Consider the following 132,007-nt stretch of genomic DNA (forward strand, 5'->3'; position numbering starts at 1 on the left):
TGGCCATTTCATAACATACTAAAAGTTAACTTAAAAGTGAACTGCCCCTTTAATAAATTGCAGCCAATCAGAGATTGGTATTCTTACCACAGCTGATCAAAGTCATTTGCTATTTTTTCCCAGTATTAATAAATTTGATTTTGTCAGCTGGAAGAAAGTCTGATATTAGCAGCCTAAATCACTAAAAATAGAAAATTAGAGGGGCTGGTTCACCTTTATCTTTTAGGGGGTTATTTATCAAAGTCCGAATTTATCTCAATATTTTCTGCTACAAACTCAGATCAAATCCGCTCAGGTTTTTTGCACTTATTTATTATAACATTTTCCTGAAAATTTGCTTTGCGGGAAAAATTTTCACAATTATTTCCGATTTTTCATCTGATTTTCACAATTTTTTTTTGATTTTTCACCCGAAAACTCCAGGGTATTGCACGAAACCCAGCGCACATCAAAAAATCATTGGGACTTCTCCCATTGACTTATATGCAACCTCTACAGGTCCGAGATGCCGGATTTTCTGATTCCGACTTTTCCATCCTCGGGGTTTAATAAGTTCTGAAAAATTCGTGATTTTTTAAAAGTCCGATTTTATTAAAACAAATCACACATTTTTCGTGATTTTTGCATTCTGAGTTTAGTAAATAAGCCCCTTAGTGTGTTATAGAATGGCTAATTCTAAGCAGCTTTTCAATTTCAATACATTTTTTCTTTTTTATAGTTTTTGAATCATTTGCCTTCTTCTTCTGACTCTTTCCAGCTTTCAAATGGGGGTCACTGACCCTATCTAAAAACAACTCCTCTGTTAGGTGACACATTTAGGGGCAGATTTATCAAGGGTCGAAGTGAATTTGAGGGAATTTTCTTAGTAAAAAATTTCGAAATTCAAAGTAATTTTTTGGATACTTCGACCATCGAATAGGATACTACGACTTCGAATTAGTTTAGAAGTAAAATCCTTCGAATATTCGAATTTGATAATCGAAGTACTCTTTAAAAAAAAACTTCGACTTCAATACTTTGCCAAATTAAACCTGCCGAAGTGCTATGTTAAAATATGGGACCTTCCAGAGCAATTTTCTACGTTTTTTATATTGGAAGGAAAATCGTACAATAAAATCGTTCGAATCGTACGATTCGAAGTATGTCCGTCGTACAAAGATCGGAATACGATCGTACTTTAAATAATCTTTCGACTTCAAATTCGAATGTTGGAGGATTCTATTCGACCCTTGATACTGTTATTGCTACTTTTTATTACTCATCTTTCCATTCAGGCCTCTCCTATTCATATTCCAGTCTCTTATTCAAATCAGTGGATGGTTTCTTGGGTTATTTGGACCATAGCAACCAGATTGCGAAATTCGCGAAATGGTGGAAAATTAGCGAAACGTCAATTTGACGAGCATTAAAGTCAATGGGCGCCTTTAATTGTCGCCAGCGTCGAAATTGTTGCCAGCATCAAAAATAATTTGCTGCAAATTCGCGCCTGGCAAATAAATTCGCCCATCGCTGTTAATAAAATTTTTGGTGCCTCTGCTGCGATAGTTCAACCCCAGCCAAGCACACTCTTTTTCCATTTTTTTTGCCAGATATCAGACACTCCACATAACTCTATTATCTCATTTTTCAGTTATTATTAACATCAATAGTATTTGTAAAGCTGTGAGTCCTGCCATATGATATCCCTAAATATCCAGAACTCCGAGCAAAGATTTAGGCAACAGGAAAGGATTGATCATGACATTTACCTTCATGATATACGTGGTACTGGGACTTATTGGGCACAGCATATGTCATAGGATGAATTAAAAAAAATCTCCAATCCATCCAATGGGCAGGAGTACAGAAGTCATTAACGGGGTGATTCGCCTTTAAGATAACTTTTAATATGTTATAGAACTCTAAGCATCTTTTCAATTGGCCTTTGTTTTTTGTTCTTTTATATTTTTTTGAATGATTTGCCTTTTTCTTCTGACTCTTTCCATCTTTCAAATAGGGAGTCACTGCTGTATTGCTACCTTTTATTACAGGTATGGGATCCATTATACGGGAAACTCGTTATCTAGAAAGTTCCGAATTGCAGAGGCTCCCATCTCCCATTGACTCCATTTTAAAATCCAAGTTTAAAGAATGATTTCCTTTTTCTGTGTAATAATAAAACAGTAGCCTCTCCTGTTCATATTCCAGTCTCATATTTAAATCAATGCATGGTTGCTAGGGTAATTTGGGCCCTAGCAACCAGATTGCTGAAAAACTCGAGAGCTGCTGAATAAAAAGCTAAATAACTCAAAAACCACAAATAAATAATGGAAACCTAATGCAAATAGTCTCAGAATATCACTCTCTACATCATATTAAAGTTTCGGGAAAAAGCCCTAAAAATTAAGTGATTTGGGTAAAGTCTGAAAAAAACATATGATTCGTATTTTCGCTTGATTTTTTTGTTAGTCCCTGATCTCATAAAATAGTGATTTTTTTAATAATAAATAAGGTCCAATCGTGGATTCTAGTTTGTTTTGACTTTTTTTTATTTAAATACTCAGATAAATTCGGACTTTCATAAATAAGGCCACTAATATATAGTGAATAAAGTACCCCCTCTTGTAAATTATAAGTATATTATAAGTTACCGAGGAGTTTCATGACCGTATACAAGTACAAGGCTGAGTGTTTTTTTTTTCTTCATGGAACTCAGAGGTTACTTCTAATATCCTCATATTTTCCAACAAGGGGTACTTTATTATTATTATAATACACAAGTTTAAGTGAGTCATGTGACAAAATTACATCACTACTCACCGTTTATAACTGATGACATCATTAGTCATTAAGGATATAATTTACAGGATTTTCATGTCTTTTGTGTATTATATAGTGAATAATTTTTATTATAATACACAAATTTCAGTGAGTCATGTGACAGAAATGACATCAGAACTCACCGTTTATAACTGATGACATCAGAACTCACTGTTTATAAGGATATAATTTACAAGATATTCATGGCTTTTGTGTATTATATATATTTTATTATTATAATAATAATAATAATATTATTATTATATATTATTTATATATATATAAATATATAATATATTTTGCAACGGGGGTACTTTATTTATTATAATACACAAGTTTCCATGAGTCATGTGACAGAAATGAAATCACTAAGCTCCGATTATAACTAATGACATCCCCAAGCACCGTTTATAAGGATATAATTTACAGGATTTTCATGGCTCTTGTGTATTATATGGGCATTTCTGATGTCTGAAATTGCAGGTGGTGCCTTTCAGCAGCAGGGGGAACCAATTTTCCCTACTCACCTCTTTCTGACACTGATTATGGAGGCCATTGAAGCCTTTACCTGCCTGTTTCTATGGGAAAATATAACCTATGTTTATTATTTGATGATGCTATTAATATTTATGTGTGTGACACATTACATGTGTAACCCATATGCCCCCCCAGTAGAACATGTAATACAGTGGCGTAACTAGATATAACCGGGCCCCATAGCCAATTATGTTTCAGGCCCCCAAAATCTTTATTGGTTGACTTGTTTTTCCAATATTTACCAGGGTGGCACCATTTAATCCCAAAAGTGGGGATGCCAATATCTCATAGACTGAAGGTTTGAGTTATTTCTGCCAATCACCGGTTGGCTCTGCCTATACACGCCCCGTACAAATAATGGATTCCTTATCCGGAAACTTGTTATCCAAAGAGCTCCAAATTATGGAAAGCCATCTCCCGCAGAGTTAGGGGCACATTTACTATTGATCGAATATCGAGGGTTAATTAACACTCGATATTCAACTATCGAAGTAAAATCCTTCGACTTTGAATATTGAAGTCGAAGGATTTACCGCTTTTAGTTCGATCGAACGATCGAAGGAAAAATCGTTCGATTTTCCTTAGATCAGAAAATGCTAAGAAAGCTTATGGGGAAGGTCCCGATAGGCTAACATTGGTGCTCGGTAGGTTTTAGTTGGCGAAGTCGGTAGTCAAAGTTTTTTTTAAAGAGACAGTACGACTATCGAATAGTCGAACGATTTTTAGTTCGAAACGTTCGATTTGAAGTCGAAGTAGCCAATTCGATGGTCGAAGTAGCCAAAAAAAAACTTCGAAATTTGAATTTTTTTTCATTCGAATCCTTCACTCGAGCTTAGTAAATGTGCCCCTTAATGTTCAGCAAGTAATTCTAATTTTTTATTTCTGTTTTCTCTTTAATAATAAAAATAGTAGCTTGTACTTGATAACAATGAAGCTGCATGGATCCAATATGTGATGACAGATTTATTTTATTGGTGACATATTTATCTTTTTAAATGATTTTAGCAGACTTGAGGTATGGGGATTCAAATTTACAAAAGATCCCGTATCCAGAAAAACCAAGGTCCCAAGCATTCTGGATAATAGATATAACTCCTGTAGTATAAATACAGCCAATGAGCTCTGAACCAGTGGCAGTCTGTCACTCAGCTTACTGGGGCCTATTTGGCAGCCTCTCTCTATGATTTCTGTCCTCATTGGAAAACCCTTTCCCCATTTTCTGCTCTCTAGTGGCAGAATCTCTCAAAAGTCGCTGTCCCACTGGAAGCCCCTTTCTGTGTTCTCTGTCCCCCCAGTGGCAGCCTCACTCTATGCTTTCTGCCCCCAATAGCAGTCACACTCCCTGGCCTACTCTCTGACCCCAGTGGCTGCCCCTCTCATTGACCCCAGTAACAAGCCCCCCTTCCTTTTCTTTGAATCCAGTGACAGCCCCTCTTCCTGACCCCAGTGACAATCCCCCCTCCTACTCCCTGACCCCAGTGCCAATCCCCCCCTTCCTACTCTCTGACCCCAGTGAAATCCCCCCCTTCCTACTCTCTGACCCCAGTGAAATCCCCCCCTTCCTACTCCCTGACCCCAGTGACAATCCCCCCTTCCTACTCTCTGACCCCAGTGAAATCCCCCCTTCCTACTCCCTGACCCAAGTGACAATCCCCCCATTCCTACTCTCTGACCCCAGTGACAATCCCCCCCTTCCTACTCCCTGACCCCAGTGACAATCCCCCTTTCCTACTCTCTGACCCCAGTGACAATTCCCCCTCCTACTCTCTGACCCCAGTGACAGCCCCCCTCCCTGACCCCAGTGACAATCCCCCTTCCTACTCTCTAACCCCAGTGAAATCCCCCCCTTCCTACTCCCTGACCCAAGTGACAATCCCCCCATTCCTACTCTCTGACCCCAGTGACAATCCCCCCTTCCTACTCCCTGACCCCAGTGACAATCCCCCTTTCCTACTCTCTGACCCCAGTGACAATTCCCCCTCCTACTCTCTGACCCCAGTGACAGCCCCCCTCCCTGACCCCAGTGACAATCCCCTCATTCCTACTCTCTGACCCCAGTGACAATCCCCCTTCCTACTCTCTGACCCCAATGACAATCCCCCCTTCCTAATCCCTGACCCCAGTGACAATCCCCTCATTCCTACTCTCTGACCCCAGTGACAATCCCGCCTTCCTACTCTCTGACCACAGTGACAATCCCTCCCTTCCTACTCTCTGACCCCAATGACAATCCCCCCCTTCCTAATCCCTGACCCCAGTGACAATCCCCTCATTCCTACTCTCTGACCCCAGTGACAATCCCCCCTTCCTACTCTCTGACCCCAGTGACAACCCCTCCCTTCCTACTCTCTGACCCCAGTGAAATCCCCCCCTTCCTACTCCCTGACCCCAGTGACAATCCCCCCATTCCTACTCTCTGACCCCAGTGACAATTCCCCCTCCTACTCTCTGACCCCAGTGACAGCCCCCCTCCCTGACCCCAGTGACAATCCCCCCCTTCCTACACTCTGACCCCAGTGACAATCCCCCTTCCTACTCCCTGACCCCAGTGACAATCCCTCCCTTCCTACTCTCTGACCCCAATGACAATCCCCCCCTTCCTAATCCCTGACCCCAGTGACAATCCCCTCATTCCTACTCTCTGACCCCAGTGACAATCCCTCCCTTCCTACTCTCTGACCCCAATGACAATCCCCCCCTTCCTAATCCCTGACCCCAGTGACAATCCCCTCATTCCTACTCTCTGACCCAGTGACAATCCCCCCTTCCTACTCTCTGACCCCAGTGACAATCCCTCCCTTCCTACTCTCTGACCCCAGTGACAATCCCCCCTCCTACTCCCTGACCCCAGTCACAATCCCCCCCTTCCTACTCTCTGACCTCAGTGAAGTCTCCCCTTCCTACTCCCTGACCCCAGTGACAATCCCCCCTTCCTACTCCCTGACCCCAGTGACAATCCCCCCTTCCTACTCCCTGACCCCAGTGACAATCCCCCCTTCCTACTCCCTGACCCCAGTCACAATCCCCCCCTTCCTACTCTCTGACCTCAGTGAAGTCTCCCCTTCCTACTCCCTGACCCCAGTGACAATCCCCCCTTCCTACTCCCTGACCCCAGTGACAATCCCCCCTTCCTACTCCCTGACCCCAGTGACAATCCCCCCTTCCTACTTTCTAACCGCAGTGACAATCCCCCCTTCCTACTCCCTGACCCCAGTGACAATTCCCCCTCCTACTCCCTGACCCCAGTGACAGCCCCTCTCCTCTCTGACCCCAGTGGCAGCCCACTCTCACTGCATTGCTCTGTCTCCCTCTCCAGATCGAGGCTGCTCTCATTCTTGTGTGTGAGCCTTTTCATTTTCACTCTAAACCAGCCGGGGGACCCTCAGGGTCGAAGGTTTTGCCCTGTCTGCACCGACCCCCTCACCTCCTGACTGCACCTCCCGACCCTCAGCCCGGATGGATCGGCTTCCAGCTCACGACTGAACGCTGCTCGGGTCACATCTCCAGCCGGGAGCGAGGTAATGAAGCCTGATTAGTGAGGGGAGACAGATCAGAGGGAAGGAACACAAAGCCTGTGGGTTAGAGGTGCCTCGTCTGAGCCTGGGACTGAGCCATAAGCGGCAAACACCCCCTGTCCCCTCTCTGAGACCCCCATGGGTTTATCCCAAGTCTGCAGCATTTACTGTTTTACTAAAGATAATTAATTGGAGAGAGACATGAGCTGCCCTTTCCCTCCTCCTCCTCCTCCTTCTCTCCCTTCTCTCTCCCTTCTCCTCCGTCTGCTTCCAGGTGGGGAGAGACACATGATGGGGGACATCTCTGAGCCTTTTATTTGTATTGAGCTCAGCCTCCAGCTTTGCCCCATTATTGTAATGTCACCTCAGGCCAAGGGAGCCTTGTGGCTACTGGGGAGGAGGGGGAGAAGCTGCTGCTGCTGACATGCTCTGGGCTCACTCCCAGGGACTACAGACTTGTCTATTGTGATGGAGGCTGTGCACTCACAGACAGACAGCTACAGACACACAGACAGCTACAGACAGACAGACAGCTACAGACAGACAGACAGCTACAGACAGACCCCCCCCCTCTAAACACACACATCAGGCCACTCCAGGGCTATATGCTAAGGATTATCGTGGCCTTCATAGGCAGCCAAGCTCAGGGATCACATTTCTTGTGGTGAGAGGCCAGGCCAGGCTGGGGAAGGTGGTTTCTTTCAAAAAATCATTGCTACACAAATGGGAAGCGGAGGGGGTGAATTTTATTTTGTGCACAAAAATTCAGGCATTTTTTACATATTTATTGGGTATATCTAAATAAATGGCCCTTTCTGATTCTAACACTTCCCGTTATTATTATTATTATTATTATTATCCAGCTTAATAGGTGCAGAGTATCGTGCGTGCGGGACGCAGGGGGTTAATCAGGCTCTGCAGAGCCATTACTGGATGTGGGCAAAGACTTGGTTTCATCCTTAACCCCTTTCCGGCCAGGTTCAGGGCAACCTCTGCCAGTTTTTGTCCTTTCATGTTCCTTTCCTAAAAAAACAAAAAAAAAATAAAAATCAATTTTATCCATTCTCCGAGCCCCCAATTATCCCTGAAAACTTTCGCCCCCCCCCATATTTTCTTTCAAATAAAAAGAAATATTCTTCCCTATCTGTCAGATATAGCTGACGGATAGAGAAGTGTTATATAGCGTAAGAGCTTTAGAGAAGCTGAGTGCCATCCCCTTTGTTTATTTTAATATATTTAATTTAAAAGTCACATTTTACAAAAAATTTTTTTTAATATTTTTGTGCTACTTGTCCTATTTTTCCTCCTATGAACCTGTATATAAGGAGGCTGGTCCTGTGTGGATCCCCCCCAGTAAGTCTGCCAAGTGCCTGATTCCCTGTAATTAATTTAACACCTTGAATGAAGATCTGCAGAGTCTCCTGCCGCTGCTTCTCTTTAGTCGCTGGCTGAGCTGCAGAGAGCCAAGGAGGGTGCCCGGGTCAAAGCCCCTTGGTCAATGATTGTAATCAATCAATCCCTGAATAAGGGAGAAGGAGGGGGAGAGAGACAAGGAGTGTGGCAGCCACAGAGAGAATTTTTACAGCCAGGGAGACACAGAGGAGCAACCAGCGGGGGAATTTCATGCTGCTAAAGGGGAGATTTTCCTTCAACCTCCAGCCCAACCATGGACTTCCATAGGTAGTAACCACTTCTTCTACTTCTACTCATCCTTCGCTTTAACCATTTAAAAAAATTTTAAAAAAAAAGTAACTCTGAATTTTTAAATTTTTTTAATTGCATGCTCTTGGGTCCAGCTGCGAAATTCCTTTGCCGACGGTGAATTTTTTTTCTCCTAAACGGCAGAATTATTTATCATTTGTGGTGTTTTTTTTTTCACCTTCTCGGACGGTCTTAAAACGGCATTTCTGGTGTCTAGATGGTTAAATGTTATTCCATACAGAATAAGGTTTTTTTTTTTTGCATTTCTCTTTTCTTTTTTTTTTGTCTCCCGTAACCTGTTGTCCTTTTACTTTGGAACCCTGGCAGGGAAAGCGTTAATACTATATCCGGTGTTAATGGCATTATCTGGAAAGGAAAGTTGGAGTTATTGAGCGGCTCCATAGGAGCAGTGGGTATTTTACTGGTTTATTGTATTTTTTACTTTTAAATGTTTTCCGGAAATTTACCATGATAAATATTGCGGTTATAATATATATTATTATAGTAGTTGCATGTACAGAATATATCGAGCACCTGTCTGTATTGTGTGAATGAAACCCATTGTGTTCTGGGGGGGGGGAGTGCCGATTTGGCGTTTATTTTGGAAATCTGTTGCTTATTTGTTGGTTGAATGAACTGCAGCATGGACTGGATCCGACCTTCCAAATTCCGACTTATTTTTTTCCCCAAATCTGCATTTAAATGGCTGGGCACATGCCACGTAACGTAAATGGGTTTATGGACTCTACCAAGCGCTAACTATTATTAGGAGTTTGATTAAAAACCCCTTTGCCATGCCCAAAACCATTCACTGTTTCATTGTTAAGCTTTTTCTAAATATTTTATAGTGGCTGTAAAAAAAAATAAAAAAAAAATAAAAAAATTTCTTTGAATAGTTGAAGTTTACAATTTTGTTTTTAAGTTGGCAATGCCGGCTGAACAGCGAGACTTTGGTTTACATGGCAGCGCTATATGTAGAGAATATGCTCCTTTATACAGGTATGGGATCTGTTATCTGGAATCCCGTTGGCTACAAATTACCGAATGGCCATCTCCCATAGACTCCATCTTATCCAAATAATCAACATTTTTAAAACTGATTTCCTTTTTCTCTGTAATAATAAAACAGTACCTTGTACATGTATGGGATCTATTATACAAAAAACCCATTAGCTCCGAATTACGGAAAGGCCGTCTCCCACAGACTCCGTTGTAATCAAATAATCCATATTTTTAAAACTGATTTCCTTTTTCTCTGTAATAATAAAACAGTAGCTTGTACTTGATCCCAACTAAGATATAATTAATCCTTATTGGAAGCAAAACCAGCCTATTGGGTTTATTTAACGATTACCAGATTTTCTAGTAGACTTAAGGTATGGAGATCCAAATTACAGAAAGATTAGTTATCTGGAAAGCCCCAGGTCCCAAAAATTCTGGATAACAGGTCCAATAACTGTACTTTGTACTTGATCCCAACTAAGATATAATTAATCCTTATTGGAGGCAAAACCAGCCTATTGGGTTTATTTGATGTTTAAACTATTTTAGCAGATTTAAGGCATGGTGATCCAAATAACAGAAAGGTCCCTTATCTGGAAAACCCTAGGTCCCGAGCATTCTGGATAACACATCCCATACCTGTACTGAAAAGGGTTATAATGCAAAAAAAAAACAACAACCCTTTTTAGCATTGCTCTGGCAATGAAAGGGTTATTTATTATTAAAAAAAACTTGCGTCTGTGCTGAATCACAATATAGATTTTTACTATATAGATTCGATTATTAGTAAGTATAATAATAATCATTGTTAAATGCCTTTTTTCCCCCAAAAGTCTGATTCATATTTAAAGTTAATACCCAGGCTTTTAACCATTTTGGTGGTCAGTGAACTAAATTAACACGCTAAGGCTCAAATAAGGTTCTTAAACCTACAGCTTTGAGGGTGCTGGGAGTTGTACATCAACTTTAAAGGGGTTGTTCACCTTTGAGTTAACTGTTAGTCTGATGTAGAGAGTGATATTCTGAGACAACTTGCAATTGGTTTTGATTTTTTTTATTGTTTGTGACTTGTTAGTTAGTTTTTTATTCAGCAGCTCTCCAGTTTGAAATGTCGGCAATCTGGTTGCTAGGGTCAAATAACCATAGCAGGCATGCATTGATTTAAATAATAGAGTGGAATATGAATTGGGCCTGAATAGGAAGAGGAGAAATACAAAGTTGCAATAACAATGCATTTGTAGCCTTACAGAGCATTTGTTTTTTAGATGGGGTCAGTGATACCCATTTGTTAGCTGGAAAGAGTCAGGAGAAAAAAGGCAAATAATTAAACTACGCAAAAATAAATAATGAAGACCAATTGAAAAGTTGCTTAGAATTGGCCGTTCTATAGCATACAAACGTTTAACTAAAGCTGAGCTCATATAAAGTATTTCTGACTGTTGCGTTGCTAATATATATTTGCTTAAAGGTCAGGCTTGTAATGTAATTGTAAATAGCACACTGTGATGTGAGTGCCCCTTAAGAAACCAGTTTTGCGGGTTTATTAATGTTTATCTGCGAAGGCTAATATGTAATAATATCTGTATGTGTGTGGCCATGCATGTTGTACACCCCAAAGGCTTACGTACATATTTTTGTTTCCTCCCCAGAGACTATTATCCCACTGTTACTATAGGCACCATCTCTCCCTACTATACCTGCTATCCCACAGTCACACTCCCTTCCCAGAGACTATTATCCACTGTTACTATAGACACCATCTCTCCCTACTATACCTGCTATCCCACAGTCACACTCCCTTCCCAGAGACTATTATCCACTGTTACTATAGGCACCATCTCTCCCTACTATACCTGTTATCCCACAGTCACACTCCCTTCCCAGAGACTATTATCCCACTGTTACTATAGGCACCATCTCTCCCTACTATACCTGCTATCCCACAGTCACACTCCCTTCCCAGAGACTATTATCCACTGTTACTATAGACACCATCTCTCCCTACTATACCTGCTATCCCACAGCCACACTCCCTTCCCAGAGACTATTATACACTGTTACTATAGGCACCATCTCTCCCTACTATACCTGTTATCCCACAGTCACAGTCCCTTCCCAGAGACTATTATACACTGTTACTATAGGCACCATCTCTCCCTACTATACCTGCTATCCCACAGTCACACTCCCTTCCCAGAGACTATTATCCACTGTTACTATAGGCACCATCTCTCCCTACTATACCTGTTATCCCACAGTCACAGTCCCTTCCCAGAGACTATTATACACTGTTACTATAGGCACCATCTCTCCCTACTATACCTGCTATCCCACAGTCACACTCCCTTCCCAGAGACTATTATCCCATTGTTACTATAGGCACCATCTCTCCCTACTATACCTGCTATCCCACAGTCACACTCCCTTCCCAGAGACTATTATCCACTGTTACTATAGGCACCATCTCTCCCTACTATACCTGCTATCCCACAGTCACACTCCCTTCCCAGAGACTATTATCCACTTTTACTATAGACACCATCTCTCCCTACTATACCTGCTATCCCACAGTCACACTCCCTTCCCAGAGACTATTATCCACTGTTACTATAGGCACCATCTCTCCCTACTATACCTGCTATCCCACAGCCACACTCCCTTCCCAGAGACTATTATCCACTGTTACTATAGGCACCATCTCTCCCTACTATACCTGTTATCCCACAGTCACAGTCCCTTCCCAGAGACTATTATACACTGTTACTATAGGCACCATCTCTCCCTACTATACCTGCTATCCCACAGTCACACTCCCTTCCCAGAGACTATTATCCACTGTTACTATAGGCACCATCTCTCCCTACTATACCTGCTATCCCACAGTCACACTCCCTTCCCAGAGACTATTATCCCATTGTTACTATAGGCACCATCTCTCCCTACTATACCTGCTATCCCACAGTCACACTCCCTTCCCAGAGACTATTATCCCATTGTTACTATAGGCACCATCTCTCCCTACTATACCTGCTATCCCACAGTCACACTCCCTTCCCAGAGACTATTATTCCACTGTTACTATAGACACCATCTCTCCCTACTATACCTGCTATCCCACAGTCACACTCCCTTCCCAGAGACTATTATCCACTGTTACTATAGACACCATCTCTCCCTACTATACCTGCTATCCCACAGTCACACTCCCTTCCCAGAGACTATTATCCACTGTTACTATAGGCACCATCTCTCCCTACTATACCTGCTATCCCACAGTCACACTCCCTTCCCAGAGACTATTATCCACTGTTACTATAGGCACCATCTCTCCCTACTATACCTGCTATCCCACAGTCACAGTCCCTTCCCAGAGACTATTATCCCACTGTTACTATAGGCACCATCTCTCCCTACTATACCTGCTATCCCATAGCCACAGTCCCTTCCCAGAAACTATTATTTCACTGTTACTATAGGCACCATCTCTCCCTACTATACCTGCTATCCCACAGTCACAGTCCCTTCCCAGAGACCATTATCTCCACTGTTACTATAGGCACCATCTCTCCCTACTATACCTGCTATCCCACAGCCACACTCCCTTCCCAGAGACTATTATACACTGTTACTATAGGCACCATCTCTCCCTACTATACCTGCTATCCCACAGTCACACTCCCTTCCCAGAGACTATTATCCCACTGTTACTATAGACACCATCTCTCCCTACTATACCTGCTATCCCACAGTCACACTCCCTTCCCAGAGACTATTATCCCACTGTTACTATAGGCACCATCTCTCCCTACTATACCTGCTATCCCACAGTCACACTCCCTTCCCAGAGACTATTATCCCACTGTTACTATAGGCACCATCTCTCCCTACTATACCTGCTATCCCACAGTCACACTCCCTTCCCAGAGACTATTATCCACTGTTACTATAGGCACCATCTCTCCCTACTATACCTGCTATCCCATAGCCACAGTCCCTTCCCAGAAACTATTATTTCACTGTTACTATAGGCACCATCTCTCCCTACTATACCTGCTATCCCACAGTCACAGTCCCTTCCCAGAGACCATTATCTCCACTGTTACTATAGGCACCATCTCTCCCTACTATACCTGCTATCCCACAGCCACACTCCCTTCCCAGAGACTATTATACACTGTTACTATAGGCACCATCTCTCCCTACTATACCTGCTATCCCACAGTCACACTCCCTTCCCAGAGACTATTATCCCACTGTTACTATAGACACCATCTCTCCCTACTATACCTGCTATCCCACAGTCACACTCCCTTCCCAGAGACTATTATCCCACTGTTACTATAGGCACCATCTCTCCCTACTATACCTGCTATCCCACAGTCACACTCCCTTCCCAGAGACTATTATCCCACTGTTACTATAGGCACCATCTCTCCCTACTATACCTGCTATCCCACAGTCACACTCCCTTCCCAGAGACTATTATCCACTGTTACTATAGACACATCTCTCCCTACTATATCTATATACAAAAGTTGCCCTTGCATGCCCCTTTATGTGCAGTATCCAATGTTTCCTCTAATTTTTCTTTGGCTATGTGTGTAAGAATGATATTCTGTGTACTATTGTATAGAGAGATTTCAGTGAATAGGAATAAGTTCTACACAATGTGTTTTCATACACAATTTGTTATGTGCTCTGACCTCAGAATTTGTTGACGAGCGCACGGCTGGGAGGGAGCATTTTCAGTATCCCCTGCTGGGACCCCCCTCCCTTTAAAATCCAATTCTGTTCCACGGCAAGACAAGTAGGTTTATATTTGCCAGTGATGGTGGCTGTGAGCGGTGTTGCCCTTGAAGGCAGGTGTTTGCTTATGTAAAACTTCAATTGAAGGGAAATTAAGGAAACAGCTGCTAATGGCCTAAGGTGAACAGTTTGGGATTTTTAAATATGTTTGTTATGGAGAATTCCCATCTTTTCCTGCAGAGGAGACTGAAAAAAATGTGCTGCTCAGAGTTTTCACCTCATTATTTTGTTTTTGTCTTGTTTTGCCTTTTTAGTTCTATTCATTATTGCAGACCCCTTGGTTTCTGCAGAGCTGTGCATTTTGGCAGCGGCGGCACCCGCGCAGCAAATCTTGATACAGGAAGGGCAAATCTGTATTCCGGCAGTTAGTGGGGGGTCTCCGATAGATTGGTCTGCACTGTAGTGTCTCGCTGCTCATGTCAGGAGGGCAGAAACAAGTGAGATTGGTATGTGTAATAACCTATACTCTTATTTCCTTTCAACCACTGTAAGGCTGAAATGTGTTTATTTGTTAAACAATTTTCTATGTGTTTGGCCCTAGCACAAATGAGGTGCGGTACTCCAAGGAGTATCTTTTATTCCTGTGCAAACATACATTGTACTCATAGTTTTATACCATATACTGTAATGGGGATCATCCCTGCCAATGACCCACGAGAATCTCTAGATCAGTGGCCCCCAACCTTTTTTTATTCCTGAGCCACATTCAAATGTTAAAAGAGTCGGGAGCAACACAAGCATGAAAATAGTTCCAGGGGGTGCAAAATTGGGGTGGTTATTTGGTAGCCTCATATGGACTAGCAGGCTACAGGATACTCTGTTTGGCAGTAGACATGATTATATACAACCAAAAGTTGCCTCCAAGCCTGGAATTCAAAAATAGGCACCTGCTTGGAGGCCACTGGGAGTAACATCCAAGAAATAAGTGAACAACATGTTGCCTGTGAGCCACTGGTTGGGGAACACTGGTCTAGATTATATCTTATTATACCAAAGAAGTCAATAGGAACCTGTGATAGAAGATCCAACGATGCTCATGCACAGACCGTAGGGCAATGGTTTTTGGATTCCTTTAGTTCATGCTCCACTTTGAAGTCCAGTTTATGGCCAGGACCTCATCTAGTTAAATATACATGGGAACACTGCTCAATAAGTCATTCAGCAATTATTTGAAGACTATCTAGGCCACCAAGCTAATACTCATCCTACAGATCACCCTAATTGCCCTTCAAGCTGGGCTTCCAGAAGAATCTAGACATTCTCTGCAAAGCTCATCATAACTTAGTTTTGTGATGGGCCTCTACAGCCACTGCTCTAGGGGGACAGTCATGTTTTTTTGGCAACCCTACACATGAAATTTCAGGCCTTTAGCCCAGCCATGGTTTCAGGCAAGACTCGTGAAGGAGGATTAATATCTTTAAGAGTGTCTTGGATGACTTTTTGAATTCTAAAGATCACCCTAACTGACCTTCAAGCTAGACAGAAGAATCTACAGTAGACATTCTCTCCAAAGCTCACCATAACTGAGGAGTTTTGTGATTGGTTGTTTAGCAACTCCGCACAAGAGGATTTCAGGCATGTAGCCCAGTCATGGTTTTAGGCAAGAATCGTGATGGCAGATTTTGGCTTGGATGACTTTTTGAATAAGCATTATATCTAATGTTATTGCGATCTTCAGTTTGTATAGATTATGTGCCCTGGGGTTCATTTGGATGGGGTTGAACTTTATGAACGTTGGTCTTTTTTTTTTCCACCCAGATAAACTATGTATCTGTGTAGCTGTGATAAACACCACATGGGCTCTGAGAAGCTAAGAATTCTGATGCTAGTTGCACTGGTTTCTGTGCTGCCATGTAGTCATTATCTGTATTAATTACTAATCAGCCTAATATTGTGACAATTCTATTCTATGTGTACTGTATATTGTGAGTGGGTCCCTAAGCTCTGTAAGTGACAGCAGCACAGATCATGTGCAGTGAATCAGCAGAAAAGAAGATGGGGAGCTACTGGGGCATCTTTGGAGACCCAGATCTTTACTGCTAAAGGGATATGGTTGCCTTGGGCTGGTACAGAAGCACAAAACATAAATGTACAACATTTCTTGCCTGTTCTTTTGTTAAACTTTAGTTCTCCTTTAAGTTGGCTAAATACAGGCCAAGCTCCCTTGACTACTGAGCTAATTTTTAGACTCCTCCATCAGTTCATAAGAGTTTGGTCATATAATTATGTGAGCATCGCCCATGTGTGTGCTTAAAGCACACAATATGATAATGATTCATATATATATTGAAATGCTAATAACTATTCATAACAGTAGTTGATAATATGTGTTAATTCCCATCTGAAATTCAGATTTTTTTTTTGCTCTTATCTAACGTCCCATTGGAGGCATCTTTTATATACACAACGCTGAAACTATGAATGATACGTAAAATATGCTGCTTTCGAAATAAAATTCTAAATTTATATTAATAGTATGTAGAGATGCAGAATTTTAAATTCACATTTTTTTTGGTTTCAATTGTTAGATTCACACTCCTCAAATTTAAGATGTTATTAAAGAAGATTATTTATTTAAAGTCAAAAATCACAAGTGCTGTTTTATCTCTGTTTTCCCCAAAAATATATTTCTGTTATAAATTGCAAAAAATTCTAGGAGGAGAATAGCTATCAGTTTGCTTAGGGAGAATTGTGAAACTTATGGGCACTTTTGCTCTGAAGAAGCTAAAACCTGAAAATGTATTTAATTTGACAAAATAATTATTGCTCTTAAATATTTTTACTACAAGAAAAAGTTTTATTTTTTTAATTGCAGTGAGTTTGCATTTGGCTCACGAGTTCGTTTATCTTTCATCTGTTCTCTAAGCAAAGCCCCACCCTACTCTAACTAATACATATTCATTATGTCCCAATAAACCCATAAACAAAACTACATTTTAAAAATGATCCCTAATGTTTAATACCATTGTGCATTTGAAGTTCATTTCAAGGGGGATTTGATTTATCTGGCAAATGTTTTATATCATATTTTTTTACTGCCAAACCTCCTTCCTTAGACTTCACTTCAACTAAATACATATTTTTCTGCCCAAATATTTTTTTCTTTCCTCCGTTTATTTTACTAAGGACTTTCTATGCTTGGTTAGTTTGACCAATAAACAGTTTCATCTGCAATTTCATCTTTTCCTTTTTTTTCATTTCCTCACATCGCTGCCGGTGGCCCGTATGGCTTGTTACAAGATAAAATTGGGAGCCTTGTCATTCTAACAAAGGGGTTAATTTGATCTGTCATTTCTGTAAACAATTCCAGTCTCAAGGAGAATTTGGAATCAAAGAAGGTCTGCCTGTAGCTGCACGTGAGTTAAAAATATTGTTGTATATTGCTTTATTTATTTTAAAATGATTCTTTTTTTATTTTTGTAAATGAGAAACTGCTGAACAGAGTTGCAACTGCCTTTGAAAATAAGGCAACTGTCATGGGGCTCCACTTAGCACTAGGAGGTACAGTGGGTCAAGATGGCAACTTTAACCCTTTATAACTGTGTTGTCCAACTAGAACTTGTGTTGCAATACTATTCCCAGCACACCAGACCATGTAGAGTTCTTGAAAAGTTGGGTTTCTACATGCTGCCATAGTAGAGGATGCAATATCTACTAGTTCTTTTGGAAGTGGGGTACATGCTTCCACAGTAGAAGAAGGCAATATCTACTGGTTCCTTGGGAAATTGGGTACAAGCTTCCACAGCAGAAGAAGGCAATATCTATTTGTTCCTTGGAAAGTTGGGTACAAGCTTCCACAGTAGAAGATGCCAATATCTATTGGTTTCTTGGGCAGTTGGGTACATGCCACCACAGTAGAAGATGGCAATATCAACTGGTTCCTTGGGAAGTTGGGTACATGCCACCACAGTAGAAGATGGGTGTATATACTGGTTCCTTGGGAAAGTGGGTACATGCTTCCACAGTAGAAGATGGCAATATCTACTGGTTCCTTGGGAAATTGGGTACAAGCTTCCACAGTAGAAGAAGGCAATATCTATTTGTTCCTTGGAAAGTTGGGTACAAGCTTCCACAGTAGAAGATGCCAATATCTATTGGTTTCTTGGGAAGTTGGGTACATGCCACCACAGTAGAAGATGGCAATATCAACTGGTTCCTTGGGAAGTTGAGTACATGCCACCACAGTAGAAGATGGGACTATCTACTGGTTCCTTGGGAAGGTGGGTACATGCTTCCACAGTAGAAGATGAAATATCTACTGGTTCCTTGGGAAGTTGAGTACATGCATCCACAGTACAAGATGGCAATATCTACTGGTTTCTTGGTGAGATCGACCAAGAAGTTCGGGAAACTGTCCCGTATAAAACAGAGCATTTTGAAAAATCATCCATACATATCAGTCAGTATACCTTATTATTAAATAATATAATTATGTGCAAAGCTCTTTGATGCGGTTGCCAATGACTGGATCTTTAAGTTAAATCGGGATGATCTTATCATCCGGCCCCAATCCGAAAAATGGAATCAAATATCTTATGGTGACCTATCATGAGTGGGATTTTTAAGTTTACCCAATCTGGCCAATTCTCGATCAGATATCAGTTGGGCATCTAGATTTAGAAAGGTTCTTTGTGATTGATTGATTCTAATTTATCATGGAAAATATCAAATCTGTTCAAATTAAATTTATAGCCCCCTCCTTATTTGACCTAATGCTGATCAATTTGCTATTGCGCAAATGCTTTGGGGGAAAATAAATATTTTTATAGCCTTCGGTAGGATTGGACATCTCACAGCAGTCATTCTGAGAAAATAAATCCCTGTGGTCAATGATAAATATAGATTTTGATTGAATCAACTGATTTTTGATAAATTATCAAAATGTCAATCTTTGATAAATCTTCCCCATAGTTTGGATAAATTATTACGTCAGACTAGGCCTCCATAACACTGTGATGCCTGTTTACCCTGAAGTATCATTTTCTATTTGGCCAGTTCATAAATACATGACCAACGGCTGTAACGTTTGATAAATTTTGCTGTAAATTTCCAACATCCTTTGTTTTCATTTAGGAGATTTTGGTCCCTCTGATTAGACACGTTGCAGAGGTTCTATAAAACCACAACGAGGGCAGTTCTTTCTATATGTACGTGGGTAACATATGGGCTGGCAGGTTCGTTTAAGGCTGTAAAATAATAAAAGACCTGGCCAACCTTTTGCCATCTGTCCTGCAATGAGGGGGCAGTTGTTGAAAATTAACCAGTAGTGAAAACTGAGAGGAAACATTGAGACGGAGGAGTGTTTTCTTCGTAAATCTCTTGGGTTTGAGCTTTGTAAAAGTGCAACGCATCCCCGCAATCAGCCGGCACATTCTGTTTCTGTTTAGAGAGACTGATGTGGCAATTTTGTCGGAATATTTGAGGAGAGATTATGCAGGGGCTGTGGTATTTAAATATTTAATCTACTTTAATCCTTTCCATTAATAACAGTACATTTTCATTTGTATAATCACACAGAGCAACTGTCAGAAGCATTCATGAGAATCCGAGGTTTCAGCCAATTTCCCCCGCAAAATGTAAATGTAAATAGTAATATGAGTAACACATCTATTAAAAGACCAGAAGTATGAAATATGGAGATTAGGAATTTGAATTTACATATAATTTATTGCTATGTACGTAATTGTGGGGCCTTTTTTTGTATTTCAGTGTTTGGCCATCTTTTATTTGTTGTATAAACAGAGCTTCTTCTGGTTTGTTGTGTTTAATGGGGTCTCAGAGGATAATACATATTCATTAGTTGCCCTTTAAAAGCTGTGCTGAGCAAAACTTCCCATGCAAGAGTTTTTAAAGATAAATGTTGTGGTTGCTAACAATGATGCATGGGCTGGCCTGATACCTTCAGGTAGGGCTGAGGCTTGGACTTCTATTAAGGATTTGCATTGGGTGCAATTAACAATGGATTAAGACTGCCTACTGAACAATCGTTGTGAGAAACTGAAATCTGAAAAAAAATCGGAATTTTGTCAGAAAATGTAATAAAATTAGCGTGCAATTTATCATTCCCACCATTTTGACCTAATAAATCAGCAGCTTATTCTGTATTAGCTGTGTGTGGTTTGAGATTTTTTCTATCCAGCCCTAACCTGCGTAAGACCAGTGATGTGCAAGCCGGCCCGAAACGCGCAGATCAGACGGGATGGGGCTGAACTTTATGGTGTGACCTTCCTGCCCATGACCCTACAATGCTTCTTTTCCGCCCCATTTGGTGCTTTTATAGACGTAAGTGCGGGTCTGGCACAGGCGTATAAATACAGAAGTGTGCCGGGTTAGGCTCGGGTGCGGATCATGAAGAGGCGGGCTAGGATCGGGTCACATTACTACAACCCACACCCGACCCGGCCAGCTGTGCTGCTCCAACTTAAAGTGGACCTTTCACCCAGACACAAAAAGCTGTATAATAAAAGTCGTTTTTAAATTAAACATGAAATCCTATTTCTATTTTTTATTAAAGCATTCATAGCTGTTGTAAGCTCAGCTGTCAATCAAATATTGTCTGCCCTTCCTCTATGCCTGAGGAATAGAGGCGGGGCAGACAATTACTTTCACTTTCCGTTCAGCACTTCCTAGATGTCACTGCTCTCCCCACATTCCCCTGTTCTCTTCACCATTTAATTGTGTAGCCAGGACATGGGGATGGACATCAGGTCCCCCATTCTGGTGCACAAACATGATTCTGAGATGATACAAGGCTTGTCTTAATAACAGTGTCCACAAATGGCTCCTGCCTGCTTGTTATAATTATGAATTCCCAGACTGAAGGAAACAAGATTCTAATAATTTTTATAGTGTCATTTAAGTTCATTATACTTGACTAATGTTAAAAAATAGGATTTTGAATATTATTTTTGGGCGATGGGTCCCCTTTAAATACCCACGCCCTAACTGCCCCTTCACTGATGTCATCAGAGGGGACTGGGCAGCATCAGTATATAAACTTGTGAGCCCTATTTGACATTAGCGGGTCTTGCAATGGCTGATTGAGTTTAGGAATTGGCCATGTGGCCAAGACTCACCTCTGGGGACAATTGGTTGACCTGAAATCGCCCGACCTACGCATCACTAGTCTGATTCCAAAAATTAAGTGCCCACTCAAGAGTAGTGGTGTGTGTTGGTAATTTTCTGACCCACCCCATCTCAATCTGAGCCTAACAGTCCCTTTTTTGTAATGGGATATTAATGTGCAGGACCCAACCCCCTGTAAAGGGGGACATTACCAGAATGGTTGAGTTAGGGCAGGTGCCGTTAAGAAAACTCTAATTTCTAGAGATGGGGCTGAATTTTCTGGAGTACAGACTAAGTGGCTGAATTACTAAAAAGTTGAAATATTGAGAAAAATAAATTTTACAACATTTTCCTTCAGATTTTTCGATTTATCAGTTTAATTTTCCGGAAGTGATTTATTTACTAAATTTTGAACTGTGAGGGTTCCAAGATCATTTCTGTGCAATGGGAGCACAGCAGCGTTTTCTTTTATGGAAGAATTCTATCACTTGAACCATGCTTGTATTAATAATATAGTCTCGTACATTATTATTGCTAAATGTATGTTGACCAATATCCATCTGCAGGTATGGGACCTGTTATCCAGAATGCTCGGGACCTGGGTTTTCTGGATAATGGATCTTTCTGTAATTTGGATCTTAAGTCTACTAGAAAATCATGTAAACATTAAATAAACCCAATAGGCTGGTTTTGCTTCCAATAAGGATTAATTATATCTTAGTTGGGATCAAGTACAAGCTACTGTTTTATTATTACAGAGAAAAAGGAAATCAGTTTTTAAAATGGAGTCTATGGGAGACGGCCTTTCCGTAGTTCAGAGCTTTCTGGATAACGGGTTTCTTAATATCGGATCCCATACCTGTATCCTTGGCCTATGCAAAAAAAGAAAAAGTGATTATTCTAGTAATTCTGGGTCCTTAGTGCACCTGCCCCACTGCAACATTTCTTCTTATGTCCCCAGCAACCCTTACACTCTAATTTAAAGCGAAACTCCTAAGGGACAACGAAAAAAGTAAATCGGGACAACAAATGTTATCTCATATTTATCGAGATTCATCAAATGAAAAAATCTTGAAAAAAACATCCAATAAAGTCCTGTCAAGCTTCAAGTAAATCAGGCAAAAATAAAATAGCGATGACATACTTTATTGAGTTGTTTCAATTGAAAAAAAAATCTTTAAAATTTCAACATAAACATTAAATAACCCCAATAGGCTGGTTTTGCTTCCAATAAGGATTAATTATATCTTAGTTGGGATGAAGTACAAGCGACTGTTTTATTATTACACAGAAAAAAGAAATCATTTATAAAAATCTGGATTATTTGGATACAATGGAGTCTATGTGAGACAGCCTTTCTGTAATTCATAGCTTTCTGGATAACGGGTTTCTGGATAACAGATCCCATATCTGTACTATGAATACTGTTTGTTCGACCATTGGCTAAGTTTAAAAGTTTCTTCTGCTGAATGCCTGGCACATTGGCATAGTGGAGTCCGCTTTGGTAATTACAAGTTCTTAAATACATCCTACTGTGTTTTACATTAGCCTCACAATAGGAGGACAGCAGCGACTTCTGGCTGTACAAATTTCATCCATAAGGAACTCTCATAGAGGGCAGTGAAAGGTGTATTTGCCTTATCCCTTTTTTGTGGATATTTGTTTCCTGCGCGGCAATGCCATGTATTCCTCTCGTCTTGAGCTGACAATTGGCCCATCAAAACGCGGAACCCAAAGTAATTGACTTTATGAATCTCATCACTCTGATTATTACCCGGTTCACACAAGGGCGGCACGCATATCAAAGGAGTTGCTTGACCTTTTGTGCAACTCGTAATTGAAACGATGGCAATTGGGCTTTACCTTTTATGTCTCAATATCTGTAATTAGAGACGCGCAGGGTTTTTTTTTTTACCCAAAGATGAATGCTAAATGTGCATCGCTCGCTCTGGACTTTTATAAATAATCATTGGGCAGAGGGAACTGGCCTTTTTGTTGCTTAAATATAATTAAAGTGTCAGGGAGTTCAGAGATTCCACTTGTATTTTAGTTTTAAAGAGACAACGCAGTGTGCTTTCTAGGGCTGGTGTGTCCTCTATGGCACATTGGGTGAATTCAGCTCATAGGCCATAACAAGTATAATACTCACTCATTGCCCAAGATCTGCCCCTTACACCGACTCCATTTCTGCCACTAGCCATGTCCCGTTTTTGGATTGGACTGTCCGGTCTGCCCAGGCCCCCTCCTTCTGCGATGCCCCTTACTGATCTTCCACATCTCTCTCCTTAATGGAAGACCTGTTTGGTGACCCTAAGCTACATAGGGCTTTATAGTAGTGATGTCTGCCTGTAATTTAGAGGTTTCTTGGGTTTGGGATGGAAAAACACCTCTTTATTAGGTTGTGGTTTGTTGGCCTCCCTGTATGTGACATAAGCCTGCCTCTAATTCCACCTCTAGCTACTTTGTGTAGGCTTATTTATATACCTGTGCCAGTCTGCCCGGGCCCCTTTGTTGATGTCAGAGATGGGTGGGGGCACTGTATATAAATAATGACGACTTGCTGGTTTTGGGTTGGGAGAGAGCAGTTTTAGGATCAGGTGCAAATTAGCTTTTTGTTGACCCACACACACCACTATATAGCACATGCACCACTGCAGACTGCTTTCCATTGACAACACCACAATGCACTCCACATGGTGCACATTTTTGAGCGATAATCACCCTGTACTGGGTGCCCAATTAAACTCTTCCAAAAGGAAAGTGTGCCATAGCAAAGTATGAATTTATTGGGATAGAACAAGCCTCTGGTGCTTGCTGTTATTTATACATGTGTGGGCTGCCATATTGCTTCTTGTGGATGAGGCATTCACAGCACAATAGGCCACAGCAGCGATGGCTAAATCTTTATAACCACTGGGGAAGCTTATATCGGTAGCACACTGTATATGCAAGTAGAAATAGTTTAAAACAGTTGGAGAGATGCTAGATGTCTTAAACTTTTTTCATCCTAGAGTAACATTCAGATGTAAAAAGAGTTGGGGAGCAACACAAGCATAAATTCCTGGGGTTAATAATACAGGATTGGTGGACCAGGTTGTGGTTTTCTTATTTAATCCGATATCCGGTTCCCAAACTTTATGTCCTCAGATAAAGTGAAGTTGCAATAACGATTAGTATTTTCGGGAACAGATACGCCAATGCAGGAACTATGCTGCTACATTATTTATTTAACACAACATGTATCGAGCTGTGGGCTCTTTCTCAAGTGTTACGGTTTCGGTTATGGTTTCTCAAGTTCCTGGGGTTGCACTGACAAATAAGGGCTGTGATTGGCTATTGGTAGTCCCTATGTGGATTGGCAGCCTACAGGAGGCTCTGTTTGGCAGTACATCTGGTTTTTATACAACCAAAACTTGCCTCTAAGCCAGGAATTCAAAAATAAGCACCTGTTTTGAGGCCACTGGAAGCAACATCCAAGAGGTTGGGGAGCAACATGTTGCTCACAAGCTACTGGTTGGGGACCACTGTCTTAATTAATGGGTTCTACACTGTGCTTTTTTTTCCAATGAGCTCCACCTCTATAAAAGATGGCCTTCCTGTAATTGGGAACATTCTGGAATCCTTGTATTTGCAAAATATTATTATGTACAAGTCATAACGAGTTTATTTCACAGTATCTCAATGGCACCCCAAGAATTTTTTTATGGCCCCCAGACTGCTAAAATACTCCGTTGACTTCCGTGGATGACACCATCATTTTCTTATAATCTGGGCCCCCAAATCATGTCATATAATCAACAAAAACTGGATTGAAATAGTTGGACAGCTCTGGTCAAAGGGAAAATATATGGTAGGTCCCAAATACTGTAGCTTCATAGGCCATCTAAGAGAAATAAATGAATGAGGAATCTATAAATTGATCTTTCTTTACTTTACTGGGAATAATCATATTAACAACTTATTTTTTCCCTTTCATTCTTCCAGATGTATGTCATGTTAATGTAGTGAAGTCCTGGATTTAGCGGCCGTTGGGCGCACCATGCTTGCCTCTCTCACTTGTTCCTGTACTCTGTGAATTGCTCATGTCTATGAAAAGGAAGCATGGCTCATGGAATTCCGTCTCAAGGAAAAGTCACTGTAACTGTGGACGAATACAGTTCCAATCCCACCCAGGCGTTTACACACTACAACATTAACCAAAGCAGGTTCCAGCCACCGCATGTTCACATGTAAGTAGACACGTATGTTAGGAGGGTGGTGGTGGTGGGGGTGGTGGTGGGTGAAGCTGATCAAGCTGTTTCGCTACAGAAAAGAAACAGAAATCATGAGAATTATGTTGAGTTAATAAAGGAAAATTAGAGAGTGGATCCTCTGGTCTAAAGTTAGTAGTAAGTTTACGTTTAGTGGTAAACACTTCAGTAGCAGGCATCTTAGTAAGTGTGGGGGAGACTATTAGAAGGAAGTCAGATTGGAATTTATGTAGAGATGGTGGACAATGTGTTTGTTGATGAATGATGAATCTCTAGCTCAATTACATGATCAAGGTAAAGGGAGTGCAGACCAAAGATGTAATAACTGTAAGGGGCCCATTCACCAAGCTCAGGTGAATGAATAGAGGGAAAAAAAGCCAAATTTCTAGTAGTTTTTTGTGCTCCTCGACTATTGAATTGGCGTAAATTCGCCTGAGTAGAATGATTAGAATAGATCGAACGCAAAAACACTGCGACTATTCGCCATTCGATAGTCGAAGTACTGGATCGAGCGCAAAAACGCTGCGACTATTCGCCCATTCGATAGTCGAAGTACTGTCTCATTTAAAACTACTTCGACTGCCTACTTCGCCACCTATAGCCTACCGAATTGCTTTAAAAGCCTATGGGAAAGTCCCATAGGCTTGTTTTCCAAGTTTTTGATCGAATAAAAAGGCATTCGATCGAATGAAAATCCTTCGAGCGAATATTCGATTGTGCGCCTATTCGCCTGGCGAATATTCGCCAATTCGACTATTCACCAGCACTTAAATGCGCCCGAATTGCATATTCGATTCTATTCCCCAGACGAATTTCTGATGCTCCTAAATGTCCATCAGAAAAAACGACTCCGACACAAAGCCTGCATGTAGAGAGATAGAGACTGAGGGAAATAATGACTTATATTTTGATACACCAACGGTTGGGACCCCTGGTCTAAAGTTTGTAGTAAGTGTAAGTTTAGGGATTAATCATTTCAGTAGCAGGCATCTTACTAAATGGGGGGAACTATTAGAAGGAAGTCAGATTGGAGTTTATGTAGAGATGGTGGACAATGTGTTTGTTGATGAATCTCTAGCTCCGTTACATGATCAAGGCAAAGACCAATGATGTAATAATTGTAACTGTCCATCAGAAAAAACGACTCCGACACAAAGCCTGCATGTAGAGAGATAGAGACAGTTGAGAGGGAAATAATGTCATATTTGATACACTCTTATTTCCATGATACTAAGCTTTTATTTAATTTTTTTTCCGCAACACTTCTATTTTAACATGCTCAACTTGACAATAAATGTAAGAATGTTAAAGGGGAACTAACCTGAAAACAAATCTCATGAAAACATGTACATTGCATTTTGCAATTCTATTTACAGTAACAATTACAAAAAAAACAGAGTGAATGTATCAGATTGCCAGCAATTGTTTTCCAAAGTGATTTATTACCGCACTGCACTAATATACTTGCAGTCTTTTTTTTTTTTTGCCTCTTTGTGATATATAAAAACTCCATTGATTTCCTTCAGAACTTGGTGAATATTGCTTTTCTGCGGGCCGAGTAACAAAATGCTATACCAAACTTTATTTTATGTTTGTGCTGATTTGGAGGCCAATTGGGAAGTAGATCTAATGGTCTTTAATGGCTGCATAATTCTGTCTTAAAGGGGAACTCCACCCAAAAAAGTTTTTTTTTTCTTTTTTGAATAATGAAAGAAATATATTTATTTATGTATATAGTCATTTTAATGAAAAAAAACTGCTCAGATTATTAAGAATGGATAGGTTCCCAGCTAGACTAATAGAATTGTATGTATATTATGTGTGAAATACACCCAGCGATTGCCTCTATACAAGCAGTATTAGCCGAGGTTGTGTCTATCGCTTGCCCCCATTTGTTGATGGCATATCTAGGTATATCCAACCTGCCGAGCTTCGTGCATTAATTAGTCGAATGCCACGCAGCACACTTGTTCTACAAACAGGTCAGGCCAGTGCTCTGCTGCTTGTTAAATTTTAAACATTTTTATTTTTGGCTCAATTATCAAGCTTGCAACCAATGATCCAAGGCAGTAGTTGAATATGCACCCGCTGTGCCAGCAGATACACTGGAGGCACAAGGAGTTCATACGAGTACATTTTCGGAGTGCTGTGTTTGGCAGCTCATACACTGATATTTAAAGGTAACTGGCATTATAAAAAAATCAACTAAAAATGCCATAGGCGTAAAATAATTTCTTTCTTATTGTTGGTTAAAATTGTGAGTTTTGCAACCTAACTGCCAGCCATCGTGCTATAAATTTCACCTGCTCAAATTGGCAGCATGAGTTTGCAACGTGCAATGTGCTGTTGAGTTATTTGCAGCAGGAAAAATGTGTTGGTTACTGTACCCTAACCTATACCATTAAAGGAGAACTAAAGCTTAAGTAGCTAGAAATGTTGTACATTATGTTTTGGGCTTCTGTACCAGCCCAAGGCAACCACAGCCCTTTAGCAGTAAAGATCTGTGTCTCCAAAGATGCCCCAGTAGCTCCCCATCTTCTTTTTTGCTGATTCACTGCACATGCTCTGTGCTGCTGTCACTTACTGAGCTTAGGGACCCACTCACAATATACAGTACACATAGAATAGAAATGTCACAATATAAGGCTGATTAGTAATTAATACAGATAATTACTACATGGCAGCACAGAAACCAGTGCAATTAGCATCAGAATTTAATAATCAGCAAACCTGTAGCATCAGCTTATATTATATTACAGACCAACCTAATTTTCTGCTGGATAATTAGTGACGAGCCCTAAGCTTAGCTTCTCAACAGCTGCTCAGAGCCCACTGAGCATGTGAGTGTCACAGACACTTTCCAAGATGGTGACCCCCTGTGACAAGTCTTGGATCATTGCTGCTATTGACAATCTGAAACTTTAGGCTGGTGCAATAAATTCAGTATATAAAATATGACATTTTTAGCCACATTCATTTTTAGGGGTTATTAATTTCTGCTTTAACAAATATTATTATTTAAGTGTATTATTATTTATGATTATTTACAGTGGCATAACTATAGAGGAAGCAGACCCCATGGTCGAGTGGGGGAGAGGGGGACCTAGACTTCAGGGTCTGCTTCCTCAATAGTCAGAAATTCTCCTGTCCCAGCCAGTCTCACATACACCAGTGGTAGTGGAGGACGTGATCCGTCAGGCAGGTGGAGGGTGGTCTATGTAGGCAGCCCCCAAATATTTTTTGCAGGAGGACCTGGCCCATCGTTGTTACATTACGCATTCATTACATGTATTATTATTAAACATCCACTACAGTTTGGGCACATGTTCATAACAATTTTAGACTATGTACATTTTCAGGTGTTTTTATTTTTAAACTCAATTAAAAATCGTGATAGAACTTGGTCAATTTTTTTAACTTGATCACGTTTTTGGATAAGTATCACATTTTTTCAAGATTTTTCTGATTGATAAATCTCGAAAAACATGAGAACATTTTTTGTCCCAATTTACTTACATTTTTTCGTTACCCCCCCTAGGAGTTTAAAGTAGAGTGTGAGGGTTACTGGGGACATGGGTAGAAATGTTGCAGTGGGGCAGGTACACAAACGACCTAGAATTACTAGATCAATTGCTTTGAATTATTTTTTTGTTTACATAGGGTACGGGATACGTTATCCGGAAACCCCATATCCAGAAAACTCTGAATTATGTAAAGGCTGTCTTCCATAGACTCCATTTTATCCAAATAATCCAACATTTTTAAAATTATTTTCTCTGTAATAATAAAACAGTAGCTTCTCACATAGATCATCCTATCCCTGCTTGTTAGTAACATGCAGAGGTTCCTTCAGTAGGAATGGCCTCCTGATCCTTTGTCTTGATGGGAGGGCTGAGATTGCACTGCAGACAGAGAGGGCTGCTCCCTGCTTGCGGTTTAGACAGATCAGATTTAATACTGGAGGATTACTCCGAACCCAGTCTGTGCCGAGGACCACTGCAGTGCCTTGGGAAATGGCTTTGTTTTGCAGATGATTGATCTAGTTGATGAATCCAAGCTCAGGTTCCTCAGTAGTTTCTCAGCCTAAACTCCCAGCAGGCTAAGCTAGCCCAAAAGCTGAACTTGAAGTCTCCATATCGTTGGAACGATGAACCTTTTGACATCCCTACTCTGTAGATAAATAGAGTTACGTTCATGCAGGGTAGTTGTAATCCTCTAAAAACCAGAAGGGTCCGTAATGCTACGTAATCCCCCAGCACTCCGTCTGGTAAAAGAAGCTTTTACCTAATCGTTAATAAGATTTAGAGAGAGAAAGGACTTTGCATTGCATGGGGAAGATACCTACCACACTGAGCTCTCCGAAGATGCCCCAGTAGCCCCTTGTCTTCTTTTTTGCTCGTTCACTGCACATGCTCTGGGCTGCTGTCACCTTCCTGAGCTTAGGGTCCCACTCTTAATATACTCTATAAATATTTGGATATAAAAGTCTTGAAACAAAGCTGTAATTAATTCATATTACATGGCAACTCAGCTTCCAGCATTAAAATGTAACCATCAATCCTTTAGCATCAGCTTCCATGGCAGATGGAACTACAATTTCCCCATGATGATGTCTAAAAACCCTAAACTTGGATTCTCAACAGCAGCCCAGAGCCCACTGAGCATGTGCAGGGTCACTAACCCTTAAAAGCATTGCGAGATCCAAGATGGTGAGCTCCCATGAACACATTAGGATAATATCTGATCTGAGGACTAAACTCTGGGCTGCTACAGTAAATTTGAGACCTGTTATCCAGAAACCCATTAATCAGAAAGCTCGTAATTACGGAAAGGACGTCTCCCATAGACTCCATTATAATCAAATCATTCAAATTTTGAAAAATGATTTCCTTTTTAACTGTAATAATAAAACAGTACCTTGTACTTGATTCAAACAAATACATAATTAATCCTTATTGGAAGCAAAATCAGCTTATTTGGTTTATTTAATGTTTACATGATTATCTAGTATGAAGATCTAAATTACGGAAAGATCTGTTATCCGGAAAACCCCAGGTCCCGAGCATTCTGGATAACTGGTCCCATACCTGTATATAAAATACAGCTTTTCTATCCATGTTCATTATTAGGCGTTGGTTCTCATTTGGTCCTTAAAATGCACATGAAGAGCCTGCAAAGTACTTTCTTACAATAGGCGTTGACTGTAGAAAAAATGGCTTCCTCTATAACTCATAAAATAGTGGTATTTTTATCCAAATACTGGTGCATTTTTGTACCCAAATGCATCACCCAGAGCTATGTTCAAACTGTGGACTCGAAGAAGTGGCAGGAGGCTCAAGTTGAAGGCCATTAGGATGAGTTCCTAAATGTTCTTTTTCATACACCAGCTTGAGATCAGTTATGATGAGATTTGGAAAAAAGATTTGTCCTCTTAGATATTTTTGGAACTATATACACTGATGTTTTCCTATATAGCTGTAAACGTTTTAGGAGCTAAGGACACCATGACCAAAGGTTGGACAACCAAGGGGCCTTCAAATAGAAATAGTGTCATAACCACTATCCTATAGGGTCCCTGTCTTCAGCTTTAAGTACTCCAACAGTAGAAACTCTTTGCTTGTCTCAGACACAATTTTGTTATAGAAATAGATTGTATAGATTCCATAGTCCCAATTTTCTAGTGGATGGCAAGCAGACAAGCCCAAAGACTAAGTTTGGTGGGAGGGAAAATAAACAGGTTGCGATTGACTTGGTCTGCCAAGGTCAATTAAATATGTATCATCCATGGATGGTGTCTCCAGTTGGCCACATTGCTGTCTTTACTCAGCTGGAAACCTCTAATGTTTTCAGGCTCTATGACTTGCCAGTCTCATGTCACACAAGGGTTACATGATTGTTTAAACTTTAAGAAATCAAGGTTGCTTCCAAAAAATCCAAGTTGCAGGGCTGCAAAGATTGCAGCCATTTTAGCCAGATCTTGTCAACGTGTCCCCTATTTTTCACACCATATGGTTCCTTTACTCCAAACCCACCAAGAGCCTAAGAGAAGTAAAACATGGCATATGTGAAAAAATAGCTGTTAGGCAGGAGAGCGTTGAATGCTGATTAGGAAGGTGTTTGGGAGAAGCTGATGACACATTGAGGAGAAGTAGTTAGTTCATGGAGAACCAGGTGACCTTTACATTTAGCAGGTCTCAGGGGGGAACAGGCTGATATTACAGAAGCTAAACCTTAAAGGCAAGTACCAACAAATAAATGTGAAGGATATTTACTTAAATCAGATAAACTGTAAGCTGTAATGACATATATTTATATAAGCATGTTGTGTAGTAGTGGAAGATGCCATGCAGGTTCCTTTAAGGAGTTTCTTTCATGTGAAACTCTTCTGAAGTTCTTCATGGTGTACCTATGCTTTTTCCAAAGGTAAATGTTCTGCTTGGTGTTTCCCCACTACTTACGTATATCAAACATATAGGCACCTGAATGTTCCTCTTATCTGGTGATGTAGTCAATTGAACTTTCTTGTGATAGAAATACCCTTTGGAAATTAAGGGTTTCTATATACGGATGATGAGTTAAATGCGTCATGACTCAGAGTTAATTGAAGAAACTGTGTTATCTAAAGTTATCTTAACTCATTTAATGCATTTAACCTTTTCATTAGCATACAAAAGCACCATTGTTCACAATGGTGAATGCTTTAATTAGATGGGATGTTGTGTCACAGTTTTCTGTGTTAAATGAGATAAATGGGATATCTGTGTTTAGTTATTCTGTGTCAAACAGACAAACCAAAGTGGCTGCATCTGTAGGATGGGCCATGCTAGACCATCGGTTCCACACAGTGGAGTTCCAACCAATTACTGTAGTGATAGTTATGTTGATATTCATGACCTGTCCATTGCTGTTCTGCTCATTGGTGAACAGTGCTGAAGTCTCCTCACCTTCTGACAATGACTACTGGTTGATCTGCAGAACATGAGTGGACTTTGGGCACTGTCCACCGATGAGCAGTAGAGGAATGGACCCAGTGTTCTGTCTTTCTACATATAACTGAGTCACAGATGAGATTGGAGGGTGTGGATTTAGTTGGAGATATGCAGCAGACTGTCTTGGAGGGTATCTCTTGGACCACACTACCCAAGTTCAATCCACCATTTGCTGATTTGTGGCCCTCAGATTTTGACAATGTTACATACATACAGCAAAGGGTAACCCAACATATTAGGCTATTGGGGGGGCGGAGTCTTGAACCCCGTAAAACCTCCTCCATAAATGATCTATTTTTCCATGTTTATTTCTTCCTTTCCTTTCTGTGCTTCATGAAAATGAACCATGAAATGTGATGCTCGCTCTTGTGTAACTGTTGCTGTGTAAATACTAAGACGGTACTGGTTGTTCTGTTCTGTTTTGGTGGTTAATGAAACTGCTTCACCCAGGGTACAAATAAGGTACATTTCTGCAATGTACTAAATTTAAGGCATCTATATATAATATTATACTATATAAAGGGGAAGTTAATCTAGTCTTTTTTTTTGTCCTGTACTTCTGTGGTGTTATGAACAGATATAAAATATACCCTCAGGCTTTTCCGAGTGTCAGAAATGGCACAGATTTCTCTGCAGACTGTAATATGGATCTTCATACTTAAATTCTACTAGAAAACCATGTAAAAATGAAATAAACCCAATAGGCTGGTTTTGCTTCCAATAAGGATTAATTATATCTTAGTTGGGATCAAGTACTACTGTTTTATTATTACTAGGGATGCTCCGAATCCAGGATTTGGTTCAGGATTCGGCCTTTTTCAGCAGGATTTGGATTCGGTCTTTCTGCCTGGGTGAACCGAATTATAATTTGCATATCCAAATTTGCGGCTGGGAGGAAATTGCGTGACTTTTTGTCACAAAACAAGGAAGTTCAAAATGTTTTCCCCTTCCCACCCTAATTTGCATATGCAAATTAGGATTTGGTTCGGTATACAGCCAAATCTTTTGCAAAGGATTCGGGGGTTCGGCCGAATCCAAAATAGTGGATTTGGTGCATCCCTAATTATTACAGAGAAAAAGGAAATCATTTTTAAAAATTTTGATTATTTGGGCAAAATGGAGTCTTAGACATTTGCATTTGCTCCTTGTACATTTATTCCGCCTTCCACTTGGTCGGTTGGGTTCCTGTGCTCCTAAGAACCAGGAATAGCTTTGGCCGTGATGCTAAATTATTATATGAGATTGAATTGTAAATTATTTTAGAATACATTTATTTACACTTGACCATCGTTTTCTATTAATATATCTTAATAAATTTGATGTAGTCACAATAAAATGATTGCGACTTGATTTTTAATATTCAAGTTTTGGGGAAAATAACCATTTTGTTTTTTGATACCCTTCTACAAATAAACCCACCCCCTGTAATTCTGTGTCTTTAGTTATGGTCATACGGTAATTAAATCCCCCCGACCTTTATTTTTTTCATCTCTAATGTTTTGTCTCTGTACTTTGACCACGTGTCTGTGTTGTAACAATCACTTCATTATCTTCTCTGCAGGGTAGACCCTATCCCATATGACACTACCAAACCAGCCGACCACACGCGTTTTGTCTGTGTATCCGACACCCACTCCAGGACAGATGGCATCCAGATGCCGTATGGGGACATTCTTCTTCACACGGGCGATTTCACCGAGCTGGGCCTGCCATCTGAGGTTAAGAAGTTTAATGACTGGCTGGGTAAGGCTTGTGTGGCTTCCTACTGACCCCAATTAACCTTCTGCGGCCGTGTCTACTTATTGTCATGTAATTGAATGTAGACACTTGACACTGCTTTGTTTCCAGGGTTCTTTTATGGTCTCTATGGTTACTCTGGACTGGATTTACAATTAAAGTTGAGTTAAGTACCAGGGCTGGGGGGTTTATAAGGAATGTAATGTTGTTCCTATAGTTTAAAATTAATACACAATTCTTACTGAAAGCTCTGTAGTTTGTTGTGTGCCTTTTTAATTGAAAAGGACACTTAAGAGTCTAAAGTCAGTCTTCTGGGGAATGAAAACACTTGCATAAAGCTACCAAACCCAGTAAACTAATAGTAAACCACTAGTATCCAGGACTGCACATATACTAAACTTCAGACATACAATATGAGAACTGCCCCTCTCTTTCGCTTTCTGTGCAGTCTGACTACTTGTTTTGTGGGACAGCTGGATAGGTGCTTTTGGGGCCCCCCAAGTTTGTGGTCAAGTCACGCACAATCCAGTGTCTTGAATTCCAAGTTAAGTATCCAGTATGGCCATGTAAGGTCTCATTCTCACGGGTGGCAGCCTCATTTATACCCATCTTGGTGCAAGATAATTTAATTTGAAACCCTGTGGATAGAACATGAGGGATTGGCAGAGTTTGTTCACCTCAACGTATCACACTTCCTGTGGATCCTCTTACATGGCCATTTAAGGTCTCATTCTCAACAATGGCTCCACAGGTATAGTCTTCATTAGAGCCCTCTAGCTGTAACATATTCTAGTTTCGAAACATTTGGATAGAACATGATGAAAGAGTTTGAGTATTGAAATGTATCTTCATGTGGAACCCAACTTAACTATCCATTATGGACATTTAAGGTCTCATTCTGACCACTTGCTCTGCAAGTGTCATCTTGGGGGTATGCTGTTCTAGTTCAGAAACCTTTGGCTAGACAGCATTAGGAATAGCCTGGGTACATACACTTCAAGGTATCTCACTGTTGCTTGAGTGTTACCCTACTCTGGACTCTGTAGATGGTTGGACCTTGTCAGTGATACTCATTATTTGTTGAGAAGATAGATTGTTACTGATGAGTATGGTTTTCTGAACCAAACTATTAGCTGCTTTCAAACAGCCTATCTCAATGAACTTTTTAGAACCAGATGTGATGATGTGCCATGACTTCCTGACCAACATGTCCTACAGGAATTTCCTCCTTGCTCTGAGCAGTAGTCTAAAGGCTTTTTCTTCAGGGCATTTGACCCCTGCTAAATCTATGAACAAACACCCATAATTCAGCTGCAGTTGTTGTAACATCTCTGATATTGTTGGTGGGCTCTGATGGTGTCACATTGGACAACTGAAAGTTTCTTTGCAACATTCAATGGACATTAAAGAGGTTCCAAGTCTGTAGCTGGGGCAGCAAATGCCAGCTTCGTTTTTAACTCGTGGGAAAATGTAAGGTTTACCAATACGCTCTTCCACTTTAGACATAACAAATATATTTTTGCATTTAGCTGTCCTTGAAGATAACAAGACTATAAATAATGCACAGGGTATAATTGCACACGGTGCATAGGAATGTCGAAAGTACATATTAAAGAAACCTTGGCTAGGAGACGTGTTCCAACCATGAGTTATTTATACTGATATTAAAGGAGAAATTAACCCTATCTGAAAGTTGGGTCTGAGTGGAATCTAGGGCTGCACTGAGTCATGAAGTCACCCCCTATCTTTAGTGGCACAATAACTAGGGTAAAACAGACTTTGCAGGATTCCTTAATTTATATAAACAAAGGCCTTTCAGCTACTGTTGAAGTATAATCGTTATGTCCACTGACAGCCCAGGTATGTTGGGTAAAGGTGACCATGGGAAGATCCTGTGTGACTGATCGTCACTAGATACTGTATTTTATGGCCTCCTTTGTATTGTTCCGTTCTTGTGGGCCAAGAGCCTCAATGATCAAAATGACGACCATGTCTCATCTTCATCAAATCAGCTTTGGTTGATAGGACAGATAATATTTTTAATTATGGTGGATTGGGATAGTCAGATCAGCTTACGTGTTCCAAAAATGTTATAGATTTTATGGCTATATGTATGGCCAAATTAACTATATAACTTTCCACACTCTTTTAACCTAGTGATGCAAAGCCCTACAATGGCCTAACCACTCCATGGGACCAAAAGCATTTTCTCTGCTTTGGCCCAGCTAAGGGCAGTCTTTCCGGCATTTATTGAATGGATATGCTTGTGTATTACTGTATGGCCTTGTTCAGAAGCAAGGAACCTTTTCCTTTGCCTTCACCCTAATGACCTTGATTATATGTATGTTTCCTGTAACTCCACTGCTAAATCATAGGGAGCACAATAAATGCCTATTTTTTACTCTCTTTTACATTGTACCATTTTTTCAAGTTAATTTTAGCCTGCTGGCATTTAGCTCGATGTGGCTTGTTCCCCAGCCCTGATAAATAATCTATATTGGTTTTGCATAAAAGTTTCCAGAGCGTACGCAGAATGACCTCTGTGGTCACTTAGTGACTGGAAAGGTCTGGCGAGATAATTTATTTGCATTGTTTTGATATGAACATGCCCCTCGGGTCTTGTAACTGCCGAGTCACTTGACCTTGGCAATTGTTAAATGCTTTAAACACAGTTCGTTTAAATAATTGTTTTCATTTGATCTGTAGCCTCTGTGACCCGAAAGCTCAGGAACATGTTTGTACCCAATAAATGATCTTCTAGCAGCTCAGTTCTCTCCAAAGCTCTGCCTCGTCTTGGCAGCAGGGAGATTACTGGCTTCTTGGCCGAGCTCCATTACATGTATTTAACCAGTTCTTGTACTCTATGCCTTTCTATTTCTTTTCATGTTAGTTTAGCCCCGCAATCACTAGGTGCTATATATAATATGAGATCAGGCAGTATAATGGAACATGTAGGAACCTGCCCACGGAATCTTGCAGTTTAGTATAGTTAACCTATTGGTCACCTTTATATGTTGTTTTATGTGGATCATCTGGATTTTTTTCTAAAGGGATACCAGGAAAAATTTAAAAACCATAATTGTCCTGGTTTTATCCCAATCTGACTAAATAAAGGTAGCCATACATGGGCCAACAAAAGCTGCCAACTTATTGTATGGGGCCTTCCTGACAGTCAGCCCTACCGACATGTGGTTGTAAATTGGACAACAACCCTGGTGGACAAGGATCACATAGCCGCATTGATGTGGTTTTCTCCTTAGACCCACAGTATGATCTGATCATTGGCTCAGGGCCCTGATTTGGCAAATTAGGCAAAGATCTTCTGGTATAGTAATCTTGTCAAATGAGCAGATCTTGCTTTTATGTCGGTTTAAGAGGCTATAGATGCAGGCCAGCCTAAAACCCAAGGTTTGAATGGGTTCAGGCCAGCGATTCACTTTTTTGGTGGGTCATCAATATACACCGTCACTCTCTTAAATACTTGCCCTTGTCCATTCCCCCTGATAACATCAAAGATGGTTCAGGGTGGGTGCCAGTATATAAGGAATGATGGCTCTCTGGTTTGGTCTAGGTACAGGTTGGAAAAGTGGAGGTGTTAAGCTGTGGTTTGGGTCATTGGGCTGACTCATTTACTTTTGCACCCAGGAACCTGACCTTGCTTCCTCTGTTTCGAATTTTGAGTAGTTGTACCACAAGAAATTGGACATTTTAACTTGCCTATTTTAATATTCCTAATAAATTTTAAGAGATGACCTGCAGACACAATCATGGAACATCTTATTGACTTCTAATATCTTTATATTTTTCAGTAGGAAGTAAATAAGTCCTTTTATAGTTTTAGCAGGGGGTATATTATGCCAATTTTATATACATAATAACCATCACCCCACAAATATGCCCTTCATAAATACAAGTTCTTGGGCTCTATGTTATCAAACATCTCGTCCTCGCTGAAAAGGCAGCCAAGATAATGCCAGTTCTGTGGAGGTTTAAGCTCATCAGCACTGTGGGGTAGGATGAAGAGACCAAAATCCAGAAGAGATTTATTACACGTAAAATACCGTAGAGGAAAAGGAATGTCACTTTGCAGTTGGTGTGATTAAGCACGAGACATTCCAATTAATTAAACCGCTGCCTTCCTTCTATGACTCTCAACCATACCTTCTATGAGGAGATGTGGCTCGTACATCACGCTTGTCACCAAAGTGTTATCTGCAAGTACTAAAGTCTAAAATAACTTTAACCCTAATATTTGAGTAGTAAAATAGAAGGGCACACCTGCCTTTGAGACCCAGCGATAAGCTGAAGATATAAGATCTCATTAACGCTTTTTATGACACCGGTTGTTGCAACCTGGTTTTCCAGACTTTTTGACGTGACAGATGTCATGTTGTTGCTGTGCACCAGCAGCAGTAACGTAACCAGTGCTGGAGGGCCCTTTTCACTTTGCATCATTATCAGTGCCCAGTATGCTTGAAAAATAACGGCATCTGGGAACAGATGGGCCCAACCAGGGGTGCACACTAAACTTCGAAGAGGAATAGGTCGTTTTGTAGTTTGGGGGAGGATCTAATTTGTGTTATAGAATTGTCACTCTCTGTACTCTAATTACTGCCAGCTTTTGGTTTTGGGCTGTAGCTACCCTTCACTGCTCATGGGCTTGTCCAGTCTAGTACTAACTCACAATGCTCTAGTGATTGAACAGCAGTGAGGAATAAGGAAAGTGTAACTCAAGGTGGATTTAGAACATGCGTGTTCATAGCTTTTCTCCACCCTGATGTCCTTTCTGGTTGACTTCCTTTCCATCCTTACCATCTGTTTTTCTTGCTTCTTTCCTCATCTCTACATTTTTCATTCCACCCATAATATCTTCTTTTCTCCATAGTTTTTTGATCTATAGCTTGCATCCTTCTTTTGTATGCCCCTTCGTTCGGTGTCAGACTGGCCCACTAGGGTCCTCCTACTCCAAACTTTTGGCTTATTTCACAACCATTCCCTGTTTCTGTAAGGGGAATACTTGATATAAAGATAGATTTTAGTATGTAAAGAAAAGAAATTAGGACAATCAAGAAGAGTGAGTGAGGAGCAGAGTTAAAATAGTTTTAAGAGCAGGCATAAGGTCTAAAGTTTTATGGTGGACCCCTGGTATCCCAGTCCAACCCTGTCTGCCATCATTTCTTAAAGGAGAAGGAAAGGCTTGGTGCACTTGGGGTGCCAAATGGTGGCACCACCAGGTGATTGTATTGACTTACCTGAAACCCCAGCCCGGTGCTCCTACCAGCAGAAAACGGCACTGGCCCAGGGTTATACAAGTGAGCCCCAAGGATCGATCCACTTCCGTCTTCTTCTTCTAATTTGGCACCCCCAAGTGCACTAAGCCTTTCCTACTCCTTAAAGTCTTTTTTCCTCCTCTCTTTCTGCTTTTTTAGAGACTTCCCTAACTGATAATTAATTTATAAAATTGATACAGGCCTACAAATCAGGAGGAAGTATTACTTTTTTTTTGTGCCTTAGTCTGCCGATTATATTATCTTGCCACCTAAGCAGGGAAGTGCTTAAATAGCTTGTTTCTCTTGTGAATCAGTTAGAGAGGCCTTTCATGTTGGCCGGGCTGGCTTGTTAAAGTTTAATATCAGTCTTCCCAGTATTAGCATTTTTCTCCTCTGTTTTTATATGCATCCGAATTCTGTACTGTGGAAACAATAAAGAAATACCATTCCATTTCTCCTATGGTTTGACTTTATTTTGAATCATATTTCTACCCATTTCTTATACTTTTTAAATGCTTGAAGGAAAAAAAAAATATTTAAGTGGGAAATGGCAGAGATCCCTCCGCTGATTTATAGCAGATTAGACCGAAAACTATTTTCTGCCAGAAAGAGGGCTCCAAGTGTAATGACACTTTAAAGGGGAACACTGATTTTATGCAGGAGTTAGGAATGCCTTTCTCAGGACAGGTTGTCCCAGTGTCACTGAAAGCTTGACTACATTGTTATGTGTTGCACAGTTTTGATATACAGTACACATTCAATTAATGGATGGAAAACATGATGGTAAAAGCATCCTTAAAGTAAAAGATTAACTAATCTCAGACCCCAGGCTGGTGCTCCTCCTTGGAAGATACTATGGAGTAGTGATGTGCGGGCCGGCCTGATAACTGTGGTAACCCGTGGGTTTCAGGCCAACTTCAGGCCAACTAGGCCCAACTTGCACATCACTAGAAGGGAGCACCACCATCTTGCCTCTGGTCCTTGCAAGCCTCGATGCTGCATAGGGTTGCCATGTTTCCGGGTTTTTAAATGATCTGAGATTTGGACAAGACTCAGCTTTCATTGACATAGAATTGAGGCAATCATTGACTGCCACATCATAGCCCAGCCCTGACATGATCAACCACCTCGAAACATCATGGTAGAGAACAAGTCGGCTTTTACCCACTAGAGAGAGATGTTGCCCCCAGTGGCCTCAAAGCAGGTGTTTATTTTTGAATTCCACGCTTGGAGGCAGGTTTTGGTTGCATAAAAACCAGATGTATTGCCAAACAGAGCCTTCTGTAGTCTGCCAGCCTACAATTTCCAATCACAGCACTTATTTGGCACCACACTGGAACAACCTTTTTGCATGCTTGTGTTGCTCTCCAACTTTTTTTTACATTTGAATGTGGCTCATGGATAAGGAGACTTAGGGTATTGAACCGGACAGTTTAAGATGGCCATAGATGTTGAGATTTTTAAAAGATCAGATCCTGATCGTGAGACCACAATCTTCTCGGAATGATCGTACGAATTTACCATCAACTAAAAAGAACCAATTTGCCAGGAAAACAAAGGGGAGCTGCCTGCTTGGCCCTGCAAACATAGATGGATTGACCTGGCCGATCAATTTCCTGACAGATGTTGGCCGCAAAAATCGTAAGATGTACTATCGTTTGAATCCCACTAACCGCACGATAATTTCGAAGGATTGGTAGGACTTCCCTAAAATTGGTCGTTAGGCAAGAAGAATCGTCGTGTCTATGGGGAGCTTTAGGCTTTTGCTCTATTGTGCATGAAATCAACCCAATGCAACAAAAATTTCAGAGACCAGAAACAAGATGGCGGCAGGGCGCCTTCTACAGTAGTATCCCAGGTGTATTTTTCAGCAAAGAGGACCAACGGCCCAGGATTGGAGGTTAGCAGTTATAACCACTATTATAACAAATTGGCAATACCCCACTTATAAAGCCTTTACTTCTTCTTAAAGACAAATAGAACAGAGAAAGCCACGACCTGCTGAACCAAGCGGTTCTATAGGCCTTCACTCGTCGGCCTTGTGAAATAGTGGACAAAAGCCGACTTGTTAGGGACCATTCTGAGAAATAGAGGCATGTGATAAAGGTAGGGCACTGTAAGAATTCCATTTCTAATGAGATTCTCTGTCCATATGGATACATTTGCATAGTTCCAGACAATCGGACCATTGTGCCACGCTATACAACGTTTCTTCCAGAGATAATTAAAGATGGAAACAGATTTTATTATACGAAAGGACACAAGGAAGCAAATAAAGTGTCGTTGTGACTCAATAAAAGGATTTTATATCGGCTCGGTTGATATTTGATATAAAAATGCATATTTTTTTTAACAGAATAAGGGATAGCTGGTGGTTGGAGTATATTTTCTAAACAAGTAAAGGATGGTTTGAGGCTCAGAAACCGTGCACTAAATGAAAAGGGGAGAATGTAGCTTTTAGGAGAAAATAGAATTGTGTGCCGAGGCCTTTTGCTAATATTATTTGATGGCCATAAATGATGTTTGAAAATTTCCTCCTGAGTGGAGCAAATGGAGCTGTGTTTGCAGTAATTGCATTTTCCAAACGTTTGCTCTGTCACTCTCCAATATGGACTAAGTCAATTGGAACTTATGATTGCATTGCGCGTTGGAAGAAAAGCACCACGTAAATTGATCCGGGACGTGCTCGGAGAAAACGTTCTGGAAGTTGGGAAATGGAGACGGCAATTATTTATTTGCCGGCTTATTGCGGGACTTGTAAGCCCTTATTATGAGCCGTCGTTCCCTTATTCTATTTCCAAAATGAAGGCTTATCCTCATAGGGGATATTTGCTCAAGCCATAACAATCCTCGGAACCTTACATGGACTGCTGGTCCGGCACTCAGAAACTGTGTTTGTGGTTGGAGCAATACAGGATGCAGTTATATTTTTAGTGATGTTTTTGTACAGTATGGTAATCCACCATATAATCCACTAGTAGGGTTGCCAGCCCGGTTTTCCTAATTTGGAAAACCAGGCACGACTTTCTAAGATTTATTGCAGATCACCACGGCATAGCTCCACCCACCGACCCACCCTCACAACAATACTATCCTACCCACAACAACACTACCTCACCCCTGTGACATCACGGCCCCGCCCCCTGCCCAGAGTTACCGTAGGGGAAAGGTGGTGACCCTAACCTCTAGTGTATGTACAGGGTGGCACTGAGTTGGTGGAGACATCTTCAGAACAATAGTTTAAAGGACAACTAAACCCTAAAAATTAATATGGCTAAAAATGCCATATTTTATATACTGAATGTATTGCACGAGGCTAAAGTTTCAGCTTGTCAATAGCAGCAATGATCCAGGACTTCAAACTTGTCACAGGGGGTCACCATCTTGGAAAGTGTCTGTGACACTCACATGCTCAGTGGGCTCTGATTGGCTGTTGAGAAGCTAAGCTTAGGGCTCATCACTAATTATCCATCAGAAAATGAGCTTCCCCTGTAATATAAGCTGATGCTACAGGTTTGCTGATTATTAAATTCTGATGCTAATTGCACTGGTTTCTGTGCTGCCATGTAGTAATTATCTGTATTAATTACTAATCAGCCTTATATTGTGACATTTCTATTCTATGTGTACTGTATATTGTGGGTCCCTAAGCTCAGTAAGTGACAACAGCACAGAGCATGTGCAGTGAATCAGCAGAAAAGAAGATGAGTAGCTACTGGGGCATCTTTGGAGACACAGATCTTTACTGCTAAAGGGCTGTGGTTGCCTTGGGCTGGTACAGGAGCCCAAAACATAATGTACAACATTAAGTTTTAGTTAAGTTTTAGTTCTTCTTTAAAGGGTGACCCATATACCATCGTTTTTAAAGGACACGGAACGGTAGACCAACTAGGTGCAGTGTCAGTTTGTTAGGTTCCTATCCGTAAGAAAATACTAACATTCTGCCCCAGATTGGTATGCCTTTTCTGTAAATGTGCATTGCAATTGTCTCCAATGACTTTCCCTTACAGTTACTGGGAATTGTGGATTTGAAGCTGTTCATACGTGTACAGGTATGGGATCCATTATCCAGAAAGATCTGAAATACGGGAAAGATCCCTTATCCTGAAAACCCCAGCTCCTGAGCATTCTGGACAACAAGTTCCACACCTGTACCAGTTTAGTATGTGTATGGGGGCCTGACTGATATACTTATGCTATGGGTATTGGATGGTTTGGGAACTGGGCAGGTTTAAAGCACCAGTTTGCCCAGTTCATGGTGCAATGTCATAAGAGGAAGAAAAGAGAAGCGACAGCTCTTTGCACAAGGGATTGGAACAATAACATTAGTCTGGGGCTGGCTTATTTAACTTTATTAATCTTGAAAAATTAGAACAATCACTGGAGCCTCCAATAGGAGGCCCACAGGTTGGACGTATTCCTCCATGAGGCTTCTGTAGCCTCGCTTTGCTCCACCAGTACTCCATATATTTTATTTTTTTAAGGGGTGGTTCGCCTTTAAGTTAGCTTTTAGTATTTTATAGAATGGCCAGTTCAATGCATCTTTTCAATTGGTCTTTCATTATTATTATATTTTTTTTATAGTTTTTTTCAATTATTTGTCTTCTTCTGTTTCCGGCTTTCGAACAGGGGTCACTGACCCCATCTAAAAACCAAATGTTCTGTAAGGCTACAAATGTATTGTTATTGCTACTTTTTATTACTCATCTTTCTATTCTGGCCTCTCCTGTTCATTTTCCATATCCATTTCTAAAACACTTGAAGCTGAAATCCTGGATTAATAAATAAATAAAGTATAGGTTTACCACTATCAATGTTGGGTCCCGGGTGCTCATGCCCCAGACCTTCAGCAAAGGGGAGTCAATCATGGACAATTGTAGTTGTAGGCAGGCACCAATCCAGAACATCCAAAAGTAGAACCCAGGAGCCCAATGTTTAAATAAAATATTTATTTTACATTATGTATAAAATATAAAAGCCTTATGTGTTTCGTGTCATCAAGAGACACTTAATCATAGGAATAGGCCTATACATATTAGGGATGCACGAATCCAGGATTCGGTTCGTGATTCGGCCAGGATTCAGCCTTTTTCAGCAGGATTCAGATTCGGCCGAATCCTTGTGCCTGGCCGAACCGAACCAACTCAGAATCCTAACTTACATATGTAAATTAGGGGCGGGGAGGGAAATCACGTAAAAAAAATGTTCACACTTTTTCCTTTCCCGCCCCTAATTTGCATATGCAAATTAGGATTCGGTTCGGAATTCGTCGCATCTTTCACAAGGGATTCAGGGATTCGCAACAAATAATAAAAAATGAAAACCAATTACAAATTGCCTCAGAATATCACTCTTTACATCATACTAAAAGTTAGTTTCAAGGTGAACAACCCCTTTAATGAAATTGTTATTTTATTATAGTCCCACCTCCTCAACCACACAGAATGACAAATATCTGGCCCACGGCGTGGAAAAAGTTGCACAGCTCTGTGTGAGAGGACCCTGGTATCCAGTCTACACGCCTTGTGTTGAAAAACATAAAAGTTCATCATGACGTTTACTTGTCCTTTAAAATGAGGCACTATGTTCTTTAGGGCAGAGACACGCTCTGCTGTTTCGGGAGATTAGTCGCCCATCGACAAATTGCTTCTTCTTCGGGCGACTAATCTCCCCGAACCGCCTTCTCGACGACTAGAATGTAAATCGCCAGCTGGATGGCACTTGGAACGTTTCGTTTTCTGAAGTCGTCCGACGTTGCCTCACTAAGGAAACTTCGGAAGGCGAATCGATCCGAGTGCCAGTCCCCCCCCCGATTTACATTCTAGCCGGCAGGAAGGCAGTTTGGGAGAGATTAGTCGCCTGAAGAAGCAGTTTGTCGCTGGGCGACTAATCTCCCGAAATAGCAGCGTCTGTCTCTGCCCTAAAAAGAGCCTAGTGGAAGAGAGAATGGACGGGGGCCCAGCAGAATGACAAGTTCTGTGCTTTGCTGTTATCCACATAGCTGGCTGTGGCACACTGTTAGGATTAACGCCTCAGCAGCTCAGCCCTATGAAAATTAATGAAGCTTGACGCGTAGGGAGTGAGAGGTCACAGCCTGAACTTGTGTAACGCCTGTGCTGTTTTGTTGTCAGCCACAGTGTTAACAAAAGGTGGAGGGCTCCTCTCGCTGTGCTCACCACAGCCGCTGCACCCGGCTCATTTCTCTCCGTATTAACCCTGGGAAATGGGGCACCATCACACCTCAGAGATTTCACATCCGAAGGCCGTCTGTGCTCTCCCGTCAGCTGAAATATATTTGCTTCTTGTAGTGTGTGTCACAACTGTGGCTGTAGGGTGGCCCCAGGAGTTATAGGGGGGCGCCTTCTGATATGCAGTTTCAATGGAGGTTTATGAAAAAATATTCCCAAAGTTTAGAGGGGCCGTAAAATGGTTTTGCTGTGGGGCCCAATAACCACAAGTTACACCACTGCCACACTCAATATACCACCTTTTTGGAACTCGTTTTTTTGGAACAATGAGAGTGGATTTATAGTAGGGATGCCCCAAATTCTGGAATCGGTTAGATGAATCTGAGCTATTTTTATCAGGATTCACCAGAATCCATGAGCATGGCCAAACCGAGTCAGAACCCTATATAACTTCATGTGTGCACTGGTTTTGGCCAAATCCACGAGCCTGGCGAAACCGAATCTGAACCCTATATAACTTCATGTGTGCACTGGTTTTGGCCAAATCCACGAGCCTGGCCAAACCGAATCTGAACCCTATATAACTTCATGTGTGCACTGGTTTTGGCCAAATCCACGAGCCTGGCCAAACCGAATCTGAACCCTATATAACTTCGTAGGCATTGGATTCTAAGAAATGATAAATGTGATTATGTTTATGGTGCAAGTAACCCTGTGCCTCTTTCTCCCTTGCAGGCACCTTACCCTACGAATATAAAATAGTGATTGCTGGGAATCATGAACTGACTTTTGATAAAGAATTCATGGCTGACCTGGTGAAACAGGATTACTACCGATTCCCTTCCGTTTCCAAGTTGAAGCCTGAAGATTTTGATAACGTGCAAACGCTGCTCACTAACAGTATTTACCTGCAAGATTCAGAAGTAACCGTGAAAGGGTTCCGAATATACGGTGCGCCGTGGTAAGTCCACTGTCTTGGCCTCATGAGCTGTTGTATTAATGCAAGCATTCATGTACAGGTATGGGACCTGTTATCCACAATGCTCGGGACCTGGGTTTTTCCAGATAATAGATCTTTCCATAGTTTTGATCTTCATGGCTTAAGTCTACTAGAAAATCATGTAAACATTAAATAAACCCAATAGGCTGGTTTTGCTTCCAATAAGGATTAATTATATCTTAGTTGGGATCAAGTACAAGCTACTGTTTTATTATTACAGAGAAAAGGGAAATCATTTTTAAACATTTTAATTATTTTTAAATGGAGTCTATGGGAAATGGCCATTCCGTAATTCAGAACTTTCTGGATAGCGGGTTTCAGGATAACGGATCTCATACCTGTACTGTTTCTTAAATTCAAATTCAGCTGCTGTGCAGAAAATGTCAATGAATGGTGGGTCTTTGTTGTTTTTTTGCTTCTTTGTGCTCAATGTGTCTTCTACTCTGTGTTGACCAAGTGGGTGCCCCAGACCTGCATGGTAGTGTTGCATTGGTTAAATTAATTATGGAGTGACCAATTACCCCCTGCAGCTGGTGGTGGTCCATATTTACTGTTGGCCCAGCTGCTCCCTGCCCCTCTATACATAGACCCAACCTGACCCTCTATACATAGTCCCAACCCAACCTGATCCTCTGTACATAGTCCCAAACCAACCTGACCCTCTATACAAAGTCCCAACCCAACCTGACCTCTCTATACATAGTCCCAACCCAATCTGACCCTCTATACATAGTCCCAACCCAACCTGACCCTCTATACATAGTCCCAACCCAACCTGACCCTCTATACATAGTCCCAACCCAACCAGAACCTCTATACAAAGTCCCAACCCAACCAGAACCTCTATACATAGTCCCAACCCAACCTGGCCCTCTATATATAGTCCCAACCCAAGTTCTGATGATGGACATTAAATGCCACTGATATTTATATACTTACTACCTCCTCCTTGGTAACATCAGAGATGGACAGATTGCGTGTGGGTATAACAATCAGCATGGTGGGTTAGTCCTGGCCAGGTGTAAGGTTGGCATCGGTTAGCGTTTGACCCAAGCATCACCTGTGAAGGTCTGTTTTGAATCCGTACTTTAAGCTGCACATGGTTTGCCACTGATATTTTTATACTTACTCTCTCCTTTGGTGGACATTTTGGGTGTCGGTTTATTAATGGTGGGTCAGGCCTGGCTATATGTAGGTTAGGGTCAGCATGGGCCAAAGTAGTTTTGACCTAAGCATCAATCTTATGCGGGTTTGTTTTGGTGATTCCGTACCCTAATCTGCCTATCTGCTGCCTAGCTCCGTCATCCTTTTAACCACAGCCCAGTCTGAAACCTGCTTAATTGTTGGACAGTCAGACATGACTATGGTTGGGAAGGAGGTTCTTGTAAAAAGGCGTTTGTGCTACTGGGTGACAAAGAGCAGAACCTGCCTGAACGCAGGAATTTACCATTGTTGAAGTCTCTCCTACTGTGCACTTTTTTGTTCATTGACTTGCAAAGATAAAAGGCGTAAAGGGCCAAAATGGCCAAAAGTTTGTGTTTTTGTGAAATGTGCACTTTGGCCCTTTGTAAATTGCACCCTGGATGTTTTGCAACTGCAGCTCAGTGTAATGGAAACATATCTCTCCATTTGAAAGAAAAAAAACCTATATTCTGAAACATGATCGGTAGAAATTTCCCAGATATTCTCCACTTGCTGTAGCGTTTATTCAATAAATATTGTATTGAGCATGAGAAATGTGCATTCTACCCACAGGAGACAGTGCAATAACATTGTTAGTATGGATTTAATCAGTCCAGGACCCTGGGAGATTAATAAAACTAAGTAGAAACCCAGTAGAATTCCAATATCCAGGTTAATAGATGGAGTAAGCAATAGTACATTAAAGGCTGGTGTTGCTCTTTCCTCCATAATGAGCTCCATAGTGCCACCAAGAATTAAAAATATTACCAACCAGCTAATTGCATCCTAGTTTTATTTTTGTAATTCTCTGCTTCGTTACATTCTGTTCGGCCTCCTTCCAATCTGAATTAATGTCAATGCCCCTCGCGAACCAGAAAGCAAATTCACTATTACTATTTATTTATTTACTATTCCCTCTTCTGTTCATCTTTCGGCCCATTCTCTGTGGCCCAGAATATCGGTAGATCCCTTAAGTAGTCTGGGGACAGCCTGTTATCTTGCTATGTCTCAGTTTGTTATGTAGATGGCCATGGGAAATTTAACTGTAGTTGAGTAAAGACTTTATATTATTTTACATGACTCATGCCTCTCTTTATATTGAACCATTTGACTTGGGATCATCTCTAAGCATCAGATAGTGATTGTCTTAGGATGGGTTTGGTGGAGCTTTTAAAAGACTGACCTTCATGTCTCTTGATACTTTGTGGATTGACACAGATTTCCGAGCAAACGATTGAATATTTTGATGTCTCACGTCACATTTATTATAACAATACATAGGGGGCTCACACAAGCTTTGGAGGTACATCTATAGACATTGGCCACATGTCCAACATCTCAAGTTGATCTTGTGTTTGTTCCTTTTATGTCCTCTACTACCACTAGATTGTTGGTGGGATTTGCTTTGATTTTGTTTGCTAGGGATACTGGATGATCAGTCAGTTGGGATGAGGTCAAGGTTCTGTGTAGGACGGTCAAAGTCCATCCAGTCCCATTTATGGACATTACTTTGTGCGTAGGGGATAATACCCAGCTAAAACAGGTAAAGAGCCTTCACCAGATGGTTGCCACGAAGTAGAGAGCTTGGAATGAGCAAGAATATTATTTTATCAATGCCCTGCCGGTTCAGTTCAAAGGGCCTCACAAGGCAAGCCTCCATACTGGATCAACCCATCATCAGGCTTTGCTCTGCAGTTTCCCAGACCAAACTAGGGGAATGATGGCAGGAGACAGCACTCTTCCCCTCTGTTGCACCCTAGGCACATGCCTCTCCTGCCTACCCCTAGTTCTGGCCCCTACGTTGGTAATGATCAGTGTGACTTTGATATTCAGTTCAGTTGGGCATACAGAGGATCTCTGCCAGACAGCAGGCAAGAACTAAAAGTACAGATTATTAATCAGGGTGTTTAAAGGAGAAGGAAAGGCTAAAATTAAGTAAGTTTTGTCTATATAAATACACCAGTAAACCCTCAAAGTAATGTTGTTCTAAGGCCTCTGTCAAAAGAAACACTGCATTTCTTTCCTTCTATTGTGTACTCATGGGCTTCTGTATCAGACTTCCTGTTTTCATCTTAAAATTCCAGGGCTAGGGCTTGAGCATGCTCAGTTTGTTACTCTCCCCCTCCCTCCTGCTGTAATCTGAGCCTAGAGCTATGAGTGAGGAGAGAAACTCAGGCAGGAAGTGATGTCACACCAAGAAAATATGGCAGCTGCTATCCTAAACAAACAGAGAGAGCTTCTAGGGCTGTTTAATCAGGTATGGTAAAGCATTCTGCAGAATAAATATAGTGTTATAGCTTGTACTGTTCTGGCTAATCTATTGGCAATAAACTGCTTCGCTAGCTTTCCTTCTCCTTTAAATATGTTAATACCATTTTATATAAGCGCTAACAAATCCAAAAAAATTATAATATCCCTTTTAAGTGTACAGTGCACATATCTCCCAGGCAGAGTGAGAGAGAGATTGCGTTCAGTCTCTGGCAATGTAGAGGTATGTTCTTCACCCCCAAGCAGAACAAAAGGCCTATAAAATTAAAGATCCAATTAAATAGGCACTTAAACTCTGGGAGGAATTGCACAGAAATTTACCTTTGTTTGGGCTAAAGTTCAATGTGACCAAATAATGCTTTGCCAAATGTAATTTTACTCTCGGAAGTACTGAGCCAAGTGCCCGGCCTTCCCTTTCTACTGCTTTAACTCTTTTACCACTTTTCCAAATTTTTCCAAATTTTTTCCGATTTTTTAAGTAAATAAAGTCCGACCAAACTAGAATCCACTATTTGATCTTATACAACTCTCTCACCAGTGCAGCGCTGATTGGTTCAAGACTGTCACATGTCCAACTCCTGTTCCCCGGCAACGGAAATTCTTCACACCATCATAAATATAGATGTAGATAAAGAGTTTTTTGGACAAGTGAAGATAAATAAAATCTTCTTTATTTACCAACAATTAGCAGTGCATAATGTCCTTACTACTGACGCGTTTCATGCCCAATGGCACTTCCTCAGAGATTATTTAGAGATTTGACCTTATTTATCATTGAAAAAAACTCGGGGAAAAAAAAAATTTTTTTTTGGTTTTTGCTAAAAACAAAATGAAAAAAAAAAAACCTGAATTTTGGGGGTTTTTGCAAAAAAAAACAACAACAAGTTTTTAGGTTTTATGCCTAATTTTTCGTGAAGTCACTCGAAACCCAATTTTTTACAACTGTTTCTAATATAGTTAGCCAGCCAAAAATGTAATAAAGGCTGGAGTGACTGGATGTCTAACACAATAGCCAGAACACTACTTCCTGCCTTTCAGCTCTCTTGGTGTCCACTGATTGGTTACACTGGTTACCAGCCAGTAACCAATCAGTGACTTGAGGGGGGCCACATGGGTCATAACTGTTGCTTTTGAATCTGAGCTGAATACTGAGGATCAATTGCAAACTCACGGAACAGTTATGTTTAGTCACTGACTAACTCAGAGTTAGAGAGCTGAAAAGCAGGAAGTAGTATTCTGGCTATTATGTTACACATCCAGTCACTCCAGCCTTTATACATTACATTTTTTCAAAAGGGGGTCACACCATCTAAAAAGCAAATTCTCTGTAAGGCTACAAATGTATTGTTATTGCTACTTTGTATTACTCATCTTTCTGCTCAGGCCTCTCCTATTTTTATTCCAGTCTCTTATTCTAATCAGTGCATGGTTGCTAGGGGAATGTGGACCCTAGCAACTAGATTGCTGAATAAAAAGCTAAATAACTCAAAAACCACCCATGGCACATTGTCTCAGAATATCACTCTGCACTGCATCATACAGGTATGGGACCTGTTATCCAGAATGGGGGTTTCCTGCAGAACAGAATGGACTGAAAGATATTATTCTATATTATTAAAGAGAAAAACATTGGAATTATTTGATTGAAACTGAGTCTATGGGAGATGGCCTTCCTGTAATTCTGCGCTTTCTGGATAACGAGTTTCCTGGTAACGGATCCCATACAGGTGCAGGGGGTGTTTGAGCGGGTCAGGGGGAGGGGCCGAGCGACCTAGGGGCACACTGTTAAGAAATCCGCCCCTGCATATTCCAACACTATTTTTCAGAATCACACTTCAGCCGAACCTAGTCAGTAAATCAATAACATTGCTTGGTACCTGGGGCTTTCCGGATAACGGGTCTTTCCATAATTTAGAACTTCATACCTTAAATCTACTAGAAAATCATGTAAACATTAAATAAACCCAATAGGCTGATTTTGCTTCCAATAAGGATTAATTATATCTTAGTTGGGATCAAGTACAAGCGACTGTTTTATTATTACAGAGAAAAAGGAAATCATTTAAAAAATTTGTATTATTTGATTATAATGGAGTCTATGGGAGACGACCTTTCGGTAATTCGGAACTTTCTGGATAACGGGTTTCCGGATAACGGATCCTTTACTAGTATACGGAATTCTCGGTTTAGCACCTGTGTGTGTATATATTTTCTTAGATCATTTCAAAAGTGACCCACAGGCACTATTTTTGCCTGTAGTGTGTGTGTGTGTGTGAGAATGTGATAGAGACCTTAGATTGTAAGCTCCTCTGGGCAGGGACTGGTGTATAATCTCTGTACAGCGCCTTGGAGTATGTTGGCTCTATATAAATAAAGCAGAGTTAAAGAATGAGGCACTGGGTGCCGGGGAGAGAAAGAATTCTGATGTTTGGGTTTGGGCTTTAGTTGATGGGGATTGGTTGCAAGTGACGTGCAGCTAAGACAGGGATTTGCTTAATTAGCTCTTAACGAGAAATGTTAAAATCCTGGCTTGTTTATTTACTCCTGAGACCTGAGCTCCTGTGCGGCGTAGCCAAAAGCCTCTGCTCATAAAATAAGGATTATACAGCACGGCTACGTGTCCCATTGCTGATTATACACTGGGCAACTAAAGAGTGAGTCTTGCCCCATGTAATCTTGTGTTGCCAAGTGATGTAGAACTGGTTAATGGGCATTAGCACCTGCTGTAGGATATGTGCTCCCTCACCCAGGGGTGCTTCGCCAATGAGGCAAGTTGAGGCTGTCGCCTCAGGCAGCAGCGCCCCACTAGGTACCAGGGGCAGCAAAAATGCTGCTCCTGGTACTTTAAGAGCAAATTTCCAGGGGAGGGGGGGCAGCAGCAACTACTGCTGCCTCAGGCAGCGGAGGGGCCAGGATCGCCCCTGCCCTCACCTAAATATTCTGTGCCTCGTGCTTGTGAAAACAGGTCGCCTGACGGCAGTGCTGCAAAGTGAGAGAATAAAGGGCCGGTTTTATCACACAGAGGAGAAATAAGTCGCTCCTTGTGGAACACGTTTCATGCAGATAGTGAAGGCAGAAGCTGTTTAAAATGGTATGGGACTCATTGGGGCTCATTTATTAACGCAGCGCAGCGCTAAAAAGAGCGCAGTGGCCTTACATTTGCCCAGCGCATGCGAGTATTTAATAATGTAGTGCACGATACCTTAACAGTGCAATTTGTGCACTAATGTAGACACAGACAGGTGCGACGTGTGAAACTGCGTATCAGCTGTCGCAGTGCTTATAATAAATTGTGCGCACAGGAAGATACCGCAAAGGTAAGGATTAGTTGTGCTCCTGTATGAATGCGCTGCTTTAATTAGTTGCGTCACATATTGCGCATATTGCGTTCACTTAGACGATTCTGCATTTGTTTCTGTGCTAATATTTGTTTGGTTGCAAAGGTGTTTAGCCTACCTGATACCCTTAAAGGAACCTTGGTCAATATAAACATGTTGGGTGGAAGGCGTGGTTAATATGCACTTTACAGGGGTTGTTCATCTTTGAGTTAACTTTGAGTTAACAAACATCCCCACCAACAGCAGCACCATTGTATTTGCCAGAACCCAGTTTAGCAGTGTGGCTCTGCACACATATATAAAATTCTCTTTTAAGCAACATGAAACGCAAAAATGTGAATATACTAGCGCAGCTGGGCAGGGATGCGCATTTTGAAGAGCGTTACTATTACGCCACGAAGAGGCAGTCGTAAAAATTGTGGTGCTGTTGCCCGGGTGCAGTTTTGCACATATACAGACGCAAATCTGCGACGGCCGCAGTGCAAGCGCATTGTAGCCACGCCCACAGCCACGCCCCTAACAACCACGGCATCGTTTGCGACATAAATGCCCAATCTTTTGCGCAATGCGCATAAACAAAACCATCGCAAAAGCTCTGTGTTATGCGCAATATCACGCAAATATATTAGCGATCACGCTTGTGATGGCGCAGACAATCTTTTGCGTCCACTTATGCGCTGCGTTGCTTTAATAAATGAGCCCCAATATTTGAAATCCAGAAAGCTCCAAATTACAGAAAGGTTATCTCTTGTAGACTGCATTTTAGCCAAAAATTTTTAAAAATGATTTCCTTTTCTTTGTACAGGTATGGGACTATTATCTAGAATGCTCAGGGGTTTTCCGGATAACGGATCTTTCTGTAATTTGGATCTCCATACCTCAAGTCTACTAGGAAATCATGTAAACATGAAATAAACCCAATAGGCTGGTTTTGCTTCCAATAAGGATTAATTATATCTTAGTTGGGATCAAGTACAAGCTACTGTTTTATTATTACACAGAAAAGAGAAATCACTTTTAAAAATTTGGATTTTTTGGATAAAATGGAGTCTATGGGAGACGGCCTTTCCGTAATTTGAAGCTTTCTGGATGGCGGATCCCATACCTGTAGTGATTAAACAGTAGCTTGTACTTGATCCCAGCTAAAATATAATTAATCCTTTTTGAGAGTAAAACCAGCCAATTGGGTTTAATGTTTATGTGACTTTCTAGTAGATTTAAGGTATGAAGATCCACATTTACAGAAAGATTCGTTATCCAAAAAAGCCCAGGACCCGTCCCATACCTGTTTTATGCATCGATCAAGTACAAGATACTGTTGGGATTAAGTACAAGACATTATTTTATTAATACAGAGAAAAGCTAAATTATTTTTGCAAATTGGATTATTTGGATAAAATTGAGTCTTTGGGTGATAACGCATTTCAGGATATTGGATCCTATACATGTACAGGTATGGTATGGGACCTGTTATCCAGAATGCTTGGGACATAGGCTTTTTCAGAAAACTGATCTTTTTGTAATCTGGATCTCCATACGTTAACTCTGATAAAAAAAATCATTTAAAAATTAAATAAACCCAATTAAATTGTTTTGTCTCATATAAGGATTAATTATATCTTATTTGGGATCAAGTACAAGTTACTGTTTTATTATTACACAGAAAAAGGAAATAATTTTTTACATTTTTAATTATTTGTTTTAATTGGAGTTGATGGGAAACAGCCTTCTCGTAACAGGGAGCTTTCTGGATAACAAGTTTCCAGATTACAGAACCCATAGCGGTATTTTACAATAGGGGGTACATTATTCATTAGCACAGGCCCTGGGGTTCCCATATAGAAAATGGAAAGTCGTAGTTTACACTATTGTAGGGTTTTTCCTTCTACAGGTATGGGACCAGTTATCCAGAATGCTCAGGACCTGGGGTTTTCTGGATAATGGATCTTTCCGTAATTTGGGTCTTCATGCCTTAAGTCTACTAGAAATTCATTTAAACATTAAATAAACCCAAAAGGCTGGTTTTGCTTCCAATAAGGATTAATTATATCGTAGTTGGGATCAAGTACAAGCTACTGTTTTATTATTACAAAGAAAAAGGAAATCGTTTTTAAAAATTTGGATTATATGGATAAAATTGAGCCTATGGGAGACAGCCATTCCATAATTCGGAGCTTTCTGGATATCGGGTTTCCGGATAAGGGATCCTATACCTGTACCAGGATTAACTAGCAGAGGGGCTGAGATAAGAAAGGTTAATAAGGTAAAGGAACCAAATAAAAATATGTAACAAATGAAGCAAATGCTTTTCATTATGGTAGAGAAACTGTCATACAAGAGGTGGCAGTTTCACTTACCATTTAAATGGTGTCATTTATATTTACTGCACTGCTGCCTGGAGATATTTATGAGTAGTAATGGGCGAATTTTCAAAACGGAAAATTAGCGAAACGCGAATTTTGACACCCGCATTAAACGGGGTTGCGAATAATTTTGACGTGCGACAGTTTATATGCGCACGACAATTCTGATGTGCGGGTAATTTTTATTGAGGCTGCAAAGTTTTCGCAGCGAATGTATTCACCAGCAGCGAAACGCGGAAATCGCTACTTATGACTGATTAGGCTGTGTTATAGTAAGGATAGATGTGCACAGGCAGACAAACAAAACCACTGAACTTTTAAAATATATGAAATATGAATCTCTAATGTGGCAGAAATAGCTGAAATTAAATGAATAAGGAAGGGGATAATGATGACAGTGAGTCCTGAATGTCCCGGATCTCCCAGGCCACTATAACATCTCCCATCTAATAGTAAAGACGTCTCTTAAGACAAATCAAATGAACCGGGGGGGGGGGGGGGAGATAAAAAAGACGACATTACTGAAAATGAGATGCAAATGAGATGCAAATTAGCATAATTAGAATCATTCCCTGTGCGATTCTTCCTTTCAAAATGAACCTAGAACTGTGTCACATTATGCGGCTCCTGAGTGTTGGTATTTAGAGGTGCTAATGCCGACAGAGAGCTTGCACCTTTATAAGGGAACGTTTACACATGTATTTGGGAATATTCAACGTATAATGCAGGGTTCCCTGACCTGCTATGTATCTAAGAACCTCTATAGAATTGAATTGTCCTCTGAACAGGTTGAGAGCTGCTATACTCCTTTTGTAGGTCTTTATTGAGTTTAATGACTGCAGAAGTCACCTTGAAAGGGGTTGTTCCCCTTTAAATTAACTGTTAGTATGATGTAGAGCAGACTAGAGCGTGATATTCTGAAACACTTTGCAATTGGTTATTTGTGGTTTTTGAGTTATTTAACTTTTTTTGTTTAGTAGCTCTCCAGTTTACAATTTTAGCAGTCAGGTAACGAGGGTCCATATTCCCCTAGCAACCATTCATTGAGTTTTTAATAAGAGACTAGAATATGAATATTAGAGCCCTGAATAGAAAGATGAGTAATAAAAAGTGATTTTTCTAGTAGACTTAAGGTATGAAGATTACGGAAAGACCCAGGTCCCAGCTTTCTGGATAATAGGTCCCATACCTGTATTTCAGTAGGGGGTACATAATGACGTTAGGGGTCATTTACTCTTTCCCTGGGCAGAAGAGCAAAAGCACGGACACAAGTGATAAAGAGGTCCCTTCTCCATAGAGCTTACAGTCTAAAAATAGGAGTTCAGTGGTGTAACTATAGAGGAAGAAGACCCCTCAGTTGCAAGGGGGCCCGGGGAACAGGGGGTCCCGTACTATGGGGTCTGCTTCCTCTATAGCTAATAAAACCCCCTCCTCCCCGACACCTCTTACCTGGGCCGCAAGATAGTGGGCGGAGTTGGAGTGGAGGAGGGATGTGGTCTGGCAGAGGCAGGACGGGAAGTGGGCGGGAGGATGGGGATCGGAGTGCTCTGGGCCCTTCTGAACATTTTTTTTGCAGGGGGGCCTGGCGCACTCTAGTTACGCTACTGCAGGAGTTATTTTTGCAGATGAACCCCTGACTTCCATGTGGTTTTAGTGCCCTCGCACTTGTCCCTTCAATGATCTTTTGCCTCAAAAAATATCTGTTGATGTTGGAGATCCTTCCTCTATATAAGCTACATGGGGGGAGGGGTAACAACCTGTAAGACCAATGCTTTGGCCAGGAGATACTTTTGCCAGGAAACATCGCCAACCACAGAGGTGCCCTTGACCTTGATGTAGAATGGTGGCTTATCCGCTTAACCTTTAACTATATATAGAAACATACATTTATGGACCACCAATCTTCTTGAAGTGCAGATAGGAATTCATGGGGCACTAGTGTTTTGCGACCTTTATCGGGAGCCGTGAAATACAATTGAGACGTTGATCACTCATGAACTTTCCTTCACTTCTAGAGGAAGCCTCTCTGGGACCCAGAAGAATTCACATCTCTGCACCCAGGCGTAATATTGTCAGCGTTTCCTACATATCCCTCTCTGTGTGTCAACGCCAGCACATCTGATAAAGTTTTTATTTAGGTTTCCCTTATTTTTAATAGTTTCAGGGCATCTATGCCAAAGGGGAACTCTAGGATCTTCATGACGTTGAGTTGCACTTACATTTACAAAGGTCTTTCAATGAATGTTTTATTGTGAATTTGCCTAGAGTTTACACTATCTTTCATTATGCAAAAAATAGTTTTTGATGTGGAGTTCCCCTTTAAGCATGCTTTGAGATGTAATATTTAGATAAGATGAAGTGCTCAAGATGTTATTGATTCCATAAAGGTGGCTATACAAGGTCAACACTGAGGTTTATCTGACCTGACGATGATTAGTGATGGGAGAACTTCTCCCATTTTGCTTTGCCGAAAAATTCTCAAAATTTTCTCTGTTTTGCAGCATTTTTTCGGCAAAGCAAAATGGGAGAAATTTGTGAAACTGAAATTGACGGCCGCGTCAATTTTGACACCGGCGTTAAAGTCAATGGGTGTCCGAATACTGTTGAGGGGCAACGTTTTTGACGTGAGCGACTTTTTGGACGCTCGTCCAAATTTTTTTGCCGCAGGCGAATTTATTTGCCCATCACTAAGTATGATGTTGTTCATTCTAGCCAATGGGGTTTGTCACACACCCCATTCCGAAGCTGGCCCACTCCCCAAGGAGTTTCTATGTTCTGTCTGTACTTGGATATGTCTCCTTCAGGTACTCCAATTCTCCCTGATGTCACAGTTCCACCCCTTTAAGTAACTGGTCCGCCCCCTGATATGATCATTCCACCTCCGATGTCAAACAGCCCGCCTTCCCATGTAATTGCCCCCCCCTTTTCTACATGTATAGAATATGTGAATGTGATAGGGACTTTAGACTATAAGCTCCACTGGAGCAGGGACTGACGGGATGATGTATAAAGCTGAACTTCCCCTTTAACTCTAATCATTTTTTGATTACTAAGAAAAAGGACTGAGCATCCCCATGACAATCATGATAAATAATTAGCAACTCAAGGAATTCTTTATCAAACAACCATCGTAGTTACAAATCAGAATAAACAAGGGCCACGCAAAGTGGTACAATCCCATCAGCCATCGATTTCCCCATAAGCAGAGAAATCGGAATGAAATGACACCTAAAATAATTACAATTTAAATTGACATAATTTAAGCGAGGGTTCCTGCGTGGTTTCCCTGGGGATTCCGAGGCGGTTCAGAGTTTATGTATAACCAAAAATTATTAGGCACGGATTAATTGGTAAAATTAACAGAATTAACGTTACAAGCATGTATTCATTTATTCAAAGTGGCCCTAATTGAGGCGCTAATTAATGCTTTTTTTTCTTCTTCCTCATCGTGTATTAAGATGAACCCTTTTTGTGGGCCTTTGAAGGCATCTGCACCCAAAACCAGGTTATTTTTTTTTTGATAATTAAATGTATTCATTAAAGGGGAAGTATATCCCATTGTTCAACTTGAGTGCAATGAATAAGGCTTACTTATTGTCTATTGTTTTACTTTATGGTTTTTGTTATTTCTTGCACTAAACTGGGAGATTGAAGCTTCTCCATTTTTGGCCCTTGCGAGTCGGATAAACCGATTACAAGTGTACAGATTATTCCCCTGCATAATGGACTGTTATTTATCTATGCACTATGCAAAGACCAGACATGCAGGAGTTTTAATCTCCCTGTTTGCGCTGCTTTGTGCAAGAAATAACAAAAATATTTTTTTTGCGATTAAAATATTTGGCAACAGGTTGTTCAGTACATGAAGCCCTATTCATGGCACTCATGAAAGAGGGATTACTTCCCCTTTACAGGACAATAAAAGACTATAAGCATACCTTTATCCCCCATCCACAGGGCTCCCTTTCCCTCCTCAACCTGATTAAGAATTGCCTAATCTGCCCTTTTTACTGTACCCAGCAATAGGTCTCCCAAAAGGAGCATGTGCAGTTGAAGGAGATCTGGACCTGACTTTTAGGGGGTTGTTCACCTTTAAATTAACTTTTAGTATGATATAGAGAGTGATATTCTGAGTCAATTTGCAACTGGTTTTAATTTTTTATTATTTGGAGTTTTTGAGTTATTTAGCTTTTTATTCAGCAGCTCTCCAGTTTGCAATCTCAGCCATCTGGTTGCTAGGGTCCAAATTACCATAGCAACCATGCATTGATTTGAATAAGAAGCTGGAATATGAATAGGAGAGGTCTGATTAGAGGGAGGAGTAAAAAGTAGCAATAACAATACATTTGTAGCCTTACAGAGCATTTGTTTTTTAGATAGGGTCAGTGACCCCCATTTAAGAGTTGGAAAGAGTCAGAAGAAGAAGTCAAAAAATTCAAAAAACATAAAAAAGAAAAAATGAAGACCGATTGAAAAGTTGCTTTGAATTTTCCTTTCTATAACATGCTAAAATGTAACTTAAAGGCGATCCACTCTTTAAATTTTATTGAATGGCAGGCAGTCCCTAGAAACCCTGACACCTTGGGCTTGAGTCGTTGCGGCCATCCAAATCCAGGCCTAGGTATCATAACATTCTTTCATTTTCATTAATGTTTATTGGAGAGTTGCTTAAAGGAGATCTAAACCTTAAAAAGGAATGTGGCTAAAAATGCCATTTTATATACTGGACTTATTGCACGAGGCTAAAGTTTCAGCTTGTCAATAGCAGCAATGATCCAGGACTTCAAACTTGTCACAGGGGGTCACCATCTTGGAAAGTGTCTGTGACACTCACATGCTCAGTGGGCTCTGATTGGCTGTTGAGAAGCTAAGCTTAGGGCTCGTCACTAATTATCCAGCAGAAAATGAGCTTCCCCTGTAATATAAGCTGATGCTACAGGTTTGCTGATTATTAAATTCTGATGCTAATTGCACTGGTTTCTGTGCTGCCATGTAGTAATTATGTGTATTAATTACTAATCAGCCTTATATTGTGACATTTCTATTCTATGTGTACTGTATATTGTGAGTGGGTCCCTAAGCTCAGTAAGTGACAGCAGCACAGAGCATGTGCAGTGAATCATCTTAAAAGATGATGGGGAGCTACTGGGGCATCTTTGGAGACACAAATCTTTACTGCTAAAGGGCTGCTAAATGACACTTTTTCAGCAATGGCGGAAATAACTTCCCATGTGTTCCTGGCCCAAATATTAACTAAGCCCTCAGCCCTAAAGCGTGCTGCTTCATGACAAGACATAAGGACACATAACCACCTGATTCCTATTCATTATAGATGCACCAGAGACTTGAACTTTTTTGTTATATGCCGTATATAAATGACTTTGGCTTCGGCCGCAGTACAAGCCTTGCTTTTTTTTTTTTTAAATGCAGTGTTCCTTTAAGTTTTAATATATGCAGATAAAGGAAGATCATGGTTTTTATATCTCAGATTTATAGCAGTCGTTAATTATATCCTCCCCTTCCCTACAGTCTTATAACAGGGCTCGCATGAACTTTTATACCCTCCTGCTTTTTCCCTCCTCCTCCTATTGAGCATTACCCCTTACTAATCTCTGGCACGCATGTTTTTCTCTGACCCCTCCTGCCCAACTTAGTGTATTCTAAAAAGAAATCTGCCTTTACGCCCGTAGTCTGCCAGGTTCCGCTTGACCGGATTTTATTTATCCGCTGTTGCATTAAAAAATCCTGCATTACCTGCGCACTCCAATTTATTTTCACTTATCTGGGCCTGTACACAACAGGCAAGTTCTATTTGCTCGGCGGGTCAGCTTGTCAGGAAAAGGGTTTAACCGCTGCTTAATTCCCCAGTCCTCCCTGCAGCAAATTAGCATTTTTAAATTTTAATTTCGCAGCCCGAAATGCCAGTTTGTTTTAGTGCGGCTTACCCACAATTAAATGCAGCCGTCGCAAAGGAAATTTTCTCCAAAGTGCGGGTTTTTAAAGCGAGACGCATAATAATTAAATTCTCCCAAGCACGGGGGCTGCCATTTTTTGATTTAAGTGACACGTTCATGGCTTCCATCCTGTGAGATGCCATTTTGGTGAGGAGATGATTCTATCCTTGAAGCTTAATGATGTACGTGTCACAGTACCAACTTCAATTACTCAAACTCCGCGTCTAAATCACTCTGGGTAAGTCATGAACATCTGGCGTTAATGATCTTCCCGACGCGTGCTGTCTCCACCGGTGTTCTACCCCCCAAAAATTGTAATTGATGGATAGTTTCAACGTGGCGATTAATCACGATTTTTCTATTTCCGGCCCGTTCGGGGTATCTCGAGTGACTTTCTGGTAAGGTGGAATTGGGCACTGTGCATAAGAACCTGCTGCTCCATCTACCAAACCACTCATTTCTAATTATTATAATAACTAGTGCTGGTTGACCACATATCCTTGTCTGTAGAGCTTACAGTCCAAGACAGCACCGGCATAAGGAGCTCATATATTCCATTTGCATGAAATTTTGTTACTTGGTCCCGGCAAACTATTTTGCATCCCATATAAATATATATATATATATAGAAAGAAAGACCAGCAACACCAGGATTTTTGCAACTACTTGAATTTCCTGGGCAGCTTTTCGGGATGCTGGGAGGTGCAGTCCAACAAAGCTTGGGGGCTGCGCTGTTGCTTGATCTAAAAAATCTTTACATGCTGTTATATGTCCTTTTTATTTTAATTTAATCTACATTTCCCTACCCATAAGGAGCTCCTATTATATTGGGGGGCAGCCATAGAATGTTAAATGAAAGGCAATATATTGTAAGGAGAGCAAAGGAACAATAGTCATGCGCAGCTCTTGTGTCTGGACAGGATCCAAAGCTCTTTAGAAAGGAACCTTCATAAAACTGGACTGTACTAAGTACAGTGATTCCTTTTGTTTTAGTTTTTCACGGCAGATTTCCCGAAAGTCGTGTCGAACGAGAGGCTACGTAGCTATTATGTTCCCTATTCTTCTGATAGCTAAGCACCACCTGCAAATAGGAGTAAGCCCATGGATATTTCAGCCTTGAGATGAAGACTCAGGATTTAAGTGTATGTGAAGCAGAGGTCACCAAACAAGAATACCTTTGCCTGATTGTGTCACCCACCAATAGATCTTGTAAGGTCTAATGGATTGGCCAATGTTTGAATCATACAGGGAGCCTACGGAGGCCTGGTCTACTTTCAGCCAGATATCAGTTGAGTAGGTCGTCGGAAAGGCTCCATACGTCAGCTGCTCAGTCTGGAGAGGCCTTATAGCATGGGTCTGTTCCTGACCACCTTTAGGGCAGAGACACAAGCTCAGATCTGGGGAGATTTAATCGCTCGGCGATAAAACGCTTCTTCTTCGGGGTGACTAATCTCCCCAAACTGCCTCCTGTCGGCTAGAGTCTAAATCGCGGGCGGGATGGCACTCGGATCGCTTCGTTTTCCGAAGTCGCCCAAAGTTTCCTCATGAGGCAACTTCGGGCGACTTTGGAAAACGAAGCTCACTGATTGCCATCCCGCCGGCGATTTACATTCTAGGAGGCAGATCGGGGAGATTAGTCGCTCGAAAGAAGAGGAGATTTGTTGCCGGCCGACTAATCTCCCTGAATCTGAGCGTGTGTCTGTGCCCAAAATCAAATAAAAGAGGCTAGTCTCGTAGGGATATGGCAAATGGGAAGATTTCTAGCATTTTGTTACCCGCAGTGATTCTCACTGTAGGAAGTAGGGGTGAAACTCTCAAAATCTACCACCTTGATTTACTGTATGTGGCAATAGCACAGAGCTGAACTATTTGCCTAAAACCTTTACGTACATTTGCTTATCAGACTTTTCATTTTGATACTGTTTATTTTTAGTCTTGGCTTTGATGCCTCTTTATCCTGGACATCAGAAAAAGAAGAAACCGGTTGGTTAATTTTATATTCTAAATATCTGAACTCCAAACAAAACCAAATCAATCGCAGGGCTGTTGAAACACCCCATGTTCAGGTCTCGGTGATTCTAGCCAGGCTTTGTAGCAATTTTTAGGTATCAAGTAATTCAAGGGACCAAAGAGAAGGGCTTCGCTTATCATCACAGCGGGGGCGTCTGAAGCTATTGCGTTCTTCTCAACACGGTCCCTTGTGCCTCCTGCTGTGTGTCACGGAGACAAGAGGTTTGAAGATGTCTTGTTTTCATCTTCTTAAACGTTCAGCTTTGCCGTTAAAAGGAACAAATTCAAAACTATATTTGACTGTAAATACTGGTACCTGGGCTCCTTTACCTTAGTTTGATAAAATGTGGCTTTGAACCACAGCTTGGCTTACGGCAGGCCTCTCCATTACGTTATTATACAATAATTGCCACTGCAGCTCAATTACAACAGAAATAGAAAGTGATGTGATATATATATATATATATATATATATATCATAGGGCCCTTGCAGAGGTCCACCCCAACCCCTACCTACCCTGTACCTGGTAATAATGAGTAGAGTGACACCAAATAATTGGAGAAAGTTATGTCTGACTACTAATCGTACCATACACGTGCCGATAAAAGCTGCCAACAGACCAAGTCAGCAGCTTATTGGCCCTTGTGTGGGGCCATCCAACGGGCTTCCCCAATGGATATCTGTCCGAAAGTCGGCCAGATCTCGATTGGGCAGGTTAAAAAATCCCGTCAGATCGTGGCTGCGTGTATGCGGTCCCGCGATCTGACCGCCCGTATTGGATACATTATGATCCGATTGTTATGCCCTAGGGCCCATGATCGGATCAGCCCTATATCACCCACTTCAATGTGGGCATATTGGGGAGAAGTTTACTCGTTTGGCGACATTTTAAAACAAGCTAATCTCTACGTCTATGGCCACCTTAAGGCTAGGGCCAGACGTTATGGATTTTTCCCTTCTCTTTTGCAGACAGGGTGGATTTCGGTGCAAAATGCATTCATCCTCAGCCTGAGATCCACAATAATCTGGCCCTAGCCTAGATCTTTAGGGGTGATAGCTCAGCCAAGAGCATGTTGAGTTAAAGAAGATCTAGTTGGGTACAGAAAAAGGAAATCCGTTTTTAAAATTTGGAATATTTGGATAAAATTGAGGCTTTCCGTAATTCGGAGCTTTCTGGATAACGAATCCCATACCTGTAGTATAGTATCCATCCATTAGGCCCAGGGGGCCAGTTGGTCATAGACTTTAAGGCTTATAGCAGATGGGGAGATTTTTAGCCTGCACTTAAGTTTGCTCTACCGTGGGCATCAAATCTACAGAAAATATTTTTCCACGCAAGGAAACTTTAGACGACTTTGGAAAGTAAAGTGAACAGTATCTTTTCTCCACCAGCAATTTACTTTATTGTCGGTGGAAAAGCATTTCAGATGAGACAAATCCCCTCCATCTGCCATCACCATTAAAGAAATTGTTCAGTATAAAAATAAAAACTGGGTAAAAAGATAGGCTGTGAAAAATAAAACATGTTTCTCATATAGTTAGTTAGCCAAAGCTATTTGTCCAGTTCTTGTTTTTACACTGAACTGTTCCTTTAAGGTGCCCTTAATTTATGTATTGGGCCCTCCAACAGCCTTGCCTGACAAATATCTTGCCAAAAATTGGCCGCCTATTAGGTCAGGAAAACCCGCCCTGCTCCAGCCCGCGCCCACCGGCACCTGCGCTTCCGGGGTCCTATTATAGACCCACCCCGCCGATGATGTCACAAAAGGGACGGGCGAGCAGACGCGAGACTATAAAACCGGAACCCGGAAGTCGGCATTTGAAGGTGGCTGGCGGGGAGAGCAGGAGAAGAGCTCCAACCCGCACCCGCCCGCCACCCGCAGGGAGCAGTGAGAGGTCGACCCGAACCCGTGGGTATCGGGTCGGCCTCCACATCACTACCGCCTATGGATAGGACAAAAATCTCAGTGGCGCCAGCAGCACATTTGATGCTTCCTCACTCCAACGCCTGTAACTCTTTCATTTGATCCATTCGTTGGGCCCTAGGGCTCAATGATTGGATCAGCCCGATACTGCTCATCTCAAGGTGGCCATATCTGTGACAACCTTGCCAAATATTTTAATGTATTGCCAGTTTAAAGGGTAAGTCAGTGCCTGGCTTCCTTTATGGTCCATTTTTGGATAATTATTATGAAATTAGAGCTATTTATGGTTTTTATCATTATGGGTAGTCGATAGAGCCCCTACATTTTGACTCCATTACTTAGCTAAGGGATCTTACATTTAAAAAACAAGGTTTACAGAATAAACTTTTCTTAGTTTTGGGGACTGGGGTTGTCTGTACTCAAACACTTATTTTTTTTTAAACACAAGGCTAGAAAGAAAGAGTTAAATTCTCCCCTGGAGCTTGGGGCTGAGTTTGCACATGTGTCTGCTCTTTGCACGGGAGACTCCATTATTATCATTAGTCAGTTACACCCTGGCTGTGAGAATGTCCAGACGGGTTCCTCTGACACATGGCTGCACCTTATCAGATGTTGCTACTGGATGTTCTAATCCCTAGGGAGTCTTGCAAATGTGCCTGATAGGGATCTCCCGCTGAACCATTCATGACGGCAGCAGGGTTATTAAAATTAGCCTAACAGTTCAGGGGGCCAAACGAAGGAGACTCTTTCTTAGAATGAGGTTAAAGAAGAATTAAAGGTTAAAGCACTAAGGGGAGGCAACATGTCAATGCCACAATGCCATCTTGCTTCTGGTTACCCAGTTTTCTGGCGTTTTTCTTGCTGTTGCTGGGTCAACTGCAGAGGAATCAATATGGCGGCATATAGTACCCCTGACCAGTGTGTGTTTTTTTGTTGAAGGCGCACAAGGCCCAGGTTACAACTTAGTAGGGATGCACCGAGTCCAGGATTCGGCAGGATTTGGATTCAGCCGAATCCTCATGCCTGGCCGAAGCAAATCCAAATCCTAATGTGCATATGCAAATTAGGGTCAGGAAGGGAAATCATGCACCTTTTTGCAACAAGGAACTAAAAATGTCCTTCCTGTCTTCTTTTGCATATCCAAATTAGGGTTCGGTATTCGTCAGAATCTTTCATGAAGAATTCGGTTTGAATCCCAAATAGTGGATTCGGTGCATCCCTACAACTTAGATGACTTTCCAATTTTAACTGCACATGTTCTGGGAAAGCTCAGTTCACTTGTATGTTATAGACTTATATTCCTACTAGCAAGTGGTCTTCATTTTTTAAAAAAATTAGGGGTGCACCGAATCCACTATTTTGGATCTGGCCGAACCCCCAAATATTTTGCGAAAGATTCAGACGAATACTGAACCAAATGCGAATCCTAATTTGCATATTCAGATTAGGGGTGGGAAGGGCAGATCTTTTAACTTCCTTGTTTTGTGACAAAAAGTCACACGATTTCCCTCTCCGACCCTAATTTGCATATGCAAATTAGGGTTCGGATTTGGTTCGGCCGGGCAGAAGGATTCGGCCGAATCCTGCTGAAAAAGCTAGAATCCTGGCCAAATCCCGAACCGGATCATGGTTTCGGTGCATCCCTAAAAATAATAGATTTTATATATTTTGCATCTTTTCTGCTTTTACATGGGGGTCACTGACCCTGGCAGCCAAAAATTTGTTGCTCTGTGAGTTTACAATTTTATTACAGAAGAACCCATTGGAATCTCTGCTTTTTCGGTTTCCCGGAATTGAAGAAGTTTCCGGCGGGCGGGTGAGGGTCGGGAAAAACCCGACCTGCACATCACTAGTTGGGGAGCAACACAAGTATGAAAAATGTTCCTAGGGTGCCAAATAAGTGCTGTGATTGGCCATTTAGTAACCCCTATATGGATTGTCAACCTACAATGAGGCTCTGTTTGGCAGTACAGCTGTTTTTTATACAACCAAAACCTGCCTGGAATTCAAAAATAGGGTCCTGCATTGAGGCCACTGGGAGCAACATCCAAGGGGTTGAAGAGCAACATGTTGGTCATGAGCCACTAGTTGGGGATCTCTGCTGTAGAGAGTGTGCAGTTTGTTTTCATTTTTTATTGTTTATGGTTATTTAGCTTTTTATTTAGCAGCTCTCAGTTTGCAACCATGCATTGCCTCCAATAACAGACCAGAATATGAATATAAAGATGAGTAATAAAAGCAGCAATAACAATAACTTTGTAGCCTTACAGAGCATTTGTTTTTTTTAGATGGGGTCAGTGAACCCTATTTGAAAGCTGGAAAGAGTCAGAAGAAGAAAGCAAATAATTAAAAAAAAAAGACCAATTGAAAAGTTGCTTAGAATTCGCTGTTCTGTTATATACTAAACGTTAACTTAAAGGTGATCCACCCCTATAATTCTCCTTTAAAAATCACTGGCGGCTTCAAATGTGTTAGCACCCTGCCAGTTATATATCCATTGTTCAATCAAGCAGTGCCCCGATGAAAGGTATAAGATCCAGAGCCGGGGTTGGGTGGGGGAGTTCGCATTACTGGCAGACTCCAGACCCCCACCCGTCATTATCCTGTCTGCAGCTGGGGAAAGAAAACCTGATTATGGAGTTCATTTTTCCATGTAATGACTGCATTTAGGGGAAATGTGGAAGGTTCTGCTTAGTGTCTGACCAAAAGCAGCACAAGATTGGGAGGTTATCTCTGATACAGGCCGGGTGTGTTTTGCTTTTGTCCAAAAAGCAGACAAACTCAAGCGGACTTGGGACGGGCACATGTGAAAAGCCACCAGGAGTTGTAGCCTGAGACTGGAGTCCTCTCCTTCCTTTATCTAGAAATGAAAGATTGTTTAAACGACTAGTACCATACATACCTCCCAACTGTCCCTTTTTTTGGGGGGACAGTCCCGATTTTGACAGCTCAACCTGAAATGTCCCGACTTTGGGGTATATTTATCAAAGAGTGAAGTTAGAGATGGCCGCAGTCCGTTACAGTGAAATTCCGCCTCTCTCCGTTCATTTCTATGGGATTTTTAAAAGAGTATTTATCAATGGGTGAATGTGAAAATGAACCTTTTGATAAATATGCCTTTCAAAATCCCATAGAAATGAACGGAGAGTGGCGGTATTTCACTGTAATGGACTGCGGCGATCTCTACCTTCACTATTTGATAAATATACCACAAAGTCGGGACATTTCAGTAACAAGCCGGGACTGCTGGTTGAGCTGTCAAAATCGGGACTGTCCCGACGGAATTTCACTGTAGCGGACTGTGGAGATCTCTAACTTCAGTCTCTGATAAATATACCCCTTACTATTCTTACTATTTGATCTCCTGCACTGAACAACCAGAAAAAGATACAACGTTTCTAAAACTTAATGGACTTTTGGCATAGAGCCCAGAATATGGGGCAGGTGCACTTGTAACAATTTAAGGTAAAGCAAAGAAACAGTTGTAACTATTTAAGATAAGCAGGTCTCTTGGGGGAAACTGTGACTTGGAGCTTAAAGGGCAATTCACCTTCATTAACAAAACTGTAATACCGTAACACATAAAAACCACAGGAATGTGTTCAGAATATCATAACCTGACAAATAGTGGTATTTAGGGGGGTGTGGCCATAAAATGGGCATGGTCCAAGTAAGAGGTACTGTTTATTACAGAGAAAACGGTAATCATAGACTTATTGGCTTACATAGCGGTCGCTGATGTGGTCATTCCTGATTAAGTATAGCAGTTTATGTATTGGGAGCAGAATGAAGGCTTCTATGAACTATATCTGATTGGGGCTCAGTGATGTCACAATTGGAAGAGGGGTGCTTTGGGCTGTGGATGGGGTCTGTTCTCCATGGGGATTTTTACTAGTGGTGTGTGGGTCGCGAAATTCTCGTACCTGTCCCCTCCCAATCTGCAACCGGCCCGCCGTTCCCCCTCGATTTATAGACCTGCACGCAGCAGTGATGTCACAAAAGGGGCGGGCACAAGTCTATAAATTTAGGGGCCGGCAGTGCTAGGTCACTAGCTCAACCCAACCTAAAGATTTTGTGCAGGAGCCAGCCCGAAACCCACGGGTCAGGCACATAACTAGTGGCCACTGTACCCCCAACCCCTCTACTGCCCTAGTACTGGGTCAGGATCCCTAGTGCACACTAAAAGTGAATTTTTGTATTCACAAATGGACATTTGGCTCTTAAAGTGGCTTTTTTGCTGCTCTTGATAAAGTACCACCTGAGACATTATTAGGGTTTCCACTAGTGATTTGCAAGTTGCAAAATGTTGACGAGACCCTCACCGGGTTGCTCCTAATCCTTACCCAAATCCAGCCTGCCCAGAACCTCTATTTATAGGCCCACACCCGATGACTAAGCGCCGGAGAGTGCGAAATGCGTATGGTGGGCCTGGGGGGACTGTATGTAACTGAATTTTTAATGATAATTTAAATAAAGAAACTTTTTATGGAAAAGTAAGCCTTTGGGACAGCTATCTTTGGATACAAGGAATTTTGATATATATATCGCCTGTGAACTGGGGCGAGTTCCTTGGGCTTAACCAAGTTTAAATCAGAGGTGGACTCCCAATCTTTATATACAGCCACACCCGACCTACCCATCATTTGTCACACGGGGCTCATTTATCAACACTGGGCAAATTTGCCCATGGGCAGTTACCTATAGCAACCAATCGATGGTTAGCTTTTTAAAGCCAGCTGCAAGTAGAAGAATGAATGCAGCAATTTGATTGGTTGCCATGGGTTACTGCCCATGGGCAAATTTGCCCAGTGTTGGTTTGTGCGGAAGTCAGCCCTAACCCGCTTTTCGGCTGGGGCATGTTTACGGTGGAGGGGTGGGCCGATGAAGTAGGAAGGGCGGAGCTGTGACAAATGGGGTGTGGTTATGACATCAATTGGCTGGCCATGGGGCAGATTCTCGGGGACTGGGGCAAAGAAGGTAAGATTGAGAAGCAACTGAAGTGAAACAAGAGGATATTACAAATTTACCAGCACTTACACTGACCTTAAATATAATACTGACCCCGGCCTTTACCAGCTAGTAGGGTTGCCACCTGTCCAGTTTTGACCGGTTTTTGAAGGGCTGTGCGGGTCAAAACAACCTGCCCGGTTTTCCAAATTAGGAAAACCAGCAGGATTCCCTGAGATTGACATGGCGATCAGCCAATCGCCACATCATAGCACCACTCCCAACGCCACATCCTGCCCGCTACATACATCCTGCCCCATTACATCACAGACCCGCCTCCCTCTATGTCAAAGGCCCGCCTCCCTCTATGTCAAAGGCCCGCCTCCCTCTATGTCAAAGCCCGCCTCCGCCTCGAGTTAATAGGGAGGAAAGGTGGCAACCCTACCAGCTAGGCTGGTCACTAACTTCTTAGCAACTTGGGTGGCTTATAGCAGTATTGCTGCCCTGCTGCTAGTTATAAATGTATATAATGGAACCCGTCACTTCTGGCGGGTAGAAGACATTACTGATGACCTGCTAGCGGGTATATTATATATACTGTACCCTCTCCATGTATGCGCTTAACTTGTTAGTTTCTGCCTCTATTTAAAAAGCTCTATCTTTTAATAGCCTTTCTTAATGTGCAAAGCGGGAGTTTTATGAAGAAATAACTTTCTCTTGGTATATATAACCCCCCCCCCCCGGTTAATAGCTTTTATATTGTAAACCATTTAAAGTAAACTCGGCTGCTGCTGGTGTGACTGCATCAAATGATTATTTATGCCTTCTGTAAACGCAGACCTCGTTTTTAGATTATTTTTCCCTTTCATTTAAAGGGGAACTAACCCCTTGAAAAAAAAATATTCTCAATTCCACCGAAGCACAGCACTTGCAGTTCGCTGTATTTATATTTGCAAAACCGCTCAGCCTGACGTCTTGTGCCCTTTTATTTATTCTCCGAACTCCCCTGTGACTTCTCCTATCCTTATATTTAACAGTAGGGGGGACGCAATGTTTTGTATTCATCACTCTCACATTTTTTATGGCATCCAAGTGCTGGTAATACATGAACTGTAAGAATGAACATCATCCTGGAAATGCTCATGTAAATGACCTTCTGCCTTATTGTACAGTGGAATTAATTATTTGACTTAATTATTATACCCCCCTCCCTGCCCGCTCGCTTGCCCGGCCTTGCTGGGGACGCCATAGTTTATGTGCTGCTGCCGCTGTACAAAGATCATTTGATCACTGCATTATATTTGCATTCTGCATTCATTAGCAAATCATCTCCCCATGTTCCTGCGAGTGTGAATAGGGATTTATTCAAGCCCGAGAGTACTTGGCTAATGAGACCGTAAAATATCTTTCCGCCAAACGACTGCGGAGAGTATTGTTTTTAGAAAAGCTGGATTTTATAGGTTAATAAAAGAGGGAAAATTGTCACTTTCCTTTTTTTAAAAAAAAAAAAATTTAGTTTGTGGTTCATGCAGAGGGTTCGATGTTGCTTTAGTTAAAAATATTTATATTGGGCTCCCTTGTAGTGATGGGCGAATTTATTCGCCAGATGCGGATTCGCGGCAAATTTCCGTGGTTTGCCACCGGCGAATATATTCGCGAATTTGAAAATTCTAAAATTCGCCTGCGTCAAACTGTTTTACGCTGGCGACAGTTCCGACGCCGGCAACAGTTCAGACGCCGGTGGCAGTTAAACGGGCGCCCATTGACTTTAATGGCCTTCAATTGTCGCCGGCGATGAAATTGTCAAAATGACAGCAGCACAGAGCATGTGCAGTGAATCAGCAGAAAAGAAGATGGGGAGCTATTGGGGCATCTTTGGAGACACGGATCTTTACTGCTAAAGGGTTGTGGTTGCCTTGGGCTGGTACAGAAGCACAAAACTTAATGTACAACATTTCTAGTCTACTTCTTTAGTTAGGCTTTAGTTCCCCTTTAAGCATATTCCTCGGCAGAGCAAGCTACATATCTCAGTACCAGAACATCAACATGTGGCCCTTACCAGCCTTCGCTTGTGTCATTAAAGTGTATATAATACAGATAATGGAGGCAAGTGTTAAAAAAACCATGTGAATAATTTAAAAATCAATATATATATATATATATATATATATATATATATATATATATATATATATATATATATATATTTTTTTTTTTTTTTTTTTTTTCATTCTGAGTGACAGACACCCACCAGGGTTTATTTATAAACATGGTGAATTCACCCCAAGCAGTAACCCATGGCAACCAATCAAATGCTTGCGTTCATTGGTTAACCAGCAGCTGTCTTATAAAAAACAAAACAATCGCTGATTGGTTGCTATGGGTTACTGCCCATGGGCAAATTTGCCCAGGGTTTATACATGAGCCCCACCAAGTGACTTAGGTTTGGGGGGGGGGCTGTTTCTAAACAGACTAATACAAAATATTTCATCTGTAATTTTACATTTTCCTTCATGTTGAGTTTATTTCCCCTTTAAAGGAGTTGTTCACCTGTGAGTTAACTGTTAGTATGATGTAGAGAGTGATATTCTGAGACAATTTGTATTTGGTTTGCATTTTTTATTATTTAAGTTATTTAGCTTTTTTTTTCAGCAGTTTTCCAGTTTGCAATTTCAGCAGTCCTAGGATATATGAAGAGTAGAGACCTGAATAGAAAGATGAGTAATAAAAAGTAGCAATAACTATACATGTGTAGCCTTACAGCGCATTTGTTTTTTAGATGGGGTCAGTGACCCCCATTTGAAAGCTGGAAAGAGTCAGAAGTAGAAGTAAAATAATTTTAAAACTATATATATATAAAAAAAAAAATAATGACGTCCAATTGAAAAGTTGCTTAGAATTAGCAATTCTAGAACATACTAAAAGTTAACCTTTTAAGGTATATTCCGTCTTGCAATGTCTTATTCCTTGGGATTTCTAATCCTCGTTTTCCTATGAGAAGCCGATATGAAAAGGCCGCCTTGTTGTTGTGTGATTGTTCAGGCATCAATCAGCGTCGGGCCCTGGCTCTTGTGTATAAGAGCATTGTTGGACTATTTATAATGGTTCCTTCCTGTACAGCAGACGGTTAAAATAGCACAGGCAGGGGTCAGGAATATCTTCATGGATTGGGTTCCCAGAGATATCAGTGACCAGAGGAAGTCATTTGCTTCCTGAGCTGATAAACAGAGCCCAGGTGAGGACAGGGAGCAGCTTGGTGAATGGCAGGTCACATTTAGTGGCAAAACACTGGCGCTGAAAGGGTTTGATAACAGTGTAAGAGCATTATCTGTTCCAAGTCACTTTATTGTGCACTTATCACTTGCCCTTCTACTTCTAATCATAATCCTCTTCTCACTGTCACCCGAGACTTGTCTGGAGCTTAAGGGCAGAGACACACGCTCAGATTCGGAGAGATTAGTTGCCCGACGACAAATGTCCTCAGTGGCGTAACTAGATATTACTGGGCCCCACAGCAAATTATTTTTCAGGCCCCCAAAATGTTTAGAGGTTGACTTGTTTCTCCAATATTTATTGAAATTGTATATGAATTAGGGCCTCATGGGGCCCCTATACCTCCTGGGCCCCCCTGCAGCCGCAGGGTCTGCTTCCTCTATAGTTACGCCCCTGAATGTCCTCTTCTTTAAGGCGACTAATCTCCCCGAACTGCCTTTCCTCCAGCTAGAATGTAAGGGTAAGTCCACACCAGCAGATTCGGGGAGATTAGTTGCCCCAGCGACAAATCGCCTCTTCTTCGGGGCGACAATCTCCCCGAACTGCCTTCCCCCTGCCCTCCGCCGGCTAAAATGGAAATCGCCTGCGGCAATGCACATGCCACGCATCTTTTTCCGAAGTCGCCCGAAGTTGGCTCAAGAGGAAACTTCAGGCGACTTCGGAAAATGAAGTGCCACGCATGCATTGCCACAGGCTCCGAATGCCATCTTGCCAGCAATTTAGGGTCAGTCCACAAGAGCAGATTCAGGGAGATTAGTCGCCCCGAAGAAGAGGAGATTTGTCTCTAGGGCGACTAATCTCCCTGAATCCGCTCGTGTGGACTGACCCTAAATCGCTGGCGGGATGGCACTCGGAGCGATTTGTTTTCCGAAGTCGCACGAAGTTTCCTCATAAGGTGACTTCGGGAAACAAAGTGCTCCGAGTGCCATCCCGCTGGCGATTTACATTCTAGCCAGCGGGAAGGCAGGGGAGGCAATTTGGGGAGATTAGTCGCCCTGAAGACAGGGGAGGCAATTTGGGGAGATTAGTCGCCGGGCGACTAATCTCCCCGAATCTGAGCGTGTGTTTCTGCCCTAAATGGATTGGTTCACCTTTAAATTAACTTTTAGTATGATGTAGAGAGTGATATTTTGAGACAATTTGCAATTGGTTTATATTTTTTATTATTTGTGGCTTTTTGAGTTATTTAGCTTTTTTTTTTCAGCAGCTCTCCAGTTTGCAATTTCAGTTACCCAAGCAACCATGCATTGATTTGAATAAGAGACTGGGATATGAATAGGAAAGGCCTGAATTAATTTTCTTTCATTTGGGGTTTATCTCCCCTTTAAAGGGGTTGTTCACCTTCGAGTTAACGTTTAGTATGATGTAGAGAATGATATTCTGAGATAATTTGCAATTGGTTTTCATTTTTTTTATTATTATTTGTAGTTTTTGACTTATTTAGCTTTTTATTCAGCAGCTTTCCAGTTCCCAGTTTCGGCAATTAGGTTGATAGCACTGATTTGAATGAGAGACTGGAATATGAATAGGAGAGGCCTGAATAGAAAGATGAATACATTTGTAGCCTTACTGAGCATTGTTTTTTTTAGATGGGGTCAGTGACCCTATATTCGAAAGCTGGAAAGAGTCGGAAGAAGAAGGCAAACAATTCAAAAACTATAAAAAAAATAAAGACCAATTGAAAAATTGCTTAGAATGAGCCATTCTATAACATACTAAAATTTAACTTAAAGTTGAACCACCCCCTTTGAGCAAAGTGTTTAGACTACAAATCCCAGCAGCCTTAGTCATACATCTTCTGTACTGGGAAGGTTGGACATGGGATTGGAAATCAGTTCCAATTATCGGCCGAGACTGGATTAGGGATCTTTTTTTAAATGGAAAGTGGTCTTGGCCAGAAGATGCTGGTGGTTTAAGGGCCGAGACTCACGCTGCTATTTCGGGAGATTAGTCGCCAGCGACAAATCACTTCTTCTTCGGGCGACTGATCTCCCTGAACTGCCTTCCCGCTGGCTAGAATGTAAATCGCCAGCGGGATGGCACTCGGAAAGCTTCGTTTTCCAAAGTCGCCCGAAGTTGCCTCGCAAGGAAACTTCGGGCATCTTCGAAAAACCGAAGGGATCAGAGTGCCATCTAGCTGGTGGGAATGTAGTTCAGGGAGATTAGTCACCCAAAGAAGAAGCGTTTTGTCGCTGGTCGACTAAGCTCCCGAAATAGCAGCTTGTGTCTTTGTCCTTAAAGGGGTTGTCCACCTTTGAGTTAACTTTTAGTATGATGTAGAGAGGGATATTCTGAGACAATTTGCAATTGGTTTTGGTTTTTTATCATTTGTGGTTTTTGAGTTATTTAGCTTTTTATTTAGCAGCTCTCCAGTTTGCAGTGTCAGCAATCTGGTTGCTAGGGCCCATATTACCCTAGCAACCATGCATTGATTTGAATGAGAATATGGAATGTTAATAGGGGAGGGTCGGAACAGAAAGATGTGTAGCTTTAGAGAGGATTTGTTTTGAGAGGGGGTCAGTGACCCCCTTTTTGAAAGCAAGAAAGAGTCAGGAGAAGAAGGCAAAGAATTAAAAAACTATAATAAATAAACAAAACAATGAAGACCAATTGAAAAGTTGCTTAGAATTGGCCATTCTATAACATACTGAAAGTTAACCTGAAGGTGAACCACCTCTTTAAGCACAAATGTGATTATTCTGTAAGAGAATCTATGCAATTGGTCTGGCAGGTCACATACTGTAATTATTAAGGAAATTAGATATTGATTTGCGTATATGAAAAATTCCTCTGCAGTGATAGCAACACACAGGACTTATTATATTACTGAAGCTGGTCTTACGCTTAAAGGCAGAGATACACGTGGCTATTCGGGGAGATTAGCCACCCGACGACAAATCGCCTCTTCTTCGTGTGAATAATCTCCCCGAACTGCCTTCCCGCCTTCTAGAATGTAAATCGCGGGCGTTAGGGCACTCGGAGCACTTTGATTTATGAAGTCGCCTGAAGTTTCCTTGTGAGGCAACTTTGGACGACTTTGGAAAAAGAAGCACTCCGAGTGCCATCCCGCCAGCGATTTACAATCTAGCCGGCGGAAAGGCAGTTCGGGGAGATTATTCGCCCGAAGAAGAGGCGATTTGTCGTTGGACGACTAATCTCCCTGAATCTCCACGTGTGTCTCTGCCCTAAGGGCAAGGCCAGACGTGGTGTTTTTTACGTTGCGTTTTTAAAAAAAGAACAGCCAGGCGTAAATACGGATAAACTGCACTACCACTGAAACTAATGGAAAACGCACTATGGCAATTCACACAGGGCGCTTGCAAGCTGAAATCTGCCACAGGACGCCAGTATTGCCGTTTTTTTTAGCAGAAACGCCAATACATCAAGAAACGGCCAAATCAATAGAATCTATGGGATCTGCGCGTTTCAAACCACACTTTGCGTAAATACGCAGCGTATTTTAAATATGGCGTCCAAATTCTCAATGAGAACAATGAAAATAATAAGAAGTGCATGTTGGGAAAGAATGGCTGTTCTTTTTTAAAAACGCAACGTAAAAAATGCCACGTCTGGCCTTGCCCTAAAGGTGGGCAATATGGGGCCCTAGGGCCCAACGATCGGATCACAAAGGCAGCAATAGAAATGGCAGTCCCTGTATCAAATTTCAACCTAATATATATCTGTGGTTGAGGTGCAAGGAATGTTTCCCCTTTAAACACATGACTTATATTATTTGAATACACGGAGCGGCGTGTGTCAGGCATTGAGCCCCTGTTTAGTTTAAGGTGTTCCAATGGAAATTGGCAGCAGCAGCAGCTTCGGTTACAAAAACGTCTAAATTAGGTTAAAATATTTCATTTCCTGTTTTGTAGACCAAACACAGACTGGAGTATGAAACTCAATATTCTCCTCGCATATCCAGCCAGTGAAATGACCATGTTCTGCTCTTACCCGGCCACAGTCAGTAAGGATTCAGCTTCTGACCAATTTCACTTACAAAATCTAACCCCCTCCCCCCACTCAGCAGAAAGTTGCTCACGTTGTAATAATTTAAAGGGAATGTAAACCCAAACAAAATTCTTATGCAACTTTCCCTCTATAGATGCATTACAGATGTTCAGCAGCTTTAAGTTTATTTGTAGGTGCAATAAGATGTGCAACGAATCCAGGAGGATTTGGTCTTTTTCAGCACGAATCAGATTCGGCCGAATCCTTGTGCCTGTCCAAAATGGACATGAATCCTGTATCCTGCTGAATATGTCAATTATGGGAGGGGAGGGAAAATCACATGACTTTTTGCCACAAAACGAAGTAAAAAAATTTCCCCCCACTATGCAAATTAGGATTCGGACATGATTCTCTATTTGGCTGATTCAATGCCTCCCTAACTGCAACTGAAAGCCGTATTTGTCTGTCCCTTCCTGCTGATTCATGAAACAATGTAGCAAATGTTCAATCATACCTCCCAACTGTCCCGTTTTTTTGCAGGACAGTCCCGATTTTGACAGCTCAGCCTGCAGTCCCGGATTTGTTACTGCAATGTCCCAACTTTCTCTTTAATCTCCTGCACTAAACAGTAGTGATATGCCGGCGGCCCGATACCCGCGGGACACACGGGTCAGGCGGGTTTGGGATGGCCTCGCACCCCCATTTGTGGCTGTGCCACCTTACACTGCCGGCTTCCGACTTCCGGTTTTATAGCCTGCTCGCCCAGCCCCTTTTGTGACGTCATCGGTGGGCTGGGTCAGTGCGGATATATAAAATAGGGATGCACCGAATCCACTATTTTGGATTCGGCCGAAAACCCGAATCCTTGGTGAAAGATTCATCTGAATACCGAAACAAATCAGAATCCTAATTTGCATATGCAAATTAGGGGCAGGAAATGGAAAAGTGGAAAAAAATCTTCATTTGTGCTGAAAAGTCATGTGATTTTCCTCCCCTCCCCTAATTTACATATGCAAATTAGGATTCGGTTTGGCCAGGCACAAGGATTCGGCCGAATCCAAATCCTGCTGAAAAAGGCCAAATCCTGGATTATAATATAAGGAACCTGGAAGTCGGGTGCGGGTGTTTGGATATTGGGTGGGTGTGGGTTGGGAAAAAACCTGACCTACACATCACTACCAAACAGCCAGAAAAAGATACAGTTTCTAAAACTTAATTGGCTTTTGGCAGAGAGCCCAGAATAGATACTTAGATACTTTTGTAACAGTTTAAGATAAAGAGGTCTCTTAGGAAAACTTAGACTCACAGCTTAAGGGCAGAGACACACACTCAGATTTGGGGAGATTTAGTCGGTCGGCGATAAATCGCCTCTTCTTCGGGGCGACTAATGTCCTCGAACTGCTTTCCCGCCGGCTAGAATGTAAATCGCCGACAGGATGCCACTCGGAGGGCTTCGTTTTCCGAAGCCGCCTGAAGTTTCCTCGTGAGGCAACTTCGGGCGACTTCGGAAAACGAAGCAGAACCGAATCTGTGCGTGTTTCTCTACTCTTTTCTGATAAAATTGCACTGTTGGTGTAACGTTGTCCCAAATGAGCCTCACGGAATCTCCCGGATCTGGACTCGGAGATCCACGTCTATAAATCAGCCGGCAGGTTCGCTCTGTACTAAAACAGAATTTAGGGCAATAAATCTAAAGATTTTTTTTTTTTGCCAAAATATTTTCCCTTTAATGCAGCCTAACAATAGCAATTTGACATGGGCGACATGAATAATTCATTGTGTGAGGATGAATAGGCCTCTGAAGGTATGTGTGTGTATTATTCATTAATAAGGTACAGGCACAACTTGATTAACCCCATCTGCCGGATTCCTGCTCGCTGCAGCCTAACACTCTCACAATAAGTCCTGCAATAAACAGGGGAGCTTTCCCCTTCTCCCTGTCATTTCAGCTCCCTATTTCCACATTTAAATCCGCCATGTGGAGCTGAGAACTGAGAGAGACAATGGATTTGAGTAAAGGCCATAAATACCTATGGGATAAAGGAAAAGCAGCAGCCTGTCCCTTGGAAAATATAATAATACATTCATGTACTTTACATAATAGGAAAAAATGCCTAAAAATCACATTATAATCTGTTTTAGTAATTATTGCATTTTTTTAGATTTTTGAAATTTAACGCTTTTTGTTGCTTTAAAGGGTTAGTTTTCCTTTAAATTGACTTTTAGTATGAACTAGACAGTTATATTCTGAGACCAATGGCAGCTGGTCTTCATTTTTTACTTTCCGTGGTTTTTACATTTTATTGTTGTTCAGCAGCTGTCTGGTTGCTAGCGTCCAGGTTCTCCTAGCAACCAGGCTGCGGTGTAGATGAGAGACTGGAAGATGAGGAGAGTGCCTGAGCAGAAAGAAAGATACGTTGTAAAAAATAACGCTGAATTTGTAACCTTACCGAGACTGCCGGGGTCAGTGACCCCTGAAAAAGTCAGAGGAAGGTGGAAAATCCATTTAATTGCTGTAAAAAAACAAAGACCATCTGAAAGGTCGCTAAGAATAGGCCACCTATTTTAGTCTATAAGTGAGTCCATTATCCGAATCATAGCTTTTTTTTTTTTTTTTTTTTAACTATAAGTCCAGTATTTTCGGATTTTTGCCGAAATAGTCGGATTTTCGGGCCAATTCCAGCACAGACCAAAGAAACTTCCAAATAGGATAGTGACCTCTCCCATTGACTTATCCTGTATACAACCTCGGCAGGTCTAAGATGGAGTATTTTCGGATTCTGACTTTTTCCATCCTCGCGGTATAATAAATCTCCAAAAAATCCACAAAAAATTCGGATTTTATAGTTTTTTGGGTTTGGACTTTAATAAATGACCCCCTTTGTGTAAGGGCTGTGATTGTTGCTGGGAGTTGTAGTTTAGAGGTTCCGATTAGGTTTGGTGTATTTAGCCCTACTCCCTGCTAGTACAGGGCTGTGCTGTTCCCAGCTCCCTTGGGATGCTGAGAGTGCTAGTTTAACAACATCTCGAGGGATTGCTATCATTACCAGTTTCAGTGCAGAATAATAATATTAACCAACCAGTGTAGGTATATTCTCTACTAAGCCCCCCCCCCTCTAAGCCAAACTCCCATTCTACCCCCTCCCGCTCCCTCTCTATTAGCAGCTTCTTGGATTTCCCAGTCGCTCAGTTGAGCCGACGCGTTTCACCCACGCCGCCAATGGCCCCATTCATAGAGCAGTTCCTTTTCTCCCGGCTGCGGTTCCTGCCACAGGAATAAGAGGCTGAATTATTTCATTCTTCAGGGCACGGCTCCTTTTATCTCCCTGGGTCAGATTTCAGGAAACCTTCCCACCCAGGTAATTATGGGAAGGCGTCCCCCCAGCCTGAGAAAATCTCTTCATTCCTGTGATTTGGGATTTCTTTCTCACACAGGGCTCGGGGGGCTGCTATTCCTTCCTGCCATTCAGCCCCCTCGCCATTGTTAGTGGCCACACAGTGTTTATCCACAGTCGGGCGGCCATTGTTGGCCCATGTTACGCAGCCATCGATCACAGCGTGTCAGTGAGCCCTTTGTAAAAACGTCCTGCTGGTTAAATGAGGCTTAGATTTAGGGGCAAATTTATCAAAGGTTGAGGTGAATTTTCGAATGAAAAAAATTAGAATTTTAAGCTATTTTTTGTGCACTTCAACCAGGAAATTGTCCAAATTCGATTCGAATTTGAAAAAAAATCAAAAAACGTTGAAATTTATCATGTACTGTCTCTTTAAAAATGCGACTTCGACCATTCGCCATTAGAGATGGGCGAATTTTTTCGCCTTGTTTCGCAGCGGAAATGACGCCCATAGACTTGCATGGTGTTGTGCGACATAAAAAAAAAAAGACGCCCATAGACTTTAGTGGGCGTTGGCGACATTTCACCATTGGCAAATTTTTTGCGAAACAAAACGGGTCAAATTCGCCCATCCCTATTCGCCATCTAAAACATGCCGATTTGCTATTTTAGCCTATGGGGAACGACCTATTTGGAGTCAAAAAAATATATATTTTTTTTTTTTAAAAAAAACTGCGAATCGTACAATTTGAATGCGTTATTACGTCGAAACGGACCTATTTGGCCAAAAAAAAAACTTTTTATTCGAATTGTGAAGTTTTTCAAATTCGACCCTTGATAAATCTGCCCCTTAATGAGGCTGCTACAACCCAATGGCTTTATAGAAAATAAAATAATCATAATTCCTATTGCAATGTTAAATGTTTGTTTAAAGCGGACTGGATTTATTTATACAGGCATAGGATCTGTTATCCGGAAACCCTTTATCCAGACGGCTTCAAATTCCGGAAAGGCTGTCTCCCATAGACTCCATTATAATCAAATAATTTCCGTTTTTTAAAATGTATTTCCTTTTTCTCTGCTATAATAAAACAGTAGCTTGTACTTCATCCCAACTCAGTTATAAGGAGCAAAACAATCCTGTTGTGTGTAATTACTGTTTAAATAATTTATAGGAGACCTAAGGTATGGAGATCCAAATTACGGAGCAGTCTGGATAACAAGTCCCATACCTGTACTGCGTTTGAGTGCTGGCAACTGGTTGATTTCTATAATGGTTGCACCTGTTTCTTTTTGCCCTTTGCACCCTGTACCTGCCCCTTTTTAATGCCCCCGATAGTGAGGCCCCTGAGTCCGACTATCAATAGTTTATGCATGGGTTGCTTTAGCATTGGGCGTTGATGTGGAATTCTCATTAAGCCTTCATTTTCCCTTTGTATTTCAAGACTTAAAGGTGAATGTGATTTCCCCATACATACTGCAGTACTGTTACTGTCTCAGCATGCAGTTGCCTTGCTTAAACTGCCATTGTTTCAGTCTTCCTCTTCCCTTCCCATAATCCTCCCATTATGTTACAATCCCTTTACTACAGAGGCTTTAAACTCCTTGTAATTCAAGGTCCCTTTTTGCAGTCCAGTATTTGTTCAGGTCCCTCTTAACTTCAGATGATAGATCTATGTAAAGACTCTTACGGGATCCATTATCCGGAAACCCGTTATCCAGAAAGCTCTGAATTACGAAAAGCCCGTCTCCCATAGATTCCATTTTATCCAAACAATCCAAATTTTTAAAAAATATTTCCTTTTTCTCTGTAATAATAAAACAGTACCTTTGTACTTGATCCCAACTAAGTTATAATTAATCCTTATTGGAGGCAAAACCAGCCTATTGGGTTTATTTAATGTTTACATCATTTTCTAGTAGACTTACTTCTTCAGGGGGTCTAATCTTCCCGAACTGCCTCCCGCCGGCTAGAATATAAATCGCAGACACTTGGGGGCAAATTCAATAAGATGCGAAGTTGCGCCAGGCGCAACTTTGCCGCACTTCGCCAGGCGTAGTTTCGCCAGCGCTTCGCAAATTCACTAAAATCCGAAGTTGCGCACAGGGGTAGTGTAAGGTTGCGGAGTTGCGCTAGCGTTGTTTCGCTATATAAAGCAAAGTTGCGCTAGCGAAGGCTAATTTGCATATGGCGCGAAATTCAAATTTCAATGGAGGAACACGTATCTGCACTACAAATGCCTAGAAAACCTTCAAATCTGCAAATAAAATTTTTATTTTGCCCTACACATGTGCCCACTGTCTAGGTAAGTTGCCATGAGTCAGGAAATGTAGGGGGGAGGAAGGGGAGCCCCAAAAATTTTTCGATCTTTTTCAGCCTATCAGCCATCATGTAGAAAACACGCCAGCGTTTTTTGGGACTTAGAAAAAATTTTGACTTTTTTTTAAAGAATCCCTATCTACTCTATTGCGCTTCGCCAGGTCTGAGGTGGGCGAAGGAAGTCTAGCGTAAAAGGTAGCGTTCAGTACACTGCGCAAGTTAGTGAATTTGCGTATTTTCGTCGCTAGCGAAGATTCGCCTAGCGTAAGGTTGCGAAGTAACACTAGCGAAACTACGCCAGCCAAGCCACCCAATGGGTATAGTTTGATATCACAGGGCTGAAGATCAACCCTAAGAATATAGAAGACCCATAGTATTTTGTATGCCAATACATTCTCTGTGTTTACTTATGGAAACCTCTATGGGCTCTGAGCCTCCTCCAAGCAGGTCTTGCTAATGTATGACCGGCTCACTGGCTTTAGATTTATTATGAGATTTATAAATGGATAGCAAGCCCTGTTTATTATTCCTAACCTTGGCCATAGAGAACTGCCTGCCCTGGTGTCACAGGCGTGAGAAGAATAGGACCATCCTGCCCCATCGTATTGCGTGCTCCTGCCACCCAGTGACACCCATCGACTGCTAAGAGCTGCCATACTGTTTTCCAAAGACTTGATGTTCTCCCTAGTCTGAGATATCAACTAAACCGCAGGTGTTCGTGAACTAAAAGTAGTGCTTTTATTGGTATCTATGGATAAAGCATCAACTAAGACACCAATTATGGCAGGGTTCCCCAACCTTTTTTACCCATGAGCCACATTCGAATGTAAAAAGATTTGGGGAGTAACCCAAGCATGAAATTCATGGGGTGTCAAATAAAGGCTATGATTGGCTATTTGGTGGCCCTATGTGGACTGGCAGCCTACAGGAGGCTCTGGCCATAAATCTGTTTTTTATGGAACCAAAACTTGCCTCCAAGCCCCTGCTTTGAGGCCACTAAGAGCAACATCCAAGGGGTTGGTGAGCAACATGTTGCACATGAGCCACTGGTTGGGGACCACTGCTTTATGGGTTCCTCAACCTTACATAACTATATATATTCCACCAACAATGTTCATTCTAATTATACCCTATGCTCTTGGCATGGGTCTACACTCTAGTAGCATGTGTGGCTTATTTTCCACTTAAAGGGGAAGTAAAGTCTAAAATAGAATAATGTTAGAAATGCTGTATTTTGTATACTAAACATAAACATGAACTTACTGCACCACAAGCCTAATCAAACAAATGATTTATGCTTTCAAAGTTGGCCACAGGGGGTCACCATCTTGTAACTTTGTTATACATCTTTGCAAGACCAAGACTGTGCACATGCTCAGTGTGGTCTGGGCTGCTTAGGGATCGTCATAAATGATCAAAACAGCACAAGTCAAATAATATCTGCCAGAAGCTGATACAGCAAGACTGATTAATAATCAGAATATACAGACTGCACTGGGTCCTGTGTTGTCATGTAATCTAATGTGGATTTTATAGTTTTTGTATTGTTTAATACAAACTTTCTCCAACTCTGCAGAACCAGTGGCTGCAGCAAAATAATCCTCCAAATAGAATCCCAGTTTATCTGTTTAAATCTGGCTCCATGATATTTGTCCCTGCAGCTGGAGTTGGAAACAGTACAAAGTAAAACAGGGGCACAAACAAAGCTGCTTGAGTTCTGCAGGGCTGGGAAGTAAGGCGGGGGCTCCCCCTGCTGTTCATAAGTATGATTGTTTCCCTGCAGAGCAGTTAGGGACCGTCTGACAATTCCTATCCACAGCAGAAAATGAAGGGAGAATTTCACTGCATACAGTCAGGTTTCTTATAAAAACGGTACACATTTTTTAATTAAAGTATTTTTAGATAGGTTTCTTTTTCATTAAAGAAAGTAAAAATTTAATTTTTTTGCCTTTACATGCCCTTTAACACTTTCATGTACTATTGCCTGTGCCTTTATCTTCTCTGATCAATTCCCCCTTCATCTCTGGTCCTTACAATAAAAACAGGAGAACTTGCTTCATGATGGCTTTGTCTGTTACATTAATATCTTCAACTTCTGCTCCCCATATCTCTTCAGCCTTCTCTAAAATACATAAATCATTGTCAAAGGAGGAGTAAAGGTACAACCACTGGAGGGTACTAAGCCTTTAGACTCCTCCTGTAGTTCTAGGTGCTTACCTGCTACCCTGGCTGCCCTCGTCATCTTCAAAAGAAGCACCATGTTGTTATAGTCTTCCAGGCACCCCCCCCCCCCCCCCACTTTGGGCTATGGTTCAGAACTTCTTCCAAGATTTAGGTTCTTCGCATGTGCCCTCCTAGAATTGGTGCAGGGGACACCAGGGAGAACAAAAAAGAAGGAGACACAGGCTTCAGAAAACAATACCTTGGGCTGCTGTGGTTTTAATAGAAGAAGAACATCTGCCTTAGATAGTAGGAAAGCAACTAGAATTACTAGGGAGTACTAAGTTGTTGGGCACGCCATGGTGAGTCTAGTAGCTTATCTGCTACCCTTTTCTATATCTAGTTATAGTTCTCTCCAGTTGACAAAACTATGGGCAAATCCAGCCCATCACAGTATTTCCTGGGATTTCCAGGGTAGTTCACACTGGCAAGTCTAGCCCTATGTGTTGCTCTGGCAGTGAGTCAACGCCATAGGTCTGTTGGTACCTTCTTCCCCCTAATCTGACACTCCCACCTGCCCCTTTCACTATTCTTATCTCCCTCTTCTTGAGCCCTTATCCAATTCTGCCACTTTCTAAATCATTCTCCACTCTGTTTCCTATTTCTATCATTTTCCTTTTGCATTTATCCTCCTCAATCCTTTTTTATGTAATTTGCATGGTGATGCCTTGGATAGCTTTGTTGCCTTGCAGATCCTGGGGTTCTAGGTTCAACTCCAGCCAGGGATTTTTATGGCCTCCTATTTTCTGCCTGGGCACTATCTTCAAGGGGTTAATATGGTCTCCCAATTCTGCCTGGGCACTCCGGTTTCCTCCCAAATAATAATGCAGGAAGGTTAATTTGATCTAATTGACCATAGTAGTTGTAGGCAAGACCTTAGACTCAAGGTCAGGGACTGACCTAGTCCTCTCCATTCCTTACCATTTTTTTCCTTCCCTTTGTCTCATTCACTCCACCCCATCCACCTCTGCTCCAGTTAAGGACTCGGTGACATTGACTTGTCTGCTTCTAAAATGAATTGCTGAAATTAAATATTGTATTTTTTTTAAATATTGAAATATTGGTTTCAATTCCCCAGCCAATAAAATAGCTTATCATGCATTAGTTATTGGCAGTTTGAAGATTGTATTGAGCTATGAAGAACATAATTCATATGTAAATCATGGTAGGTCGATATACAAAAAAAAAATATGATTGAAAGGCCATGTGCTTTATTGTAATGTATTTTTAAGTGGTGAAGATATTGTTTAGAAGTCATTTCATTACATTTCAGCGAGACTCTTTTGTGATCCCGGCTTTCCCACTGATTGTGTGGTTACAATAAGGCAGCTTTAATAACCTTGAGCAAAAAGCTGTTTTAATCTTATTTGAGCTGAAACTCTGTGCTATCAACAATGTAGGCTCCATTATATATTGAGATGTATTGCAATAAGCAAACGCTTTTCTCGTATATTTCATTTATAGCAAAGTTGAAGCCTGGGGAGCGGGTGGGGGATGCTTTGCGGGGTGGTATTTGTTGTCATACTGAGAGAATGTAGTAGTGTGAGTTCTTCATGGTACCAAGAATCTCAACCACTAAGGGCATAGACACACACTCAGATTCGGGGAGATTTAGTCGCCTAGTGATAAATCGCTTCTTCTTTGGGGCGACTTATATCCCCGAACTAAAATCTAAATTGTCAATGGGATGGCACTCGGAGCACTTTGAGCAAGGAGAAGACCTAGAAGTCCTAGAGCTGTAGACCTAATGGAGGTTCTTTTCATTGTTGGCATCTGCAAGTAGCCCATGTAGACATATTGCATATTGACCTCTTCTACTACAGAAAGTATGGTTTATTGTAAGGTTTATGGTCACCAGTAGTGTGCCATTAGCTGCCAGGAGTCTCTTGGACTTAAAGAGATTCCTTCTGCATAGAACAGCCTTTGGGAAGTATCTTCCACCCTTATAATATAGAAGCTCCATATATACATTCCAAACCTCCCTGTCCTTTTATCAGTTCATTCAAGTAGAAGCAGTAAATGCAGCTCTGAGACCAGCCACCCCCTGCAGCGAGGGGACGCGGCACATGGATTAAGCAGTGTGCTCATAGTATCTTAGGACCATTGTCTCGTTGATAATAGCTGCAGTTCTGAACAGACAGCAAGGAAAAAAAAAGGTTTCCTTCTATCATAAGGAGAACCAGTGTGGCCGCCTTATTGAAAGGTGAGCCAAACAAAGGCTCTTTCATGGTCTCGGCCATTATGGAAGACTTAACAGCCCCATTATCATGAATTAAACTTATGGCTCAGTCCTTTTATTGGCCAGGACTTATTTGCTTCTCATGGGCATTAGAGTTGTTTACACTGCTAATAGCAGCTATTGTAACTTCCAAGTCATGGAATGTCCCAGATTACATTTAAGGATATTAAAAGTCATCAAGGAGATTTTCGACCATGAGGTTACAGGGTAAAGCTCAGGGAGTTGAAAGGTTGTCCGTTACCCATGAGCAGCGAGAGTCCTACAGGGAAGTTTTCTGCTTTAACAAAATCGAACGGTGGCTCTTGCTATCTGCAATGTCCTCCTCTGCTGTCTGCTCCTCAGCTACAGAGACGAGGAGAATGAAAGGGACATTTGTATGGCTAGCTAATTAGTGTGGATCACCTACATAGTTATTGGTTATGTCTCCAAAGACAGCTTTTAAGGACATATTTTGAACCTTTTTATCTACTGTAGGTCATAATCTGTACGGCTACTACTGGTAGTCATTTGAAATGCTAGTAAAGTGGTATTCTGTGAATTTTACAATAGGTGTTCATTTGAGATGCTACTATAGACAGCATTCCGTAATGCTTCTGCGGTAACTGATTTGAGATACTACTACAAGTGGAAGTCTGTATATTTAAATATAGGTGTTAATTGAAAAGTCTATTATAGTTTGTAATCTCTAGATTTACTTTAAGTGGTCATTTGAAATGCTACTACAGATGGTAATTTGCAAGGTTACTATAGGTAGTAATTTGAAAGACTACTATGGTGGTGATCCGCAAAACAAGAAGTAATTTTAAAGACTACTAATGGTGGTAATCCCCAAAACAACAAGTAATTTAAAAGACTACTACTGGTGGTAATCTGCAAAACAACAAGTAATTTGAAAGACTACAGATGCAATAGATCTCCCAAACTTCAGGGCCCTATCAGCACAATGTTTAGAAGTACTACTTTGGTCAGTCTGTGTTTGCACAGAAGAATGTCATACTCTTTTCCTTACACCTGGAAGGTGCTCCAGTTTGGTTGGCAGTTCTGTAATTGTTTGGTACATTAGGTAGCATTCTAAAGCAGACAAGTAGATCTCTGCTCAGTTTTATATAGGGTTGCCAACTGGCCGGCATTTTACCGGCCTAGCCGGTAAACATGATGGTTGATCCCAATATTATTAATATGAAAAATATATAAATATATAGGAAGGCCGTTATTTTTTCCCGGAAAAGGTGGCGTCCCTAGTTTTATAACGCATGAACTTGTGCGGAGCAGGTCAGTCCTGCATGGAAATGGTTCTTTAGGAACAGGGGATAATGGGTTTTAAAACTAGCAATCAATGTTAACTGCTGTTCTTTTCAATGGGGACCCAGCAGAAGGCAAGATATCCGTTCCTTGTTGTTATTATGAGGGGTAGGGTCGACAAAACACAATTACCCCATATAATAGTTGGACTTTGAAACAGGTGGAGAATAGACTTTAACATGGAACCCATGTTAAATCTGCATAGAGATATTACATGTTGAAGACAGAGCGACCGAGCCTTTACTATTGTCATTATGAAAGTGGCACTTAGGGTGGCCATACACAGAGATATCCGCTCGTTAAACGTCAAACAAGTGGATCTCTCCCGATGTGCCCACATTGAGGTGGGCGATATCAGGCTGACCAACAATCGGATCAGAATGAAGGCGATCCCTGGGTTGTAATTTAAAAAAAAAAAAATCAATATTCTCCTATTATAAAACACTAATTTTTAAGTTGGGCTATGTTCACTGAATTCACCTCCCACTTCCTTTGTAAACAGGACAATTTGTGAGAAATAAGTAAGAAGGTACATGCCCAACACGGTGCCTCAGTCCACACTAAAGGATGGCATGGGACCTGGTGTTAAATACCTTTGAGGGTTTGCAGAGCACATATTATATAAACATTAATATGCGCAAAGGAAAAAGTTATTCTACATAAGCTTTTATTGCCGTCTTGCCTCCATACGGAGAATATTTATAATATCGTAAACGCCATAAATCTCCATTTGGCCTGTGCTTTCTAATCAGGTCTGTTAATGTGAGCGGCCATGCTGCAGAGATCAGCTTTCTAATAGTCGCCGTTCTATGGGTCCATCCGAAGAAGAGCGTCTCTCCAACATTTTCTCAGCTATGCTTATTAGTGAAGCGTCAAGGAATTATCCGTGGAAGCCTGTCGGATTACAATTTGCACTGCACATAAGTAGCCGTGACTAATGGCTGCCCAGCTCTTTGACATAACACAATTCTGTCTGAGCAAACTTACTTTGAGTCTGCCCCAATCTGGCCGCTTCTTCCTAGATATACTGCGAAACTGCGGAGGGGTCCCGAAGCTCCGATTTCCTCCTTGGGAAGACAAACAAGGATATAACAGCTGTTTGATATTTCTACTTTAATATACACATGCCAAGAATAATCAGTAAAATATGTATAGTGAGAAGTTCTTTGTGGTGTTGCAACTTATAATTCTTGCTTACTGATGTCATTTGTGTCACATGACTCATTGATACCTCCCATATTATCCGTTTAGAGTTCTGTGTCCTGAATAAAAGTGTCTTCTGCCTATTTCTGGTCATGAGACATCACGGTGAGGACCAAAGACAAATCTAGGGAAAGGTGTGCTGAGCTTCAGTCTGCCATCTATGTACCCCAAAATTGCATACCTTACCATGTAACCAATGAGATTTCAACATCCATAATATCAGAGAACTTTTTATCTGGGCATTGTGGCAAAGGACTAAATATGCTCCTAGGGGTGTTTGATGGAGCTGAGCTTCAGTCTGTCATCCTTTTACCCCAAATTCACAGACCTAGTGGGATTGTTCCATTCTACAGGTACAGAAAACAACTCAGCACCACTCATTATTGTAAAGGACAGACCATAAACCTTTTGTGTTTTAGGGGTTTTTTAGGGTGCTTAGCTTGGGTACCTTGTGGCCTTGCTTTAAGTTATATAATCTCTCAAACACTTTGAGGTTGCTAAGGATCTAGCACAGGGGTCCCCAACCTTTTTCACCCGTGAGCAACATTCAGATGTAAAAAGAGTTGGGGAGGAACACAAGCATGAGAAATGTTTCTGGGTGGTGCCAAATAGGCTGTGATAGGCTGTTGGCAGGCTGCTGGTTCCCTGCAATAAGCATTTAAAGGTAGCCAGCTGGCCCGCAGACCCAGTACTCTCAGAAGCACATGACTAAATCATGGCTGCTTATTTGATATTCAAAAAAATGTAAAAATACATATTTATTTGTTCTTAAAGGGCATGTAAAGGCAAAAAAAAAAAAATCCCATTTTTACTTTCTGTAATGAAAAAGAAATCTATCTCCAATATACTTTAATTAAAAAATGTGTAAAAAACCTCACTGTATGCAGTGAAATTCTCCCTTCATTTACTGCTGTGGATAGGAATTGTCAGACGGTCCCTAACTGCTCTGCAGGGAAACAGTCATATTTATGAACAGTAGGGGGAGCCTCGCTTTACTTCCCTGCCATGCAGAACTAAAGCAGCTTTGTTTGTTTCCCTGTAGAGCAGTTGGCGACTGTGTAGAGATTTGTATTGGATTTTATTTTTGCCTTTACATCACCTTTGCTGATTCCAACTCCAGCTGCAGGGACAAAGATCATGGAGCCGGATTTAAACAGATAAACTGGGATTCCACTGTTTCAGCAGAGTTGGCGAAAGTTTGTATTAAACAATACAAAAACGATAAAATCTACATTAGATTACATGACACCACAGGACCCAGCACAGTCTGTCTATTCTGATTATTAATCAGTCTTGCTGTATCGGCTTCTGGCAGATATTATTGCTGTTTTGATAATTTATGACAATCCCTAAATTAAGCATCCGAACAGAAGCCCAGACCACACTGAGCATGTGCACAGTCTTGGTCTTGCAAAGATGTTTAACAAAGTTACAAGATGGTGACCCCCTGTGGCCAACTTTGAAAGCACAAATCATTTGTTTTATTAGGCGTGTGGTGCAGTTCATGTTAATGTTTAGTATACAAAATACAGTATTTCTAGCCTTATTCTATTTTAGACTTTACTTTAAAAATATTCTTCTTTGCAATCAGCCTTGCTTTATCCCTAGCAAACTACCTTCTAGCTGTACTTGCACTAGTGATTACAGGGTAACCGTGGTAGACACCCACATTTTTGGGGAGTCACCCTGGTTCAACCCCCACTAAGCAGTAACAGCCCAGTCACCCGCTGGGTATAAGTAATTTATACCAAAAAGTAAATTTACCCCTGCCATTAATCCTCAGAAGCAGATGTAGCATTGAGTGCTGTTGGGGGCATGGCCTGGGCATAGGGTGTGGTTGAGGGCGGTACGGCATGGCCAAGACTCATCCAGATCTGACATGGCATCATTGAATAAAACCTGTGGCTGTTTTATTAATGCACTTGCTCAGTACTCATGGTGAGAAGGGAGGGAAGAGGTTTTTTCCAAAGGTGATGGCACCTAACACTATTTCTAAGGTGGAGTAGGAAGGAAGGTAATCTGGTAAGAACTGCTGAAGTAGCTGAAATTTGTTTAAAGGTCAATGGAACATGGGGTAAATTGAAGTACAGGTATGAGACCTGTTATCCAGAATGCTTAGGACCTGGGGATTTCCGGATGACAGATCTTTGGCCATAATTTGGATCTTCATACCTTAAAGGAACAGTTCAGTGTGAAAACTGGGTAAAAGCTGTGAAAAATAAAAAATGTTTCTAATCTAGTTCGATAGCCAAACATGTAATGTATAAAGGCTGGAATGACTGGATGTCTAACATAATAGCCAGAACACTACTTACTGCTTTTCAGCTCTCTTGGTTTCCACTGATTGGTTGGCAGGCAGTAACCAATCAGTGACTTTAAGGGGGGAGCACATGGGACATAACTGTGAGTTTGCAATTGATCCTCAGCATTCAGCTCAGATTCAAAAGCAACAGTTATGAACCATGTGGCTCCCCCTGAAGTCACTGATTGGTTACTGCCTGGTAACCAATCAGTGGAAACCAAGAGAGCTGAAAAGCAGGAAGTAGTGTTCTGGCTATTATGTTACACATCCAGTCACTCCAGTCTTTATACATTACATTTTTGTCGAACTTTATTGGAAACATTTTTTTATTTTGCACAGCCTGTCTATTTACCCAGTTTTTATTTTTATACTGTTCTACTAGAAAATCATGTAAACATTAAATAAAGCCAATAGGCTGGTTTTGCTTCCAATAAGGATTAATTATATCTTAGTTGGGATCAAGTGCAAGGTATGGTTTTATTATTACAGAGAAAAAGGAAATCAATTTAAAAAGTATCTGAATAAAATGGAGTCTATGGTAGACAGCCTTTCCGTAATTCTGAGCTTTCTGGATAACGAATCTCTTACCTGTACTTTCTTGCCCACCTGTGGCAAGAAAAATCTCCAAAAATCTCAAGTTTACTTGCCCTTTATGGGAGTTACAACATGTGGATAATTGAAACATATGTTATGGGACTACTGTAAATAATAAGCACACTAGGAGGCATATTTATAATGGTGTGTAAAATGGAATTCGCCAAAAAAACGGTGTAAAAAGCTGTGTAAAATATCACCCGGTGTGTGTAATTTTGCGCAATGCGAGTGCCAGATTTGCTGCCGTTATTTTACATTGCTTTCAGTCTAAGAAAAAAATGCGTAAACATTTTACGTCGTTTTTTTACTCAGCATAATAAATATGCCCCTAGGAGTCACTTTCCATATAAGGTGTAAAAATATTGGTCTTCATTTTCTGTATATTTTTTTTATTTTCCTTTTTAAGTTTGTCTCCTTTGCAACTGAACCTTGAAGTAGCGTCTGTTACAGTGTAGGCCTGAACTGAAACCAATATTATCGTAGGTAGCAATGAATTACTCCATAGTGCTAGTATAGAATTCAGATAAGGCGAGGATTATTCAGTGGACTCATAATAACTCTGTTTCTTTTCTTCTCTCCCATAAGGACGCCTTGGTTTAATGGATGGGGATTTAATCTGCCGAGAGGTCAGTCTTTACTTGACAAGTGGAACCTCATCCCAGAAGACATCGATATCCTCATGACTCATGGACCTCCACTTGGTAAGTTATGTGCCCGTTGCTACTCATACACGCAGAAGAACAGCTTTTACACAAGCCTCCCTTGTCTCTGTGCTAAACCTTGAATATAAATGCCTTTACAGCACTTCTCTTTGATAATTAAACCCCACAGTTCCACTGAGTTCCTAGGTGTTGTTTAAATTACATTTTCTGATTTACTGGAGCCGAGGAGAATTCAATGGATATCCTCAGCGCTCCTGCAGTCCTTTCAGCTTGACCATTTGTTTTAGTAACGATATTTATCTGACAGGTAACAGCTCCCCATTCAGCGGCTTTATGGGTTTTAGTAGATGGTGTAAAACCAACAGTTTCTTCCTTTGTGCTGGCATCTGGCTTGTGCTGTAGAATACCTGATATGCCCGGCTCTCATTTACAGGTATAAAGTACTATAAAGATCAGTGTGTAGGATAGTATCTTGCCTTGCCTTGGAAGTTACGGGTTGCACAGTTGATCCTTTCTTTAGCAGCCATGTATGACACCAGCAGCTGCTTCTCGAAGCTTTGTGGATTGTGAACCATAACCCAGAGTATGAGCAGGCACTCATCATGAGCCTTATGGCATGAAACGCGTAAGGCTAACTGTACAAAAGAAGATTGAGGTGCAGGACAAATCCACTGAATTTTGGATACCTACTTACCCAATAAAGGGATCATTTGCAGTCATAGACTACTGTCGTGGATTTGTCCTGCACCTCAATCATCTTTTGAACAATTCAATTGGGGTATCAACACAGGATACCTCGCAGGACAACCAGCAAAGGAACCCTTGTCGGTGAGCTGCAGTCCAACCTATATTAATAAGGCTAACTGTATCCTTATATGTTCTTATAATAAAGTCTTCATTTTGTTTACAACTCCTACTTGTGGGTCTGGGTTCTGGTTCTGGTCCTTAAGCTAAAGGTCTGGGGCATGTGACCTTTGGTAGTTTGTCACGGTCAAGGATGTTACTTGTTGGTTTGCAAACATTCAAGGATAGTGTGTGGCCAAACATCATCCTAAAAGGTCACCAAATGAGCAGATATTTGCTTGAGTTGATCACCCAAGTGGTGCTCCAATTCAGGCTGATCAAAATGTTTTTCCCTCCAGTTCAAGACAGAAAACGACTGCCCAGTCTGTGTCGTAATCTAAATTCCATCCAGTACCACTAAGGGCAATGTTCCTTCTTGGCTACAGTATATGTGCAAAACAATAATTTTGTGCGAACATTTTTATGTTTTCACACAATTTGTTTTGTGCGCTGCTCTCAAAATTTGTGTGCTCATGCACGAGTGCACATCTTAGAGGGAACATTGATGGCTAGATGAGGACAAGGTGCTCCAGAATAAAATGTAAATGACTCACCGAATAGTGGTGCACCAGCCCCAGACCCCCAGCTTTAGGCAGAGGTACGGCAAAGAATATGTAGAAAAGGCAGGGCACTCAAACGGATCCACAGGACCAGAATAATTCAATTAAAAAATTATTTTATTTATACAGAGTTAAAATATATATCTGCATCTCCATCCACCCTCATGAATAAGCACCCTGGATGGGTGCGAAATGCGTAGGGTAGATGGAGATGCAGATATACATTTTAACTTTGTATAAATAAAATGATTTTCTAATTTAATTATTCTGGTCCTATGGATCCGTCGGGCCTGCCTTTTCTACATATTCATTGGCACCTGTTGGGTGAAAATATTTTCCCCAGCCAAAGCTGCGGGCGATTAGAGCCTGCACTCCGGTTGGGGTAACAGTAGGTTTTTTTTTTTTAAATTGCCCCCCACCAGTGCTAGGCACCCACACTGGGGAACTCCTGGTTCAAGTGGCCAAGTTGGGGCACACGCATAATAAGTAAATGTCACAACTTGAATGCGCATATGCGTGACGTCAGAAGCTCATTATGCACATACGCTCTGCACAACATGGCCGCTCAAACCAGAGCTCTCTCCTGGTGACAGTGTCCTAGCGCTGGCAGTGGGCAGTTTAAAAAAAAAATAAAAAATACTGTTACCCCCAGCTGGAGTGGCTGCTCTATTAGCTCTATTTGGTTGGGGAAAATATTTTCGCAGGTGCCCTTTAAGAGAGAGTATATGAAAGGGAATGCAGGCAATATTAATCAAGGGTAAGCAAACTCAATGCAAAATGGCTTTATTTTGGTTATATGGTATTCATTTGACATATCTATCAGCCCTATTATCGAGCTGCAATGTTGACATTCACATTCCCCAAGGCTTTCTCTAGTACCTGTGTATATATTGTACATCTCACCGTGTTCAATGAATATTTGGACTTATCCATGCTATATAGATGCTAATATAATACTGAACAGTGTGATCTCCATGGTGACAGATAGTTTAACCGTGAACAAACCGCAGTTCATCCATAACCTCCATGTCACGTGTGCACATCAGCGCCTTCATTATCCTCTGCAGCTCTTTAATGCTCTCTTCCCTTTTCTTTATTTTCTTGGCCTTAAAATCTGCATAACGCAATGTAGTGGAACAAACCATTCATGAGGGCTTTAAAAGCACAATATCTCTTAATTACCTTTTATGGCAGAATCCCTTCTGTGGAAATGAACATTTTATGCCGACAAACAGCGGCACTGAACTTCCCTAACCCTTTCCTTTCCGGTTGCGTTTTACCTTGTGGCTGATTATCCTGATATAACAAGGTTTAAGGGACATTTGCTTTTTGAACTATGACTGGACAGGCAGTGGAGCGCCAGAATGATTTATATTTAGTCCTGATTTCGTCGGGAAAAAATGACTGGTTTCTGGCAACATTTCAGGTTCCGGCAGCATAAAAACAAGGTACAAATCTGTTGTTGTGCAACTGTAAAGGTGGCCATAGATGCACCGAAAATATTCATACGATGCTCAGTGCGTGTATTGTGGGAGACAACCAATATCGGTAGAAGACTGCCCGGTTACCACCCTGTGAAAAGGTGGCACCCCCTACTTGGATATCGGTTGGCTCATTGTTTGGGCTGTCCGGAAAATTTTTATCAGGCTCCTTTAAAGGCACCTGAACATCGGCCATTGTTAGCGCTGAATCGCTGACGATTCAGCTTTACACGTGTGTATTGACCACCCAAGTGGTTAAACAATCTTTCTTGGAAAGATATTTTCCAAGAAAGATCGTAATTGTAACATCTATGGTCACCTTTAGTTGTGTTTACGGTTGCCGGTATTACAAATTTACCAGCAATGTAGCTGCCTGTAAATTAGTAACACCCTTCAAAAAGAGCCCTCGGCCTGCCCCCAATCCCCTGTAATTTGTATCTTTTCTCCTTAGTTTCCGGTTCTCCGCGCTGTGGCCCCGCCCTTTTGACGTCACAGCCCGCCCCTTTTGTTCCCGCGACCCCCAGCCGGTAAAAAATATAAGAAAAGGTGGCAACCCTAGTTGTGTTATATGACCGTGTGCAGCTTGTGACCAGCGTATTCAGTATTTAAAGCAAAATACAGTTAGAGCAGAACCATCTTCCGTGAACCCTGTAGGAACTCTCTGTGCTCTCACACAAACCAAGGACACGCATGCATGCTAGCTCATTTCTCCCACACTACTTCCTGTTACCGACAGGGTTGCCACCTTTTCTGTGAAAAAAAATACCGCCCTTCCTATTTATTTATCTTTTATCCCTATTAATAACATTGGGATCAATGATCAAATACCGTCCAGGTGGCAACCCTAGTTACCGATAGAACCTGCATTTTCCTGTCAGGTGTTTAGTGAGGGAACAGGCTGAGCACCACAAAATGGTGGCTGCAGGGCAATATTTACTGATATGCAAACGCCGATTTGATAGGATTTTGGATAGGTCGCATATTAGGATATATGTAAACATTATAAAGCTGGATTAAATTAAATTAAAGTGTGTTTAATGTGTACAATCCCATTCAAAATATCTGTTACACAGTATAGTAAGGCCCAGTGGCGTAACTACAGCCAGTGTCAGACTGGGGGGGGGGCCCAAAGGGGCTACCTTATCAGGGGCCCGCACGCATCCGCTCCAGGCCCCTTACACTTCAGGGCTCCCCTTTCGGCAGCCGCCCACAACCAGCCTCCATCCCCCCTGACCAGCATGTACCTGCAATTTTCTTGGAGAAATCACCAGGTAGGGCCCAGGGTCGGCCCAGATCTGCAACCAGATCCGGAGACTTCTTCCTGCTGCGACCTCCCTTTTTCGGATGGTCGCGGCAAAAACATAGTGTGTGCGCACACACGCCCTGGGCCCCCCTAGTCCTACCCTGGCAGGGCACACAATTAGGGTCGCCACCTTTTCTGAAAAAATAAATACCAACCTTCCTATATATTTATCTTTTTTCCCTATTCAGACCTGTAAAATACTGGCCAGGTGGCAACCCTACCCACAATGAACGGGGCCTACCGGGTTTTTTCCCGGTTTCCTGTTGGCCCAGTACAACCCTGACTACAGCCAACTGGGTCCCCCGGCAACAAAAGTCTTCAGTCGCATTCACGTGATTTTTCCTGCAGTGTTCAGGGGAATTACACTATAGCAGACTCCGCAGTCCAAGCTCCCTTCCCCCCTGCCGACTGCGAGGTCTGCTGTATTATAGTTACGCCACTGGTAAGGCCTTTGTACTTTTAGCATTTATTCCCTCTTGCAGTGGACCCCAGGTAGGGTTGCCACCTGGCCAATATTTTACCGGCCTGGCCAGTAAAAATTATGGCTGATCCCAATGTTATTAATAGGGAAAAAAGATAAATATATAGGAAGGGCGGTATTTTTTTCCAGAAAAGGAGGCAACCCTAACCCCAGGTCGGTCCAGACTGAGATTCAAAATAGGCCCTGGCATTTCAAGACCCACTAAACAGTGACTGTCTGTGGCATTTTACAGCAGCCCCTCTGACATTTGCAGAATCTAGAGAGAGATTACCAGTCCAGGCCTGGCAGGCCCTAAAATGATGGGGCTCAGGGCAGTTGCCTCACCTTAGAACCATCTCTACACACATATACACAGCCACACATACTCCTTCCTCGAAACATTAGATACAAAACCCTGATCTTCTTTCAGCTTTATTATTAGGAGCCTCTGGTAATCAACAGTTCCCTGTGAGCTTAATGTTTTGCAATCCGGAGGGGAAACAGAATTTCGTTTTATGTCCGTGGAAAATGGCCGGCGCTAGAGACAAGGGAATAGAGTTTAATGGAACTTTGGATAGAAATCCCTGCCGATGCCGAGGACTTCGTGCCATAAAAAAAAAAAGCGGTGACATTGAGTGGAGAAGGGAATTGGATGTCTCTCGTATAAAACCCTCACTTGCCTCATCTCAGAAATGATACTTCTTACTTCCAAACTGGCAGTTTGTGGGGTAATTGATGTTCCCTTTTATGGATTCTCTGCATTAACTGGAGAACTAAGTGGCTCTTAAACTCTGAGAGCCATCAATTAGCAGTGACATCATTGCCGGCGCTACATTTAACTTTTGGAGCGTCTGGGAACGTTTTAACCCCTTGGTTGCTGCAGTTGTATCAGGCATCCTTTACCTTCGCCCAAGATTTTAGTGCTAATACAGGTGGCCACCTTTTCTGAAAAAAATTATTTTTACTGACTTTTCTATGTCTGTATCGTCCTTATTACGACTGATTCAGTTCAGTGCTGAGGGAAGTGGACTATGGAGTGTAGAAATCGCAAGCTTTTGTTTCTGGTCGGCTGACTGGTAGGGTAATCACTCCTTCCATCACTACAGAGAAATACTTGGGGGGTTATTTATTAAAATCTGAATGCCAAAAACTCAAAAAAAAAACGAGTTTGTTTTAAAATAAAATTCGACTTTGTAGTGAGGAAAAAAACTAAAATTTTTCGAGATTTATTATACCCTGAGGATGGAAAAAGTCAGAATCCGAAAAATCCGTCATCTCAGACCTGCCAAGGTAGTATATAAGTCAATGTGAGAGGTTCCTATCCTATTTGGAAGTTTCTGTAGTCTGCACTGAAATTAGCCTGAAAATCCGACTATTTCTGACTTTTTGGGCAAAAAACATTTTCAGGAAAATAATCCTAAAAAATCAGATTTTTTCTCGATTTTCTCAGGTTGGCACCTGATCCGATTAAATCGTGATTTTTTTTTATAAATAAAAAAGGTCACATCGTGGATTCTAGTTTGGTCGTACTTTTTTTAATGTAAATACTCAGATTCGGATTTTGATAAATAAGGCCCTTGGTTTCTTATCTTATATATTCTTGAAATTATTTATATACTATTGGTTAGTCAGCCACATTGCTGAAAATAAGGGTTTGTTATGTTAACTTTTATATACAGATTTGGCCAATTCACCTCTCCAGAATGTGACCTTGACACTAGTTAAATACAGTTATGAGACCTGTTATCTAGAATGCTCGGGACCTGGGGTTTTCCGTATAATGGATCTTTCTGTAATTTGGATCTTCATACATTTAATATACTAGAAAATCATGTAAACATGAAATAAACCCAATAGGCTGGTTTTGCTTCCATTATATCTTAATTGGGATCAAGTACAAGGTACTGTTTTATTATTACATAGAAAAATCATAGTTAAAAACTTGTATTATTTGGATAAAATGGAGTCTATGGGAGATGGCCTTCTGTAATATGAAGCTTTCTGGATAATGGGTTTCCGTATAACCGATCCCATACCTGTACTATGCTCCAGTAAGTGGCCTGACAGTGCTTGTACTGGTCATGGTTAAATAAAGAGTGCGTCCTACCTGGCACAGATAGATAGGAAGCGTCCGTCCGTTGCTTAAACTGGAAGGCAAATTAATAATTTAGCAAGGAAAATGGGTCATTTAAGTTGAAATATTCTGTACTCTCAGACGGCATCTACAGAATGATTTCATTTGCTGCCCGAGCAATACGGATTGGCTGTCAAAGAGAAAACATTGTTTCCTCTATATGGAACGACGTAAAATCACGCTCAGCATTTATACACAGAGCCATTATTGCTGGAATTAGGCTCGATTTTCTGCTGATTCTGCAAACCACATTACAGGCCTGCCCCAGTCGGTCATCGGAAATACTTTAAAGGGGAACAAACCCCCCCTAAAAAATGAATACAAAATTGCTGAGTGATCTGACATTACACTGCTAATAAATAGGTATTGGACCTGTTATCCAGAATGCTCAGGACCTGACTTTTTACGGATAACAAATCTTAATTTAGATCTTTGTAGCTTAAAGGAAAACTATACCCCCAGAATGGATATTTAAGAAACAGATTTATACCATATTAAGTGGCATATTAAAGAATCTTATCAAACTGGAATATATATTTAAGGAAATATTGCCCTTTTACATCCTTGAACCATTCTGTGATGGTCTGTGTGCTGCCTCAGAGATCACCTGACCAGAAATACTGCAGCTCTAACTGTAACAGGAAGAAGTGTGGACGCAAAAGACACAACTCTGTCTGTTAATTGGCTCATGTGACCTAACATGTATGGTTTGTTTGGTATGTTTGTGTGCACCGTGAATCGTACGATCCCAGCAGGGGGCGGCCCTTATTTTTTAAAATGGCAAATTTCTATTTATGATTACCCAATGGCACATACTACTAGAAAAGTATATTATTATGAAAATGGTTTATTTACATGAAGCTGGGTTATACATATGAGCTGTTTTATGCAATATCTTTTTATAGAGACCTACATTGTTTGGGGGGTATAGTTTTCCTTTAAGTCTACTAGAAAATCATGAAATAAACCCAATAGGCTGGTTTTGCTTCCAATAAGGAATAATTACATCTTGTCGGGATCAAGTACAAGCTACTGTTTTATTATTACAGAGGAAATTATTTTTAAACATTTGCATTATTTGGATAAAATGGAGTCTATAGGAGACAGCCTTTCCGTAATTCGGAATTTCTGGATAATGGGTTTCCAGATAACGGATCCCATAACTGTACTGCTTTTCCTGCAGTAGCTCCGAGCCGCTGTGCTAGTCAGCAGGCAAGCAAAGGGTTAAATGCTTGGCTCGGCAAGTGTCTCTAGAGTGACTCTGGGTTATCGGACTTATCTCCCTCCTCCTCCTCAGCTCATTTAGAATTTGAAATTGTCGGCTGACAAAGAGGGAGATAATTCTGCAGGGTAGGCTCTGGAAATGCTGCGGCCTGTGTACATTAGAAATATAAAACCGCTGTGGAAAGAGAATAAAAAATGGAAGGGAAAGTTCACCTTTAAATTTACGTTTGCTTTACTGCAGACATTGATATTCTGAGGCAATACGTAATAGTTTTTTATTTTATTATTTTTTTTTTATATTTAGGTTTTTGTTCGGCAGCTGTCCAGTTCGGAATTTCAGTAGCTATCGGTTTTCTAGGGCCTAACTACCGATCTGGTTGCTAGAGTCCAAATTACCCTAGCAACCATGTGTAAATGACCCATCGCAAAGTCTGCTTGAAATGCTTTACAACAGCTGAAAAAAGCTCACATTATTAAAGGCTAAGTAAACCTTTAAATAAAGTGAATGTAAAATCGATGAGAGTGCTATTGTAAGCACCGCTGATGTTCTTCTGTTTAGGAATAAAATGAGGAACCTTTCTTAAATCTTTCCTAAGCAGAAGAACATCAGAGCAGTCTCTTTCTTTTTTCTGACAACTTCATTGATTACTTGGTGGTCAGACTGGTGGGAAACTGACCACCAGTACAGGTATCCCTTAAAGTGGACCTGTCATCCAGACACAAAAATCTGTATAATAAAAGTCCTTTTCAAATCAAACATGAAATTCTATTTCTATTTTTTATTAAAGCATTCATAGCTGTTTTAAGCTCATTTAAAAATATCAGCTGTCAATCAAATATTGCCTGCCTCTAATCCATGCCTTAGGTGTACAATTACTTTCACTTTCCATTCAGCACTTCCTAGATGTCACTGCTCTCCCCACATTCCCCCAGTTCTCTTAAAGGGATCCTGTCATCAGAAAACATGTTTTTTTCAAAACACACCAGTTAATAGTGCTACTCCAGCACACTTCTGCACTGAAACCCATTTCTCAAAAGAGCAAACAGATTTTTTTATATTCAATTTTGAAATCTGACATGGGGCTAGACATTTTGTTAGTTTCCCAGCTGCCCCATGTCATGTGACTTGTGCCTGCACTTTAGAAGAGAAATGCTTTCTGGCAGGCTTCTGTTTTTCCTTCTCAATGTAACTGAATGTGTCTCAGTGGGACATGGGTTTTTACTATTGAGTGATGTTCTTAGATCTACCAGGCAGCTGTTATCTTATGTTAGGGAGCTGTTGTCTGGTTACCTTCCCATTGTTCTTTTGTTTGGCTGCTGGGGGGGAAAAGGGAGGGGGTGATATCACTCCAACTTGCAGTACAGCAGTAAAGAGTGATTGAAGTTTATCAGAGCACAAGTCACATGACTTGGGGCAGCTGGGATATTGACAATATGTCTAGCCCCATTTCAGATTTCAAAATTGAATTGCTCTTTTGAGAAATCGATTTCAGTTTTTATTACTTGTGGTTTTTGAGTAATTTCGCTTTTTATTCAGCAGCTCTCCAGTTTGCAGTTCTGTAATCCGGTTGCTAGGATCCAAATTCCCCTAGCAACCGTGTATTGATTTGAATAAGAGACTGGAATATGAATAGGAGAGGGACGGAATAGCAAGATGAGGAATAAAAAGGAGCAATAACAATATATGTGTAACCTTACAGAGCATTTGTTTTTTTAGATGGGGTCAGTGACCCCCATTTGAAAGCTGGAAAGAGTCAGCAGAAGGCCAAATACAAACACTAAAAAAGAAAAAACATACGCCAATTGAAAAGTTTCTTAGAATTAGCCATTACATACTAAAAGTTCCCTGAAAAGTGAACCACCCCTTTAAGTCTACTTAAAAATTATTTTAACATTAATTAAACCCAATAGGCGGGTGTTGCAGCCAATAGGATTAATTATATCTTAGTTGGGATCAAGCACAAGCTACTGTTTTATTATTACAGAGAGGAAAAACATTTAAAAAAAATTCTTTATTAGACACAACATGTTTCGGGCAAGTGCCCTTTATCAAGTGCACACATGTTGTGTCTAATAAAAAACACTTAGCAGCAAGCTCTGCTCTGATTGCTTTCTCTCAGTCATCTGACAATATTGGTTAAAGTTTCGCAGCTGGAGCGGGGGTGTCTACTGAGATTGAGAGCACCAGCTACCATTCCCCAGTCACACATACTTTGTTCTGATTTTTAAAAAAAATTAATTATTTGATTAGAATGGAGTCTTGAGACCCAGCATTTCTCTAATTTGGAGCTTTCTGGATAACAGATCCTATACCTGTACAGGCAATTCCTTTTGTAAGGCAATTTGTAGTTAGACTTTTTTTTTATTATTATGTTAGGGTTTTTTAAATGTTTACTTTCAGATTAGTGCTGTCAACAAAACTCATGCCTAGTAACATTAGAATGAATCAGAGTCTTATGTCTATTCTCTGCAGGAATGCACCGAATCCAGGATTCAGATTCGGCCGAATCTGAATCCTAATTTGCATATGCAAATTTTGATTTTGTTCGGTATTTGGCCGAATTTTTCCCGAAGGATTCGGGGGTTCGGCTGAATCCAAAATAGTGGATTCAGTGCTTTCCTAGAAATATGGATCTCCCTTCCCCCTTATTAAAGGGAAAGTAAAGTCTAAAATAGAATAAGGCTAGAAATGCTGTATTTTGTATACTAAACATAAAAATGAACTTACTGCACCACAAGCCTAATCAAACAAATGATTTATGTTTTCAAAGTTGGCCACTGGGGGTCACCATCTTGTAATTTTGCTAAACATCTTTGCAAGACCAAGACTGTGCACATGCTCAGTGTGGTCTGGGCTGCTTAGGGATCGTCATAAACAAAGCTGCTTGAGTTCTGCATGGCTGGGAAGTAAGGCGGGGGCTCCCCCTGCTGTTCATAAGTATGATTGTTTCCCTGCAGAGCAGTTAGGGACCGTCGGACAATTCCTATCCACACCAATAAATGAAGGGAGAATTTTACTGCATACAGTCCGGTTTCTTATAAAAACAGTACACATTTTTTAATTGAAGAATATTGGAGATAGGTTTCTTTTTCATTAAAGAAAGTAAAAATGGGATTTTATTTTTTTTGCCTTTATGTGCCCTTTAAACCACCATGAACCAAAACTGAAATTGCCTTCCCTCCATGCTGAAAGATTACCCCTTCCACAGCATAAATCCTAAATTCTATCAGCGCATGTACAATTTTATATCCATCTCTGATAATGTTAAAAGCCTTTTTTTCCCCCAAATACGAGCCATTTACAGAAATATCCTGGTACGTGATGCCCTTTCATGTAAGCCGCGGCTCTAGCCGAAGGAAAGCAGATTGATTGGGTAAATGCTCGTTGCGAGGTGGAAGAACGCAATGCCTTGCTGGCGGAACTAGAAAAATGCAATTAAATAAGAGCTGAAACAATGAAATGAGAGCGGAGAATAAGGGATCAGCAATATAATTAGGTGACTGCCGGGAAGATCCAGTGGAAAAACTCCCAGGAATAAAGTCAATTCCATAACCTTTATAAATCAGAGGGAACACGAATGATAATTACTTTAGAAAGATCCCGCAAAAAATGCAAAATTCCACGGAGGACAAAGTGATGCTTGGAAGTTTCTTAAAAGCATTTGTGGCCTTTAATGGAGGGTTGGAGATGACTATAATCCTAATAAACCTTCAGTGAGTTATGGCTTCCTGCAAGTCAACGAGAAGCCTCCCTTTATTACAGAATACTAAGCGCCCGCTGACTCTTCTCTCTTTCTCTTTTCTGCATTAGGTTTTCGAGACTGGGTGCCAAAAGAATTGCAGAGGGTGGGGTGTGTAGAGCTTCTCAACACAGTGCAGAGGCGGGTCAGGCCCAAGTCGCATGTGTTTGGTGGAATCCATGAAGGTAGGTGCAAAATATAAGATGCTACCCCAAAAAAAATTATTTTTTTTAGCTAAAAAAGTTATGCCAAGGTAACTTGGTCTTGGAAATTACCTGGGTGCTATTTTTACCATTTTGTCACTATTAGGACACCTACGTCCTTGGCTGTAGGGGGCCTTTCTGGACCATTTTCCATGCCAAGAACCTAGAGCCAAGAACAATGGTGAAAGTCAACCCACAGATGTCTCTTTTTTCTGAAAGATTTTACTAGTATCTTCTCTTAAGGTGGCCATACACGGGCCGATAAAAGCTGCCAAGAGACCAAGTCGGCAGCTTATTGGCCCGCGTATGGGGCCCCCCAACGAGCTTCCCCGATCGGGATCTGGCCAAAAGTCAGCCAGATCTCGATAGGATGGGACAAAAAATCCCGTTGGATCGCGGCCGCATCTGTTCGTTGATGCGGTCCCGCGATCCGACCCCCATTCCCATTCGTTAGGATCCGATCGTTGGGCCCTAGGGCCCACAATCGGATCAGCCCGATATATATCGGAGAGAGATCCGCTCGTTTGGTGACAACGCCAAACGAGCGGATCTCTCCGTGTATGGCCACCTTTATAGGTTTATTTTCAAGGGGTCCTAGAAAATCCCCAGGTCTCAGAGAACATTCCCTAAATTGGTGGATTTAGTTTACCCTAAAGGTCTCAGAGAACATTCCCTAAATTGGTGGATTTAGTGGACCCTTCATTATTCCACTATGTCATTCTTTTCAGCTTTGGCTGAAGGACACTTAATTGCCTGAACTTTGTAGTTTGAGATGTTATTTAATCGGTAGGTGTTCTGTATATCCTTCTCAGAAGAGAGGACTCTTATGTCCCTGACACAATTGGCACTGGATCATAATATTTAATTTTCATTGAAAAAGCTGTTTGGAGATTGGCTGATACCTGTCCATTTTGGGCAGAATGCAAAAATCAAAATTGAATTTGAGTTTCAAAAAGTCATGATTTATTAAGCCCTAAAAAATTGTAGAAATTGTAAGTTCAAAATTCAAGATTTTTTTTCAATTCATGTTTTTGAGAATAATTTGAAATTTGGCAGATTTATGGAAAATGAAGGGCCAAATATGATTTCACTGTATTTGGGTTGTCTTTTTGTTTTTTTAAGCAAGATTAAAATTGCAAAGTTTGTGTTTTTTATAAATGAATGCACATTAGAGATTTTTTAGGTTTCTAAGTTTGTTCAAAAGAAAATTTGAATTTTGATAAATCTGTCTCCTAGTGTGTTTTTTCCTGCTTTGTGTTCCCGTTTGTCTAACCAGGCCCCTAGCAGCATACCACTCCCATTAAACATCTTGAACACACCCCTTTCTGTAACGGGATTATAAAGGCAATAGTGGAGCCCCTTGTGGTGAGTGATAAGGAGCTTATTGACGGCCTTCCTCTAAGGGCAGAAACACACGCTCAAATACAGGGACATTTAGTTGTCCGACGATAAATTGCCTCTTCTTCAGGGTGACTAATCTCCTCAAACTGCCTCTCGCTGGCTAGAATGTAAATCGATGGCGGGATGGCATTCAGAGCTCTTCGTTTTCTGAAGTCACCCAGAAGTTTCCTTGTAAGGAAACTTCGAGCTTCTTTCGGAAAACAAAGCACACCGATTAGACTTGGGCAAATTTGACCCGTTTAGTTCCGCCCAAAAAATTGCCGCCGATTACGGCCATTAAAGTCCATGGGCGTCAACATATTTTTGACGCATGTCTTATTTTGATGCACGGCGCCATACAAGTCTATAGGCGTCATTTCCGCGGCGAAACAAGGCGAAAAAATTCACCCATCCCTAGCACCGATTGCCATCCCGCCGGTGATTTGCATTCTAGCCGGCAGGAGGCAGTTCGGGGAGATTATTCGCCCCGAGAAAAAGGAGATTTGTCGCTGGGCGAATCTGAGCGTGTCTCTGCCCTAAGATGGCAGATACTCAGGCAAAAGGCTTAAATTGTAATCCTGGGGAAATAAATCAAATTTGAAAATAAAGGTACTTTCAGCTTTTAGTATTTCTATTAAGCAAATCCATTGGCGAATTTTTAAAAAAAAATGAAGTATAGTGGCCCTGTGATGATGAAGATGATGGCGATTGTTCTGCTCTAAAGGTTTTCTGGGGAGCGCTAATGAGATCTAGAATTTTTGTCAGGAGCTCATTAAGGCAGCATGTGAATTCAGAAATACCTAAGAATCAAAGCTTCTTACTGGGCACAAAGGGGATTATGATCTGCCTTACGGCAAACTGCCTTGAGATATGTATCGGTCTCATGTCACCTTTATACATTACAGCAAGTGTGACATTCTCTCCTGCAGGTTACGGGACTATGACCGATGGTTACACGACGTACGTCAATGCCTCAACCTGTACAGTCAGCTTTCAGCCGATCAATCCGCCAATTATTTTTGACCTTCCCAACCCCCAAGTATCATGAAGACCCCGGTGCACAGATGAAAACGGGAAGGTCTAAAAGAAAAAGAAAAAAAAAGCTGCCATTTTTTTTAATTGTAAAAATAAACGCACTGTTGTTGTTTGATTTTTTTTTTTTTTCAAATGTAGGTATTTTGTTTTTTAATTATCTGAAAAAAAAAATTCTTTAAAAAGAAAAACATTAAAATGTTGTTAAATAATTTGCCATTGTACAAAAGAAATGTCCCAAGTGGGCTCAACACGTTTATTCAATGTTGAATAAGAAATGGAAATTTAAGTTATAAAATCAAATGAAAGAAAAAAAGAGAAAAAAAAAACTGGGATTTGGGTAACGACTGTATATGGGTTATCTTCACTTGACTTCTCTGTGTGAATAGGGTTAAAGAATGGCCAGTCCTACATGGAATTATGAGCCCTCCTCATTTTATGAAGTTGCCAATCCACAAGCAGATAAATTGGTTCTGATTCCGCATTTTCCCCATAGGATAAGTACGACGTGGTCCATGGATGACCAATTCGTCTGTAGAAAGACAAAAAAAAGGTGATGGGCACTTCAGTAATCCACAAATCACCAGGCAGTCCACCAGCTTTAGGTATATGGTAGGGACTTGAGCAGATGGTGGAAAATCTGGGCAGCCATAGTATTATTCTATGGGCAACCACAGTACACAGGCCACCATGTGATCCAGTCATTTGATCCAAGGGTTGTACGCAAGTAGATTTGGCCATTTTGTCTGTAGACCAAGATAAAGTGACTTATGCGGTTCATACACCGGCTAATTTTGTCTGCTGTATTAGGCCCTTCAGACTGACTCAGCAGCTTATCCATCCATGGGTCCCCTCTCCAATAAATATTTGGAAGAAATTCAGCTCGTTGATGAAGCCTTCTTCCAGCTGCTGGCATTAATCTTCATTATTATCCCATTGTTGGCCCATGGGCCAAATGATATTATTTTAAAATTTATTGCCCAGTAGCCATTTTGGGGGATGATCTTCAAGTGTACGACCACCTTTAGAACTGTGAAGAAAGTCCAACTGACAAGGAAGCCCATCTAGGAATGGATTTGTTTCCATCTAAAGCTGTGTTTTGGGGCAGTGTCCATAGAGGGGAACCCACAAGGTGTACATAGGAAGGGGTTTGGACAGGAGGAAGGCATCTCTAAAACCCTTCTTGAAGGTCTAGCACCCAGCCATAGCTGAAGGCTCTTTTGTGGTCTGAAACCGTAGCTCAACAACTTGAAGGGTCCTAAGTCAGGTTCTTTCCTAAAGGCAGACCTGGTTCCATCACAGAAAAAGTCTCATTCTTGTCTACTAAGAAATGTCTTCGTAAAGAGATGGGTTCCTTCACAGCTCCTTGCAATGTCCACCTTTATTTAGGGTAAAACATTTTTTGTAAAAAAAAAAACAAATGAAATGCCTTTTTTTTCATGTCTGTGTTTTTATTAAATTATTTTATCGTTAATAAATATAAGAGGATGGAAGGCTGTAAAAAGAAATTGGGTGTCATGCAGTTACGCATGTAAATTCAGACTCCTTTTAAATATGGATTTATATATATGAATATTTTTTGTGCATTAAAACAAAACGAGGGAGTTAATACTGGCAGCATGGCGTCTTCAAAAATAAAAAAAATCTGTAACGCGCACTTAAATGATGAAGAATAGGGGGGGACAAGTTTGCTAGAGCCCTCCATCTGTCAAAGACGCCCCCAGTGTGCAGTTTTAGGCATGTATAGAAAAAAATTACAATCAAGCCAAAAAAATGGCGCCGTTGCTCTTTTTTTCTTTGGAGCATTTTTGAATTCCTTGCAATTCTTCTCCCTTTTTTATGTTGCACTGGGTGTAAATGCAATCTTGCTAGCACAAAAAATGATTGAATAGCTCTTTTCTTTTTCCGACCTCTGTAAATGCTTTTTTTTTTTTCCAAGGCTTTGTCCTGTTTTATGTTACCTTGGTAATGGAACTTAGGGGGAAAAAACAAGTTTTCTTTTAAATTTATTGTGATATTATATATATTTAGCGCCTTTATATGCAAATAAAATTGCAAGATTTTTAAGGATGTTGTGGCGTGACTGTATTTTTATATATAACGATTGCCTGCCGACGGAAGGTTACACTGTTGAAAAGCTAAAAAATTCTGTTTCAAATTTTGATTAAAAAAGAGAAGATTATCAAGAAAACTCTAAAATAATAAATTTGCAACGGCATATATTGATGTAGGTAACTGTGAGAGGGATCTTAAAATCTAGGGATGCACCGAATCCACTATTTTGGATTAGGCCGAATCCATCGTGAGAGATCCGGCCGAATACCGAATCTGAATCCTAATTTGCATATTCAAATTAGGGGTGGGAGGGGGAAAACATCCTTTACTTCCTTGTTTTGTGACAAAAAGTCATGTGATTTCCCTCCCCGCCCCTAATTTGCTTATGCAAATTAGGATTCGGATTCAGTTCGGCCGAATCCTGGTGAAAAAGGCCGAATCCTGGCCAAATCCCGAACCGTATGCTGGATCTTGCTTATTTTTTAAAACAATTTTAACAAAAGAATTACTACTTAAAACTAGGGATGCATCAAATCAAGGATTCGGTTCGGGATTCTGCCTTTTTCAGCAGTATTTGGATTCACCCGAATACTTCTGCCCAGCCGACCTGAATCCAAATCCTAATTTGCATATGCAAATTAGGGGCGGGGAAGGAAATCACATGACTTTTAGTCACAAAACTAGGAAGTAAAAAATGTTTTCGCCTTCCTACCCAGTTCGGTATTCGGCCAAATCTTTCGCGAAGGATTCGGGGGTTCAGCCTAATCCAAAATAGTGGATTCGGTGCATCCCTACTTAAAACTGACAAGTTTACATTTTTAAACAAAAAAAAACGGATTTTAAAACAAAAAGGGAAGACTGGCAGGGGCGGGACCAGTTGATACAAGAAAGTGCAAACAAGATTAAGAAAATTCCTGCATTTTTCCCAAGCTTCGGCCAATAAGAAATGTGCCCCAATGTGTTCTTCTTACCCCTATATATGTCATGTCACTTTGATATCCTGAAAAACTGAATGTGACCATGATATGGGAGGATTTCGGTCAATGATTCTGTGTATTTCAATGGAGCGGGTAAGTTCAGTTTCAGGTGCAAATTTTTGCCAGCGAGTTGGACATGTTACTGCAGAAGACCAAGGGAGAGGTACTTAAATCACAGAGACAAATACAGGCAGTTGACATGTTTTTTTCAGATAATAGATCCCATACCATGGAATAAGATTAAAATATAGAGGCAGTAGAGCCTGCTTGGGGGGGGGGCAATGGGTTACAGAGGCTCAGAGGGACCTAAAGCAATGTGTAGTTTCAATACAGATGTATGAACAAAAAACATTGAGGTTTGGGTAAGAAGGGCAAAAAGAAACTTTAATGACCTTTGTTGGTCTTGAGTTGCCACCTTTCTGGTGGCACCATACTAACCTGTGGAGGAAGACTGGTGGTATAACAGGGCTGGGGATAGGACGGTCAGGAGTGGGAAATGGCAAACTGGGGGAGCGGCATGGGTCTGTGCATGATGGGAGCTCATGGATGGAGGCCTTAAAGGGCTGGGTCTGGTGGCAGAAGAGTTCAAGAAAAAACGAGTAATTACAAATTAACGGCAAGTACATTGCTGGTAAATTTTTAATACTGGCCCCAGTCCTAACTGGTGAATTCACTAGGCTGTTGAAATACCCACCGGGAGACAACCCTACTTGGCTACTTTTGGCCCTTCTCAACCTTACATTGATGGTGCCCCAAGTTCTGCTCATCAGAAGCCATGTTCTTGTATCTTGATGAGATTGAATCAGGCTGTGTATGATTCTGAATTATTAGCCTGTATCTGTGCTATTAAAGCAGCAATTCTGGATACATATCCACAGGGGATGGAAAACAGGAGTCCTTTGCACCTCTCCACTCCTAATTCCTTGTGTGAGAGTTAAGGCAATCTGTGTAGCATGAGACATGAATACCTTCTCTTTTCAGATGGTTCTTGCTACATGTGCTTGAAACAGATCATCTTTCCCAAGATATATTGGATGAAAGGGGTCCAAAACCATTTACTGTGGGCCCAGTAACATAGTTACATAGTCCACTAATAAGGACATATAGATTGTGTGCAGAACAATCCATCTTGGCAGATTTCCTGAACGGGAGGTGCTGTTGACACGCTACAACCAGATGTGGTGGTTCACCAGCCGGCAGAAGCAATCTGGAAATCAGGGGTGTAAATAGACAACGTTCCAGAGAACTGGCCGGCATGTAGGATCCAGCAATGGATACAGTACATTCCATTTTCTAAATGTTCCTGATGAATTTACTCCCTTCACATAGATTCTCTGGCAGAAATCTCGGCCAAATGACTTCATTAGCTCTGTGATTTATCGTCTGGCTTTTACATAGAGTATGGCGCTCTAGACATGAGACCTGTTACTATCCGTCACCCTGAGATCAGTGGCACTTGAGCGATGTGTTTGGAAGTCATGTTATTATTGCAGCAGAACCAAGGAATGAAGGATATGACTTTGTTTGGCCTCGAAACAACTCCCAGTCGCAAGTTCCGCAGCAGCAGCAGAATCTTGTGTAAATAGACATGTTTGTCGCTGCACGGCCGGGCTATATTCCCATTATCACTGATGACTGACTAGTTGTTATGCCAACGTAGTATTTAGCCATACAAGCTGTAAGGTGAGCCGGCTAAGCAGCGGGAATAATCATTTTCTCATAGTCGAGCATGCTACGAAGCACCATTAATGGGTCAAGGCAAGAGCAGCGAGGACATCAATATTTGCAAGGCTTAGTTATGTTTACAATGCAGTGCGGGCAAAGATGTGTTAGTATTTTCCTTTAAACTGCAGAGAGTCATTTGCACTGGGTGCTGTTTTCCCATGAGTTTCCCATGATGCTTGATTCCATGAGAATTGCGGCACTTGTGCTGATGTTTCAAAGAGCTTGCGGTCTAACTCTACCCATGCAAGTTCCATAATTTGCTAAGTAGTTTAAGGTCTCTCTAACAGAGGACAGTGTTATAGATTTTATAGATTTATATAATTGTAAGATTTTACAATTTTTTTGTATTTGCTCATCAGGGTAGAGTCCTGCAGCGGGTCGGGTACCCTGCTGGTTGCAAGTAAAAGTTTCGGGAGCGGGTATAGACACGGGTCGGTGGTTCTCTGAGTTTGCAGGTCGGGTCACGGGTCTTCTCAATAGCCAGTTTTGCTGCTCTTTTTCTGACCACACCTACTTGTAATGATGTCACTTCCGGTTTACAATGACAGCACTTCCTGTTTCTTGATGGTCAGCGGGTTGCGGATAAGGTACTTGTGGGTCAGGTAGCGGGTCCAAGTGGGTAAGTATGCGGGTAGCAGGTCCACGTTCGGGTTTAACAAATTGGTTCCGCGCAGGACTCTACATCAGGGCCTAATACTGGGCCAAACTGGAAGATCAGCCAGATATTGGTGCAATTTGGCTTCACATGCTTGCAGAACGAATCTCGTCTGTCTTGTCTAATGCAAAATAGGCAAAACAAAATGATTTCTTAGGGGCCTGCTGGGCTATATCTATCAAATTATTTTTACAAGAGGAAATTAATGTTTAAAGCATGCTGAGAATTGTAGTTCATCATCATCTGGGGACCCATGGGGTCTTGGAAAGGAAGAGCAGAAACCAATGCTCAGTGGATGGCAGGGAAACGCATGCTTGCGTTGTGGATTTGGGACCATTACTCTTTCTTTGCTAGCACCCATTTTTAGCCAAATTGGATCAGTGCTTAGTCCTGCTTTCTGTTTTGAATGGTCCCACCAGAGTTTTTTTTAATTGTGAGCCACATCCAAATGTATACAGAGTTGGGGAGTAACACAAGTGTGAAAAATGTTCCTGGGGAGGTACAAAATAAGGGCTGTGGTTTGGTAGCCCCTAAGTGGACTGTCAGCCTATAGAAGGCTCTGTTTGGCAGTGCACCTGGTTTTTATGCAACCAAAACTTGCCTCCAAGCCTGGAATTCAAAAATAAGCACCTGCTTTGAGGCCACTGGGAGGTTGGTGAGCAACATAGGGGCACCTGCACAGTCCCCCACTCCCAAGCCCCAAACAGCCCTGCTGCCCTGAAACAGCCTTCCTAAGGCAAAGTTTTGCAGGGTTAGAGGCCTCTATGTCTGGCTGCTTCTTTTCTGCTTTCTTAGTTCCTGGATTTGATCGACAAAAAGGTGGCAGAACCCCAGGCAATCAAGTCCAGGCTTCTAGTGTGTGCTCCTGGTCAGCAATTGGCACTAAGGAACAAGAGGGCTGAATATAAAAAGCCAAATATGGTAGCCACCAACTCTGCTTGTGCAAGGGTCCTATATTGGCTACATGGGTTTAGTTGTCCTTTAAGTGCCACAACCTGTCTGCCATTCATTGAATGGGAAGCGCTGTGAATTGCCCAGTGCATGCAGTTATCTCCGACAAAGCACACTGACAGCCTACTGCATCCCCATGGTCAATGACTCCCACTTAAAACTCCCATTCAGTTACAGCCATCCTTTCCTATACATTTAAGATGAACTCCACATACAAATAATGTCAGTTTTAACCACGAAATGTCCTCAGCGAGTAATTTCCTGCCCGGGTTAAATCAGGACACGTGCGATGCTTTCTTTTTTATGTGAATTATTTAGGGATTGTTCATAGCTCTGGCCTGAATTTCCAATGACAATGTACTTTGTGTATTCCAAAGCCAGCCAGATCAGCCGGAGCCGATTGAGAGAGAGATTTATTATGAGACAGTTCTGATCACTGCCACCTCTGTCTGAAAGTACTGTAGTGTAGCTGCATCAAAATTAAGTTTCTCTGTTATCCATTGATTAGACTTACCGGATCAAGTGAAAATTCAGGGTCACTGAGCATACATGGAACTCTGCTTGTTTTTGGCACCTACGTTGAAGGGTAAATAAAGACCCCATGTAGATGACATCCATAATATACCATCTATCTATCTATATTATACCATATCTGGAAGATATTAGACACCGTGGAAGTTGCCCTGGCCCCATACACAGCCAATAAACTGCCAGCTTAGGCTGTTGCCCCTGTAGGGCCAAAAATTCTCTGCAGAATTTGACATTTATGATATCAGTGTCTTGTTTAGAGGCAAATCCTGTATATAGTAGACCAACGACGAAGCCAGGAGAGAGGTGGACCTGGACCCAGTAAGGACCCAAAGTAAAGTCTAGTAAATGCAAGTGGGGGGGGCAGTATCATCATGAGACCTCTATGTTTAGTGGGAACTTCAAAAGGAGTCAAAGGATACTATTTCTAAATGTGAGTGCAGACAGCTTTTTTGAGGAACAAGTCAAACCTGAATGTTGCCCCTAGATCTTTATCTCCTCATAATATCCACTTCTTCAATGGCTTCCCATCGGGGGTGACAAAGGGTGAAGCATATATATATATATATATATATATATATATAATACACAAGATCCATGAATATCCTGCAAATTATACCCATACGATGCTTAGTGATGTCACCCATTATAATTAGTGCTTGGTGATGTCACTTGTGTCACATGACTCACTTGTGAGTCCCAACCATGACCTGTATAAAAGTTCTTGGTTTTTGACCTTGTGCCTTTAAATGGTCGTGGAACTCCTTGTTGATTTTATAATTGTTCCTTATATAAAGGGGGCTTAAGTGATGTCATAATTTATATCCAGTGGACTTATAATAACAAAACATGATCTTTATAAAAGTAGTGGCCTGGTCCTTGATGACCTCTTCTATGGAAACTATAATCTGGGACGCTTGAGTCCTGGTTTTTCAGAGTAATGACTCTTATATACATATATTGTCTGTCCTTATTTTGTTTTATTTTAGGGCCAGGGAAAGAAGCGAGTTCATTTTCATTCTATGGTAGAATTATTACTATGCTTTTCACCCTTGCAGAATATCAAATCCGAAGTCCCCTCTTCTCCCACGCTGGCTTTTGACTGGCGTGACATAGCAGGTGCATCTAGTACGTGTTCCATATTCATCCCTCTGCTGTAGCTGCCAAAGCCTATTATCCATAGAAAGAAAGTTTAGGATTAGGAGGATTCTGGGTTATTGTGTGAGACCCGGCAAATCTTAGCTTCTTAGACACCAGCTGCTTTATTGTGCTCCGTCCTACTCTCGCCATAATGCGTCTGCTGACTGTTTGGGCTCCCGAGCCGTAGGAGAACCATCTTGAACAGAAATTTTGTTCCGGATGGAAATAGTGTTTTGCCCCTTTTGTCTCAAGGTGGGAATATTAAATGCCACTCAGTCACCAGCTGAGACAATCATATCTTCCACATTCTTCGACACAGTATATCACATCTTTGGGAGTCTACGGCTAAGAGCATTATGTCATTAATCCTTTCAGTATTAGCAGGCCATAGCTGCTTCCACATTTTCCGCAGAATCCATAATGTAGGAAGATTTTCACAGGCTCTCGTTGCTCGGTGGCAGCCCGAGGTTTGTAGTTCGAAAACATTTCTTCTAATAATGACTTTGCAGGCTAATGCCTACATTATATGAATATGAAACTGGTTCTATAATGGAAGAGCTCCTTGACCTGACAAGAGGACTTGGGTAGTTTCCTTGGAACTTCTGACTTCTTGAAGTGTTACCTTCTACAGAAACATCCACCAAAAAGAAGAAAAAAGATTCTGCCTCACTGTCTAATGTCTGTGAATAATAGGCAACATTTCGTAACCTGTTCCCAATACCACCAGTGCCACGAGGATCCTTGTCGATCACTACCTGCCCTCAAGTAGGAATTATTACTGAGCTTCTGGTGGTCCATAACCTCACTAGCTTTGTGCTCTAATGTTAATAACATAACAATACTGACTACTCTAAAACAGCTGTCCTTACTAAGTGCCAAGTGTTGGTAAATACACCCAACAAGTTCTGATAAAACTGTAGTAATGGCTGATTTAAGGTGGCCATACACAGGCAGAACAGATAGAGGGTGGCCATCTGTCTGGTTTTAAACTTGGACAGTCAGACTTTTACAAGAGCTGCCCATTTCAAATCTGGGTTTCAGAGGTCTGATCCCTGGATCAATCTTTGATTGACTGAAAATTCAGCCAATCCCTGTCTGCCACACCATAACCCCCCATTAATATCATCAGCCCACCTCAAAACCTCATTGCTCTGCCATCTTCTGTTGCCACATCGACCACAAAAAAGATTGTGCCCTACTGTCTACTGAACTCCTAGTTTGTAGTAAAGTCTGAACAGTGTAAGAGCCCACTCACTGACATCATGGGCCCACCCCAACAATTAATCTCTTTGTCATCTTCTATAGCAGGGGTTCCCAATGTTTTCTACCCATCAGCCACATTCAAATGTAAAAAACATTACAGAGTGCAACATAAGCATGAAAAATGTTCCTGGAGGAACCTGCTTTGAGGCACTGGGAAAAACATCCAAGGGGTCGGAGAGGAATATGTTGCTCACAAGCCACAGGTTGGGGATCACTGTCCTATAGCAACACCCACCAAGGAAAAAAGATTGTGTCCAACTGTCTAATGAACTCCTAGGGGCAAATTCACTAAAGCGCGAAGTGGCTAACGCTAGAGCAAATTCGCCAGCGTGACGTCATTTCATTACTTTGCCGATTTACTAACGGGCGCTGGTGTAAATTCGCTAGCGAAGTGGACCTACTCTAACGCTACTTCGCACCCTTACGCCAGGCAAAGTTGCGCTATGGCAAAGGGACGTAACTACACTAATTCACTAACTTGCGGATTTTCATGAACGTTAACACTTGCGCCAAACTTGCCTTCGCCACCTGAGACCAGGCGAAGTGCAATAGAGTAGATAGGGCTTGCTTCAAAAAAAGTTGAAATTTTTTCTAAGTCCCAAAAAACGCTGTAGTCTTTTCCTTTTTTAAGGGTGATAGGTGATCGTACATTTTTTTGGGGGTACCCTCCTTCCCCCCTACATTTCCTAACATATGGCACCTAAACTATACAGTGGGCACATGTATAGGGCAAAATAACAACTCTATTTTACTTTATGAAGCTTTCCCAGGCTTGTGTTGTGTAATGATTTGGTGCTACATATAGGTCCATTGTACTTCAACTTGGCGCCGTATGCAAATTAGTCATCACTACTACAACTTCGCTTTGCTTGACGAATTAACGCTAGCGCAACTTCGCTACCGTTCGCCTCCCTAAGCGCAACTTCGTATTTTAGTGAATATACGTATCGCTGGCGAAACTATGCCTGGTGAAGTGTGGCAGAGAGTGGCGAAGCTGTCGCAACTTCAGATCTTAGTGAATTTGCCCCCTAGTATGTAGTCCAAACAATGTCATAGCCTTCTCAATGACATCATCAGCCCATCCCAAAACATCACTCAACCTGACATCATCAGCTCCACCTCTAATGTCATCAAAACAGTCAAAGCCCAAACTTTCCGAACAGAATGAATGGAGGAGGAGCCACAGACCACAGCACCAGGTTCTATTATTCTTAATAGGCCAGGATTATTGCCACCAACATGTCCAGCTGGTCAGGCCGTGTGGTCTAAATTAAATAAAGTCTGGCCGTGCATAGGCAGCTTTACAAACATTGGTGCTAAATTGCATAAATGCAGTTGCTAATAGCAGCCGATGAACAATGTGTTTCTACTACAAGCTGGAACGAAAGCAAAAATGTTGTTTGGAGAGGTAGATAGCACTTGTGCAGTTTAGCACCTGTGTTGTTAAAGGGATCCTGTCATTGGAAAACATGTTTTTTTTTCAAAATGAATCAGTTAATAGTGCTGCTCCAGCAGAATTCTGCACTGAAATACATTTCTCAAAAGAGCAAACAGATTTTTTTATATTCAATTTTGAAATCTGATATGGGGCTAGACATTTTGTCAATTTCCCAGCTGCCCCTGGTCATGTGACTTGTGCCTGCACTTTAGGAGAGAAATGCTTTCTGGCAGGCTGCTGTTTTTCCTTCTCAATGTAACTGAATGTGTCTCAGTGGGACATGGGTTTTTACTATTGAGTGTTGTTCTTAGATCTACCAGGCAGCTGTTATCTTGTGTTAGGGAGCTGCTATCTGGTTACCTTGCCATTGTTCTGTTGTTTGGCTGCTGGGGGGAAAAGGGAGGGGGGTGATATCACTCCAACTTGCAGTACAGCAGTAAAGAGTGATTGAAGTTTATCAGAGCACAAGTCACATGACTTGGGGCAGCTGGGAAATTGACAATATGTCTAGCCCCATGTCAGATTTCAAAATTGAATATAAAAATATCTGTTTGCTCTTTTGAGAAATGGATTTCAGCACAAAATTCTGCTGGAGCAGCACTATTAACTGATTCATTTTGAAAAAAATGTTTTTTCCCATGACAGTATCCCTTTAAATACGCCCCTAAAAAGTGTTTTCAAAAGTGTAGCAATGCCTTCTCTGGCTTCTCAAGGGGTCTCCATTCAAGCAATCATATTCTAATTTGTGCATAAATGACCGGCTAATACACAACTTTGCAAGCTTTGGTCAATTACGGAGCTACAGCTTCATCTATTTTGAAAGCGCATTTAGCAAATTTGCAATGTAATGAGGTTTTGAGGGGGAAAAAAATGTTGATGAAAATGAAGATGCAGAGATTTACAACTCATTTTCACATTTTTCAGGAGTCATCCAAATTTGATAAACCCCACAAAAAAAAAAAAGAGAGTGAGAAAAGAGGTTTAAAGTGAACATAATTGGTACCACTCATAAATAACCCGTGGGGGATTATATAAAGAGTGTATTACAGTGTCTGAGTTGGGAATACAATTAAAATGTTTCTTTATGGATATCACCACTCAATACAACACCCTTCTGGCCAAATTAGGGAGTCCCGTCTTAGTTGGCCAAGACATTGACCCATGGGAAAAGCTGAGGGGCTGCAGATCCATTTTAGTGATTCATCACACGCCGGGAGTCGTGATTTTGTTCTCTTCGGCTTTATGAAATTTAATGTCCAGGGCAGACGGTTTGCGATGGGATTGCCGTTCCCTGTACATTGAATTAGAAAGCTCCATTATTCATTTAACTTTGAATTAGTGTTCCCTCTGCGCCCACAGTTGAAAACAACATGTTCCTTCCAATTCCTCCCTTATATACTAGAATCGTTGTAGTTTTTTCCAGTCTTTTATCGAGTTATTTCTTCTTTTCATTATAAATAATAGAAACATAATAGACAATGGAAATAATGATGACTTGCATAAGAGATCCACACTGTATAATGGATTATTGGAGTAACCTCGCTGGCTTTATTATAGGGCATTGGGTGGAATCTATGGGGTTTCAATGCATCAGAAATGTGGGATCTGGCCACCTTTAGGCTATCATTTGCTTATATATGCAAATATGCTTGGTGGCCCCATATGGTAAAAAAACAGATATCTTACAGCCTGAGATCAAATTACTGGAACTGAGGCCAGTTTGGCTTCAAACTTTGTTTCTTGCTCAAAATGGAATTGCTATGCAGTCTACTGAATGACTGGATCACATCAAGCTCCATGTGGTGCCATCCAAAGGTCCCAAATTTGGGACCTAGCATTTAGACTCCAAATGGGGATGGATCATGGCCATATCGGGAGTAAGAAGTCATGGTCAGGGTGAACCATGTGGTTGGTTAGTGAACATATAAACAGGTATTTGTGAGCCTTAACCAGGTACAACTAAACCTGACTTGCCAATCAAGATCCTTCCAGCTTTCGATTGGCTTTTCATATAGAGTTACTACATGCTTTGTACTTTTCCTACACAGTTGGTAAAAATTAGACTTGATGGAAAGAAAGATAACCAGTGTCAGACTGGCCCACCAGGACTCCCCTTCTCATCCAACCTTTTGTCTTGTAGGCCTATACCATGACCAATAAAAGAATAAGGGAAGAGAGAAGGAACATACTTTGGAGAGTGAGCCTGCAGGCTAAGGTTTTCTGGTGGGCCCCTGGCATCCCAATCCGACACTGAATTTAGAGGAAAGGCAAGAAAGGTTCGGACGGTGGAAACCCATCAGTGGTTTTGCCCAAAACAGTCCATTTTTTTTAGCAATTCAGTGTTGGAATGGGGTTTCTGGACCCAGCAGACACCTTTCTACAAGGGTCCCCAACCCCTGAGGCCTAACCACCGAATAACTTCCCCTCATCCAACCCATGTTGATATTTACCCATGGATGAACTGCTCACCCAGCTCCACAGTAAACCAGGCTCAGTTAAAAGCACCAGGACTGGGCTCCAAGGATTTCTCCCAATGCCCCAGAAACCCAGTCTGACCTTGTGGCACTTACTGTCTGATAAAGCATCCAGATCTGAGGGTTGTTAATATAGTACTGCCTCCATGCCTGCAAGTGGGCAACATGACAGTAGACCCCCAGGGCTGCTCCAAACATGTCATATAATCAAGTTTTATCAGGTTGTGGAACCTCTTCCACCTCCACCTGTAAATGGTACATTATTGTTTTTTGTACAAGTAACTTGTATTTCAGAGAGTGGCTTTTAATGAGCCCTCGGCTCTCCGAATTCTCCGCACTGAATGGGGTTTTCTTCCCTCTGCCTCCCCTGCCCTCTCCTCTTTACAAGATCCATCTCTTTTATGAGTTAAGTTTGCCAGAAATATGTGTCGTCAGCTGCTGTGGGAGCCAGAAAATGGCAGCTTGGAGATCTGGCCTGAGTTCTCCGCTCTCACATCTAAACATACTTTTCATAGGATAAATCACTTTCTTTTCCGCCGTGGCAGCAATTTTAACTTGTCTGAAGAAGAGAAGATGAATAAAGTCCCTAGATATACATATATAACTTCCAAACAGAAAAGGTTGCAGTGCTGTCTGCTATAGAACGAGACTTTTTCCAGGGATGTTGAGTCACCTGAATCATTTGGGCATTTTGTGGCCAACACAATGTTATTAGAGTTCATTAACTGCATTGGGAGACTGAATGATTGTAAGATGGGAGGTGGTGTGATGGCTTTGCAGCAACTTTGAAGCATCAACAAATTAATTCAGACATGTCAACTCAAACTAGTCAACCGGCTGTCATTTGCACCCAAAGTTCTTCTTAGCCCCGTCATTGAAAAGCTTAGAAGTGGCACCCACTGTCAGACTGGAGTGTCCAGCGCCCATCAGGGCTGTCACCTCAGGGTCCCTCTGGTCCCCCCATCCCAGTCACAAACTTGCCGCAAGCCTGCACCTCCCCTCACCCCTTCCAGAGCGACCCATACCTGTAAGGCAATCAGGGTAGAATGGGAGGGAGGGGCACCAATGGTCTGCAAGCAGAGCAGACAGTAGAGAGAGGGCCTGGGTCAGAAGGGATAACAAGGGCTGGGGCCCACTGGGTTTTTTCCTGGTCTCCTGTCAGACCAGTCCAACTGTGGTGGCACCTGAAATCAGTTGGAAAATGCATGACCTGGGCTGACCGGGGCTGTGGTTAGGGATTGAACACATTTGGAGAAGACCAGGGCTGGAACTAGGGTTAGATAGGAGAGACACGTCAATTAAGACTTGTAAAACTGAAGAGGGAAGGAGAGAATGGGGAGCATCAGGGGGTGCATGGGGACCAAGGGGCAGCAGGAGGGGATTTGCCTGTCACTTGGGGTTGAGCTAGTCTGGCATGGTGGAAAGGCAAGGTGCTGAGTCAAGTAGTACTACATGGAGCAGGACTAGTCAAGATGCACTAGGATCTCTTCAGATCTGGGCTGGTTTCTCTGCTAGTTCTGCAAATAGAAACCCAACCTTTATGAAATGTGTGGGTTACATCATGGGCGCATTGCAACCTGAAAATTCCCACTAGAGCATGTATGGGCTGAAAGCAATCTGCCAAAGAGAGGCTGTTTCCATGAAATTATATGGGAGGTGGCACTGGGGTTTCATGGGTTTCTCTGCCAGTGGAGAAACTACTGTATGCAGTGTCATGTAGGGATGCACCAAATCCACGATTTTGGATACAGCAGAACCCCCCGAATCCTTCATGAAAGATTTGGCCAAATTCCGAATGCTTATGCAAATAAGGGGTGGGAAAACATTTTTTACTTCCTTTACTTCCTTTGTGACAACAAGTCTCACGATTTCCCTCCCGCCCCTAATTTGCATATGCAAATTCGGATTTGGTTCTGCCAGGCAGAAGGATTCGGCCGAATCCTACTGTAAAAGGCCAAATCCTGCCCGAATCCTGGATTCGGTGCATCCCTAGTGCCATGGTATGATCCAGAATAAGCCCACTGTGAGTGTCTTCCACCATGGCTAATGGAATGTGCCATTCTGAGGATACCTAATACATGACATGAATAGAGTCCCCTGAAATATGTTCTACATGATCTTATTCTTATATTCATTTGCTCTACATGTACATTAGGGCAACCGGGGTCAACGCTGGAATAAAGTGACTGTAAAGCCTCTTAAACTTGCTGCCCTCTTCGTTCTTCAGGGATGAACATGGTGAATAGGAATTCAGAAAGTGACAAGCAGGCTTTAAATAATTGAGCACTCGGCTTGTCTTCTATCCGATACGCGGCACGGCAGAAGAGTGACTTTAAAGGGGCCGAGCAGTTGGGAATTGAGGAGATGTAATATGTATGCGGTGCCGGTTATAAATATATATCAGATTTCATAAATGTATTATTTTCAGTGGTGGAATGCTGGGATATCACAGAGAATTCAATATGAGGATTTTAGAAGTCATTGGCTGCCTCATACTTTTAGATGGCCAAAGAACTTCATGGTGACTTCAAAATTTACAATAGGAGGTACATTATTTCCTAAATTGTTCCGTATATCTAGGACTGCAGATAAGTGCCACATGGGCTTTAGCCTGGTCTTCTTGGCACAGTATTTTTTTCCAATTTCCCCTCCGCTAATTTGGAGCCCATATCAGTGTTTTAGAACCTCGGGTACAGGTATGGGACCTGTTATCCAGAATGCTCGGCAAATGAGGTTTCCTGGATAACGGATCTTTAAGTCATTTGGATCTTCATACCTGAAGTCTACTAGAAAATCATGTAAACATTAAATAAACCCAATAGGCTGGTTTTGCTTCCAATAAGGATTAATTATATCTTAGTTGGGATCAAGTACAAGCTACTGTTTTATCATTACAGAGAAAAGGGAAATATTTTTTAAATTTCGATTATTTGGATAAAATGGAGTCTATGGGAGACAGCCTTCCGGTAATTCCGAGCTTTCTGTATAACAGATCCCATACATGTACAGGTATAGGATCCCTTATCCGGAAACCCGATATCCAGAAAGCTCCGAATTATGGAATGGCTGTCTCCCATAGACTCCATTTTATCCAAATAATCCAAATTTTTAAAAATGTATTTCCTTTTTCTCTATAATAATAAAACAGTAGCTTGTACTTGATCCCAACTAAGATATAATTAATCCTTATTGGAAGCAAAACCAGCCTATTGGGTTTATTTAATGTTTAAATTAATTTCTAGTAGAATTAAGGTATGAAGACCCAAATTACAGAAAGATCCATTATCCGGAAAACACCAGGTCCCGAGCATTCTGGATAACAGGTCCCATACCTATATATCATTTGTTATATATTTGTGATCATGCCGAGCATTTTATAAATCTGGGTTGGATTTATTTTTGGTTTAATCAAAGAAGTAGTAGATTTATTGTAGTTTTCCACCAAGGCAAAACCAATCTCAGTAAATTCTGTATTTTGTAGGGATTTATTTTTTAACATTTTTAGAGGGGGTTTTCTCTGTAAACCCTTAGACCATACCATAGTCCACTTTAATAGGCAAAAATCAATTCAGTTTAAATCCTTAATACATTTGGGGACCACCAATTTTGGGGACATTTATAAATAAAAGGTGATTTATAAATGTTTGAATTCAAAGTTTTGCCATAATTCAACATTTTTTTTGCACAATAAAATGGCAAATTTGAATTATATTTTCAAAAGCAAAAATGTTTGATATTTTTAATCACAAAAAACGAAAAAAACTTCAGCATCGAAAAATTTGCAATTTCATGTAGAAGTCAGTGGGAGTTGTTCTGGGAAAGATTCTTGTATAGTCACAAATTCAAGTTTTTTGAGCTTGTAAACTCGAGGTTTTCAAGTTTTTTCCATGACTGTCAGGTTAGTCAGGTTTTTTTTTTTGTATATTCGAATTCTTTAATAAATAGGCATCTTATATCTGCCCGATGGTTGCCACCTGTCCGGATTTCACGTGGACAGCCCAGTTTTTGGAAGGACTGCCCTGGTGAAAAGATCCTGTCCGGAACTCCGAATTAGGAAATACAGACGGGACATTGAAGTGAATGACACGGTGATCAGCCAATTGCTGATCGGCACGTCATCATTTAATTGTGAATTTATTCGAAGAAGAAAAAAACTTTTAAGGCCCCCAGATTAGCAGGTGGCAGATTAGGGTTTCCACTTTTTTTTTTGTAGAAAACGTACAGGGGGCGGGCTGGTGACATCAGGGGTGGCAGGTTGATGTCGAGGGGCAGGTGATGTAGGGGGCAAGGTGGGTGACATTGGGGGCGGGAGTGATGATGTGGCTGATCGCCATGTCATTCACTTCAATGTCCTGTCTGGATTTCCTCATTCGGAATTCTGGACAGGATCTTTTCACCAGGGCAGCCCTTCCGAAAACTGAGCTGTCCACATGAAATCCGTACAGCTGGCAACCATCGGGTTGTTGGCAGCTTATTGCCCAGTGTATGGGGCCCCCTGATGGGCTTCCCGATCGATATCTGGCTGAAAGTTGGCCAAATGTTGATCTGCCGGAGCTTAAAATCCAGTTGGATCAAGGACCACATTGGTTCCTCGATCGGACCCCCCATTTTCTCCTCGTTATGATCCAAATGTTGTACCCTAGGGCCCACGATCGGATCAGCCCGATATCACCCACCTGAAGGTGGGCATATCTGGGAGAGATCCGATTGTTTATCGACCTTGCCAAACGAGCAGATCTCCACATGTATTTGCATCTTAAAGGAGAAGAAAAGCTCCAAGACAGTTTATTGCCAATAGAATAGCCACAATAGTGCAAGCTATAACGCTATATTTATTCTGCAGAATGTTTTACCATACCTGAGTAAACAGCTCTAGACACTCTCTCTGTTTGTTTAGGATAGAAGCTGCCATATAAGCCTTGTGTGACATCACTTCCTGCCTGAGTCTCTCCCTGCTCACTTATAGCTCTGGGCTCAGATTACAGCAGGGATGGGAGGAGGGAGGGGGAGAGAAGCAAACTGAGCATGCTCAAGGCCGTGCCCTGGAGGTTTAAGATGAAAACAGGAAGTCTGATACAGAAGCCCATGAGTACACAATAAAAGCAAAGAAATGTGGTGTTTCTTTTGACAGAGGACTCAGAGCAGCATTACTTTGAGGGTTTACTGGTGTATTTATATAGACCTTTCTGATAAAGCTTACTTAATTTTAGCCTTTTCTTCTCCTTTAAAGCCTCACAAATGAAGGCTTTAAGATGGGATAAATAATCCCATTTATGGTTTATTTTACTTTCCCCTTTAAAATCATGATCTTAACTTGATACAATAGCCCCTCCCCCTTCCCAAAAACAAGGGGAACGAAGGCCGGCGTTAAACTCTGGCCAGAAACATAAAGGACAGCAGTAAAATGACTTATAAATGTTTTATACAAGCCATGATAAATGCAAGTGTGAGAGGGAAGGCAGAATCATTTCAGAACCCTTAGCTTATTTTTAATTTATAGACCTTGAGAAAAAAAAAAAAGTCGAGGCGGCCGGCTAGCCTGATCATTTATATGCCGGGGCCAGAGCAATACATCTCTATAAAAGTACAGTGATATATTCTAGTTGCTAGTTTAATGTGCTACTCCGTGCCCTGCTTGTTCTGATTCATTGGAGAACAGCAATCATGCCGACAGTAGCCGCTCCGCAGTTCCTATCAGCCACAACTAAAGGCCAATTCAAGGTTGAGGGGGAAGGTCATGAATCTACCACATTGGCTGATAGAACAATTTACTCCCCCCCCCCCAACTCGCGTGCCATCGGTAGGACAAGGCTAAAAAATAGACATTTGGCTTCTTGCGGACATTATTTATATTTGCTGGGGATCGCGGAACCCACTGCGTTATTTTAGGTCAAGGCGAGAGGAAGAAAAAAAAAAAGAAGCCAAATGATTGTGAGAGGGAATAGAAATGACCAAACCTTGAACTGGTGTTCATCCTATCCATAAAACTCTCCCATACTGCTCGGGTATTGCCGGCGCGTTTCGCTTTTTTTCCTGCTCTTTCAATTGGATCACTGCAAAAGTCAAAGTCTTTTTAAACGGAATTTTTTTATGTACAGACAAGGGGAAAAGGGTCGGCATACCTCACATTTTATTCCCTGTTGAAATGTGTTTAGTAACAGGGAATATCCGTGCTGTGTATTTTTATGTTTTCTCTCTGTATAGTCTAGCAGTGATCCCCAACCAGTAGCTTGTGAGTAACATGTTGCTCTCCAACCCCTTGGATGTTGCTCTCAGTGGCTTTTTTTTTTTAAATTCCAGGCTTGGAGACAAGTTTTGGTTGTATAAATACCAGATGTACTGCCAAACAGAGTCTCCTGTAGGCTGACAATCCACAAAGGGGCTACTAAATGGCCAATCACAGCCCTTATTTGGCACCCCAAGAACATATACATGCTTGTGTTGCTCCCTAACTTCTTTTACGTCTAAATGTTGCTCACGGGTTCACAAGATTGGGGATCCCTGGTTCTAGGAGAAAGTTGGGTTTCTTTATCTACACAATACAAACATTTGTTGATTGGGGGAAGGTATTGGTACTGGCCTCCAACGCCAGATGCACGTATACTGAGAAAAATAAACGCCAATACCTGTGATTCAAAAGTGGGGTGTTCCCAGATTTATTGAGGTGCTCATGACACGTAGAGGTCAGATGTCGATCCTATGGAACTAAAAATCCCGTTGGATCATGGCCACATCATTGATGCGGTCCGACCGCCCGTTTACTCTTCGTTATGATCCAACTGTTGGGCCCAAGAGTGGGCATATCAGGGAGAGAGACACTCGTTTGGCGACTTCACCAAACGAGCAGATGCGAAAATTAAATTTTAATGTAAGCTTCGTCATACAGAAATAAGATTTTCTAAATACAGTAAATTAAAAATTCTGTATCGTTTCTGAAATAATCAAGTTTATCTTTACTATTCCTCTCTCAGCATCTGTTTCTCTTCATTCTGTCTTCATGCAGCAGTTGGGTGTCAGATATTCATTGACAGTTAGATCCAATATATCTTATAGGGGGGCTTCCTTTCCTAGCAGATGAATTAGAGCTCATTCAAATAACGGATTCCAGTACAAACTAAATCTAACAAAATAACTGACTTTTGCACAAATCCTGCATGTAGAGAGACATGATGTCTGGTGATATTAATAGAGTAAAATCTAATAAATCTTATAGGCAAAAGGAGCCCCCCTATAAGATATATTGGATCATTCATCTGACACCCAACTCCTGAATAAAACATAAACCTCCCATATAAGGGTGCAATAATGTTTCATTATTTGTCCTGTCCTCCTCTGAGATTCCTGTTGAATTATCCCAGCCTTGGGAGCACCATGAGAATGAGATGCTCATGCTATTTTCTGGTGCTGTACCACTGAATACCTTGTTCCAGGGAGGTTAGAAAGATGAATTTGATCTGACAGCGACATGTTATTGTATGTAGCATCCCTGCATGTGTCGGGGCCTGTGCCTATGACAGTTGAGCAAAGACGAGGGCTGGACATGCGGCAGTAGGAAATCTGATGCAGACAAACAGGGGACTCTGCTTATTTTCAACCGTTCTAACTTGAAAGAGTCTATGGGGGCAGGGGGAAGACAAAAAGCATGAAATGAGAAAAGGGCCCCTCCAGAGGGAATCTGAGATCATAACTAGAAACTTCCAGACTGTGACCCACAGCTTAATCTGCTTCCAGACAGCTGGGACGCAACTGCCACACACACATATCTCTGAATTGGTGCTGGTTGGAGGGTAGGAAAGAAAGGAATTGATCTGAGGCCTCCAGGATAGCATGGGCTGCCTACATAGACATATATTATTATTGTTTTATATCAGTTTTGGATGTTCAGCCCTCCAGTTGTTGTTGAACTGCAGCACTCTGTATCCCACTGAGCCATAGGATGTCAATCATCGCTCCATGTCCCCTTGGCCAATTCTGGGGGGATTATAAAACAGTAGGAGGGCTAGGGAAACATAACTGAGGGAAGGCTGAGTATGGGGCTGGAACTGAGAGATAAAAAGGCCTCATTTACAAAGTACAGGAAAGGGTGTGAAGTGCAAAAACCCAGAGCTGGGGGGAGCCTAAACCATTTAGTTCCTCCATCAGTATAACGTTGTGCTGATCACTAAATATATGTACCAACAAGCACTTTCGCTTTGCTAATCTTAATGGGAAAATCGTCACGGAGGGTCATTTTCAACAGATCATTCTAGATACGTCCAAACGGAAGGACTTGCCAATACCCCTTTTTGGCAGGTACTTGATTGGACCTTCCAGGAACGAACGCAAAGTTAGATATCAGGAAGGTTAGGTCTCCCCGGGTACGGCTGCAGGTTTAGTAACCCGTAGCAACCAATAAACTCTGTTTTCAGATAGGTGACCAGTTAATGTTACCTGCTGATTGGTTGCTATCAGGGTCGGACTGGGCCAGCGGGGCACCTGGAAAAAAACCCGGTGGGCCCCCGGCTCTTGTGGACCCCGCCGGGCCCAGGTCCGCACCCACATGTGGCTATGAATACCGCGACCCCCTTTATCGGAGGTCGCGGAAGAAAACTGTGTGCTTGTGCAAATATGGCGCCGCGCGCATGCACACCTACGCGGTGTCGCGCGCATGCGTACAGACACGGCGCCTCAAGCAGAAGCACCAGACGCCGGCACTGCAAGGGGGTCTGGAGGAGGGCCCTGGGGCAGCAGCCCCGGTGGGCCCCCCAGTCCTACACTGGTTGCTATTAGTGATGTGCGGGCAGGCCCAATACCGACGGGACCCGCAGGTTTATTTGCGAGTCGGGCCGACCTCGCACTCTTCTTCGCGGGTGGGGGATGAGCTCTTCTCCTGCTCTCCACGCCAGCCACCATCAAATGCCGGCTTACGACTTCCAGGTTCTTCTTTTATAGATGCTGCGCCTGCTTGCCCCGCCCCTTTTGTGACGTCATTGGTGGGGCGGCCCGGCAGGATCTATAAAAAGAACCTGGAAGTCGGATGCAGGCGGGCACGGGCTAAGGGAGGGCTGGTTAGGGTCGGGGAAAGCCCGACCCGCACATCACTAGTTTCTATGGGTTACTAGACCAGTAGCAAACGTTGCAATTTTAGACTGCTCTTAGTTACTAGCAACTTGCTGTAGGCTACTGCTAAAAGTGCAACTGCCTGTTATCAGTGAGTGAGGGCTCTTACACACGGGTTTCTTCTGCAGGGAATTTGATTCATTCTACTGAACGGAAATGCATGGGTTAATGGACTTCATTCATCCCTATGTAGCTTGTATCCGTAGCACCTTGTCCTATGTAGTCTTTACCCATAACTCCATGGTGTTCGGGGGTCGGCACGATGGGTACAGGCAACATAGGGATGAGTGGGCTCCATTAACTCATTCATTCCCATGCAGTGCAACACATCAGAAAGCCCCTGCACTCAGATGGAATGTGTACAACCCGAGGGTTAATTTACTATTTTCAGGCTCTCTACTTCCATAGGAACTATCCAGGTACAGTATTTGTGCTTGAAATGTTAGCGCCCCCAGGGTATACCTAAAAAAGTTCCCCAGAATGCCCCGTGTCATTTTTAACTCCGCTTTCCTGTAATTTTATTAGAAAGACGCCAATCGCAGAGTTAATGAAACTTGTCAGGGGCCACAAAGGGAAACTCACTGGGATATTGATTAATTGTCCTTCTATCAGGCTCGGCGGGTTATTAGGGAAAGCAGATACTCAATACAGTTAACTAGTAATGGCAATCGGCATTAAGCTCATGGCTCCGACCCGGCCGCTCACATTGCTAAATGGAAACCAATTGGAACACGGCACAAATCAATCCTGAAATTTCTTAGAGATCATTGCGGGCAAAAGACTGTGAAATGCAAACAAACAATGGGATTTTTGCTAATGAATTGGGTTAGATGAGATATTGATCGCCTCTGGGTCGACCAACAAACTTTATATAGAGGAACTTTTTCTTTTTGCTCTTGTCTCACCCGACTTGAGTCATCAACTGCCCCCATGGTATTCCCCGTGGTACTGACCCACCGACTTATCTGCCAGGCATGGAACCTCAGCACATACAATGTTCAAGCAATATCCACAGTACATAGATATCACTGGTCTGGCCATTGCTTTGTACTACGTTATTGGTATGTGTATGGCCAACTTAAAAGGGGTTGTTCACC

General features: G+C 41.6%; 1 protein-coding gene across 2 annotated transcripts; it reads left to right on the forward strand.

The window, feature by feature from the left end:
• The first annotated feature begins 6,625 nt into the window (after positions 1-6,625).
• On the forward strand, positions 6,626-110,675 carry mpped2.L (metallophosphoesterase domain containing 2 L homeolog). Of its 2 annotated transcripts, none has more exons than XM_018257450.2 (7): positions 6,626-6,854; positions 25,410-25,654; positions 34,226-34,407; positions 46,595-46,820; positions 94,169-94,284; positions 106,062-106,175; positions 108,503-110,675. In XM_018257450.2, exons 2-7 carry the CDS (start codon positions 25,527-25,529, stop codon positions 108,619-108,621), a joined length of 885 nt encoding a protein of 294 aa, XP_018112939.1. In that variant the 5' UTR covers positions 6,626-6,854; positions 25,410-25,526; the 3' UTR covers positions 108,622-110,675. The 2 variants fall into 2 exon arrangements, with proteins under 2 accessions (XP_018112939.1, XP_018112940.1); XM_018257451.2 differs by lacking the exon at positions 6,626-6,854 and adding an exon at positions 8,266-8,531.
• The last annotated feature ends 21,332 nt before the right edge of the window (positions 110,676-132,007 follow it).

The sequence above is a fragment of the Xenopus laevis genome, chromosome 4L (genome assembly GCF_017654675.1).
Source record: "Xenopus laevis strain J_2021 chromosome 4L, Xenopus_laevis_v10.1, whole genome shotgun sequence".
Classification (NCBI taxonomy): Eukaryota; Metazoa; Chordata; class Amphibia; order Anura; family Pipidae; genus Xenopus; species Xenopus laevis.

What these genes read in the sequence shown, in the direction of transcription:
- mpped2.L (XM_018257450.2), top strand. Translation starts at nt 25,527, where the DNA reads ATGGCTCATGGAATTCCGTCTCAAGGAAAAGTCACTGTAACTGTGGAC. An exon ending in CAGCCACCGCATGTTCACAT is followed by an intron (nt 25,655 to 34,225) that starts GTAAGTAGACAC and finishes TCTTCTCTGCAG; the next exon opens with GGTAGACCCTATCCCATATG. An exon ending in GTTTGGTGGAATCCATGAAG is followed by an intron (nt 106,176 to 108,502) that starts GTAGGTGCAAAA and finishes TCTCTCCTGCAG; the next exon opens with GTTACGGGACTATGACCGAT.